Below are 124,265 nucleotides of genomic sequence, written 5' to 3' on the forward strand. Positions count from 1 at the left end.
AATTGAACTGCAGCCGTTTTCTGATTTATTTCCTGCTCCACCACCCTTACAACTGGGATGCTGCAGCGGCTCAGATCCATCCAGGACGGGGCAACTGCGGCCTCACCCCTGGATGTTGCCTGGCTTTCTGGAGAGCCTGTTCAGGGACCCGAGCTGCCTGGAAATGAATTGTGGGGTTTGCCAGACGAGGCTTCAGCCCTGCAGGGGCTCGCTGGGACCGTGGGGCCAGGGGTGGCTGGGGACAGAGCGGGCAGCGCTCCGCCGAACCACCGCACCTTCAGCTTCACCCGGCACACGAGCACAAGCACAGTTTGATGGGCTGGAGGCACACCGGGAATCACTGCAGCTGCCCCTCTTTTCCTGCGTGGGGAATATTCCATGTTTTTTAGGGAAAGGCGCCAACCCTTGCTCCAGGGACAGCGGCCAGTGGGAGAGCGGGGCAGAGGGGTACCGGGGGCCTGCGCCGGCTGCTGCGGGCGAGGGGAAGAGAGCCCATTCTGCCTGTGAACGACACTTCACAGGAACAGAAACTGCTCACGAATTCGGGTAAAAACGCGGCAAGAATAAGCCCTGGGAGCCAAGCCACGCGTTTGTTTCCTCCAGAAATTCGTCCACGGAAACCGGCGACACGCCATAGCTCCAGCAGTCAAAAGGAAGCCGAAGAACACGACGCAAACCCAGGATTTTGGCCGCTCTGCAGCACCGCCCGCCCGCCGCTGCCCCCGTTGTTTTGCGGAGGAGACGCTCGGGCCCGTCCCGGAGGCGGGCCGGGCTCCAGGCACAGCCCCGCGGGCCGGTCCGCAGCCCCGGGCCCCGCGCCGCCGCTGCCCCTTCCCCGGCCCCGGCGGCGGCCGGACGGCGCGGGCTGCGGCGGGCGGGCCCGGCCCCGGGGCGGTGCGAGCGGCGCTCGGCCCCGGCAGGGAGGGGCCGGACCGCCCCTACGCGAGGAGCCGCCGCCGTCGCGGTCGCGGCGGGAGAGGTGACAAGCCGCCGCTGCGCGGAGCCGCCTCCGCCCGGCTGGGAGAAGCGGGTGCACCCGCGCTCCGCGCTCCGCTCCGAGGTAAGGCAGCCGCCCGCGCCGCCGCCAGCCCACCCCCGCTGCGGGGCGGCTGCGGGGCCGCGGCGCGGGGACAGCCCGTGTCCTCTGGCCGCGGGGCCGGGCCGCGCGGGGACGCGGCGGGTGCGCGGCGGCGGCGGGACTTCGGCGTGCCCGCGCCCCGGGCGGGAGTGGTGGCAGCGGTGCCGCCGGCCCCGGGGGAGCCTGGCGGCCGCGGCGGCCCGCGGCGCCTCCCTGCGCGGGGAGCTGCCGCCGCTGCCCGTCCCGCCGCACCTGGAGTCGCCGTTCCCCCGCTGCCGCCGCCGCCAAGGGCGCGGGAAGGCGCCCCGAGCCCCGCGCCCGTTCGGGTGCCCGCTGCCCCCGCCGCCCGCCTCCCCTTCGCTTCCCTGGGGCAGCCGCCGCGGCGTGGGACGGGGCGAGAGGCGGCGGGCGCTGCTGCCGGGCCGTCGCGTCTGGTTCAGCGGTGATTTATGGTTTTGTTAACTCAGCATTTGGCACGGCGTGCGAGCGGGGAGAGCGGCGAGCGGGAGTCATAACTTTGTGTTACTTCTGGAAGGAGGGAAAGGGAAAGGGCCCCGTGGGGCCGTGGCCGCCCCAGCGGCTTCCTCCAAATCCTCCCTCCCCGCTCCATGCCCGCCCGCTCCATCCCTGCGCCGGGGGCTCGCTGCAGGCGGCGGGGAATAGCGCTGGGCAGGTTCGTGGGGCGAACACGACACGGGACTGCCACCCGTGAAGGTGAATGTGACAGAGGGGGGAAAAAACTCAGAAATTAAATGTTTTTCTTACTCCTGGTTTTGTGTGGATACCCTATATATTTATTCCTTGCACGCACGTATTTGTCTGCATATGCACAGAATATGCACATGTATTTTTTGAACTGTGAGAACGTTGCCTATAGGCTTCTGTTTCCAGATGTTTTGTTTTCTGTTTCTTTTGGGCATATTTACATTTCTGCTGGGAGGGAAACAGACAACAGTAATGTGGCTGAATATGTATTTGAGCAGTAGCAAGGAATAACTTGTGTGCCTTTAATTCAGCTGCAGAGGATATCCATGTGGGATTAATATACTTAAGTGATCGTGTCACACTGACGTATCTTGTTCAGACTTGTAGATTTTTAAAGCAGTGTGGACTTGTAGGTAGTAGCGGAAGTGTAATTAATTTTAAACATGTGACTTGGCCTAGTGCTTATGATTTTAACGTGGTATTCGTACCTCGGTAAATATGCATAGATTTAGCCATCTGTCCTCTATTTTCCCTTCGTGTGTGCACGTACCACGCTGCACAAATGAAAAAGGTACCTGCGGTAAGCTTTAGGGCCAAATACATATTTCATCTCTTCTGGGAAATGCTCTAAAGTTACTCTCAAGGACTAGTGGAAAACGTCTTTCATACAGTTTCTGAGTATATTTAAAGTTAAAAAAATAGTTGCTCCGGCATCAATTATGTCAATTTGTAGCTTGTGTTTGGCACGGATACTATTTGCATTTGTCGAGTACAGTTGATACTGCTGCTGGAAGGGATGTAGTTTTTCCCGCTGTGGACAAGGCCCTTTTGTGCAGTGTAAACCTCATGCTTTTAGAGGATGCATGAACCTCTGGGTAGAGCCAGCCCTGTGGTTTCTCTCTCCAGTGGTAAGGTGATGGTGGGGTGCCAGCTCCGGTGGGGCTCGTTGGAGATCATAGCATCAGAACTTCTGCCACGGGCTGGAGCTCCCAGTCAGGGCATGCCAGTCCGGCACTTGCCATGGTTGCAGGCATACGCCATGGCTTATCTGCATGGCAGTGAAATTTGGAATAGCAGTGGGCCACCCTGTGATTTGTACAGTGTGGGGGTCTGTCTGTCTGTCCATGCAAGGTAACCTGTGGGATGGTGCGTGTTTTCCTGCAGCTGAAGAGATGGGCTGTTCTGTTGTGAAATCCCTGCTGTCACCACAGGAGTGGTACCTATCTGCATTGTGCACGTAGGTGGGTGGATGATATAACACGGGTCACTTCAACATACCTTCTCCTCTGGAACTTATCTCCTCTATATTTATGGCCCTCTCTCTGAAGAAATGGCTTGGGTTTAGTCAACAACAACTCTGCCAAGATCTCTAATCTTTGGAATTGGCATGTTTGGGATTGTGATGCTGAAATCTTCATCTGAGCATCATTTTCTTAAATTTGGCTTTTATAGAATAACAGTTGTCATAAGAAGATTAAAAATAAAGTCTACTTGCTGCTAACACTTGGTGGGTGAAATTTTCATCTCTTATACTCCAGATGCTCTGCAGTTTCTCTGCTGGTACAGTCTCTAGAATTGTACTGTGCAGTACTGAATGCTTTTTCTCCTAACCTAGGGGTTCTTAAACTGTGGTAATACCTACCTTAGAAAAGTGGTACATGAATGCTGCCACCAATGGTGTGTGACTGTTTGGGGAACCTTCTCAGTCTTGCTTTTCCTTGGGTTATAAGCTTGGCTACAAGGCACTGGAAAAAGTTCTGTTAACTTTTTGTCCTGATTTATGGCAGGAAGAAAGAAAAAATGTATTAAATTGGTATTCCCATTGCTGCCTGATGGTGTTAGATTTTTTGCATCCTCTGGGTAGCTCTTGGAATCTCAGCAACACTACATGATTATTTTACTCCTTATGCTGCCAAGTAGAATTATATAGCCTAATTTATTTAGATTTGGCATGTTCTCACTGAAAGTCATTCCATGCTAGGTGAATGAACGGTTTTCTTGTTTATATTGCCTTCAGTCCCCACTCCCCTTTTAGTAGGGCCTCACAGGTCTTACTATAGCTCTACTTGAGGATTTCTGAATTTTGTTGAATCTGGCAATAAAAATAGAAATAAAGAACTATGAATCACATTAAACTTGTTATCAAAGAAGGTATTTTCATGCTGTCAGTTACCAGGGTAGAAATATCACTCCTCATGGCTCCAGTCAGTCCTACAATCACATTTACTGCTCTTCTATAAATTTTTTTCTGACAGTTTATTGTTAGCTCTCTGTGGCTGAAGTACTCAGGACAGATGTGAACACACTGCCTTCATCTTTGAAGAATTACAAAGTCTCCTAATTGGCTTCCAGATCACACTGTATCTTTCTTCATAGCCCTCTATCATAATTCAGACTTTTCCATTCTACTTATTATTCCTTTCCAGATGTCTTTTAACAGTCGAATCTTTGCTGGATCACTTTTCCCCTGATGAATTTTATTTATTTTCTCAGAGGCACCTAAGAAATAAAATGACTGATGGATTATTCTTTTCCCCTCCCATTACCTTTCTTCAATATTCTCCCACGTTCATTTGCAAGTAGAGCTACTTAGAAAGTGTTCATTAAAATGTCATTGAAATGAAAGTCAAGGCAGAATGTTAATCAAAAATGCTTTTCAGTTTCACGTCACTCATTTCTCGTGAATAAACCTTCAAAAACAAAAACAATCTCTTTCTTTTCTACTGCTGATACTTTCTTTCCCTGTGCATTTTGCTGTCTTGATCATTGTGGTTGGATTATTTGTGGTAACTGCGTTTGACACAATCGATTGGCTTAGGGCTTTAGAGAAACACAGTATCAAAACACTCAGCTGGCTTTGGAATAAAAATATATGGCTCAATCAACTACAGGTATGAGGAAAGAGTAGATCTCCTCAAAAATCTTGAAGTGCTGAAGAAGTCAACAGTTTATCTTGCCGTGCAGCTGCGTGGCGCCACGTTGGGCTCGTGCTGGGTGACTGTGAGGGCTGTTCCTCTGCAGAGCCCAAGGCAGCCCTGCTGGGGCCTCAGGGAGCTGTAGGACACTGGGTAGATGTTTGAGCTCTGGGAGGATGCAGCCTGGAACATGGGGGGATGATGGTATCACGCCGTGTTCCTAGGGAAGGACACAACACGCTCCGGAGTAATCGGATTTCCTAGATTGGAAGGCTTCATGGGCTGCCCATGGGGACACAGATGACTCTTTGCCCAGATAGAGCTGAGACAGCAATGCTGTTATTGAGTAGTGTTTCAGTATGAAAGTATAATGTCAGTGTAAAGTCCAGAAATACTTCTGACCTATGACCAGCTGGGATCATGTATCTTAAAGCAACAAACCTAGGATCTGTCTGTGGCTGCAAACTCTTGACAGGGCTTTCCTCTGTTCTCCACTGAATTCCAGGTTTAGGTTTAACTTCAGCTATTCCTCCTTGCTTGGATGGTGCTGCAGTTGTTTGTGCTGAATGTTAAATAGGTCTGTTGTGTTTTCACACTGGCAGAATTTGAGACTGTTGCTGGCTAATTCACCTGGTGGTTTGACACTGATGTTAAAAACTAGTGTATAGGGAATTGAGCTTAGTTGGTCTCTACAGGGGAAGGAAGAGGTGATGTGGAAGCACCTTTCTACTGCTGCCTGTTCTCCATTGCCCCTAGTTTATCTAGGAAGGACCTAAACTGTATTTTTGTGGGCCCTTTTGAGGTATCCCCCCTGGAGAGAGACAAATATTTCATGCCTGATGGTATCAAAAAGGAGGTCTGTGAGGCTGAGTTTATATCGCCCCATACCTCATCTGAAAAGAGATAATTTGAAGTATGGGAAGGTCCATGTCCTTTCTCTAGTTTGATGTCCTTGGTCTGTTCCATTGGGCTTACTGAAGTGAGGCAATAGTTGGTTTTGTTGCTTATCTTTTTCAGGAATGGGAGATTTGGCACTAACCAGTGGTTGCTCAGGATGGTATATCCACTGTGAGTTTCCTCGGCAGTGGTAGGACTGTTATGTTTTCAAGGAGGAAGAAGACTTCCAAGTATTTTGTTAATGATTTCAGACTGGAAGGAGCATGGTTGAATTCTCAGGTCTCAGAGAAAAAAAAACACGCTGTTTTAAGATTGGGTGATGTCTAAATGTGGTTGCCTTGAGCTGTGTAAGCTGGCTGTTGGTGGATATGGGCGAGGCACAGTTTTGTTTCCTGAGAGGGCTTTCCAACTGTGCGCAAGGTTTCACAAAGGGGAGTATGTCCTTGCTGTGCAGTATGACTGTATGGATGTCACAAGCCTTGAGCATGGAAACCCTTAGCATAGGCTTTGATTATTGAGCATTTATTGGCCATTTCCTCATTTGAGAGTTTTTGTCCCATGCCTGTGGTGAGATACTGACAGATAACATCAAGGTGATTGTTGGGTATGTCACTGGAGCAGTGTTTGTCAGGAGTTGACTGTGGTTTTGATCATTGCTGATGTGTGGGCCTGAGCCCTCGGGCCCTTGCCCTGCTGCTCTTGATGAGATCTGCAAGATTTTGGAGTTTCTCAGTCTTTACTCTGCTCAGGCTTTCTCCGGTTCCTGGGAAGCTGGCCATGCTTTCACTTCCCTGAATGAGGCAATGCTCTTTGCATAACTGCAGTGGTGTTGTGCTATCCATAATGTTCAACTTCTCTGTCAAGTGTCAACAATATGATCAGCTTTGCAGGTTGTTCCAGGTGGGGTCTGTGAAGGTGCCAAGAGGACTGCGAGGAATTGGCTTTTCTGAAAAAACACCAGGTGATAAGGTTTGGGATTTCATCATGTTCAACCTTGTATCAAAGTATCTGCTGAAATTCTCAAGCTTTGTAATTCTGGGACATTCTACTACCTTCCATTGCAAGATATTAATGCTAGCCTTCCTAAAGCTGTTTCTTTATTGTAATCTTTGAGTGAATAAATTTTAGCTTTGGCTTTTTCAGGTTAATGAAATCTAATAAAGATGCTTTAATATAAGCACCTTAGATTTCACATCTGCAGAACAGGTGAACAAAGTGCTTCTTGGTGTCTGCTTGTCTTGGACACTGTATTGTGAGGAGCAGGGAAAAAAGACATGGGATTTATATCTCATCTAGAGAGAGCTTTGGGTGATGCAATGTATATCATGTATTTCACTCTCAGGATTGTGTGTTGCCTGTTGGCAGTTGGAGCTAGGTCTTACATTACTCAATTCATTCACTTAATTTCATAATGCTTTGTGCTCTTTGCTTCCTGTTCGTAGTGGAGAGTATTTCTTCTGCTTCTTGCAGCTACCAGAAAGTATCTGATTTCCCTGGTTCTATCCCTCTAATTCCTTGGAAAACCCAATCCAGTTTATACCATGGCAGATGAAATGTGTCATATCATTTGGACTGCTGGGTCCCACAAGAGAGGCATGTGATTTGTCTTGGAGGCACAAGCTGTTGAATCCTAGCAATGGTTAGACCTGGATATGCCTCCTATGGGAGCTGTGTTGAGTGTGGACCGGAAGGATGAGGGCAGGGTAATGTTAAGATTAAGGCACATTCCATCAGATGATGGTGTTGGTGGTTTCAGGCAGTAATTTTTTATTTTAAAATAACCTGTCCTTGCTGTTGTGAGTTAGAGGAAGGGAGGGAGAAGAAAAATCTGTCTGCTTCCTGAGCTGTAAAGGGGCCACTTGACTAATGGTGTGGCAATAACTGGAGGCCAGAGCTGGGTGGATCTCAAAACTCCTCCCTCACAAAGCAGCAGAAGAGTTTGGTCATCTGAATTGTGGTGATGGCCCTGGGGCTGACAGGAGGATTACTACAGCACTGTACTTGCTTTCTGGAAAGCTTACACCATACTTCTTTACAAATTTCAAAGATGACTGAAGTGTTTTTCCTTATGTGGTACGAGCAGTTCCTAATCTGCTAGAGCTGGTCCCCACTTCTGCTGAGTCCCTGTCTGCTGCTGGAAATGTACTGGGGTGGGGGAAAATGTCATTAGTGCAGAACTGTGCAGAAGGCTTTTAGGATTGAGATAATGAATTTTCTAAACAGGAAGAATAATTGAAACTGCTGTAGTTCCACTTTGCTTACTCCAGCAAGATTTTGTCAGCGGGTTCTTAGTTATTTGTTGATTTCTACATAATAGACTGAAAAAGGAGCAGAATGAATGGATATCCATAAAGGTTAGATTTTTTGATTTGACTCTCCCTGCCCCCCCCCCTTTTTTTTTAGCTGCCAGTATTCTTGAAGTTACATTGTCTCAAAAAGAAGTCTTTAGAGATGGCCATAATCAGAAACATCTGGATAAAATTTGTGGGTTTTTAAAGGACCCATAAAGAACTCCTATAGAAAATAAGCACTAGTAATTTCATTTTTTATTGTTAGGTGGCTTGATTTTAGATACCTTTGTAAAATAGAAGTGCATTCAATATGCAGAATATCTGAGAGTACTGAAATAGAAAGGTCTGAAATTTTATGGACATTTCTGTACAGAATGCAAGGCTTTTAACATATCCCTTCTGTCAGCAGTACAAAGAGGAATCAAAAGAAACAAATGCAAAACATCTGAGTAGTAGTCCCTTGTATGTGCAGCCAGTAGTAAAGGGAAAAGCAGAAGTGTTTCTAGTTCATCCAGTGTTAATTGAGCACATGGTCACAGCCTTTGTCAAGGCAGTACTTCTAGCTCAGATGAAGTTCCATTGCCATGTCTAGGTCCAGTGAAAAGTTACTTTTATGAGTACTTGTCTAGGTTGAGGGAGCTGGGCTCATTTGTTACAGCTATTGGAGGATGATTATAAAAATAGTAGGACCAAACTGTGCTTTGTAGTGCCAGGTGACACCAAGGGAGAATGGCAATCAGTTGTTTCTTTGGAGATTCAGGTTGGATGTTGGAAAAATCTTGTTACTAGTTCAGCAGTGCAGCACACCAGCAGAGTGTCCAGAGGAGCAAGTTCCTGCCCTCTGAGCTTCTCAGGACTCATCAAGGCAAAGCCATGCTGACCCGGTCTGCTCTTGATGATAGTTTTCCTTTGAGGCAGAAGCTGGACTAGGTAAGAAAGCCCCTTAGGTTCCTTACAATCAAAGTTTCTAGGAGAATTCCCCCCACACCTTCCTTCTCCAATAAAGAATTTTTTGGACAACTTTGGACTGAGCAGACCAGCTACTGTGGGATGCTTGGTGGTAAACTTACTTTCATGTAGTTCATCCAGTAATGTTTCAGTCTACTGTACTTAGATCAGTATTGTTCATCTAAGCATTTATGACCTGAGGATCAGCAGAATATTTTTGTCAACAGGCTTCTTTTGTTCTTACCTGTCCCTGAAGGAAGGGACAGAACTCTTTGGTGGTTAATGCAATCCTGCCCTAACAGGCAAACCTCTCCTTGTGGGTCTGCTGAAGATAGCTTTGGGGCATGAGGTGGCCTTACAGTTGCCAAAAGGGCAGGTGGTCTGCAGTGAAATTTAGTTTCAAATCTTAAGTTTATAAGACTATACACCCCACAGCAAGAGACCAGTGCAGTCTTAATCTTGTACTTTTCCCCTGTTTTCCCCTTTCCTTAGTAGTACTACCTTTAGGTAAGCTAAAGGTAGCGGATGGGATATGTTCTAATTGTATTGTGGCTCTACTAATATGTGTTAGTGGTTTTATTAATCCTTATTAGAGCTGATATGAGGGGGAACAGCCAAATGAATGGTTTTGTCAATTTATAACACTTTTTTTTTGAGAGAGAGAGGGGGGAAGGGGAGAGTTGAAGAAAAACAGAGAATGGATGAAGTAGCTATGTTAGAAAGCTGGATGCTATCCCTTTATAGGCATTTCCCTACAAATAAACTCTCCTTTCCATCTCTGGGTCTCTCGTGAATGAAGTCCTGTATGCATTTTGAAATTTGAAGAATTTTTTTCTGTAATTTGTTTCATTTTTCTGGTGGTGGGATTAAATATTGACATGTGCTACTTGAAACATGCTATTTTCAGAGGTCATGCTGTTGGATGCCATTTTATCCCACACAGTACTTCTGCTAGAGGACCTTGTTTCTTGCCCTGCATTACTCATACTTGTTTGCTTATTTTTTTCTATGTGAAAACAATTCTTGTTTCTCTTTGTGTTTACAGCTACTTATTTCTTGGTTTTTGTTACATGACATTTGGGAAAACTGAAGGTTCATGTTCATGTATATAGTATTTTGTGGCAGAGTAATTAGGCAAAGATCCACATGTAATGTTTAAAAGCATTATGCAACAAAGTGTTCCTGACACTTCACAGTCATCAGAAAACAAGCTGAAACAAAGCAACCTCTTTTGAGGTGCAAATGGAAATTTGGTGCAAAACTCATGACTGAATGCATCTAAGTCTAATGTTTAAAGAAAAGCTTGTCTAAGTGAGCACAAACTCATAGACTTCACAAAACAGAGCTGCCTGTTAACCAAAAGACTAGTTGCTTGCCAACAGTTCACTTGGCATAGCTTTCTCCTACCTGTCATCCATACTTCACAGAAAGAAATAAAACCCTGCACTTACATATTCCAGGCCCTCTCTTCTTGCCAAGGTAATGCGAGTCCTCTGCTCTTACATGTGTGGGTTATTAATTGCTGTAAAGGGGCGAGAGATTGAAAGCTGCTCTTACTGATTTTGCAAAACAAAAATTATCCAATTGGCTTTCATTTTCTCTGAAGTTTCCTGGAGCCTATTTTCTCTGCTTACAGTGGAGATTGCTTGCTGATTTTGCTGCATGCCCCTGAGCATCTACCCTACAGACTCAGGCTGTTAAGAGGCAGCTTGTAGAGAAATGGGAGACAGCATCACCTCCTAAATTAGGTTGTTTTACACCTGTATTACAGTAGTGTGCAAAAACAATAGTGTAATTTTAATGAATTAGAAAGAGCAAGTTGAATTATTTTTGTGCTAATTGAAGATGGGAAAATTCAAAATGTAGCTTAGTTTCAGCAGCGTTTTTTCCCTTTGGGTTCAAAATGGATTAATAAAATAGAGCTTTTGATTTAAAGGATAATTAGAGAGTTCTCATTGCATCACTCATTTAAAGATGCATTATTTGGAGCCATTGCTTGAGTTATATGCATGATTTCAAATATATTTGAGGCTGATAACTGAATCTTCATAGATTTAAAAAATACTGTGTTTGCATGTAGAAAACTTATTTGGAGTGCATCTCTCATATAGTTACATGAAGTGCTAATTTTTAGTCATTTACGAGCTTCTTGGAGGAAAACTCTTGCTCCTGTGTCTTCCCAGTATGTTGGAAATCCCCAAGATAAGGAGCAGAAGTTTAGGATATGCATCCTCCACTACATTCCTTGAAACACAAGAGGGTTTTCCTGTGCCCACGTGACTTTGTGGCTGAGGTTAGTAGGTTTTATGAAAAGGTGATTTATCAAATGGTTTCCTCCTGTTGTGGCTTTGAATAGGAACTACTCCAGATCTGAGGCCAGAACAATGGGTATGGAGGAAATTAGTCATGGAGGGGTCTGAGGAGGAAGGAGCATGTTTTTATCAGCAATGGAAGAACTTCCCAGTACATGGGGATCTCACTGAAGATGATTTATGCATCAGTGGGTAGGGCTGGATTACACCTTTGCATTGTTTCCAGCTGAGTATTAAAAACCTAAAGGTACAGCACTTGCTTTCTTTTTCATTTGACACATTTGGGAAGTATTCTTTCTAACCACGTGGGTTTGTAATACATTTTTATGAAGGCTTAAGCATTTGGTGCTTATTTCAGCTGAAGTCAAGGAGGCTTCCATCAGGTAAGTCCCTGGCCCTGGCATGTATTGTACAAATGAGGGGGACATGAAGTCAGTTAGCAGAGAGAGATTTATCTTGAATTTATGATACATGTTTCTGGCTTAAATAGTGCTTGTACTTTTACACTGTGATTCCTTGTGATTCATAAAACATATTCTGGACAGGGTTCAGCAGCTGATGATAAAGGGTTTCTGTTTTGTATATAACCTTTTTACATTCTGCTGGAAGATTTGGGAAGATCAGTTCTGATAGGAATATTTCTGAGGAAATGGTTGCATTTTTGGATGGGTACAGATATCTAAATATATGGCATCTAAAATGGCACTAGACAATTTTATATCTGGGACATCTGTGTGAGGATGGCAATTATAAGACATACCAGTAACCCAGTCCTCCCAGTGATGACCACTGAAGGCCAACAGAAATTCCCTAGGCCGTCTACGAGAAGCTAGATGTCTGGGTTTGGATTATTAAAATTTCAGTTTTAATACTTCTATGATTTGGTGTTTCAGATGAGCAAACTGAAAACTGCTTTTTATTCAGCTGTCATGAAGAAAAACAGAATCACTTTCCTGAAAAAACTTTTGCATAAGTCAGTGTTCTAAGAGTAAGGCAGTGTAGGTGGTTTGCCAATTTATTTTTCTGAGCTTATTATTTTGCCAGTTTATAGTATCTGCCTTATAGAGTCAGCAAGATAATGTTTATTTTTCCATCCTTCCCTCTCCCCAAAAATGTCCCCTCGGAAACAAAGCAGGAAATCAAGAGGAGAATCCCAGTTCGACTCCTCTTAGGTTGATTTTGTGTCCATCAGTTGTTCAGAGGAGGAAAGCGTGAGTGAGTGCAAAGATTGCTGTTCAGTCAGGGGAAAAAAAACCCTGGAACATGTTCAGCATAGCTTAGAGAACAAGCTTATGTAGCTTATATAGCAACATAGCTGGAACATGCTTATGGCAAGCTGAGGATTTACACCAAAGCTGTAACTGTACATTGTCAAAATACAGGTGTCCTTTAGCTCTATGCTAATGTCTTTAGTTATTTGAACTGATTTTGAAAATCTAGAGTGCTGTCCAGTGTATGTATCTGAAATATCTAAATATTTATGTTCCTAATAAGGCTTCTTCTGTAGTAAGATTTCATCTCCTACATGTTTAATGAAGGACATGCCAGAAGAAGCCTAAGGGTGACCATCTCAGGTAACCAATACAGAAACACAGATGCTTTTAGGGTATGATGGAATCTCTTAGAATAGCTACTTTGGGATAGGATGAATCACAGCCCACAAATGCCTATTTCTCTTCAGTGACTATAAAGAGAGAGGGGGAGTAGAGTGACTCAGTGAAATGTGGTTGTTTATATTTGGTCAAATGTATTTCTAGCTAAGTGCATAAGGCTACAATCCTGAGGCAGCTCAGCTCTCCATGGCACCTGGTGTATGTGCCTCAAACACTCAGCTACAAAAACCTGAGTGGACTGGATGTGAACTGCAGTTCCTCTCTGGCTGGTGCCTTCATCACCCTTCCCAGCTGGAACCACCCTCTAAAGGAATTGTGCACATGTACTTAGTTTTCATCCTGATGGGGAATTGGTGTCATCCTAAAATAAAGTCAGGATGCAGACTGGATGTGTGCCTGAACCCATGTGTTTGGATCTCACAATTTAGACATGGCTTAAACTCCTTGTGCAAGCAGTGGAAGGAGAAGGAAGCATTTGGAAAGCCTCCAGGAGCCACCTTAATTTTGGTAAGATTGATTCCTAACATGTGACTTGAATATGTGCTTGCTTCTGTGGAGTGTTTCCATTTTATATTTCTCTCAGCATATATATGATGAAAATAGTTTTCCTTTCTGTGCACAATCTCCAATTTTCCTAGGTTAGGGAGATGTTGGGATGTCTGGGAGGTAGGAAATTAAAACAGTTGAAAAGCCAAACTTAAAGTTCTTGTGATTAAGCCTATTTTTAAAACAAAAATTAGACCCATTCTTTCAGAACCTGTTCGCAGTTAGTAACTTGGAATTTTGATATTACTCTCTAAATTTTTATCTTATAATGATTTCCACCATCCCTTCAGCCCCAATATAGTTATTGAGGTATTTTGCAAAAGCTGGCAACAGTGGTATTATGCATGAGTGCCTGGTTTTAAAATCTTGGCAGCTGCTTTGACTTTTCTTTATGCTGTCATTCAGACCATAGCTACCAAAGCTGAATTTTGCTTGTAGTAACAGTTGTGGGAAGTTACTAAGGGAAGAGTCTATTACTGACACAGGAAATGGCTTTACAGTTCTTTTTGTCATTGCCAAACTTACCAAAACATCACTGTTGCCATAGGTCATCTAGACACAGCTCAAAATCATCAACCTGCTGCAACTGAGTATCACATAAATTGCTTGGTGGCTTCGGTGCTAGTGTTACATATGTTCCATCCTTCTTGCAAAACTCCCTTTAAATTGACAAGTTTTGTTGCTTCTGGAATTAGACCTAATTGCTGTGATTCAAGAGTAAGGAAGGAAAAATAACTGTGTGGGTTCTGCATTTTTCAGTTCTCCTCCTCTTTATTACTTCCAAAATAGTTCACTTTTCTCCAAAAGTTGTATCAAGACCATTCAGAAAATTGTGTGTAATAGTCACTGATAGAAGCATTTTTCCCTTGATTCATTAATTACAGGAGCATATCAGGCAGAGCAGATGGCATTTTTTGAGTTGGGAATTTACCTTTGTTATTCTTTGTTGAGTTTGACATGTGAATTTCTCAGCTTCTCTAAGATGATATTGTTTTGCAATTAAATACGTAATATGGTTGTATAAATCAGACTGAAAATTGAATTTCTGGCCTTTTTCTTTGTAACTGATGTGAAAAATGAATGGGTACATGGGCACATCTCCATTTGAGAACTACTCACTCCTCAACGTACAGAGCAATTATTTTTAATTTATATTTTTTTTGCATGAATGAAGTCATGCCTTACTCTGGTACTACTCAATTGCCAGTTCTGAGAAAGAACAGAAATTTTCTCTTGAGTTTTTTGATGGGTCTTAGCTAAAGGGTTCACAAATGGGATATGATGTATTTTCAGCATGCCCCATTGGGTTGAGGGTCTTCTGATCCTCTGTCATGGGGGAACCTATAACATAACCAACATGAGGATCTGGGTGGGTGTGTGACTGGTAGCTTTGTGTTTGTGATTCAGGAGTCCTAGGAATGCTGTCTGGAAGCCCCCCAGCCCCGTTTGACTGCAGTTAGAACTCTGCAGGGGCTGAAGGCAGTGTGTGCACTGTGAAGCAGTGGCACAAGAAATTGGGTTGTGCAGGCAGTGCTGAGCCCGTGCCTTTTCAGGAGTTGTGTTAGTAGTGACTTGCCTTGGATTCGTGGCAGGGAAGGGTTGAGGGAGCTTGCAAGTTGGAGTGAACCAATGGGCCACAGAAGCTCTCGGTGGGGCTGTGGTATGGATGTGCCGGGGTCTGTGGAGAGGGCAGCCAGCTCCTGCTGACTGGGGCTGCTTGTGCTGCTCACTCGGCCTCGTCTGGCAGGGGCACCACCTTCCTCTGTGCTGTAACCTGCTCGCCTAGACCAGCCAGACCCTGCAGCTATTCCTCCCTTTCCCTCTCATCACTGTCTCCCTCTTCTGCCCAGCCTCGTGGTGTGTTTTGGCCCACCTGCCCTTTCTGACAGTCCCCTCTGCGGTGTGCTCGGAAGGGCTCTTCTCGCGCACCAGCCGAAGGGTCACGAGAGCAACAGGCGAGGTTGTCTTCCTGCTGTCAGCTCCAATGTCTGCTCTCTGGCAGATGGGAGCAGCAGTTACAGGGGAAATCCTGCTAATCTCCTGTAACTTGAGCCCATTACATGCTCAGTCGCACTGTGGGGCTGGTGCCTTTCCAGCCACATATGGACGGATGGCTGAAGGAATCAGACGCTCGCTGCAGAACACTTTCCGCGATTTGCGCTGTAGGGATCAGAAACAAAAATTAAAAAGATGCTGTGGGTAAGCTGCATATTAGCAGGTTTTAAAGCTTTGTTAAATAGGAAAATATTTTCATATGCATAGCAAAACATATAAAAACCCCTCCATAAAAAAGAAAAAAAACCACCCTGAAAAACAACATCAAAAAAGCACTTTGCCAGATTTCAAGGCTGCCCCAACATGGGCAGAGGAGCCAGAGTTCCCCAGTGAGTTATAAGGATGGCAGAGCAACATGTTTTTGTCGAGGTTATCTCAGAAATAGGCAAACTGTGTTTTGGCAGAAAAGTCAATAAATCCTGCAGCAGATGTCCAGCATGGAAAATTTTTAACAAGGGCAGCTCAAGTTTGGCAGAGTCAAAAGAATGTGGAAAATCCTGATGAGATGCACCAAGGGCCATCTTAATAATGGGTGGAGTTACCACCCTTGTCCCCAGGGTCTCTTGAACCCACCAAAATCAACTATTTGATTTTTTCAGGAGGATTGTTTTGGGTTTTTTTTAATATAGGGCAGAATAGAGAGGAATGGAGGGGGTGATTGAACAGAAATTAAGGGCTGGCTGGCAGGAACCTTCTTGGCAGGAACACGTTTCAGCCATGCCTGGAAGGGGAGGGTTTTCACAAATTGTGTGGGAGATGGTAGAACCCAAAGGAGAGTTGCTGCTTGCTGGATAGAGGAATAATGGATTTTTGGGAAGCTGTGTTTATAATATGCAAAATAGTCCACACGAAACAATGGGGCCTTGGGACAGAGCTGCCAGTGAATGAGAGCTTTGTTTTCCTCTTGTCTATTCATATTTCTAAACTTTTAGTGGCATTTTAAACACATTTTACACATTTTTTTGTGTAATGTCTTGAATTGCCTAAACTGCTGCCTAAAGTACGGTTACCCTGCAATCTTTATCCCTTTTTGGATAAAGATTGACTTTCAGCTTAAGCTCCTTTTTGTATTTTTCTTAATTGCAACTCTCGTTTAATAATCCTTGGCTGCTTTGTTCTCATGTTTTAAAACTTTAGAAAAATTTATAGGAAAACTGGTTGACAGCAGACCTTGTGTACCAAGCGTGTCGAGCTGCCCACAGCTTGACTTGAAAATGGCAACTGGTATCAGTCCTTATGCCAGAACCTTGACACAAATGAACATCAGTTGCAAGCTAATTGCAAGGACTCCAGTTTAGATGCTGCTGGTGGGATTTGCCTGCCATGGATATGAATTTAAACACCATCATACAGATTGTGTTTTCATTGAGAAGCATCCCATACCTACAGCCCCTAACAACCGGTCTGAAATAATCGAAAAGATGTTATGGTTGTATTGCTGTTAAATGCAGACACAGATTATGCAGTATGAAAATGAGAATATTGCTGCCTCAATCAGAGCGTGTTTTGGCTGCATGTTAAAATAAAAGACAGATGGTTTGATTTATTATGGTGCATGTCTCACCTTTGCAAACAAGACAGCACCACTGCAGTTTTGCAGTTTCAGAAATGTTGTTTGTGCATGCGTTTACGATTAGCAAAAGCTTTGAAAATCCTTGTGCAAGAAATGCTGAAGCTGCTGTTGCAGTGGAGGGAAAGGGAGTTGTTTGCTTTTACTGTGTGTGTTATTTCACAGAGCTATCGCTTTGCCTCACCAGTAAAACTCCTTCCCTGTGCAAGGGAAATTCCTGGTTCATTGGTATGGATGCATTGTTTTTACACATTAGAAGTGCTGTGTTGCTGTGTCAATCATCCCGTTAGGATCAGTTTAAGAGCAGTAGGGCTGACGAAGCTGGGTGTGATTGGCTGCCATATGCTGGGAGGGCTCTGTGAGAAGGAAGGGCTGCAGTCTTTCAGCAACAGAGTTTAGGCTGTGTCTGCTTCATCATCTGAGGAAAAATCCCCCGATAAGTCACAAGGCTTTCTGAGAAAAAAACCCAAAACATTACAGGCTGCTCATCGTTTCGTGTGAGAATTAGTTACCATGATGCGATGGGGAAGATGTGGCTGTTTGTTTGTATCAGATGTTCCTGCTCACGTTGGGAATGTGTCGAATAGACTGGGCTAAACAAGGTAGGAGGATCGTTGTCTTTTATCCAATGTTTCAAGAGTTTGCTGCAGTATACTGCATACTGTATGTGTTGCTTGGGGGACTGAGGGAAACACTGTTTCTCCTATGAATGGATTCTGTTTGAGTGAAATAGGTGGATTTTATGGTAACTTGTTTTCAAAGGGTATTAATTTCCAGTGTAAATAGCTCTCTTCAGAAATAGAACATGAGTATATGCATTTTAAAACAAGTAAAAAAAGAAATAGGTCAGTGTGTTTCAGAAGTGCTGCTACCCTAATTGGATTTTTAGCTGGGTTGTTGTCTGGAAGTGCAGCCTAGCTTTAAGAAGGAGAAGGAGTCAACCTGGAAATCTGTGAAGTTTATAGCAGCTATGTTTGAAGATTTAGGTGAATTAGACTGGCTGATCTAAATAATTCTCTATCGGAAGCTTTAACTGAATCCAAGACTGCCTGGTTTAGATTTGTAGGAGTATACAACAAGATTACAGCATTTTACCCTGTTATAAAACTATAGGGGTTTTCTGACTGTGCTGTGATTCCTTGTGCTCTTCAATGAAAGCCAGGGGAATTTTTCATAACGTAGTTTAGCTTATTGTAGTTTATTGTAGAAAACTGCCCTTTCCAGGTCTTTGTCTAGGCAGCAAAACAGAACCTGTACATGAAAACAAGGAAAACAAGGTTAATAATATGTGCTGCAATTATCTGATCTTTATACATTTTTAATGAGAGAACACACAGCTAGCAGAATAATTTAATGAGCAGGCTGGCTTTTAGAGCAATGATTTCACTGTGCTAAGGCACATCAACTTTCTTCCAGAGGAGGAGCCTCAGTAAGGAATGGAGAAGATTTATGTTAAATGCTCTAGAGAGAGCAGAAATCTGTAAAATTCTGGAAGAACAGAGTAATTTTCAGTTGTTCCTATTATTTATTAGATAGAAGGCAAACTTTACCATCATGTTGCAGGAGAGCTCTGAGAACATTTCCTCATCCTGTTATATGCTGAAGCCTTTTCAACTTTCTCACACTGCCATATGCATTGATGGTACTCAGTATCTTTTCAGGATGTCACCCAGTTAGTGACCCAAATTAACATGCTGACTTCAGTTGTGTTATAGCAGCATCCTTTATATGTACTGTACATATTATAGTTGGGTTTTAATTTTTTTTTCCCGCTAAGATTACCTATTGGTGAGACAAGAAAATGTTGTATTCTTATTTTGTAATAGCCATGTACATTGCATACTTGTATTCAGCTAAGATGTTGATAGAAAAAATACTATACATGTATACATGTACTCAGGAGGACTAAAGATCAATTTCTTAAAGAGAAGGCAGGTAGAATAACCTTTTGCTGCCTAAAAAAAACTTTTGGTGATGTAATTTTGGGGGGAAGGTTTCAAGATTTCCTTTATCCTAGGAATGAGTTACATAAGTTTTAACAGTGTTGTGGCAGGTAGGCCCTTCTAGCCCAACTGTCCATAGACCCACTGTCCATTGCCCCTCCCGTTCTCCAAGGAGAAGTACAGGACATGCACTCAGGACTCCTGATGTCCCCTCCCGACTCCTCACAGCTGACCCTGCTCAGGGAAGGTTGATATGACTTCCCTGCTCCCCGGCCAAGGACTTGCTGGAGATGTGTGGTGGGTTGTTGACACATACTCAGTTCATGAACCAGTGACTTTTGAAGGCTACAGTCTTCTAAGTCACAACAACCTTGTGTCTTTTGAGAATTTCAAGATCTGCTAACAAATAAAACAAATGTCAGGATGTAGAGCATTATTATTACAAATCCATAGGGTATGGATATATATGTTTAACTCTCTATCACTATTGATGCTTAAATGTGTTGTTTGTGTGCAGACTGTGTTAAGCATGCGAGGCAAAGACTGATAATTAGAAGCAAGTAAAATAATCTTTTTCAAGAGATTTCTCTGTAAAATATGAGACAAATATTTAGTTATTGCAAATAAAACTGCTTTCATGCAGAGCTCTCAGAGAAAACTTTTCAGTTTCCTGTTTTGAGACAATCTCTTACTTTCAGAAAAATTCAGTGTCTGGTTTCTGTGCCTTGTAGATCTCAATATCTGGAGTTATCTTGTTATGGCTGACTACCAAAGTGAAAATTTGCATTCATCACTTAGTCAAGTAGTTTGTATCAAACTACTGACAGACATTCAAATGACAAAAGGATTTATAAAAATTATTTCCTGGTCAAAGTGCATAAATATTCTACTACTTTATATGATTAGGTAAATGAACCTTCAGCTTACAGAGTAGAGGTGGTAGTAAATATTCTGTATTTACTTTTATTTGGTATTAAAAGTATTTCAGACCAGATTCTGGTGTCTATTTAATTTAGTGATATATTTTCTGCTTAATTGCTCTGTGTATTTCATCAGAGCTATTAGTGTGGTAACCTTCCAATGTGCAGTCTGTCTGTTTTCAAGGAATAATGACTTTGTTTAGAATTACTCTATTTTCCAAAGATAGAATTTTATATTGAGTTAGAGGTCCTGAAGTATAGTGCTTGGCAATAGAGCAATTATAAAGGCAAATCAACTTCTTAGTGTGTAAATGTACATTTTACAGAAATGTGAGATAATTATGTGCTACCATTTTAAATTTTTTCTTTCTGAGCAAGAAAAATGGCTCTTAATGTTGCGTGGGATTTCCGGCACTCAGGTATCACCTCAGCTGTGAATGAATTATCTTCTCTGTTGCTCAGAAATGTATCAGAAATAGTCTGTACTGTGTTTATTTGTAAAAGCTCTGTAAAATGTTCCATTTTTATAATACTGAGAGATGAGAAATAGAGTGTTTAATTGAAATAGATTATTTTACATACAGTTTTAACACATTGCTAATATTTAAATTTCACGTGATAGCTATTAGTGATACTGTGCTAGAAATTTCTGACTTTGAGGATTGTTTTTTCTCTTCCAGGGAAGAAACACTTTTTTAAAAGTCAAATTATTTTTTCCCTTTTTTGTGAATATGGCTGTTGCAAAATTGTAGCAAAAGATAGCTAAATCACTTTTTAAAAAATTTCTTAGTATGTATTTTCTTTTTAAAACCTGTGATTGTGAAGCTAATTTGATGTGTTTAATACAATGTATTATGGTTAACTAATGTGCACCACTGCTATGTAACTGGTCTGTAAACAGGCTGAAATTATAGCCTGAGGAAAATAAAACTCATTTCAAGAGAGTGTCAGTGCTGAAAACTAGTTCAAATAATAGCAGTATTAACTGTTTGACTAATTAAACTAATCTCCTTATACATTATTAGCAAATGCAGCGACAGTTGTTGGTTATTGATATATAGCGTCGTCTTTTTAAAAAGTCTTTTAAAACCAAACTTTTTTGGCTCTATTTGGAGTAGAGAGTGCATGAGGAGAAAGAAGTTATGCATCCCCTTTCTGGGATCTGCCAACTTCTTAATTGCCACAATTTTTTATCATTCCTCTGTAACCGGGCCGTTAAAACACCGAGCTCTCTCTCCGACAATGCTGGCAATGTCAAGTTCTTCGTTCCCTATTTCAGGAGTGCTAAAAAAGGAAAAGTCTGGGGCTCTGAAGATTGAAGAGCATACCTAACAGGGGATTATATGCACAATCCTTATAACTAACACAAAGAAATACTAATTATGTAGGGGACTCTTTGTGCTACTGATGATTACTAAAGCTGTTGAGAATTGCCAGTTTGCTGCTGCAGAAGACTTGTAGGATTCCTGGAGTCGTAAGTCTGGCAAAAGACCTGGTGGGCTTGTGATGCCTGAAACTTTGCCAGCTAGAAGAGCTCAGCTGTAAACAAATTGATAAACACAGAGGTTCATGCTCTTTTTATTATTTTTTTCTTTTTTTTCCTTTTGTTTTTCCTTTTCTTTTCTCCCTTCTTTTTCATACCTAGATATATGCCCATGAATACTTACACACATACATAATATACATAAACTCATAAAAATAATTTTTCATCTTCATGATTTTTGTTATACAAAAACAATAGCTAATAAAGGCAGTGGGAGGGATTAAGTGATACAGTTATTGCATAAAGAAGCGGATCAAGAAATAGGAACAGATGGTTCATATCAGAGTCTATTAATTTTTTCTATTTTAGATCAATGATTTTTTTCATCAATTTCTGAGTGGATGATAAACATTTTGGGAGGTTTTTTAGGGAAGATCTGGGTATCATACATTGCTGAACTCATAAATAGAGACAAGGTCAGTCTGGAGGTTCATGAGCTGTAAAATCTTCTCTCCTGCAGGGAATACAGCACCTCTGATAGTAGACAGAATTAGAGAGTACAAGTAAGGAAAAATGCAGGAAGGTTTACCTGTGGTAGTTCTATGGAAGGAGAAAGCTAAGATTTGGTTAGAAATGCCTTTTCTTTTTTTTTTTTTTTTGTGGGAATTCTGAAGGCAGCTTTTCAGTATGTTTTTATGTGTATGATTGCTCTTAAGAAGCCTGGCAAATAAATTTTTTGGTTTTTAACCCTCTAGTGTTCACTCCTATCCAAATTGAATACTTTTTAACTTGAGTTTCTGAGGAATTTTATGTTGTTTTGGTTTTTCCCCCCTACTGCCCTGTTATATATACTTCAGGTATGTTAAATGACACAGTCCCCCAGTCCCTAGTTTTCTGAATCTGTCATGATTTATGTACTTTACAGGTGTCATAGGCAGTGTTTTGAACTTAGTCTAAAACTAACCTACAATTTCCAAGTGACAAGTTTTCCATTCTTTTCTGTTGTTCAGAAGGATGATGTTTCAATGCTGGGTTTCAGCAGATCAGGTTTGTGCCTTCCCAGTCTCCTTTGGCAGCTCTCTGTGGGACACTGCTGCTAATGTCTAGGTGGGTAAAGTGGCTGCCTTGTGGGACTGGCAAAGCCCTATTTTAGTCCATTTAAATATTTTTTTTGGTATTTCCTTCCACTTTTCACTATCTGCAGTGCTGTTACCAGCAGCTGTATGCATATTTCAAACCTAGAGCTGCCTTGGTTTGTCAGCAGACCCCTCTGGCTGTGCCCCTGGCAGGACAGGCAGGCTCACTGCTGGCAGGATTATACCTCCACACCCAGTTAATGATTCAGGACTTCAGCACTGCCTCACTCTTATTTACTTAAAAGGCTGTGATAACACGTGTGGGATTTCTGTGATGGCTGTGTTCACCTGTGGCTGTGAGGAGACCAATGCCAGCTTTCTCACCTGCATCTCCTCACCCCGTAGCCAAAAGGTGCTGTGGCCTGGGGCACCTCCTGCAGCTGGCATGAGGCTTGTGCAGAGGAGGACGCCGGTGCGTGGGCTGCTGGTGCTGGGGATTGCGGTGCTGCAGTCCTTATTGGCATGCTGAACATGCTCTGGCAGCACGGCGCGCCGCTGTCCTGGAGTCTAGTGCTTGTCTTTAAAAACTTTTTTGCTTTGTGTGTGTTTTTTTTTTTTTTTACAATTCCCTTGTGCATTTTAGTTCCCCGCTGCTAATGCTGCGAAATGCTTTGGGGATGGATTACTTTATTGCCATAATTTTAAGGAAGTTGGGGTGGTGGCTAAAAACTCGAAGATTTTCTCTGTCACATTGTAGATGGCATGAAAGGCTTTGAAAGTAGCCCCACTGATGTGTTTATAAAGCCAGTGCACTTTCCACTTTCCCCCCCCCCCTTCCTTTTTTTTAAAGACCTCATTTAATGCTCAGGACTGTGCAGTGAGGCCACTTTCAAAGGCTTTAGTATCCACAGTAGCAGCTCTTTGAAGTGGAAACACCAGCGGGGAACAAACCTTCAGCTTAATCCTTGGTGTAAAAGGTCCTAAGTGGTAAGAAGCCACAACATCCTTCTTAGTGGGAGGAGCTGGAGAGCGATACCTGCAACTGAATCTGTGTCCTGGACCTCATCTGTGGGGCTAGAACTGGTTGGACATTTCTGCAGGGCAGGAGGGATGCAGTCCCTCTGACCTCTCTGGCTTTTCACTCTCGCTCTGTCCCAGCTTCTTTCCCCAGTTTCTTGAGGAGGAGGACACAACTGAAAGGCGAGAAGAGTAAGGCCTGAGAGCAAACATGTTTGTGCTTGGGTTTATTTGCTCCCTCAGGTTGGTAAATCTTTCCTCTGGAGTGCAGAGCCAGAGGCAAAATCCACCTGCTGGGCATTTGTCTGTCCAGTTAGGTCGGTGGCTTCATGGTGCTTGTCTCCCCTTTGGCACAAGGAGGGTGAAGGACACGGTGCTTTTTGGTCACCAATGACTCATTTAAGTGCTCTAAGCTAGGTGGGATGAGTCTGTCATCTCTGAAATACATTTGTTTGTTAGGGGATGAAAATGTTAAGTTTCTTGCAGTGGGGCTTGAGGATCAGTGTGTCCCTACGGATTTGTGGCCAGTCTTGGTTGCAGAGCTGGGCCGCTTGTAAGGAGCTGCCTTCCAAAAATGAGGAAGGCAGAAGATGGCAGTGCCTTGACTGGCACGTGGCCTGAGCTACCAGGGGTGAGAAGCTTTTTGAGAAGGGTTTTCCTTCTCGAACATAGTAGCCATTGTTGATTCTGATGACTATTTAAATAATATGATTTTTAATTGAAAAGTTATTTTTTAACTTGTTGGTATTTTTGACTTTCAAGACATCATCTGCCATTTAACTTCACCCTTGTGCTGTTTGCTGTGTGCAAAAACAGCTGTCTTTTCTGTGGCTTCCCCACTGGTAAATGACTGAACACTCCTTGCCTCCTAGTCAGAATCTGGTGATCCTCATCATCAGCCTGTATGAATTTCATATTCTTTCTGTTGTCAAAAACCTCACTGCTGCCTCTTTATACATGTAAGCCTTTCTGCAGTGCTGATGGTGCTGTTACTGTTCTCTCACTCTTTTATCATTTCAGAGTTACATGCTCCATGTCTATACACACTAGTGTAATGCCTTTTTGTTTTCCTTTGATAGTGCCAAATGTTCTGCTTGTTTTATACTCCATCAGCTGCTGAATATTTTGCAGAAGTCTACACTGAATGCCTCTAATGTCCACATGATCTTTCCTCTGTAGCAGTGTCCGTTGGAACCTAGTGTTGTGTGTTTGCTATTCATTATTTGTCTTTTTTTCCCCTCATCTGCATTATTGTGCCTATCTTTATGTTAAAACTGATGTCATTTTATCACCTAACAGACTCATTATCATGAGATCCTTTTCTAACTCCTCACAGTTGGCTTCAGTTATGACTTCGCAAAAATTTTATGCTAACTGCAAACTGTCTTATTGGTTGTGGCTGTTGTTGCAAAGCAGAGAAGGAAGCTCTCTTGGCAAACCTAATTATGAAAATTACAGTATATTATTAGAAGTAAAACATGATATTTAATCTTGGGAGTTTGTTGTGAACTTCTGCTCTGACTTTAGTCTTCATACTGTCTGCAGTGCTTAGCACTTTTTGCTGCTCTTTTAAATTAAATTTCTTTAACATCCATAAGGCCTAAGTCATCACAATAACTGGGTTCCACAAAAATGATCAGGTTACAAAGATGAGATGATTAATTTGCTTTCATTTTACTTAATTTTGAGCATTTGGGATTTGTATTTCCTAGCTCTTCCCTACCATTGTCACAATTGTGCTTCTTAATGAGAGCTGGCAGTTGCTTGTAAACATACTTGTAGGTGATAAGGTTGTATGAAATGCACTTGATGTTTTCAGATTTCCAGTGAAATGGGCAAGAGATAGCTGTGCTGCACTGGCTTCTCTTCTTAAACTTGAAGATTCTTGTAATAGGAATTAAAACAGACTTAGTAGTAATATTCTGCTTTGATGAGGATAACCAGCTGTATCTCATCCATCTGGGTCTCCAGTCACCAAAACATCAGCATACTTTTCACTTAGGGGAAAGGTATATGTGATGATTATAATCTTTGGAGTGCTTCACTGCAAGGTAAAAATTATTTTCTTGAAACAGGACATTAAAATTTGTGGTCAGGTTTTGAATCTTCTGATTTCAATTTTTTTTTTTTTTTTTAAATTTGTGTGGCTATTTTGACTCCTGTTTTGCAGTTAGGAAATTTCTGGTACGTCATGCAGGATTATTTTTTAATTGTTTTCCTGATGGATTTTGTTCATTGGTGAACAAATATGGGACCTTAAATTGTGGATTCCCATTCAAATTTACAGAATCATAGTAATTAAATTGATCACTCCCCCAATATGTAAATTGAGTGAACTTTTGCTGTAAGAAAGCATAGAGCTAGAATACCACTGCATCTTTGTTGTCCCTCTCTTTTCTCTCTTTTCAGAGTATATTTTTTTGGGGGATTAGGGGATTTTTGGTGGTTTTTTTGGCAGGGGCTGGTGGATTTGGTTTGGTTTGTTGTTTGTTCTTTTTTTTGTGGAGCCTTTTTGTTTGTGGATATTTTTGCTTTTGGATTTTTTGTTGGGGTTTTTTTTGTTTGTTTGGTTGTTTTGGGTTTTTTTTTTTTTTTTGTTTGTTGAGACTTTTTGTATTTTTAGTGGGGTTTTTTGTTTGTTTTTTTATAGCAGACAGTCCTATTCAGTTGCTATAAAGTGGTACCATGATTTCTGGTCTTTCAGGTCATGGGCAGAAGGATAAATGTGGAGAAGAGCCATTCAAGTAGGTTTTCAGGATTTCTAGAACCTATGCATTGTTATAAAGTGGTTATCTCTGTGAAAGCCAAATATTGATAGTGTAAACTTTGCATCCCATAAAGTTGTAGAGGATTACTAGAGGGCATAACTCTGACTAAGAGTGAGGTTGTTCTTTTTTTTGCTTTTTTTTTTTTTTGTTTGTTTGGGTCTTTTTTCTGGTCTGGTTTGATTTTATGTCTCACCTGTTTTATCCTGGAAATGCTGTATGAAATGGAAGAAATTCTTACCAGGTATCTGGGATCAGAGCATGTACAGGCTGAAGGTTAGAAGTTATGAAGTCTCTTATTTGCAAGCTAAGGAAATATTGCACTAAAATAAGACACATTCAAAACACATTTAAGTAATTTTTAAAAACTTGTTTCTGGATTAGAAATGTGTGTAAGCATAGCAGAAACAGTTCACTTCTTATGTTTCTATAAGTTTTTTTTTAATCTCTCAGTGGTGTTGATGATGTTATTTATTTGACCAATTCAATTAATTTTGACATTGTCTTTCAAAAATGCCAGGCTGTGCTTACCTGTTCTGCCATTGCCAGCAGGACAGAGAAATCTCTGTAGTTACCAGTGAGCAGAGATAGTAGAAAAAGGTCTGGAAGCAGGCTCTGTCAAACCATGTATAGGAAATGTGTTCATTTTTCACTGCAAAACATTGCAATTCATTGTGTCAAAGCATGAAAGCACTTGATTTTTCAACCTTTTTTTCCCTACTGCTCTCTTCACAATAAATAGCTGAGTTAAAATAGAAGTTGTAATTTGAATATTGAGAAAATGTTTGATTTAAGGTGGGGACATGCCTGGCTCTGAGACATAGGCTAACACTGCCTAACCTGTATGGCTGCCTAAATCCATTCCCTTTCCAACTTTTAAGCAAAGAGAAATTAAAACCAAGACTCTATATATTGAAGTTGCTTTTGAAAGATGCTGGCTGGAGTTTTTTGTTGTGGTTTGGGATTCTTTTCCCTGACATAAACCTGAATGTAGTTTATCTCCTCCACCGTTACAAACAAATTAATGATATACATGGTAGAAAAATGAGTATGAACTCATCCAATGTCCTTACTGTAGGCCAATAAACTTTCTGAGTTGATTTCTGTGTATTCTGTGTAGCCTTTCTACGTTTAAGTACTTTATCTCCTGTTAGTTGTAAATTAAAAAAAAAAAAAAAAAAAAAAAAAAAAAAAGAAAAGAAGTTACTCTCTAAAATGAAACTGAGTTGAAAAGTAACTTTCTTCAAGTGGCAATGGGTGGTGAGCTTTTTGGACTGAGGCAGACATGTTACACAAATCAAAACAACAGATCGATGTGACCCATTTGTATTGGGTCAGTGCTTCTTAATTGGTGCTCAAGCAAAAGGGAAGGTCAGCAGCGGTACTGCACACCAAACCCAAAATCCGTCATCCTGGAGCTCAGGGGAAAAAATGTTTACTTGGTAGGCAATGTCTGCAGATGGTTACTGTGCACTCCTTCCAGTTGTAACTCCGTTATTTGCCTCAGGACTAAATATAAGTATTCAAGACTTTCAGGAAAACAGACATTCACCAGAAGCTGCAAGTCATATGAGAAAAGCTCGTCTCTTCTGCCACTAGTTGCAAAAACAGTTTTAGGGGAAAAGCATTCTCCTTCTGAACTTGTCATAGCTATTTGACAGCTGAATAGTGGTTTACTAAATGCAAATTTATTTTATTCCAAAAAGAAAAGCTTGCAGAATTTAGCAGATTTATGTATTATCAAATACAACACAGGTAGCCTTTGAAGTTTTATATGTTGGTTTTGTTTAGGGTTTTCTGTTATTTGTTTTTTCTTGTGGACAAATGCATGAATTTTGAAAATGAAGTTTCTTACAGTCATCTTCACATGGAACATGATTAAATATTTTCTTTATTCTCCTTGGAGTACCAAAGATTTTCTTTATTCACCCTGGAGGACCAAAGGCAGGAAGCCATCTCTGCTTACAACACAAAAAGGCAGTCTACCTTCAGAAGAGACCAATAGAGACCAACCTGTTAAATACTACCTTTTATTTCTTCAAGGCCATGCTAAACCTCCCATTTCTGTTTTTTTCTTAACTGGGAAAGATCTTTGAAAAAATGGCTTTTAATGGGAGATTTCAGCTGCTGTTGGAATGTTAGTATAAAAGCACCATTAAAAATATTTTTTTAAAAATCATCTTTGAAGATTATTAATTTAACTATCTACTATTCTATAGGTGACTTTAAGGTTAGGTTGCTCTTCCATCTTTAACTGCTGTAAGATATGAAGTATTCTGGCATAGGCACCAAATCAGGCTTTGCAGTATGTCTCTGTGAGATATTTAAGCAGTAAAGCACTTGAATATGTTCTGCTTCATGAGTATTCCTTTAGTTTTGGAAGTAAATAAAACTGGTGTTGTCTATTATGTGCACGCTACTAATGGAGCAAAAGGGGAATTGAATCCTTGTGATAAAATGGACTCTGGTGAAGGCTTGCTTGGCAACCCTCTGAGTACTAAAGATGCTACTGAGGTTTTTCTTTTCCCTGCCAGAAGCACTTTGCCATTGTGATAAGTTTGTCCTTCCAAAATATGTTTGAGATGCTTGTGAAATGCTTTGGGTCTGGTAGGATGCAGGGGTGCCTTGCTTAGGCTCCTTTAGACAGGCTGTCAGGTTTTCTTCCTTCCCCTTTGGGTTGCTGAGAAAGATCCCTGCTTCTGGGAGTGTTCCTAGGTGATGCAGCTTGGGGTGCAGAGGAAGGGGTCTTGGTGTTTCTTCCTCTTGTGGTAGCTTTTAAATCTTTTTCTCCAAACTCCACTTCTCCTGGAGCTTGTAGTTTAACACATTCAGGAGCACAGGTGAAACAACACAGATTCTCTTGAAGTCTTTTGTAATCAGTCGTCTTACTCTCCAGCTCCAAATGTGGTTTTCAAATTTTTGTGAATCTCCAAAGTCATGAAGTGTTTCCTTTCATATCCATGCTCCTCTCCTGAGAGTCTCTGCTTTTGTCAACAATTGTGAGAGCAGTCAGGCTTCTTCTTGGTATCCTGCTTTTCATGCACATTACAAAGGACATTTCTGACAGCAGCATTTGTAAAAGGGATTGAGGAAATCCGTGGAAGTAAAATTCAGTGAGACCTATTAAATGCAAAGATATCAGTTACAGGTTGTTGGGAGAAAATTCATGGAAATATCATGCCCTGCCTGCCCTGGTTCTGCACTCTTCTGAAGACATCTAGTATAAGTCATAGTCACAGGCTGCATTTTGGGCAAGATGGACTCTGGCTCATCTGCTAGGGTCATCCTTTTGTGTATTGTTATTCTGTGCTCAGGTAAAAGGTGGAGGAAATGGCACAGGAATGCAGGTATTTTATCTCAGAATGGTGATGCTGCTTGAATATAGTGTAGGAAAACTGTTCAGCAGGATGGGTTAAGCACTTAAGAGGCAGTTTGGAGTTAATAGCATTAGGTAGTGTACTTGCTGCCCTCACCTTAGGAGCTTGGTTTGGATGTGCCATGCAACTTCCCAGAGCTGGGTAATTTGTGAAGTATATTATTAATAATGCTGTTGGCCATCTTAAAACGTGTGCAGCTTGTGAATTCAACATGTCATTAATTGACATACAGTCTTTGGTTTATTCAGACTTATCCTTGTCTTTCAATGCAAAGGGGTGCTGTTTGTCACATAAATACCTCAGCAAGAATTCTGCCTTCTTGGCTTAGAGCAAAACTGGACTAGAGAAAATAGAAAATTTACAACAGCCTGAGCTCCTTTAGACTGTGCTCCTGTGTAACAGCATGTTGTCAGTCCTTTGGCAGGTGAGAACAGTCATTTGATCACACGTTCCCTCCATGCCAGTCTGTAAAAATTTCACAGTACATAAGCACACTTTTCTATAAATATTTTACAGTCCTAAAAAACGTAAATACAATGCATGTCTGCTGCTGGGTGTGAGTGGAAGCTCCTAATGCACTAGGGTACCCTTTCCTGGGGAATTGGGTTTGATTAATAGCTATTACATGTTTCACTCTGCCAAAAGCAAAACATTTGTGTCCACAAGAGGCCAAGTGGTAACGTCATTGCTGCCGGGGATGATTAACTCTGCTTGCCGAGGCACAGAAACAGAAATTGCTTTTGCCCTCTTGTCAAGGTGGGAACAGAATTTTGTGTATGAAATTCATGCACATAGAGGAAAAATCAGGTTAATTTGGACTTAGAAAGTGTTTAAGTTAAAAACTGTGAGAAAGTCCAAGCCAAGAGAGGAGGAGTAGAATAAAAACAAAATTAGTTTGCTAGAAGAAGAAAACTCTTCTGCAATCGCATTTTAACTGAAGCATAATAAGCATTAGTTTTTCCAGCATATTTCGAAGCAGTTTGATTTTTGAAAATACTCTTGTGGTCTGTAGTCATCCGCTGACCTAAAGTTCAGCAGAAATATTTCACGGTCCATTAGCAAAGTAGTACAGTGGGTTGCTGAAAAGGTCCCAGGCTGTGTGGGTTGTTTCGCAGTCAGTGGTACACCTTCCTCCTCACCTACTTCCCCAGGGACAAAGGACATTAGTGTTAATATATTGTAAAGCCAGCTTCAAAGGGAAGCGGCAGGTTTTAACAAGAAGCTCATTGCCATGCTGTAAATAGGGAGGGACATACTAAACAGCCTGAACCTGGCACATTAGTGATCGTGACAAGGAAAATATGGCTCATTTAGCAAAACTGATTTGAAGGTCATGCTCAGTTTAAATAAAGCAGACTGGTGTTTTCTAGTCTGTCCCTGGCCTGAACTTCAGTCAGCTTAACTAAAATAGTTAGGATTGTCTCTATGCTCTGTAGAGTGTTCATCTGAATTACAGTTCACAAGTGTTCATTGCTGGTTGTGTAACAGGCAAAAGGATGTTGCAATAGTTGATCTCCAAGTCAAGCAAATAAAATAAATAATGTCTTTTTTGTAAGTCCTGGCACTTCTGACTTGAGCTGCTTCATGTTGAATTAATACAAGACCCAGGATTAGAATTTTTATATTTTTGGCTACCAGCCACCTGATCAAACAAGTGGGCTGGTTCCCTGATATGGCAGTTCTGGCTTCTTCCTCATTTGAGCAATACTGGTTTCCTCAGTGTGACATGGGAGCTGCTTAACATCTTAAAATGAAATAAAAAAATGCTTGAAAGTGATTAAAGAAATGTTTGTAAGTTTTGTTTGAAATTTATAGAAGAATTGATACATGCTCTACTGTAGTTGAATGGCTCTTCTTAAAAATGTTATGGTGATAGAAAGATTTCCCATTTGTATTTGCCATCAAAGAATGGATGATGTTTCATGGAAACCTGTCCTGTTTTCTCTTGTTTCTTGAATTTAGGAATTATAATTTTTTGTGAATCCACAATAGTTCGGAGGAGAGCCAAAAGCCCGATTTTGGTTTTAATGCTGTCTTTTTACGTAACAATGCAGACACTCCTAAACTCTACTGTGCATTGTCCAGTCTTAGTAGATATCTAGAATAAGTGTACATATAAAAAAGTATGAATGTTAGACATTGGTTTAATGAGAAGAACACAAAGCTGGCATAGTACTCACTGATGAATGATACCTCTGTACTGATGCATCACTTCTGGTCCTGTTTCCCTAGTTTGGAAAGCTGGTGGGATCAGAAAAGCCTATCCACCACAGGAGAATCTCTTGTATGTTCTTTCTTTAAGATGTAGTTTATTCAAATGTGATTAACAAGCATGCTGACTGTCACATTATTTGCCTGTAAAATCACTTTATTTTTTATTTAATTCATGTTGGCATATTTTGATGTAGGATCCTGTTTGTATTGGCTAGTGAGGAATAGGCTTAAATTAGCGCGTGGTGCCTGAGAGCCACCTTGCTTTCCAGGGACAGGGAGGATATCCTGTAGGATACAGCACTGCAGCTAAAGGTGCTTGCAGAGAGGAGCCAGACCTGCTGCAGGTGGGGTGCCTGTCCTGCCTGCTCTGCTCCCTGCTCCATGGGAGTGGGATGGGAGCAGCTGGCCATGTCTCTGTTGAGCTGGCACGTGCGAGGCAGGGGCATTGTGCTGCTGTGCCACTCTGCACCTGATGAGGCAGATCAGAATGGATCCAGCCTGGGATTCAGCTGCAGTCTTGCTTTCCTCAGCAGGGAGTTTGGGGGAGCTCAAGAGAGAACTCACAGGGGAGTTGAGGAAATGGCAAGTAGCTGGCATTTAAAGTGACAGTGGAGTGAGCTTGTGGGGTTGTGGCTGTCCTTTAGTGGGCAGCTTATCTTCTGTTTGGAGGCTTTGAATGCTATTTAAAGCGCAATCAATGGGGGGGAAAGGACATTTAAGAGTGTATATGAGGTTTAGTTGAAAAATGGAAGCAAAGTTCCACTGTCTTGTGGACTAAAGCACTTGCCAATGTCTTCTAAACATATGTCTGTGTCCTCAATGATTTGAAAGTGGAGTCCACTATGCAGCTGCAAACAAGAGGTATGACTTAGTGAGATTTGAATGCCTTTTCCTGGAATAAGGGTAAGGGTTCAGTAGCTGTCAGTCTTCAAATATCTGTATTTCCATTGTTAATGTTCAGGATACGTAACTTGATCTGGTTACAGAAGCATTCCTATGAGTTAAACTTATGCAGGGAATCTTTCCACTGGTTTTGTCTGTAAACATAGTGAAATGCAAAACTAGTTTCCTTTGCAAATATGTCAACTGCTGAAGAAGCAGCAGCTTTTTGAAGGAACACAATTCTTGTCAGTAGTCTGAGGATGCATCTGTGTAGTGGGGCACATTGGTTAATCTGTGTTTTCAGATGTCCTGAGGCATCTGGAGATGGTGTGTTTTGTTCCACATCATCTGACCCAGGTAAAATCATTGATTCAAAACTAGTAAGTCCAGGTTGAAAGAAATCGCTAAGCTATTTTTTTTTTCTTACTGATCAGTTTATTTCCTGAACAAAAAGGAACATCATGAGAATCTGAGTCAAAGTAGTATGTGGTCAAGACACTGCTGGACTTGTGCTGTGGGATGTGAAGTTAGTGATGCTTATGGTTAACCCTGTCTAAGGGTAGAGCCTGTTTTTCTTTTTCTTCCAGCTTCCAGCCAGACCTTAAAATTTTGACATTTAACTCTTTGGGCCTGGTGTCTCCTGCAGGGTCAGTGTTGTTGTTTCTTTGTTAAAAAGTTTCTGGAATTTAAGACATGATTTTCTGTGAGAAAGCAACATGAGATTTTGTTTATGTGTAAATGGATAAAAGTTGTAGAAGCAACCTGCTTTGGGCCAACGGCTTAAAATTGTTTCCCTGGGGTTAGAAAGTTGACCTTGGTTTTCCTGAAAAAGATCTCACATTTGGGTGAGAAAACAGTTTGTCCCTGAAGAGTGGCAGTATATGTGTGCTGGGTTTGAAAACTGAGTTTTCAATACATTGTGTTGGCATTGGAGTACCCAGCAGGTCATTTGTGGTGGCTGTAGATAGGTCCTGAAGGTTTTTCCCACCTGAGGTCATGTGTTTAACTGAATTTGGGCAGTAGTCTGTAAGTCAACATACTTCTCCCTGCTAGTGACCTAGAGAAGGCTCACCTTGATTTCACAACTTAGTGAGTCTCTGGGGTTTGAGGAGTGTTTTTGTTTTTTTTTTTTTTTTTTTGGGTCCTTGTCTTTAAAGCAGAGCATTGTTTACAAATTATCAAACTTGTATAATAATAGGAATTACAAACTTGTACTTGGCTAAGTATATTTAGTACACCTCTTCTGTCTGGGAAAGAAGAGCATATATACTTCAAACTGCACGGTCCCCTTTAAGTACAACTGAGGGTTTTCTAACTTTTTAATTCTTACGTTTCTGGTATATTTATAGAAGAAATATATGGATCATGTTGATAAATTTTGACAGTAGGAGCAACAAATTGAGCCCCGGTGTTGACATCTCTTACTGAAGATTTTACTGTGATGAATAATACAGAGTGTTTAAACCTCAAAAAGTGTAAAACTGTTTTAACACCTTCTGGGTGGACTTAGTGGTTCCTCTAGATATCTGTGGTGAGATCATGTAGAAGACTGTCCTCCTTTACTGGATGTCATCACCTGCAAGAGATGACTTTTGGAGATGGGGTTGCTCATTACTACGTGTTACCTACTGAAGCATGAGTATGTCATGTCCAGGAAGTTTCAGCTTCACCATTAGACAGATACTGCATAATCCATTGCCACATGATCTGGCTGATAAGTAAAACTGTACCAAAGCAACTCATATTTTGTAGATAGTAAGAGCTCCTATTTTCCAGCTGAAAGATCCAGCTGGTTCATAATAGGGCAGGGCTTTGTTTTTGCTTGCAATTCTCAAATATGAGGCTGCCCTGTATTTCTCTGAGAACTTTTTCTCTGGGCTTCTAGTGTCTGTGTGCTTTGTCTTGTCTACTAATTAAAAGGATTTTTTTTTTCTTAACCATGACAAAGGCCTTCTAGTCCTATGCCTTGCTAGCTTACTGTGAAAGGGAATTGATGCTTATCTTAAAAGGAATCCAAAGCTAAATAACTTTTACAAATACATGTCCATGAATTTCATTTCACTTAACCTACAAAAAACTGCATTTGTACGTCTGAATTTTTGATCAATTCCGTTGATTCAACTGTGTGAGAGACTGAAAATAAACAATAATAGTTGTAAAAAGACAAAAATAATTTGCTCTTATGTTAAGTACTTCCTTCATCTTCAGTAAGAATATTTTGCAGCTCAGTTGTTTGTTTGTAAGTTTTGATAGTTTGATTAGCTACAGTGGTGGGTGTTGTCTTGAGTTGGGATCATTAATGGTAATAACAACAGAACAACTAAACAAAACCATAAGGCAAACAAAATCTTCTGCCAGGATAAGGGACACTTGGTGCTGAGGGCTTTATGCCAGTGAGGTACCATTGGTCTTGTCAGGACAGCTAACTTCAGCTGATATGCTGGGACACAGTTAGAAATAGTGGGAAGAGGAGCAGAGTTTGCATTTGCAAAACCCACTGGTTTTCTCCAGATGGGTGGGTTTTGCAACATGCAAGGTCAGGGTTAACCATGATATTAATAATGGTGTGTGACCTTGCAGGCATTTTGAGGATTGTTGTTGTTATTGTTGTTATATTTTCTTATATAAATTCCATTCATTTCCCTTATTTACTTCCCTGTTTACTCAAACTGCTGGAGTTTTTTTCTCTGTAACCCAGTCTCTTCTGCTTTCCTTCTAAAATTTCCTCTTGTCCCTCTCTCTTCCAATGTTCACAGCCTTTCTCCACCTTTCTCCATTTGCTATGAAGTCTGTCCCTTCTTTTCAGTTTCACAACCAGACATTTCCTTTTCCTACCTTCCTCTCCCATTTTCTTCCTTCTCTTGAGCACTTTCATGTGTTGAATTCTACTTTTCTTGACTTCTCCAAGAAGAATAATTTTATTCTCTGCTTTGTCTTTTCTCTCCCTCCTCCTTGTTTTGTGTCCCTCATGTTGAGGTTTTCAAGATGGCATCTCTTCCTTCATCCTCCTGGTGCAGGTGATGGGCAGAGGAGGTATGACAGCTGCCTAGATGTGGTTGTGAACGCATAGGTCATGTAAGTGGTAGAGATAAAGCACTCCAAATTGTTCTATCTTCACCATGTTTGAACTTGCCTCCTGCTGAAGGCATGGCCTCCTTCAGAAAGGAGACAGGACTCAGTTCTGTCTCCTGAGTTTTTACCAGGAGGAACTCCTGACGCACTTGATGACTCTTGAGAAATCACGTGGCATTGTTATGTTGGACAAGACATGGATTTTAGAGACAAACTTTTCATGCTTTCCTTTCTTTAGAAAATCTTCATGTAGCATGAGGGTAAGAAATAGGATGATACTGTGTTTCACTCTTCTACCCTGCACCCCCAAATGCTTTTTGGTTTGAATTCTTGCTGTAGTCTCACAAATCTTGTATGTGATTCTGCTGTGCACTTCTTTTTTAAAAACCATGGTTACTGCCATTTCTATACTGTGTGCTGTTTGCTTTGCTGCCACGTGCTGTGTCTGGTTTTTTTCAGTCTTAACACCTACTACTTGAGAAACAACTTTGTCAATTTTATGGTGTGCAGCCCTGCAGAGTATTACTACTTGTGACTTTCAGCAGTGTGCAGTATAACATTTACCCTTTTCCCAAAATTTCCGTCTGTCTCCTACATCTATTACTGAAAACCGTTACTGACATTTCTGAATTGGAATGTGTGGCTCTAGGGAGAGTATTTCCTCTTTTACATTTAGCCAACTAAATCATCAGCCCAACAAGCTATCAGCTCAACAAGCCCTTGTGGAGAGGCTCTTCTTGTATTTCCTCCTCTCTTTCCTTTTCATCAGTTATGAGTATTTTCTCACCTCTTTGTATGCTTTTAGCTTAATCTCATTCTTTGTTGATGCTGTCAGACAACATTGATGGAATATTTAATTTGTGGAGTTTGTAATTTATGTGCTCTACTATAATTGCATATAATTATTTCAAAATGTACTGATTCTCTTGCACCTTGTTGTTCTTCATGACCAAGTAAAGCTAAGTGTCTTCCAGACCTATCTTACTGGACTTTGGACTTGAAATTGAATTTTGAGCAATTAGCATTGCATTGCCTTTATTCATGCTAGCAGTAGGAACTTTTGGTGGAAGTATTGGTCGCATAGTAAAACACCTTTTGGTAGCATTGCTAAGTAGTAGAAAAGCTTTTTGATGCGAAGACCTAGAAGTCAGAACTGGGATCTGATCCTGAACTGGGTGTGAGTAATTCTTCCTTAACAAACAATGCTGACTTCAGTTAAGGCCCGTGAATTCAAGCACAGAATGGTAATTGTTCTGACATGGAAAATCTGACAGTGATTTTAGAACTATTTTTATTGACGTATTTTAAAATCTCAGTTATTCCAGTCCTTCCCCTTTTCTTTTTTCATGCAGAAAAATAATCCATCAACTGTTTCTGGCTGGTATTTGCAAAGTAAAAGTTGTGTTCCTTTGAAGCTAAATCGAAGAAAACATCATATTCATGATTTCACTATCTATGTATAAAATTTAGTTAGTGGTTAAATATTTTTGTAATATCTAACCCTTTGATTTTCAAATCTGTTTTTCTGTAAAATATCCTAGGTATTTTATAGTCCCCAAACAGTTTAAGTGCCATCTTGGAATCTGATGTTTTGATTCTGAAGGATGTATTTGCAGAGGTACACAAAGGCTAATTAAATCAAAAGAATATTTAGATAAAGACTGCTTCATATTAGAAAGGACTCATTGGTGCACGGTGACTTGGTGGTTAAGCCCTTTCATGAAGCCCTTAGGGAACATCATCTGGGTTAATGGGAAAACTCACTATATTGTCTGCATTTGGAGGGGTTTTATTTCCTATAATTTTGGAATTATATTTTCTGGTTTCTTTTTGTTGAGAAATAGAGGGAGACGCAAAAAATCTGAGCAGAATACTACCATCCTGGTTTCTAAGGAAGAGCAAGTAATGAGTAACAATTTATAATGTAGTAACACAGTCTAAACGGCCAAGTGATAAATTAATGGAAACGGATTCTTGTATACAGTTTTGGAGACTAAGCACATTTGATTGAATTGTTTCACAACTAGTGTGCCTAATTATTGTGTCTGCCACATTCATCTATTTAAATCATTCCCAACTTTTGGATTGCTGCCTGGAATATTACTGCAGTACGTGTTTCAACTGGTTATTCCCCTATCACATGTAACTTCACAAAGGAGGATGATTTTTTTTTTTTAAAGAGTGAACTTTGACTGTATGTTTATAATATCTGATAAAAAGGGACTGTAGGTTTCATAATGTTGATTTGAATGAGTTGCACGTGAACTGATGCTGTATTTGTTTTGTCAGGTCAGTGACTTAAAAAGTGCCTTTGCCAAGTCACTTTTACAAGCGAGGACTGCTACGCCCGTGTTCTCTAAATCCCATCTTTGCCAGCCAGACATTGCCTTCACCTTACACCTGGCAGAAGATACCTCAGCTGTCTCCATTTGCCAATTAGTTGATGGGAAACTGAAAGCAGAAAAAGGATTATTATTATTATTATTCCTGGGACATGAACAAATGACTGCGTTGCTTTTCTCGTGTAATCAAAACCGGCAAGCAACCATCAGAGGACTGCTATTCTATCAAGGAGTGCCATTGCATTGATGGACCTTGGCTTTAAACCAGTGCATCCGTGATTACAATCAACAAACCCACGTGTTTTACAGACAGAAATGCGACTGAGCATGTGTTTTCCCAGCCAAAAGTCTACGAGCGGGACTTAATGATTGATGAGTGACTGCTTGCTGATAAACTTTCTCTGCTTGTTCTGCTTTGTGTGCGTTGGACGTCGTTAATCGTCCCCCACTGTTTGTTTTTTTTAACTTCATTTTCCATTAGAATTGAAGTTATTTTTTACTGACTTCCTCCCCCCCTCCTCCTTTGTCATTAGTTTTGGAAATTTCTTCAGTATAATTCACCTGACAGCAACTTGCAAGTACAAAATCAGCTTCTCATCATGGCTTTGAATGTTGCTCCCGTAAGAGACACAAAATGGCTGACATTAGAAGTGTGCAGGCAGTTTCAGAGGGGAACTTGTTCACGCTCTGATGAAGAATGCAAATTTGCACACCCCCCTAAAAGTTGCCAGGTTGAAAATGGAAGAGTTATTGCCTGCTTTGATTCCTTAAAGGTAAGAAAAAGAAACTGCATGTGTAGTGAAAATGCTACTACATCGTAGTGAAAGCAAAATAGGAAATGATGAGTGATTCGTTCCTGGTGAGATGTATATTGAAACAAATGTTGTTTATCATAATGTTTGTTTACTGAAGCTTTTAAGATTTCTTTCTAAGTTTTTTTTTTTTCAAATGTCACTATGTTATTTACAAAAATTGCATGTGACTGTGGGATACAGAATTGGTTGCAGCTGGTAGAACAATTGTATTCTCCCAAGTACATTTTATGAATTATAATTATTTCCTGGTAAATGAAAATACACAGTGGCACAATACTCTGCCATTCCCAGAGTCCTAAAGAAACAAATCATATGGAAAGAGTGCAGATTTTTTCATTTAGATCAACATAAGTGAGAAAAGCCTATCCATTAGTTCAGATTTGACACAAGGGTTTTTTACTCTTGGTATTGGGGACTCAGGTAAATTAATAGCATTGGTAATTACATGTATGGATAGTGCAGATATGAGCATAAGTTTAGGAGGAGCAAAGGGATTCTCTTGTTTGGAAGATATTTAGCAATTATATTGTTAGGGCATCAGCTTCTTCAGACTTCCTAATGACATCAGGCATGCTTTAGAAAACTATTTTTAAAAGTTCTGTGAAAACAGTTCATGTACTGCATAAAAGAAGATTAATGACCCCCTGGGATTTGAGGAGTACACAGTGTTTTCCATGATGATATATTTGTGTTCTCATGTTAACAGAAGGAGAAAGCTTATTTCATATAAATAATTAAAGGGTAGAATTGAGAATTTCAAATTTTATTTTGAAAGTTTTACTTATAGCTTTATCTTCTGGGCATGGGAGAATGTATTGGTTTGCTATTTTAGCTCTGAGGATCAAAAATTCAGTTACCAACAACTCTTTTACTGTGAAAACATCAGTCTGACATATAAGAAAACTCAGGGTGGTTTATTTCCATTATAACTTTTTTTTTTATGCAATGCAAGATATTGTGTTAGGCATCTGCCTTCTGTTTTTTCTCATTTTTTCTTTTCTTTTGAAGATTTAGAAGACAGTATCTCAGGGGAGACATTTATGAGGGGGTTATGTTCTGTAGATCTGTTCTGTAAGGCAGAAGAGCACCTTTGGAGTCATGGCAGTATGTCATAGAGGGCTATTAATGACCTTAATCCATGGATTACTGCACGATAAACTCTAACAGCTCCTTTGTAGATGTTCTTGTATGTTGGTTGTCTGCCAATGGGATTTTTTTTTTAAACAAGCAGACTAGTGTCTGCAGCAAGTGGGCAATACTCTGATTTTACAAAAAAATAAGCAGTTCAGTGGAAGGGGGTTTTATGTACTATTTTTATGTGCTGCAAAGTCTTGGGTCTGTGGCTGGGAGGCTGGAGATAAGCAGCAGAACTCGGTCACCCCTGGGCTGGCAGGACAGTGGCTCTGCAGTGAGGGAGGTGCTGCTGCTGCATCATGCTGGCCAAAGCAGTGATGCACCTGTCCTTGATGCCTGAGGACAGCATCGCTCTCCCTGGTGCTACCAGCCACTCACAGTGGAGTTGCCAGCTACTCCAGCTGGAGACTTTTGTTCAGGGATGGTTATTGTCTGCAAATAAAAACTGGAGTCACAGACTAAGCTAATAATACCATGAAGAGAAATCCTGAGGGATCACAGTGGGTAATTTACTGACAACCAGCATCATTGCTCAGTGGAGAGAAATCCAAAACCCTGTAAGAAAATGTAGTTAAAGCAAGTAGCTGTGTTTTCACCTAGTGTGGGAGGACATCTGTCCTGAAGGGCCAGCCCGCTCCAGCCCAGCTCTGGTGGCTGAAGTGGTGCTGCTCTGTCCCACTGCCCATCATCACCCTCTCTCATGCACCTGTGCCTTCCATCTTGCATCTTCTAGTTGAGTCTAACGGGTTAAATTGCTAATTGGGAAAGATGGGATTGTAGCAAGAATTCAGATTGTGGCCTGAAGCAGCACAGGTTTCTTCCTACCAACTCTGCTACAGGTTGAGGGAAATCCAATAGTGCGATGACAGTGCCTTCAACTGCGGCTCCTTGGCTCTGAGCACGAGTTGGAATTGTGCATTCCCAAGTGTTACCTGATCCTGCTGTGCACGGGAAACTGTTTGGGACCACTGTGGGTGCAGGGCTCTGGGCTGTGCTGTCTGGTGTCCTCACAGTCATAATCTCAGTTATTCAGAAGACTGCCTGTAAATTGACATTTCCACAGCAAGAATGTGTGTGTCTGGTTAGGTCAGTTTGCTTATATTGCCAGTTGAGGGACTTGAGGTTAGTCACGTAAACCTATTTGGTATGTAGCTTTTGGAAGCACTGGTGTTAATCATACAGTTTCAGAATAAGGCTTTGGCACTTAACAAGTGGGATGACTTTTCATGTAAATGAACAAGCAAAATAGTCTAGAATTATAGATAAAATCAGAATTTAATTTAAGAAAAACAAGAGCTATTTTCCTTGCTGAACATTGAACCACAGTTTAAATGCAGGCAATTATTTAGCATTTATTTACATAGCATCTAGAGCTCTGGAGACTTAGCCTTTTAACTGTCTTGGTTTGGTATACCTGCTGTAAAAATAAATTATACTGAGTCTCTGGATAAACATCTTTCTACTCAGAAAAGACAATTTTATTTTTTTTTTAGTCTGTGCTGGAGTTAGGTTACATTTAGGTGGTGCCTGGTAGTTACAGCTGCTCCCTTAGAAGTCAGTCAAACACAAGATACAGGACTCTGAGACAGACTTTCCTTTACACACTGACTGATCAAAAGAGTCCCTGTTCTGGATAGGGACATATGCTCCCCTGCATGCCATCTTCTCTCCAGATTTCCAGGGCAGACAAGGGAGCATGCTATCAGTGTCTGCCAGCTGGATCAGACTACCAGAGCACCAGCAGGAGGCTGCAGGAGAGAGTCCAGTGGAAGGTGACAAAGATGATGAAGAGACTGAAGCATCCCTCTCATAAGAAAGTCTCAGAGAGCGGGCACTGTTCAGCCTGGAGAAGGCTCAGGGGATCCCCTCAATGTGTATAAACACCTGCAGGGGGGGTGCAAAGAGGACAGAGCCAGGCTCAGCTCAGGAATGCCCAGTGACAGGGCTGGAGGCAGCGGGCACAACCTGAAACACAAGAGCTGCCTCTCAACGTCAGGGAACACTTTTTCACTGTAAGCACTGGCCCAGGTTGCCCAGAGAGGTTGTGGTGTCTCCATCCTTGAAGATCCTCAAAAACTGTCTAAGATATAGTCCTTGGGCAGTTGTCTCTTGGTGACCCTGCTAGAGCAGGGGGTTAGACCAGGTGACAGCCAAGAGGACCTCTTCAACTTCAACTATCCTGTGACTGTGGGACCAGAAGCACCTTCACACAGACTTTGCTGTAGTTTTAGGATTTTTCTCAGCTAGCAAAAGCTGCCTTTGGGACCAAAGGATGTAATCCCAGCCAGGGACACTTGCCTCTAAGTCCTACCATGCCTTCCTTTGTGCTCCCACTGCTGTCTTTGTGGTTGTGCAGTGTACCAGGCTGGAAACAGAAGTTGTTGCTGTAGTTGCTGCAGAAGAGAAAAGGGCTATGTGGCACCAGCAGAGCCCTGGGTCCCTTCTGCCAGTGACAGTGCTGTGGCCTTAGGCTGCCCTTCTGGAGTAACATAATTGCATCATAATCCAAATTTTCCTGTATTAAAGAAGTATCTTTGTAGTTCCGGTGGTACCAAGTAAAAGGTCAACAAAATTTAATGGACCTTGTTTACTTTTAATTGAGAAGGCATTTTTGGCTCCCAATACCTATCCTTGCAATACTTGACTTTAGACCCAGCAAAAGTTGCAACAGCAACCCATTGGACTGATTACAGCTTTGAGGAGCCAAAATGCTCACTGTGGAAGACTGTCTGGGCTCTGAATATCCTTCATCTGTGAGATGCTCCAGGCTAGACAGAAATAGCTAAAGACTAATGAGCCTGGGTCAGATTCAGGCCAGAAACCTGCTGGTTTCAAGCCAGCTTCTGCTGTATGGGCTTCTGAGAGGCAGCTCAGCGTTTGTTTCTCCCTCTTTGGCGAAGGACAGAGTCTGCTGTGTTCTGAACAGGGCATTTGTGGGTTTTTAGGAGAATGCAGGTGGATCATCCCTCTGGGGTGGGTGTAGCAGTTGGACAGATGTGTGCCCATTAGGTGGCCACAACGTTGCTCTCAGCAATGAGGCTCCAGCCAGGAGAGGCCCCACATGACTGGGTCACCAGACAAACACACCTGAAACTGTACTGGGCAAGTGACCTTGGTGAGCTTAATGTGAGGATGAAAGTGTCTCTGGGCTAATCCGGGTCACTGTGCTTGAGGTGAACGAAGGGGACCTTTCCTGGCGGGGCCTGAGCCCTGGTGGTGGGTGGGAGGATAAAGGGGCTGAGGAGGCACTGCCAGAGCCTTGTCTGCTGCCATAACCATCCTGAAACCTTTTTGGGGCCCATACAGGCTCCCCTTTGGATGCCCTTGGAAGGGTCTGTGAAGTGACCTGTCTAACACAAAAGTTTGAATTTCAGAAACTGCTTCATTTATGATTTTATACTTCTCCCTGGGTTGAAGTAGCTTAATTTAAAATTTAATATATCACATTTAGATCCCTCCAAGTTGGACACTATAAGCAAGTCTGTTTTCAAGGCTTTCTTGTCCTGGTAGTAATAAAGAACAAAATCCTTTCAAAGGAATGCTAGTATATAATATAATGCATGAGGACAAGAACATACAACACTTTGCTGTATTTGAATTGGAATAATTTAAAAAAAGACACATTAAAACAAATGGAGATGTTTAGGAGGGGGAAAAGGGGGAAGTTTGACAGATAAAAAAATAAAATCATGTGCATTTTGCTTAGAGTTAACTCTTCTGTTTGCAGGCATGTCTGAATTTTCAGTGCTGGTGTCATTTCTTGACCCAGATTTGTACCCTTTCTGCCGGGCAGCTACTAGAAGGATATGTTGTCTAAGTTAACACAGGTAACAGAGATGGTATCTTGAAGATACTGTTGTTGCAAGTTTTATGGTGGTAACAAAGAAGCAAAGCTTCTTTAGGAGCTCCTGATAACTTTTTAGGTTTTTCATTAGTCCCTAAGCCCTTCAAACTCTTCTATTTATTGAGCCAGCAGACTGTTGTGAACTGGTCATCTGCATTTTCATGAAAGCCTATAAAGAATACATCTATCTGGTCTAATTTGGCACCACAGAATAAAAAGTAACTGAAAGCTATGCACTGACTTGCTTACCAGATTAAAAGGTTGCTGGAGAAAACAAAAAAAAAAAAAAAGGAGAAATTTTAGGAACATCCACTATGTTGAAAGATCTGGAACTGAAAACAATCTTCTTAAGATGGCCCCAGCTTTATTCAGAAAAGGGGGAAAATAGGCTTTGTAAAGTGGGCAGTGTGTTTGTATGAGAATGAGCTCAGAGTTGGGAGGCAGTAGGTGGTCATTTGTCTTCCTGTAATTCTTTTGTGGGTCTCTGAATGTTTTACAAATGTCAGGGACTCAGGATCATTTCACAATTTGAAATAAGTGGTACCTGCTCACATTTGGCAGGTGAAGCGTTCTGAACAGACTATAGATGAGCATGGAAAGGGGATTAGCTAGTTTTGTCTATACTAGAAAGCATTTAAATGAGTGTTTATAGTGTCCTAGCTGGCTGAATTTTTGTCCATCACTTGGTTATGTGGTGTGACAGAGTTCAAAGACAAGGTGAGTTCAAGGACTGTGCCCACAGCTGGTGGGAAAAAAATGACTGAAATGGGCAAAATAATTTCTCTTGGGCAACAGAGTGGCTTATACCTCCTGGGCCCATGAATTCTGCCTGCTTTGCTTCACAGTGACCCAGTTTCAGCAGGATGTTAGGGAATAGGCTGCCCTTTTCAGTAGTTGTGGGCTCTGGGGATGTGGAACTTGCAGGGTGTAACTTTTCAGATGGAGGATACAGAATCCAGGTCTCATTTTTCCTGCAGAACAGCTTCCTTTTTCACCCACCTCTGTTTTTTCTTGTAAAATGTCCAATAATCTCTAGGTAGTCTGAGAACACTACCTGGCAGAAGCTTTCATGTGTCTGAGTTACTGCAAAGTGTGGGCTTGAAGAGAAAGTGCCAATCAAGGCCAGTTTTAGGTAACTCTTAACTCTGTGGAATTAATTGTGACTGAATTAATGCTGTGGGCTCCCTCTGTGTTCAGAATATCAGTGGCCATCCTCGGGCCAACCAAAGCCCCATTTAGCCCCGTGACCCAGTCATGGCCAGTAGTGGGTGTCTTGGAGGGGGTGTGTAAACATGCAGTGGCTTCCTGGAGTGCTCTGCTGGCTCCTAGGCATTGTGATTCCCAGGGACATTGAGAGCCAGACATGTATGCTTGTACCTAATAGCTCTCAGTCACTATCTTTCCACTGGATTTGTCCTGTTCTTTAACTATGTTCACATTCAGCATGCACAGCAGCCTCCTTCACAACTTTGTTATGTACAGCGTGGAAGACAGCTTCTGTTCTTTTCAAACCTCCCCATCCCATGGATGCCCCCAGTTCTTGTACTGCAAAACAGAAGAGATTCTCCTCTGACTTGTCCTAAGGGTGAAACTGGATGGGTTTTTTTCCACTGACTTCACTCTGGAAGGGGCATGTTTCTCCCTGGTGACTTCAAAGGAAGCCTTATGAGAAAAGGTTTTAAATCTGCTTTGTGAAAATGCTGTTCTCAGGACAGGTACAATTCCCAAAGGCCCTGCTTTTTCAGGCTATGGCAATTTTTGCACTCAGAATAAAGTGCTGCATGGAATTATGCCATTCTATTTTCTGAGACTGTATTTCATCTTATACCAAATCCATGCAACTGTGAACAGCTGCTAAAAAGAGGTGGTTACATCCAGGCCTATCACAGCTAGCTCCCCATTTTTATTTCTGTTCAGGTGGTCTTGCAGCCATGCAACTGGAGTTGATCCAAAGGAAAGGGAAAAACTACATTAAATATAAGTTGAAACTACATATTTGGGCAGCACCATCTTGCATAAACTGAGGTAAAAGGTATTTTAAAATGGATAAGCTTTTTTTGAAGACCTCTCCTTTATCTCTGAGCTTAAGGACTTTTAGTATTCCTTGTTTGTTTAGTCACCTGTTCTTGTTTGTTTTCTGATAAAAACTCTCCATGTTCCCCTGTAGTCCTCAGCAGGCACAAGTTCCTTTAATACTTCCTTTTTCCTGTTTGTCTCCCTCGTATCTATTCATGCAGCTGTTTCCATGCCAGCTCTTCTGACTTCAAAGGGTTAAAAGGAAGGTAAAATTAAAAACCAAGTAGCTGAACTGCTGGGCTGACGTACTTAAAAATTCATGAGCTTGACTTAAATTGGTAAAGAGAGAAACTGCAATAAGCCTTTAGCTGTTGTATTACATGGTGTTTAGCTTTTTAATTTTTTTTTAATCTTATTTTTTTAAAGGCTGTTGATCTCTGCAGAGGGCACCATGTTCTTTGCTAGGGTTTGTCTCTCTGCTGAGAGGAACATTTTTGATTTATCTCAGAAGAAAGTCTGGAGGCACAGCTCATCCCAACCACCTGTGGTGCTTAACCTGCAGGAGCCCTGTTGAACTGCTGGAGCTAAGCCAAGGGCTGGCCTCTGTGGTAGAGGGCCACTAGCCATCAAGACAGCTCGGAGGAGCAAGTCTTAAGGCAGAGACAGGGTTAGCAGGTTCAGACCCAGGCTGTGAAGAGCAGAGAAGTTAAAACAGTTGAAGTTCATTACACAGCCTGCTACAAAAGCTGTGTCTCCTTCAAGGCCCTGTTTTGTTTCCTCTTTTGTCTTTCTCAGCAGCAGCACCAAGAACACAAAGCCATCCTGGCTGTCACTGCTATCACCTGTCAGCACCTGAGCTGCCAGATTTGAAAACTGCACACCTTGTTGTAACTTAAGTTCCATTTTCAAAGGAGAATGCACTTGGATACTGAGTTACCCAGGCCTTCCTTCTCTCTGAAGTCACAGACAAAGTGGCTTCCCAGTGGTGCGGTTCAGCGGCAAAGCTCTCTGTGGTCAGAGAGGCGCTTTTCACCGGCAGATGTGTCACTACAGCCTGTCATCCTCTGGCCTGTCAGGGCCACCTGATGAGAGGCACAGGGGTGTTACCAGTGCTGTTTCCAGATGTGGGCTAGGGAGTGTTACCAGTGCTGTTTCCACTGCTGGTTTCAGTGTTTTAGAGCTGGCTGAGCAGGTCACCTGGCCTGGGGATGAGGATGAGCACAAGAAGCAGAAATGGTTGAAAAAAAACCCAGTTAAAGAACAGTCACTAAGGGAGGTAGTACAAATCTGTCATCCTGTTCACTGAAGTGTGTTATCCTGAAGGACCAAAGGAGTATGTAGCAGTTCCTGGGCAGTGGTCTTGCTGGGTTGAGCTAACTCTTGCAGCTTCCTGCTTCCAGAAGAGACTTACAAAGAACGTTTGCAGGTGCTGTGCCATACCCCTTCACATCAGATGCAGCTGCCACTCGGTTATCGGTCTAAATCTTATTAGGCGAAGAAGAGCAGCAAGGCAGATTAGTTATGGCCACAGGAAACCTTGGATGAAAGGGCATGGTGTTTGCCAGATGTTCTTCAGATTTTCAGGCACTCCGGGGTGTTTCATATACCCATCAATTCACTCTGTAGATTTTGTTGCTGCACAGATCCATGCTCCCCTAAGCCTTATAATAACCAGTTTGTGGGTGTAGTGAAGGCAAAATTCAATCAGAGTCTCTGACTCATCCCATCACTAGGATTTTGAACACAAGAGCAATTGCTCACTGCCCACTCCTCCCCCACGCTCCCTATTAACTCAGGTCACTCACTGTTCCCACAGGCTTGCTCTCTCCAGGTCTCCCCACCTACTCCTTTATTTTTCTGGCAGGTGGCTCCTCTTTCATTCCAGGTGCTTTTTTTTTTTTTTTTCCCTTGGCCTTGTATACGTAGCTTTCGCTCAGCTCGGGCGTCAGCTGTTCTTCCCAAGCTGTTATACTTCGACTGCATCATAAAATACAAAAGACAGGGTTGTGCTTGTCTGATGGAGAAACCTAGCAGAAACAAGACCTGTATTCCTATTGGTTCAATTCATCCCCAGCATTGGAAAGATATTTAAAAATCTAAAAAATCAATACAAGAGGAATTGGGGAGTTTATCTGCAAGTCTGTTTGACAACTGTGCCCTCTCCCAACTTACCTCCTCATATGAGGACTGCCACCTTTTTTAGAGGGGATTAACTTCATTGGAAACCTATTGCAATAAAAGGAAAACTGTTGTGGTTTTAGAGATTTTGGAACATCACTGAAAGCCCCTTGTGAGATATGAGTCCCACAGCTGAATTGCAAAAGGCAATTAGAAGTATCCCTTTTCTGTGACCTTGATGTTTGTCTTGTGGCTGTGGGCGTGGTGTGCCACCCATTATTAGATTCCTGCAAGGTCTTGACCACAATAAAGAAGAAATTAATAATGGTGAAAATAAACTGTCTTCTCCTCTGCTTTGTTAATGAATTGTGTTACAGGGGGATGTGAGCAGTGCCTCCAGAGTCAGTAGGCCCTAATGCTTGAAAAGATCAAATCATCAAGCAGTAAAGACAAAGAGGTGGGGAATCAGTGGAATACTGCATATGAGAAGCATATGAGGGCAGTAGCAGCTGTGGTGCAAACCCTGGTGTGTGCTTGCTGGCTCAGGGGCCCCAGGGTGGTGTCCTGTTCCCTGTGTGCTGCTGTCACCCTGCAGGCTCACACACTGCTCCACAGCCCGGCACTGGTGCCATGCTCCTGACTGACTGACCTGGTGCAGTCACTGCACTGTAGATCTTCCCTTTGTCTTGAGGTGTTCAAGTTCTCAGCCCTTGGTTCCTTGCAGGACTTCTTGGCTTGAGTGAGAGGAGATCTGCAGTGTGCAGTGTCATGGCAGCTGCAGGGATGGCCTGGCCTGGCAGCCCACCAGGTGTGCTGCTGCCACCTCACCTGCATGTCCAGTAGGCCAGGCAACTTTTAAACTTTGTAAAAACCCAGTTTATTTACTCTAGTTTGAAATTCAGTTTGGGCCCCGAACATTCCACAGTGAAGCTGTGCCTCTGACTGAATGGTTTGTTTGCCATCTTAGATGTTGTCAGGAGAGGAGCTTACCCAGTGCAGGTGTACAGATACACTGTGGCCATAAGAAATGGCCAGCTGTGATTCAAAGCCAGCTGAACTGCTGGGACCTTCTCTTTTGGTTCACAGTGAGCCAAAAAAACAAAATTCAGCATGTCAGACATTGAACCAAGCCCCACTGGCTGTTATCAAACAGGCCCCTATCCTTCAGCCTCAGCTGGGTAAAATGCACAACAAAAGCAGCTTTTTAAGCTAGATATAACATGTGAAGATCAGGAGATGTATCATGATTTTTTGAGGGTTATTTCAAGGATCATTTGCTAGATTAGGCCATCACTTTAAAATTAATATATATTTATTTGCTGGGGATAGGATATGAGTCTTTGGGCTTGATTGAGCTGCCAAATCAGAGGCATCTGATTCTGTTTGAGATGCCCTGGATACTCTTGATGGCTTTTCAGTTGTTCGTCAGAGAAGTGTCTCACCTTTGTTGGCACCATGCAACATTCCAGGATATCTCAGGGTGCTCCAAGTGGTCCTGCTGACTTCTCTGTGGTAACAGAGTGAAGCCCTTCTTGAGAGGCAGTGTTAGCTCTTTTACAAGCTGGAAACTCTGGTATGAACTGCTTTGGGTAAAAAGGTGGACATTGCATTTGCCATAGTGATGACCTGGCTAAGAAAAAAGCTGGGATATAGGCCAGACTCAGGAAAACCTGTCTTCTGTAGCAGAAGAATGCCCTTGTGGAGACCAGGAAGGGGATGAACTAATGAGTAATTTAGAATTCACCCTTAGTAACATGAACAGCAAATGTAATTTCATTGGTTTGAAATGGTTGTGACCCATGTAACTGGGCTCATTTTTGCTACCTATGAGAATGGTAAATCTATGAAAAAGAAAACCTCTCTAGCAATGTTATGGCAGTGAACTCAGCCTGTTAAAAATAAAAAGATGGACAACATTTTGCAAATTTAAATTAAATACCAACCATTACTACTGCTTTATGAAGATTTTAAAGCTAGAAATCAACCAAAATATGCATTTGAAAAAAACATGAAATTTACAACGAGGAAGTCTTGTTCCTCTGACGTATAATTCTCCCTTACTTCATTTGCAGATGTGAACATATGAACATCTGTCAAGTGCAATCAAATATGCATGTAGTTTGTTGATTTCAGATACAAAAGAGAGAAGAATATTTCCTTTTCCAACAGTATCTTAATGGTAATTTTCCTAAACTAGTGGATAATAATGGATGCCATGAAAATGCAGGCTATTCCCTGCATGCATTTGGCCTCACGTTGTTCTTCAAAGCACTGGTCATACCATATGTGTAAGCATCACTAAAAATGCAGGCATGGGATTTGCATGTGCAGAGTTGGAGGTGTGTGGATATTGCAGTGGAGATACTGTAAGCATCTTATCATGTGAGTAAATTAGTGTTGGTATGAAGGAATATGAGGGTGATTGTGTGCTTCATGCTGAACATGTTGATGCTATTGAAATTCCAGCCTGCCACAGTTCTTGGTTTAAATCAATATAAATATTAATTTGCTGCAAAACTCTCATTCCTTCAGTGAGAGCTGTGTTAACTGATTAGTATGCATGAACCAGTTTGTGTTTGAAGTGCAGCAAATGTCTATGAGTCTCCTTCTTTAATTGAACCTTCTGGCTATAATTGTTTTTAGCCTGGATTCTTGAGGAAATGAGGCTTACACAGTCAGTCTGCTTCTCTTTCCCTCCTCCCCTGCTAACTTGTAAACCCACTGGCCAGTTTCAGTCAAATTTGACAGAAATCATAGTCTCAAGGATAGTAAGGTTCATAAAAGTTTTTAAAAAACAGGTAGCCTAATACGAGAGTGGAGAAAGAGAGAGATCCATAAGCCCTCCCACCTGGAAGAGGTTCTTAGAGCACGCAGACAAGGGGAAATCCTTGAAACTCAGTTAACCACAAAGAAGCTGGGGTTTGGAATCTGCAATCAAACCTGTAAAGCCCTGCCTTCATTCAAGCTGATGTTTGCAGCACAACCCACTTAATGATAGTAATGGTGTTGGGCAGACATGTGGCAAAGGACTGCCTACAGCCATTCCCCCTTACCTTTAGCCTCTGCTTGCTTCTTGAGCCTAGTTTTCATGATATTTTCCATATTCAGTCTTTTCAAATAGCAGATTTATCTTACTGAGTCGTTGGTATTCTTACCATGACTTTTTTTTCTTCAGGGAAAAAGGAAATTTCCACTAGGAATGCAGATTTAGGTCTTGTAGGTGTGCAAGGCAGTGAAAGGCTGCTGGATGATAGGTGGGGAAGGTGACATCCCTCACTGATACTGGCTGTTGTATAGACAGCACCACAAAAATTCTGCAGGCAGTGAGAGAGAGCAGAAGATGTAACACTGGCGTCTGTGGGGAGTGCTCATCTGGAAGGAGGAGGTTTGCAGGTACCATCCCTGCTGCTAAGCTTCTGGAGGCATTTTTTCTTTAGACAGTCACTTGAAGGAAAAGAAATGGAATACTGTCCTGGAAATAAAGGTGACTGTGTTTTATGTAAGAACCATATGCTGTTTTGTCCTAAGCTCATTTGGTTTTGGGGCAGCAGCCCTCTAGGGTTGCTCCTGTATCCTGCAGGAGTAAGCTGGTCTTCTGCATCACTCAGGGCTGGTGTAAAAGATGGTTGCTCTTACTGTCTTTACCCAGCCTTGATATTGTTGCAGTATAGTTGAAATCCTCTACTGTTGGACCTGTAGACAGTGTTTTAAATGAGTACTGCTATTAAAAATCCCATTTATCCAGCTTTCCTTAAAGTACCAACAGTACTATAAGCAGGTTTTCCCTTATCAGATACTTCAGTATGCCAGCTGTTAAAATATATGTAATGTGTTTAACGAGCAAGGGAGTTTATTATTAGGTAATTAAATAAGGCTGTTCTTTCTAATTAGTTATTTGCCTTTCAGTCCTGGATGTTGCAAACAGATCCACTGTGATTTGTGTCAGCTGTATTTTGGTGTGCAATTTGCTATAAAGCAGCTGTGCATCTCAGCAATGCATGTGAGAATCAGGGGTGTGAAAGTAGCCAGCAAGTTTTTAATGTAAAATGAGAAATGTTATCACTGGCTAATTAAATCGCAACTGAAGGTTAATTAATTCATAATATATCTGTATACGTGGCCAAATTCTATTTAGTGGATCAACTTACTAATACAGATGTGGAAATATCAAATGAAAAAGTAGTGCAATAAGTTAATAAATGTGTAGCGTCTTTAGAAGCCATAAAGAAATGGTAGCAAATTGATTTTTGGTTCAGTTCAACAGAAGTTAATTAACTGCTTATACCGAACAGGTTGTGTTGTTTCCAGCGTCCTTGGGATCCCAAGCGGATTTATGGCTTGAAATGAGATGTGGTTAGAGCGGTTCAAAGGAAGAGAGGTTGACACTGGTGAGGTAGCAGGGCCTAGCAGTAGACTCTGGAGCTCTGTGCATACCAGCAGAAGGCCACAGAGAGGACAGCACAGTTTGGACAACTGTGTTGGTTTTTCAGTGAAATTCCACAGAATACAGCAGGCACAGAGAAAGGGGAGAGCTGCGGACAGATGTGCTGCTGTTGCGTGTGACACAAGGCAGCCTTCTCTCTAAACTCATTGTTTCCTGGCATGATGATAAACCCACCAGGTGCAGAGAGCATGGGAATACTGGGGTTGTTATGAGGATGTTTAGATGGTATTGCATGTTCTCAGGTTTGGCTGTTTCGTTCAGTCTGGCTTGGAGAGCAGCATTATCATATGGAAAAAAATTACTGTGCAACTATAGACAAAGAAAATGAAAAAAATAGCCCTCAAGTGGTCCGAACGGAAGGCTGAAACTTTCTGATATGTTATCTGCAGGATCATTATTTAAATTCAGTTTGAGTTTTTTTTTTTTTAATTTTGCATTTCTTATGTGCACGCTGTGCCTAATTAAAAACCTAGTTTAAATAGATAACCATAATTTATCAGTATAAATACAGCAACTTTAGCATGCTTTCCCTTCCTCAAAGAAGATGGAGAGGATGTGCTTCAATTTGATGTGATTACAATTTCCTAAAGGTGATACTTTTTTCTGTTCTCTGTTTAAGGCTCCATTTGTCTGATCATGCACCGCAAACCTCTTGAAAATCTGTGTAACCTTTACAGTATTTGTAAATCTTAGTTATAATTGGCAATGACTGGCTTTCTCTCATATTAATCTTAAAATTTATGAGTAGTAAATGAGAAGATATCCATCTTATATTTCAACACACCTCTCTTGCAAAACACCTGAATCTGCCTGTTTTGAGCTGAAATAGCCAGTCTTCAGTCTACAAGTCATAATAAGCACTTGCGTCACGGTTAACCTTGGGTATTAGAAGATGTTTTTTAAGTGATGGTTTTTGACATTATGTTCTCTGTTATTTGAAGCAAATTGTTTAACAACACTGCCCTGTTGTTTTCTGCTTTGTGAAAAGGATGCAGCTTGGGGGGGTTGGTTTATTTTTTTTATTTTTTGCTTACCCTCTCTTTTTCTTTCAGAAGTAGGAATAATTACTAAGCTGTTCAAGGTTAGTAAGGAGAGTCAAACCTTTCTATTAAATGTGCTAACGTAACTGCGGAAAAAACAGACCAACTTTTGTATTTACATGTCTTTCTTTGGGTAATATTTATAGATCATCTTGGAAACAGAGAGCGTGCCTGTCAGTACTCACTTGTTAAAAAGATGAGAGTATTTTAAAATATGTGGAAAAAGCTGCATCTCTGACACAACTTATTATGCACCTAGGAGTCCATGAATGCATAGCTCGCGTACATACATACAGATACACAGATGAAATGTTTAGTGCATGCCTCTCCTCAGCCTGTGTTTAACTCAGTCAAAAAACCCCTCCACGCTCTGTTTCTGTGTTTGTAAGACAGTCTTTCCTTTCCCTGAGTCACCTTGGCAGCCCTGGCCCATGCCTGCTTCAGGTCTAACCCAGCTGATTTGGACATTGGTGACCAGAGCCATGTGTGGCACTGCGAGTAGAGTTGCCACAGGACAGGAGGAAGCCTTGCTGCCCTTCCCCAGCAGTCATGGTTTGATACATCCCTGGGGCTGTGATTGCCTTTTCCATGGTGTGTCACTCCTGTCTCCACCATCAGGCAGCAGCTGATCAAAGCATCCATGATGTTCTCTTCTGCCATGGCCAGCTCCCTCTCCAGGTTATAGCTCCACACCTTCCAGTCTGTGTCTGCACTTATGGGTGGGGCTCTTTTCACATCCTAGAAATGCTCTGCGCTTTCATGCTGATTCTTGCTCTCTGAATTTCAAGTTCATCATCTTCTGTCATACCCTGATGCTTCTGTCTTCCCATTCCCAAATAAGCAAGAGTCATCACCACATTTCATTAGCTTAGCTGGAGCTTCTGAGAAACACAGATCTAAAAAACATGGATCTGGTGTCCTGGAGATAGTAAGCTTGACAGTATAATCAAAGTAGTTGGTTCCTGCATCTCTGATTTCATAGCTCCTCCAGCCTGTGTCCCCATGGATGACTTCTGCAACTGATCCCATATTCAACTAAGCCAACTGTAAACCTCCAGTTGATTTCATGGGGCACTTCACTGTCCCCACACTTTATGTACTTTTTTTAGTGCAGCCTGGTTTGCCTATTTCTTGTTTAGTGCCTCAATGGTTCTTGTCTGACCCAGGGAATTAAGTGGAGCAGGCTTTCCCTCTGACCGAGGTGTATACTTTTTGAAGCTGTATTTATAAATCCATTAATTTTAATTGTTTGGAAGCTTTCGTCTGGGATTTCATGATGTGAATCCCTACCAGTAGGTTTCCATGAGGGCCTTTGAACAAGAGAAAAACCATTGACATTGATAGTCAAGAGTTCTTCAAAATTAGCTGCCCAGTGATGTGCATCACTGTGTACTTACACTGTTTTTTTTTAATAGCAAGTAAGTTGCTGGTTTTTTTGTTGCTCCTGAGGGCTTCTTTAAAAAAGAAAAAAGAAGGAAATCTGTAAGATTTATCTTCCCCTTGGTTCTCTTTTTATTTTGAAAGGAATGTTTCATGCTTTTGCAAAGGGTGTGTGTGTTGGACTCCTTGTTTTCTTTTGCTTTTTTCCCCTCTTCTGTCAAAATTCCATCTCTGTTTTCCATCAAGAATATGTGAAAAATATTTTCAATATATATCATTAAATAGTTTCCTTGTTCTTATACTACTCCCTAGGCATCTGCTGCTGACTGCTTTTGGAAACAGGATACTGGGCTTGATGGACCTTGGTCTAACACAGTACAGCTGTTTTATTTTCTTAAACGCTGAAGCATTTGTAAAAAAAAAAGAGATTTCTATTTATTTACTTGTATGCAGCTGCAGTGGCTCTTGAGAAGCAGAGTCTGCGGTTTGCTCTCGAGAGTATGAAGACAAATTCAGAGGTGTACAACAGCTCATCTAAGTAATTACAGAAGTGTTCCTAATTGTAACCTTCTGTCGAGTGCAGAGGCAACGAGCATGTGTTGTAACAAAGTGAGTGACTCACAAGAATTCTGGATGTCTGAGAAGAGCTGGAGACCACAACAGCAGAGAAAGAGGGCAGCTACCCCAATTTGCACTCTGAGGAAAATACAGGGTGATAGAGGGGAGCAAAATCTGCCTCAGTCTTGGTAGCTGTTGTTGCCACTGCTCAGGAAAGGAAATAGGAGAAAACTGGGAGAGAGAAGGTGTCCAAATTCCCTAATACCATATCAAAATTGTCGGTGGTAAATATTTTATTAAATAGTCAGCTTAGCAAAACTATAAGGGCCCATAGCTAGAACCTTTCACACTTCTTTTTGAAAGTTCTGTTTTAACATTAATTTTGATACTTACATGTAATAAGAAGTTAGTGGTTATGCTGTTGCTGTTGTTGTTTGGTTGGGTTTTTTTAAGAAGCAGACAGAAACGTGAACTCAGTTGCCTTATGATATTCATTTTTTTGCTATTCCAAATTTATGTACCACTGAACTCATCAAAGCATTTGTGGTATGATGCAGTGAACCCACACGTGGTTGTTGTTAATGACACTGGACTAAGGAAAATGATCGTACAATGAGAGCTTGAGAGACAAATCTGAAAAGATTCCTGGGCATTAATTTTACCTGCTTATTTGGCCATATGTAAATATGAAAGTTTTATTAGGATTAGGATTAGTGTTTCCAGAATTTTCAAGCAATTTCTACATTTAGACACCAAAGTAAGACTTCTACTTTACTGTCACTGTACTTTTACCCATTTTATCATCATTAATGGATTTTGTAATGAAGTACATCATCATCATCTGATTTAATTATTTTCAAGACAGTTAGTGTTTTTTCCTTAACTGAAATTTTATTGTATGATGCATTCACCTTCTACCTTTATGTTCTTTTTTGTATTTTTAAAAGGAGCTAGAGATTTTGCAAGCCTTGGCCCTTTCTTTATGTTATTGTCAGGGCATTTACAGATACTGGGCTTTGTTGACTTGTTGCTCTGGAGTTAGTTAAAGTTGGCTGAATAGCTGTCCTAAATACTTCCTGGCTGTAGTACTTGGAATAGCAATTTTCACTTCTCTGGTGATGGTGCAGTAGCCAACAGGCAATATATTTTTATCTGACTCCACTGTCCTTGAAGCACTTTCATTTTAAGGAATGCCTACATGTCTTTATTTTAGGTTTAAACAAAGAAAAAAATTATCTTCTAGATTAGGAATTTATTTTTTTCCTCATTATATGGCAGCTAAAGAGATGTAGGGATATCAGTGTTAGTCCCTGATCTGTTAATGGACATGATCAAAAGACAAGACTGGATGCAGTTTGTTTTGTATATAAATTATCTTTCCGAATGTAAGACGATGTTTATCTGAAGTCCATTAAATAGGTGCTTATGTAGCTAATTATTTGAACACACAAGTCCAGGCTGGCTCACCTCATGTTTTGTGGGAGCTGCCAGTGCTAAGGTACGGGAGGTTGGGTTGGGTTGGGTTGGGTTGCTGGCTTTTCTGCTGGTTCCTCAGAGATGGGCATTGGTTTGTAGCCAGCACCAGCAACCCCACACCTCTCAGCATGGCTACTCAGGGCCATCCTGGGTAATCCTGCTGTCTTGTGGGAAGAGGCAGTGAGAGCTGGGGATGTTGAGTCTTTGTGTGGTGCCAGAGAGCTGAGGGACTTCACCAGCTTGCTGCTTGTATCCACGAGCCATGGTGCCTGCTTGGGCTGTGCACGGGCATGGAGAAATGTTGCAAAATGAGTTTCTCGCTTCCAGACTGACAAATCTCAATTACCTGTACTCTTCTACAGCCTTAGGGGGTTTGTGGGGTTTTTAAGGGTGTTGGAGAGCAGTGGCAACCACCATGTTTCCATCATTGCAGGATTGTAATCATCCTCTTAGCTGCAGTCAGAGATCAGAAAAACGCGTCATCATCTAGGGTCTAGTGTGTATGGGTGACTTTGTTTTTAACAACACACATAAAAGGTAGATTTAAAGTGTTGGAATCATGGTTTTGAGATGTTTATGGGTTATCATCTCTTGTGTCTGCAAAAAGTAGATGATAAATTGGCAGACAGCTATTTGATGATATATAAATTGTTGTCTGGTACTCAAGTAGCTTAACATTTTCCAACTGTGATCAGATGTGTCTGAAATTGTTCAGCTTTATGCCAGGAGAGCTGCAGTTCCTCATTAATTCTAGTACTCCATGAGTAGTTAACCAAGTCTGTGTAAGGCTTTGCATTTCCAAAGAGCCATGTTTAATTGCCTAGCAATTGGCCTTTATGTTGGTGTTTTTTTATTAAATGTTGAGAAAATTTCTTTGTATCAGACTCACTGGTGGTTTTGCATTGTTTCCCTGCAGTCTCCAAACTGGTAATTCCACTTGTTAAACTGGGTTGGCTTTTACAATCTCCTTTGTTGTGGGATTCTCCCTTGCTTCCCCCAGTACATTCCAGAAATTGTTTGCTTGCAGGCAACTCTATTTATAAGCTTGTTTCATTTCTGTTTGATGTTTGAAAAGGTTTTTCATAGTTCTTACCTTTTCTTTGGTTTCTATGATATGCTAATCATATGTTCTTTAACTAGTTAAAACTGAACACTTCATTTGTTAAATATAGCCAGCCAAGGGAGTCCTTCAGGCATGCATCTCCATTCTTTACTGTCTCTCTTTCATTGTTCTCAGGATTATAGCATGGGAAAACGAATAAGGTATGGTCTGCAGTATGATGGGTGGCTGTAGATATGATGAACCTTCTACTGAGGCCTTCATGCCTTTAAAATTCACTACGGTTCTTCTTCTTAAAGCACAGCTGACTTTTAAAACTGATTTGATATTTTCTATCCAGTAAAACTTTAAAACTGAAACTACCATTGGTGGGAAGAATTCAGACACATACACTCTGACGAAACACTGGGTTTTCGGTGTGGGATGGTAAAGTAAAATAAATTAAAATCCTGTTTATAAGTACTGAAGGAGACAATTTCCTTAAAAAAGTGTTAGCAGCACTTCTGTAATCTTAGTGTTGATTTTAAATTAATTGAAATACTTTTCCCCCATTGGCATTTTATTCCTTTGTTGTGAAATTGTCAAGGAAGACTGACATTATTTACTATATTCCACATTATGTTTTGTAGGAAGGCAAGATATGTGTAATCAGTCTGCTTTAAAGGTATCTAAAAATCTAAAACCAGAGGAAACTCTATATTTGTAAAGCTAATAATGACGTGCTTGGGGTGCCTTCATGTTTAACTCATTTCCAAAGCAATCTCTGTGTCAGAAGCCATATTTTTAGAGAAGTAGAGGTACTCTTTATAAAGCTGTTTGTATGTGATTGGTCTGCCTATATATATCATCCATGGATTCTGTAGCATTTGGCTTGCCTACCAATGAAGGGAAATGAGTGCAGTCCCCCCAAACTCCTCCATCTTTTACCTGTGTGCTCACAATCGATGCAGCAGTGCCTTGGGTCAGTGTGGTAGCTAGGGGGTATAGAAGGCAACAGGTCAGAGCTTTGACCTCATAGGAAGATGCTCCATCTGTCTAGAGGTTGTCTAGAGGATCCCTAATGACTTCCCATATTTTGTTTTTTGATGCCCTCTTACCCTACAGAACAGCCTATGTGCCCCCAAGACTGGCTTGAAGATGTAAAAACACATCTGACAACTTTCTTTGGCTTTTATTGTTTCATTTATTTGCTAAGTAGTATAGCGTAAGGATTTAATAGCCTGAAGACTAATATTTTATAAGCTGCCCTGTGAATGAGTGGTGGGAGATAAATGATAGCTTGTATCAGGAACTATATCTTTTGGCATGTTTTTAGATTGCACTTGACAAAGAAGAACTAACTCTAGTCTTTGTCTATGCCAAAATAGCTTTTATTGCTACATACTCCAACTTTCATGCAGTCACTGTTGATTGAGAGAGTCCCTCTCTCTGCTCTGCTGGAAATAGGCTACTACAGCCTGGTTTAAATGGTTATAATGTTTAAAATTTGTTTAATATGTTACTATTAAATTGAAGAATCCTCTAAACTCCCTCCCACCCTCCCTCCATCCAGACACTGAATCCCCAGTGATTAAACAAGGGAGTTGACTAAACCCTGTCTAGTCGCTGGTTAGTGATCTCATATTTTGACTATTTCTCCTGATGAATGGTACCCATCCATCACAATTTTTCTTTGCTGAAAAGCAGCAGGATGGGAAAAAACACTGAATTGGCCATTTAAATACTTCTTTTCCAGACTGTCTGCAATTACAAAGGCTTTTTGAAAAATCTGAATCAAGATGGTTTCAATTATGAGTAACACTTCTAACCATACTGCATTCTAACCTGTATGTCCTTTAGGTTGAATCTGACACGCCACAATTATTGTAATCACTTTATGATGTGCACATCAGATGAATAGAATATCGAAACAAATACTGAAGGGTTTCTGGCTGTGAAAGAGCCACTCTTGTGGAAAGCATAAGATCATTATACATTTTTTTTCTTCCATAAAACTTTGTTTTGGTTTGTAGAGTTTTAGTTTACTGTGTTCTTCAGCCTTGTGACATTTATAAAGAATATTTACTCTAAATATTCTCTAAAGTAGCTGTGATGAATGAGTTTCCTGGGAGCAATGAAACATGGTTCAGCCACACTACCAGGCCAGGTGATGAGCCGAGTATGTTCTCAAAGTCTGCGTGCAATTTTGAGGTCTTGGTGGTTGTGGTCTTTTCCTTCCTGCTCCAGAGAGGAAAGTTCTCAGCACTTTTGGTCTCTCTATTCCTGCTTGGGAGCAGAGAGGGAGAGGGTGATATAATCTTCACTTAGAGCTTCTCACTTGGTTGTTGTTGTCACTTTGGCATAAAAAGCAGTGACGGAAGCCTTGGCTGTGCTGTTGGCTCCTGACCGCATCCTGCCTCTTCCCTCCCAGCACCCAAACAAAAGGAAACATTTGACTAAAAGAGGTTTGATGGGAATCTCTGTCTTGTGACTCCCGCTCAGATAAGATGCGGGCAGTGAAAACACTTTACCCACAAAGGAAAGTCATAAATTATGTCGTACTTCGGTTCCTGTTTGCAGAAGAGTATTTCAGGCCATGGGTTTCTCCTGAGAAACAGAGGAGCGTGGTGCCAGACCTGTGAAGGCTTCCAGGAGATAGAACACTGAAAGTTGTCAGTTGGCCACTGTTGCAGTGTAGCCTGCTTGTCTCCCATAGAAACTTTAGGAGAAAGGAAGAACAAGTAAACAAAAGTGGTTCCTTTTGCCAAGTGAGTTTGCACATGTCATACTAGATGTTGTGAGAGTCTGTTAATACTTTATGAACATCTTTTCCCTGCTAAGAGCTAAAGGTGGGAAGGTATCATCTTCAAAGTGCTGAAAAAAACAAAGTAGACCTTGTTCAAGTCAAATGGGTCAATTCAAGTCATGAATCTTTTTCTTTCTGTATAAATCACTGTGACTTTGCTGTGACCCTGGAAAGTCTTGGTACACTGGTACATGATTCCTTTCAATGCAATTTAAAGTAGAACAAAGTGTTTGCCTTGAAATTATGTTCATGTGCTTATAGCATTATATTCTCCAAAATGCTGTTTGGTAGCTCTTTATTCTGTCAGTGGAGTGCATCAGCTTTGAACATAGAACAACTGCTTGTATTCAAGTATTTCTGGATGAATGGTCCAACAGGTTTAATTTTTAACATGAATGTTTTGCTTACTGCCGTTGTGCTTAAATACTTTTATTGCTCCATAAATGCTTGGGGTTGCTGTGATCATTAGCTTTTGGTCAGGCATGTTGATGAGGCACACATGAGTGTTTTATTACCAACAAACAGTGTGCCATCATCATCACCTGGATTTAATCTTCCCCACCACTTTCCAAATAATATCCTCCTTTACTGTGGTTTCTAAGTCTCTCAAAATGCAATTATCTGGGCTGAAACATTTCAATTACTGACTCAGAGTGTTTATTTAAAGTTTTGGTGAAACACTTGAACCATCTTTGAAAAACAGTTGAGACGTAAACACCTTGGATTTCCTTCCACTTTTTTTAAACTGGCTCAATAATAAACTTGATTTCTTATTGTTTATAGCTGAACCTTGAGATCCATCACCACAACTGTTGCTCTGATATCAATAATTCGCCTTCTGCTATTTTTGTGAAATTTCACCCAAACTTGGTCATTTTGCAAGTGTGAAACCTCACCATCCATGCACGCCTAGCAGGAGCTGTGTGCAGGCAGTCAGGTCCCACATACACTCAGCTGTTTTCAGACCAGTGACACAGCTCTGTGTGGTGTCAGGTGCTGGTGCCAGGAGCAGGGAAGAGGCTGAAGATGAGGAAATGGAGAGAGAGAGGGGCAAGGCCAGGGTTTGGCCAGGTGAACTGGGTAGGAGCCAAGAGTTGAGGAAAATGTGTTGGAGATGTGCTGTCCAGGCAACATTAGTGCGTGCTCTCTTCCAGCCCTGTATTTCCCTGTGCCTCAGTGTGAGATGGCATGTGGAGGGGTCAGGTCTCTGCCCAAATTATGCTGGTGCAGCAAGAGAGGCAGGCAGTGGCAGGGTTGGCAGGAGATGGGCTCTTGGTCAGGTGTTTACCTCTTCCTCTGGAAACCAGTGAGTGGGTCCCTGAAACTGGCATCATAGCTGCTAGCCATCAGGTGGGTGGACTCCCAATTCCCAAGGGCAGTAGGTGTCTAGTGAGGCATTTGCATGTGCTCCATGGATGCAAGGAGGACAGACACCTGCAGCCAAAATCTGCAGGCATTTCTCAACTGTTTAACCATATTTGGTCTCAGTTTATTCTGCACACAGTGGGAGTAATGCTGTCTAGTATCACAAGAAGACTGAGAAATCCATTAATAATTGTAACAGAGCCATTGCTAATGTGATCCTGTAGAGCCAGCCCTATGCATGGGCCCAAAAGGGAGTGAGTAGCTTGCACTCAGGCCAGGAGGTAAGTCAACACGTGTTGGAGTATTGACCACTGACTGTCAGGGTTAAAAGAAATACCATTTGACTGCCTATTTGCTGTGTGGAAAAGGCTGTGCAAAATAGTAGATGTAGTTATGTGTTTGAGGTTGGTATCACTGCTTTTAATGATGAAGACAGGTACCATGGAGATTATCACAGTATTCCAATGTCATTGCTATATAATAAATGCTAGGGAGTCTAGCATGTGTGTTCCTCCCAAAGTCATGGATATATGCATTGGAAAACCTAGAGGCATTATTTTAATTTGAAATTAACCTAGAATTTTATTTAGTCAGTGCTGAATCTGTCTTAAGGAAGAGAATAATTATCTGCTCCTTCAACACAGTGTTGAGAAGGTATAAGCACTCTCGAGACCACAATCCCATATTCTAGTACTGGAATGAATATAGTATTCAGGGAAAGTAATAAGACATCCTAATGTGTCTTATCTTTTCTCATAACCACGATTTAGCTGCCTAATTCCATAAGCTACCATTTCAGATAAATGTAACTGCATTATATTTCTTGCTATTTTTGCTAGATCTTCTGGAAGCTTCCTAATACCTGGTGGAAGGGGCTAAAAGCAAAAAAGAAAAGGGGGTGGAGGGGAGGTTTAGCTTACTGGAATGCCAGGGCTTCATTCTTTCCTCTTGCTTGAGTTTATGGACCTTTTACCATTGTTCTTTCTCCTCCACCTTTTTTTTTTTAAGCTGATTTAGTTTGTTGATTCTCTGGGTATTTCTCACTGCTAACTCTTATGTCCTGCTGCTTCAGAGCAGGGGTCTCACTGGCACTCTTGCTAGTAGTGCTGTTTTCCCCATTCCCTGAGGAGGGAGATTCAAGGTGTGTCAGACTGCAAGAAAAGACGGAAACTAAAATGTTTCACTGATGTTAAGAAACCAATTCCCAGAAGAGCAGGAGCATGAACTGGGTATAGAAAAGGTGAGGAAAGGTACCCCATTTCCCCTTGGCTTTTCAGGTCTGGTATACTTGCTTCTCTCTGTAGACAGCCCCACAGAGATATGGTGTCTTTTATTGTCAATAATTTGTTTGCTGCTTCTCAGAAGTTAGAAAAATTAGGAATTTTATGTCTGATTCTTCCTTGAAAATGCATATATATATATATATATATATATATATATATATATATATATATATATATATATATTCATTTTTAGGTGTTTGTTTCTTTAATTTTTGTTCGCAGGAACTTTCCAATCAGTTGAGAGCTGGTGTCAGACTCCAGCCCTTGCTGGCTGGTTCTAGGAGCCAGGCTGATGATTTATTAATAATGCAGCTGCGGTGCCAGTGCTGCCACTGGGAGTGGGTAAACACTCCTCCTCTGCAGAGGGACAAGACTCTGTACTTTTCACCTCTGCAGTTATGTAAGGTGTCCTTGGCCATCTGTGTATTTAACTTGGCCCTTGCTTTTTCCATTTGTTTACAAAATGATTGGCTGTGAAACAGGGAAGAGTCCCAGGAAGCCCCAGCTGGACTGGGAGCCTGAGCAAATAGAGGGGTGCAGGGTGGCCTGGCTGGAGTGAAAGCATATTCCCAAGGAGCAGCACAAGGACTCACCAATGACATACCAGCTCACCTGGTGGCAGTTCCATGCTGCTGGGAATCCTGCTTGAGAGCTGGGGGCGGTGGCATGCTGGTGTCCAAGGCAGTCACTTGCTTCTGGTGTTCATTAAGTCTGCCCTTCTCTGTAGCACACCAGTGGATCCCTTAGTATGGGGACTTGGTACACCATACTGATGACCTTTTCCATTTGGTGACACTATTCCAAGGAATGGGCCTTTTGCAAGTCACATTTCACTCGCTGCAACTTGCAAATGAAGCACCTTCTCAAGACTTCCTTGGCCAGGTGAATTGCTGTAGGAAGCCAATGGAGTCACTTTTATAGCACTCTACTCCCATTTTCTTTCTGATCCAGTCAACCAGGCTCCTCAATGCCAAGGCATATCTTCTGCTCATTCTTGATGCCACATGGGTTTTATGGCTTTTCCTGAGGTACATTAAGATTCCTGGTGTATTGCTGAGGGAACCATTGCCAGCATACCAGCCCATTGCCTGGCTGGGGTGTTCATCCTATGGGCTTATAGGCATCCCATCAGCAAATACCTCTCCCCATTACTCACTATTTCTTTTCTAACCTGGATATGGTGGAGGGTATATGCTATGGACATTGGAGTGTCTGTGTGCTGACCCACAACGCCTTTCCTTTACAGGCCACTGAGAGAGAAATATGGCGTCTCAGGGATTGACTGTCAGTTCTGCAGTTACCCTTGCCTACCTTATCACTGCAAAGTGGTGTTTCCAAAGCAAGGGAGTTTAATCTCAGTCCTGTTCATATGAGCAAGCTTGCATTAAAGTCAGCACATGTCTACTTGAAGGTTTTTATGGAAACTGGAGAGGAGGTGGGGAAAGGGATATGTCAGGAAGTGGTGCTGTGCCGTACCCATCTTCTTGTTCAGTGTTTTGCTTCTCTGCTACACCACTGTTACTTTTTCTCTTGCCATCTGCCCTGCAGCCAAGCAACTTACCTCTCTTTGTGTTATTAATTCTGAAATTGCTACTTTTGAGATACTGAGATACTCTTGAGATACTGAGAAAATTTGAAGAAAAATTGCCTCTTATCAAGCTCTTATCTTCTTTAACTGTTCAGTCAAGTTAAATTTAATGGTGTAGTATGTTGTTTACCAGGAAAATTCTGTGTCACCTTGACTTACTGTGTGGTCCAGCCCGCAATTTACACATCTCTCCTCTGTCTTCCACAAAAACACTCAATCCTTGAGATGAGCAGATGTGTGAGAGCTGCCCAGCTATCAGTTTACTATGTGTAATGCTCTATTCTGAGACTCTATAAAGGTTTTAGACATTTTTTTCTATAATGCATTTTCTTATATAATGCAGGAATCAGTGCATATGTTGACTTCTCTGGCTGGGCAGAGTTGGAGGGCTTAAATCACTGCTCTGCTTTTGAAACCCAAATTGAGTCCCATGGCAGGCTGCATCTAGTCCTCCCACAGGGGAGCTGTGTTGGAGACCTGCACAAGGGAGCTTCACACCGTGTGAAGACTCACCACTCATGTAATAGAAATCTGACATCTGAGGAATTTTATCTAAATAAGGTTATGCTTCCCTCCACTGTCGTTATGTTCATTCTGTTGGGTTTTTCCCTTTTACCCGTTTGCTGCCTCTCGTTCCCTGGAAGTTGTCTATGTGAATTAGGGCGAAGATTTATTTCAAGGATTGTCCACAGTTGCTTGTGATGTACTGCTGATAGATGCTGGTAGCCAAACGATGCTAAGATAAAAATTACTGGTTGATTTTGAGTGCCAGTGAAGAGGGAGGAATGGGAAAAGAAAAACAAAATGAGCTAGATAATTTGTAAAGAAATAATCTCTATTGCCCTATTATTCTCAAATTATTTTCAAGGCAGTAAACACAGAAATAAAATAAATTGATATTAAACTGTTGTCTCTTTGTCTGAGTGTTCTTCTTATTTGTTAGAATAATCTTGAGGATGTTGTCAAACAACTTAGAATTTTGTAAGTGGTTTTTTTTTTGAGTCTGCTATATCTGCTTGACTTCTTTGTCTTCTGAGCAATTTAATATTGAGTACGCCTCCCTTGATATTGCAAGGGAAATTATTAAACCCTTCTCTATAGCTATGCTCAACATTTGTTTGAAAGAGCATCTTGAGAGACTCAGAGCTCTTTGTGCATTGCAAATGTGCTCTTCAGTAGAACATTTTGTCTTTTTCTATTTAAATAAATACCTCCTATTAAGTCTTTAGTGGTAAGACTCTTACATCATTTAGACATTCCATCTTTTTGTAAGGCTTCCATTTTTGTTCAATATTTTTCTATTTTTTCTGTCAGTTACAGGCAGTTCTTGTTCTCTACTTTTATGAGTAAAATGATCATTTTTATTTTACCAGCTTACAAAAAATTGAAGTCATTAAAAGAGTAGCTAATGGGTTTTCTTAGCTAGTTGGAAACTGAATCAAACTGAAGTCACCTGAGAATTTTTTTTCCTTCTTTCTTTTCTACCTTAAGGTAGGAAAGTGAATTTGCCTTCTACTTTTTCTTGGAACGGAAGTGTGTAGGTGCGTATAAATATGTATGCACACTCACTAACTTTGGTGGGTGGACTTGCAAGGTGGCTTTATAAATACAGAACTAAGTTCTCAGCAATGTTTCAAAGTTGGTTTTGAGTTGTTTTTGTGGGTAGCTTTTGTCTAGTTTTTTTTTTCCTAGGAAAACAGATCCAAGAGCTGAACCATTTCAAGTGTAATGTAAGAGATGCTTGTGTTGTTTTGAAATATACTTTTTGCTTTAGGTTTTTGTGTTTATAAGATGTATGGCAAACTGTAAAGTCTGAGGTATTTGAACTCACCATCAAAAGCTTAATATTTCTATTAGTAGTACAGTTTGGTCCTTTTGAATTATTTTTCAATTTCACAAATAGTTCAAGTGTGCCCCATTTTCAAGATATATTATTCTGATCTCCATTTATTTCTATGAAATTATGTAAAATTCTGCTTAGGCTAAAAAAAAGTGTTTTCATAAGCATACATGTTTGCAAGGCAATGTACTCTAGATGTGAAATTATGCAAAATGAAATTTATTTTTTTTTATGCCTTAAGGAAGAAATAAAATGCTGCATTACATTTTTTAAAATCTCTGACTAGTCATTCTTAAGGCTTAACTAAATCCCCTAAGTCCTTGGACATATGCATAGCTCTATGAGCATGTGTAGTCCTACAGATTGTGTGAGGTGGTGCATATTCACAGCAAGTGCAAAGGGAATACTTTAGTGGAGCTGTGGTGTCTGGTTTTTTACTTCCTGAGTGAAGTTAGGAAGCAGATTGACCTGCATAGGAAAACTGAATTCATGGATCGTGATGTTAGATGGAAATTCTTTTTAATTCAGTCCAAACTGGAGTCTGAGGGTTTTCGATGACTGTTGAAAGTGCCATTGGTGGTTGAACTCTCATGTACTAAAATATGTAGGGAAATGGATGCATTCAAATCCTGTAGAACAAGAGGAATCATCCCTCTCTGTGTAGGAACACAGTGTTCTCTTTATTGTTTTGGGTTTTTTTTTTTTCCTTTTTGATATTTCTGCATTTGAAAAATAACTTCTGAACTGGAAGTTTTGGTCTGGTAGAGTTAATGTGGCTGTCTATGCATAGGAGCAGAAGCTTAAGTATCTCAAAATACCTGCCCTCCTATTGACTGGGTCTATTTTCAGCCTCAGGGAGCACAGGATTATCACTATTGAAAAGTTCCTGGTTTATGTAATACTGAAATTTTTTAATTGATTGGGTGAGGCTAAACATGTTCCCAAACAGAATTTGCTGAGAGGCTGCTGAGGAGGAATCCCAAAGGAGAAAAAACAGTTTTTGCTGTTGACAGAAACTCTTCCAAAGAAGTGTTTATGCCTTAGGTACCACCCCAGCTGCTGACACTGCTTTAGTCTTTGTGGCTATTCTTGCCATGTGCTGCCACCACCCTGGACAGTGGCCTATGCTAGCTCCCACTCTGCTGGGGTTTTGACAGTATGAAATACTTCCAGTAGGCAATGTTTAGCTAAGCAGCATGCCCACAGCTGCAAAGGCATTACTGTTTTAAAACGTGTTCTGATCTTTACAGGCATGTACAAGGCGTGCAGAAAATTGCAGAAGTTTTTTTTTTGAGTGGGAGGAATAGTTGTGGCATTAGGTGATTATTACTTTTTAAAAATTTGTGTATGTCTTTTCTAACTCCAGCAAATGTTTAGGTCGCATAGTGTCTATCTGGAAACCAGAAAATCTTCTTCTCCCTTGTAGAACGAGTTGCTCAGATGCCTTCTAAAACCATTTATGTCTTGGAAGTCATATACTTTTCTTCTTTTCTCATTAGACTGCAATTCAATCTTGAGAGTTCATACAATTTCATCTGCATTTTAGGTTGAGCTTGTTTTCTTAAGGAAACAGGTTTTGCATAAATGCACTGTCCGTATTTTTGCCAGCGTCATCCTCTCACCTTAATAACTTCTGAACAACGTAGCCAATTTCAAGCAAAGCTGCTAGAAGCAGACATCTCAAAGACATATCTCAAAGTTCTTACTGGTCATGCAAAAATCAGTGTCTGGGTAGAAGCAGATGCAAAGTTTTACCCAATTAAGGAAAAGGCAGGAGCGGGCGCTAGGCCTCTCCCGAGAGCGGTGTGCCGGCAGCGTGCGCACCTTGGCCGCTCCTCGGGACACGCACGGCTCCAGCCTGTTGTAATTATCCTGTGAGTGGTTTCCTGGGCATAATTAGGGGAGGTGGGAGGAGAAGGGGGAGAAGGAAGGAGGGAGCTGGGGTACAGTAGGAAGAGAGTTGAGTAGGGGGAGCTGGAAGCACCCTGAGGAGCGACGTTTGGAGCAAGGGACAGACGCCTGCGAGGCAGCAGGCCTCCTACTTTCTGCTTCTCATTGGGAAACCTGGTTTTTAACAGTGTGCTGTGAGTAGGGGGAGTCATGCTCTGTTATTTCTCACTAATAGCATCAATAAATTAATTGCCTGAAATTCTGTACCTGAGCAAAATAGTTCTAGAAGCTTTAATTGATTCTTGCCTTAAGAGATAGAAGAAACATTGTTTTGCCTTTTTTTTTTCTGTTTAAGCATCTTACTTTTATGAAAGATAATTTTAATAAGTAAAACTAACTCATTATTACACATAAGCAATTCTCAAACCTGAATTACTTATTATTGTTACTATCAGAGCAACTGTAAAATACTGAGAGAAGTTGTGAATTTATGAAATATTAAAAGACAGGAAATGGATCCCTATGTGGATCCTTTGCATGTGTTAACATGCAAAGTTATGGGGTGTTACTTCTACATTCACCTAATTTTGCTTATTTTAAATGTAAAATTCTAAGCACATATCTAGCTTTTTCATATACGCTAGTCTGTGGGCTGTCTTGTGGCATTGATCTTAGACAAACTACCTGTTGTTCTTAATGGGAAAATCTATTGATTTAAAAAAAAAAAAAAAAAAAAAAAAAAGCCAATGGTGTGACATGGCTTCTTAAGGGATGTGTTTATGAAATTAAGCTGGTCAGGCAGCAGCTCCCCAGACCATTGCCCCTGTAGAAGTGGAATCTCTCTTTCCTGTGCTCTGGTGTTGGACACTGAAATCCTTTGAGTTCCCAGCTCCTCAATGCACCCTTTCCCTCTCTCGCTGCTTTGCTAGAATGAAACCTGTGGGACAGCCTGATGCAAGCCACAGCATGTTCTAGTCCAGATAATTAGCAGTAGAAAAGTAGTTTTCTGTTCAAACTTTCCATTACCCGCCTGAAACGCGGTGCTGGGCAGTAGGCTGGACTGCTGTAGAGGACAAAGGCAAAGAAATAAAAGGTCAGAGTTAGGTACCATCCTTCCAGGATGAGGGGAGTAACGGACTGCTGGGAATGTGACCTGATGTCTGTTCATTGTTTCTAGCCATTGCAGATAAGGAGACAGCTCATTGACAGTGATTTTTTTGCATGAATTCCCATGGGAAGTGCACAACCACTTATGATGTGCTTGTTGATAACCTTCACTTCATGGGTGACAGGAGTTTCTAGGGACCCAGTTTCAAACCAACCTGTCTGTGCCCTCGGTTTCAGGACTCTGACTCATATCTGGGAACAGGTTAAAAGTTGTAAGAAGCAATTATTTTTCCCTGCCTGAGTTTGTGCCGTCCTGTGCCAGAGGGACTGAATGTCTGTGGAACAGCTCCTAAACTGCTGTGGTTTTAAGATGAAGCAAGCCTTGCTCCAGAAGCTTTATATTGATGCACCTGAAAGTTAAAGTACCTCTTTTTGTCTCTGCATTTGTGATGATGTGGCCTTCTAGCATATTAGTTTTTTACAAAGTGGACTCATAGGTGGTGACCCAGCCAATACATTGAATACCCCTGCATGTTGTATATAGTTGCCTGTTCTGGTTTTTGGTTGATATGTGCTGTCATGTGAGTTGAACTTCGTATTTGACTTTTTAATAAACAAAAAATTTCAGGGTCAATATAATTTCATTTGACTGAAATGCTATTACAGGTTTGAATTTTTGTTTGTGCAGTGATTAGTAGCTGGGAAATGGAGCATATGGGAAAAAAGGAATGAGAAATTCCTCTAGATGTTTTCCTACTGTCATTGTAGGTTCAAAGAGTAAAAAAGCCAGTCTCAGAATTTATTTAATTTTGGTAGTGAGGGTGGATTAATTTACTCACTATTTTCGGTGCTCATTCCACTGCAGTTTATTTTGGGTCATTTAATTTCAACAAGGCTTGATCTGTTCAGAGGGCTTTCTATAGCAGCGTGGTGGGACCACACAGCTCTTTTATAGTACGTACGTTCATTGCTAACCAGGAGCTCAAAGAACTGGTAAACGATGCACAGACATGAATAACTTCAGAGAGGACAGTACATTTCTGTATGGTTGGATTATTTTGAAAGTTTTCAGAAATAACCAATCTTTTGTGCACTGTGGGTTGCTTTGCAGAGCTAGAAGTGATGGTATACAGTAGCTGTGTGCTTTCAGAGGTAAGACTGGAGGTCTGGCTGAAGGCACTCTTCAGGTTTAAGGTGCTTCAGAAGCTACTGTACATGAGAGTGCTCTTAGTCCTTGTTTAAGGAAAAGTTTTTATTCCACAGGTTGATATTTCCATCAGATTCAGTAGTTTGATATGATTTTGGTTTTTTAAATTTTAGATTTGCTCTAGGCGCCATTGATATACAAAATAGGCTAAGGTAAAATAGATATCAGTTAAAAATGTCTAAATCAGTTGGCCTCATCAGCCAACAAAAAACCATATGCTCATTGTCTGTGCTGGATCTGCTCCAGTTTAGCATTATGATGGTAAAAGCCACATTCCCCCCAAATGAAGGAGCCAGCTTTCTTTCTTGTCCATCAAATCACAGCTATTACTGGTTCTGCTCATGCCAGCTGACAGAGTAATGTTCCTTTTGTGTAATTCATTAAATCAGGCAGCATTAGTGATTCTCTCAACAGAAGGAAGGCCTAATGTCCTGAAAGTGATTGCAACTGTACCAGGAGATTAAAACAGCCCTGAGACCATTGTTCCTGAGTGTTGAGACCCTTGCTTGTTCTTAAATTTTTAACTTTCTTGCATTTTCTGGCGTCTGCTATTTAGCATACTCCCAGCAGCAGCCAGGGGCAGCTCAGGAAAGGGCTGTTCTCAATAGTTTCATAGTGTGGAAAGGGCTGTTTGCATTCCCATCAGCCTCGACACAGGAGAAGCTTCCTGACCATGTTTAACTCACCCCTTAACAGTTAGTTATGATGTCCTTGTAGCAAATTAGAGGCAGAATCCACTCTGTTTTGGTGTGTAAGTCAAAAGTATAACAGTAACACTGGTTTGGGGACATTTGAAGCCCATTGAAAGTTTTGTAGCAGTGTGTGTGTGTGCATACACAGAGTCAGTGTATGTCTGTACTGTGTGATATTCCTGCATAGGGGTCTGGATGCTTTCTTGACTATAGAAGGATATTCCTGCTTGTCTGCAAATAGTAAAGCCCTAATACCTGTGAGTGGGAAGTTTAAAAAACGCTTCTTAAAAACATCTCAATTTGGAAACAACTTATACAGGTTGAGTGTATCCAATGCACTTTGACTAATGCTTTAGGCCCTCTAGTCACAGCTCTTAAAACTCTGTGGTTGTTTGTGAGCCGTGTCATCAAGGAGCCTCTGATCTCAGCAGGTCCTGCCCTGCAGCTGCACAACCTCCTGGTGCACCCTACAATTTCCCTTTCTGGGGGAAAATATATCAGTGCATCCTACGCTGCTCTACCTGTGTTTGTGGTCAGCTTGTACGTCCATCTCCTCTAACCCAAGCCACCTCAAGATGACAGCCCACCTATATTTTTAGTCTCTTATTTTCTTGTAACTGTCTAAAAACTCCTCCTTTCATGTTGATTGGAGCTGTCCTTTTGCTATGTACCTTCAGATTTAGGACCATGCACTGCTTCTAAATTTAGGCTGTAAAAGTACTACCTTTACTTCTTTTATACTTGAATGGAAATAGTTCAAAGTTGTGCTGATGTAATAAAAACAGGAGGCTAGAAGGCAGTGAACTGGAATAAGGGTGAATATATGAGAGAACACAAGCAGTGAGTGGCAATTTTAGATTCTCCCTGTCATGATCACACAATTATTTTTAATAAGGCTGCTTTTCTCTTAAAGAAGGTTTCAATTTGTTATTCATCACGTGATGTCATTTAACAAAAAACTTTTATGTTACAGTAACACCAGATACTCTAGCCAGGATGTCATGAGAGGCAGTTCAGGCAGTCTGGGCCGTTTTGAGATCATTAATTGTATGGCAGTGATCTGTACTTAACAATGAAAATGCTGATTCACAGCCTTTCTCCTTTTTTTTTTTTCCATGGCTAATAGCCTTAATGATCAATCAGAGGTGGTGGGCTGAGGCAGAGCTCAAGGCCATCAGCTCCTTTCAGCCCTCTGCATAGTGTCCAGGAAACGCCCTGTGTTTCATTAGTTCTTGCTTAGTTTATGATGTAATATTTTGCTCAAAGGCATTGAACTATCATCAAAAGCGGCCGACTAATTACTGTGACTTCTTTTTCCAGGGTCGTTGTACAAGGGAGAACTGCAAGTACCTTCATCCACCAACACATTTAAAAACTCAACTGGAAATCAATGGCAGGAACAACTTAATCCAGCAAAAAACTGCAGCAGCAATGCTCGCCCAGCAAATGCAGTTCATGTTTCCAGGGACACCACTACAGCCAGTGGTAAGTATATTTCTCTGGTGGTCTTGATGGTAAGTAAAGTTGAAGACCCTGTTGACCTGCAAAAGTTCTCTAAATTGTATCAATAAAAATAGTCCCTGTCTGTTTATTTAAGGAATGGTCAAGATGCTGGAGGTATGCTCATTTATATTTGCATTTCAAGATGCAATGGAGTGTTGCTGTAGACTTGTTTTATTTTTCTTTCATTCCATAATGATTTGCATTTTTTTCCTCTTTTTTTGCCCCTTAATGCATTTCATGTCATGTTTGCAAGATTTTTACCTATTAATCCTTCTGGAGGTGAAAATTTGTATAATAACAATAATTTGCTAGTAAGTAATTTGAGTAGGAACACAGAGTTTCTCAGGAGTCTATGGGTCTGAATGGCTTTAAATATTATTTAATCCCAGTACCAGGAACAAAGGTTACTGATTAGCATTTTCTTACTCTGTTGAAGTCTGAAGTGTCTGAGGATAAGCCAGAGAATTGGTGATGCATGCACTTCACAAACTCAGTGTTTTGTCTCAAGGTGATTCATTCTCAAGGTCTCAAGGTGCCTGAGACACTTCATATCCAGGAGGTGATATAGAACTAGAGTCTGGCATGCATGAGCAGCATCTTTGGGTATGCACTAAAGAGATCAGTTGCTCTGGGCAGTCCTTGCAGTTGGGCTTCTCAGTGTAGCAGACTTCTAAAGCATGGTTTGGCAAGTAATCTGAATTAAACTTTTCACACCTGGCTGCTAATGATTTTTCAATCTAAATTCCTAGTGTAAGGCATCCCGCTAGAGTGGGATTTTTTCTCTAACTTGAGGCATCTGGAATGTTGGCATCAACTTCTGCAGTGAGTTTCCAACGTCCATTTATAGTTTATCAAAAGACATTGGCACTCCTAATTACTATTTGCTTGGCTTGTTCCAGACATCAGCATTTGGATTAGATGATTAAGTTTTCAAAGTGCCTTTGTCTTTCCATGGGCTACCACAGAAGTCAAGTGTAGGTATCGCAGAAGAAGACATCTGCATCTGGTCACAGGAAGCTCAGCCCAGATGCCTTTTTCAGTAATGCCTTTTTATACTCAAAACATCCACTGTCAGGTGGGATTGGGCATTGAGTGTCAGGACTCCCTGAACTTCTGGTACATGTCCATCAAATTGTATCTGGTGATGTTGGCCTCCTAATGTGTCTTGATATTTCCTGGGGATTTACTGCTTGAGTTTTCACCAGAAAAAGTTTTGATGAAGTAATGGATTCTATCACTTAATATTGTGAGAAAAATTGAAGTGGCAAAATTATACTTTTTTCTTCTCATCCATTTCATCATTTGAACTTTACAATTTCATTTACATAATGTCTTCTGTACTGATTGCTGTGATAAAAATGCCAGATCTGTCTCACACAAATTGCCAGATTAAGATGACTCAGCCTTGACCAAATGGATAAAAAGTGAAAGAAAATTTCATAGAAGTCATTTGACAAGTGGATTTTTTCATAAAATTATATCTGACACAAAGCTCTTATTTTTTATTTCACATAACATGTATTGCTTTCAACATAGTCAAACCATTGTTTCATATAAATGTTCATTATTATGCTCTTCAGAATTTAGCTCATATTTGACATATGAACTGAGTTGCTTGATATCAAGCAGATTTGATCACTGATTAGAACACAGCATAATATATTTTTTAACTCTTAAGGGCATTTAGATGCCATTTCTGTATAGTTGGTTATCCTGGTTAAACTGTATACTCAGCGGATCTTATTGCTGCTAAGTCGCATCCATTTATAATTTAGCAATTGGTTCCAAAGACAAAAAAAATCTCAAGAAAACTAAAGACAAACAAAAAAGAAAACAACTGCCTTCTAGCTGCTGCATTTTCTCTTGCGTATTTTCTACGTACTTTATGTCATGCAAGCCACTTTAACGAGAAAGACACTTCTCCTTTGTTAAAGTGTTTTGAAGCCTTAGTGTTGTGCTGTTGTGTTTCTAGCTGCTGGCTTATTTGTGAACCTAATTTCTGACAAAGCTGATCAGAAATGTGTCCTGTTTTTCCACAAAGTTTTTCCTCACTTATAATTATAGCTTCACTCTCTGGGGTACTCAGCTCTGCAGAACTAAAGCACTCTGCAGGTCTGAGCATGAGCTGAGCGTGGTGATGTCCTGCCTTCATCCCCTGGGGAGCTGGTGGTAACAAACCCGCTATTCTGCCTCATCACGGCTGTTGTAGCATCACACAAATGCTCTTTCTTCTGGTCATGACTTCACTGGCTCACTGTAGGAAGAAACAAAACAAGATTTTTTTAGACCCGTATCATTCCCTCCAATCAAAGTTTTTCGTATGATGAACTAATATAAACTTGAATAATCCCTTTCTAAATATTGTGTCCAGCTGAGATTATAATATTTATTCTGCTTGCCACTGGTGACAGCTGAGCACAAAAACGTTTGTGAAGTTGTGTTTTTTCAGTGTATAAGACACAGTAACATATAATTGCAGGAGGTCGAAAAATACAGTATGCAAACATACTGGAAGTTACATGCCAAAGAGCTCATTATATGTACTCTTATTAGAAATATGGCTTTAATATAGTTAATAATGCTTCAGCTATGAAATCTGAATACTTTGAAAAACAGCCTGTTTTTCCAAGGAAAACAGGTATTGAGAAAAAGCAATAAAGTCTATGTTATTTCTACATTTAGGTGTGTAAATAAGCCTGCAATGTAAGCTGGACCTCCACACTGATTCAGGTTCAAAGTAGGACTTCCTTTGCATCTGCAGACTCTTTTCTAATAATAGAGTTACAAAGGTGGTTCTTCATGTACTGCTGGAATGTGTTACATGATTAAAAGAAGAGAGGATGCTGTGTATTTTGCCAGCTGTTTAAAGTTTTTTCAGCAAGAAAACGAACCAGTGCCAGAAAGAACAGCAAGCAAAGAACAACTAGTAAACGGTTGATTAAGGAGTTTTTATTTCACCTTGGTGTGTGTTTTCCTTTTCCAGCCCACATTTCCAGTGGGTCCCACAATAGGAACGAACACGGCTATTAGCTTTGCTCCTTACCTAACGCCAGTAACACCAGGAGTTGGCTTAGTCCCGACTGAGATCCTGCCCACGCCGCCTGTCATTGTTCCTGGAAGTCCACCGGTTTCAGTCCCCAGTTCAACTGCTACCCAGAAACTCCTCAGGACTGATAAACTGGAGGTACTGTAGACACCACTGTGACTAGAAGCACAATCTGTGTTAGGCTGTGCGAGAGATCTTGGAGGGTATGACTGTTGTTTTAGAAGTGACGCTTAAATTTAGTTGCTACAGATGAAAAACTTGTAACCAGGCAGGATTTCTGCACTTGCAGCCAGTGGTAATTAAACACTGGTATTTTTAAAATAGTTTTTGCTTGTATTTAATACACAGACATCAACATGAGTTTTCATTTTTGTAAAGTTCATCATCTCAAAAAACCTGAGGTATGCGCCTAAAGACATCCCTTGATGAACTATCTAACAAGCACATTTTTTATTTCAGTAATAATTGTGTTGGTTTTTCTGCACTGATAATAAGGGAGTTTTATAGCTTTATGGATTGGTATTAGGGGAATGGTGTAGCCCTTCAGCCCTGAGCTGCCAATGGAGATGTGGAATATTACCAACCCTGCGGCAGTCTGAAGGGACAATCCCTCAGCTATGTGCAGAGCCTCCCAGCAGTTGCTGGATCACTGCGTGGCTGGACTCAGTGGAATCTGTGATCCGAGTACACAAGGAGGCCAAATGACTCTTGCAGAAATGAATGTCCTTTCCCAAAAGCCTAAGCACCAGTGTCTTGAGCACATTTCTTCTTAGGAAAATAAGTGTGTTCATTCTGCCCATTTTTGAAAATTATTTTTAAGTAGGCTCTCAGTTTTGTTTGTAGGCTCCATAAAAAAATGCAGTGCATCTGATGTGTATTTTCCCTGGGTTTCAGCAAGAGGAACTCCTTCCCTACCAGCCCACCTGCAAGAATACAAAGTGTAGTCAGAAAGAGACAAAATATTTTGTGATTCCCAGCTAGTTTTGCAGGAGCAGTTACGTAAGTATCCTTCCCAGCTGCTTTTTAAACAGGAAAAAATAAAATGCATTTAGGAATGCTTCTGTTATTTAACCACAGTACCAGAGAGCTACCTAAGGAGCCAACAACATAAGGATAAAATAGGCGCATTCCCCTCACCCACCAAAAGATGCAGGGTTTATTAAACTGAAGTTGCTGTAAAACTTGAACTAGCAGGGGAAGGGGGCAGGCTGTCTTTTGGGGGCGTGGGAGCCTCCCTGCCCTTGCAGGCTGCAGCGCGCTGTGCCCTGCAACGTGTGTTGTTTTGCGCGTAGGTGTGCAGGGAGTTCCAGCGGGGGAACTGTGCGCGTGGAGAGACTGATTGCCGCTTTGCGCATCCGGCAGACAGCACAATGATTGACACAAATGACAACACCGTAACTGTGTGTATGGATTACATAAAAGGTCGTTGCATGAGGGAGAAATGCAAGTATTTTCACCCTCCTGCACATTTGCAGGCCAAAATCAAAGCGGCGCAACACCAAGCCAACCAGGCTGCAGTGGCAGCCCAGGCAGCTGCGGCAGCTGCGACTGTGATGGTAAGTGCTGGCATGTATGGCTGCCTTTTTTTGATGCCTATTTTGCTGCAATTTAATGCTGTTTGCTTATACTTTCTTTTCTCTTTTGCCTCTTTTTCTTTTATTTTTTTTTGGTGAAAGATAAGAATTTATAAAATTATTACTATTGCTTGATGGGAGGAAGCTCTTTCTTTTCTTTATGCCCTTGTTTTAATGCTGTATTTCTATTCAAGACAGTGAAGCAAATGACACTCTATACCACTTCTGTTCTCTGCCTTAATTATATGTAAATTTGCCCCTCATATTTCCAAACAGAAACAAAACTGATAAGCTTCAGTGTTCCCAAGAACACAGGGACACATATGCTGTTTTAGCTCTTTGATGGCAGATATACGTGTGGAAATTTGGAAGAAAAGCAAAGAGGGAGTGTTTGCTCCAGAGATCAGTAGCAGAACAGAAACCTGTATTGAGATCAGCACAGTCTGCCTTAGAAACGAGACAACCAGCCAGCCACCTTGGTCTCACTGTGCTGGCAGTGTAGAAAAACCAGGACACTCATCTGATGTACCATTAGTGTCTGCCTGAGGATGAGAAAGAACTGCCCTCTGTGGATCTACAGCTATCCCCAATGACTAAAAAGTGTTTCCTGTATATTTTTGAACTTTGGTTAGGCACATTTCATGCCTAGAGACTTCTTGCCTCTCCTGCTATTATGGGCCGGTTCCTTGAATCATGAGGTTTTAAAGTAGTAAACTGTAATGGGAATCATTAGGAAAGAAACATTGTGGCTACAGACAGAAGAAAAGAGAGTGAGTGATCATAAATCTGATTTATTTTCAGATATTTGAACCTCTTACTTAAAACTCTTCAGACAAGACAGCCCACCCCTTCACCAGGATTGGATTCCTCTTACAGTTGCTACCAGGAAAGTTGATGAGTTTGCAGTGGTATTAATAAAGTTAAATAAATTGAACATCCAGGATCTGACTTGAGAGACAAAACTGCTGGCAGCAAATCAAAGAGTCATTGTCCTCAATGCTGTCAGTGGACGAATAATTAAGCAGATGTGGTTTGTGGACTTGTGGGCAGTGCATACAATAGTTATAGACAATACAGTTATTCTCTGGTTTAAAGGCCTACAAGAAACACAATACAGTACAGTACATAACTACCCCAAGCTATTGTATTTAACACATTAGAAAAGACCAGACTTTTCTGAGGGACAAAGGGTAAGTTATGCAAGAAAGTAAACCATCATACAGAAGAATATTTCTTAAGTTTCAATATTCTTTCTCTAATAGCATCACAGCCTTTGTTTCAAATTGGATGATTTTTAGTTAAAGTTTCCCGTGCTTGCAGAAATTGAATACCATCTGGAAATTAAAGCAGAGAAGATTGGGTTTTTATTCTGATTAGCTTCTGTTGTGCAATATTTATTGTTCATTTAGAGAATGTAATATTTCTAGGCACTATACTAAATAAGAAAGGAGAGAGATGAGTGGATTAATTTTTTTTTGCACTTTGGTAATGGTTGCAGATATATATCCTGGGGTTTTAAATAAGGCTTAATTAGAGTTGCATTAGCCTCAAAGCAAGATGAAACACAGAATTGAAATGTTATCAGTCTAATATCACAGGAGAAAGCAACAGGGACCTGTAATTCAGGATAACATTTTGCAGAGAAATATGTACAAAATATTCCAGCCTGTTTCCCTTGCTTAAGCAGGGGAGCTAGAGGAGATTGCCCAAGATGTGCCTGTTTGGTTTACTAATGTCTCTAAGGATAGAAACTCCATAACTTGAAAGCCCGTTCCATACTTCCAGTAAAAAGAAATGGTGTTGTATTTTTGAGGTTTTTTTGGTTTGTTTTTTTTTTTGTTTTTTTGGTTTTTTTTTTTTTGTTTGTTTTTGGTTTTTTTTGTTTTTTTTTTTTTTTGTTTGTTTTGGTTTTTTTTTTTTGGTTTTGGTTTTGGTTTGTTTTTTTTTAATCTTACATTTAAATGGAATTTCTTTTATTTAAATTAGTTTCCATTGCTTCTTCTCCTGTCCCTGGGCACCACTGGCTCCATCTTTACCCTGGAATCAGGTATTTGTGTACGCTGATGAGATTCCCCTGTATCTTCTCCAGGCTGAATCCAGTCCCTTCATCATGTTTCAAGTCCTTTATGGTAGTGTTTCCTAGTACACCTGTATTTTTCTTGTACTGGGGTGCCCAGACCTGGACAGAGGGCTCCATATGTGGCCTCACCAGGGCTGAGTGGAGGGGAAGAATCACCTCCCTCCACCTGTTGGTGATACTCTTCCCAATGTAGCCCAGCATTCCATTAGCTGCCTTTGCTTATGGGGACACATTGCTGGCTTGGTGTCCACCAGGATCTTGAGGGTCTTTTCTGCCAAGCCTTTGTGGCCCCCAGCATCTACTGGTGCCTCATGATGTCCCTCCCCAGGACATCATGGAGGGGAGGATGATATTTGTTGGACTTTGTGAAGTTCCTCTGTGCCCATTTCTCCAGACTTCCTAGGCCCTCTGAGCAGCAGCAAGTCTATCTTGTGTATCAAGCACTCCTCCAAGTTTCACACCGCTGGTGACTGGCCTCCAGCTGGGCTCTGTGTTGCTGGTCACATCCTTTTGAGCCTGGCATGTGAGACAATTGTCAGTCCCCCTCCCTGTTTCCCATTTAGCCCATGATAAATAAATCTGTCTGTGAGGATGAAATGGTGTTGAAATCCTTCCTGAAATCAAGAGAAACAACATCCCTTGCTCTCCCTTCACCACCCTGCCAGTCTCATCATAGAAGGATGTCAGGCTGGTTTAGCACAATTTCCCTGTCATAAATCTATGGTGACTACTTCCTGTCATTGTCTTGGCTTTCAAGTGTTTGCAGAGGGTTTTCAGGAGGATTTGCTCAATTGCTTTCCCTGGGACTGAGGTGAGGCTGGCCAACCGGCCAGTCCTCAGACCTCCCTTCCTGCCCTTTTTGAAGATAGGAGTGTCATTTACTTTCTTGCAGTCTTTGGGAATTTCCCTGAGTCACAGGAACCTTTCAAAGATACGTGAGAGTAACCTTGCAGTGACATTGGCCGCCTCCCTCAGCACCCAGGTTGCATTCTGTTAGTTCCTATGGCTGTGTGTACATACAGCTTGTTTAAATGTTCTCTAACCTGATCCTCCTCCCCCAAGGGAAAATCTTTTTCACTTCAGACTTTCCCGCTGGTCTCCCACTGGCCTGAAAGCCAGTCATGCCAGTAAAGACTGAGATGGAAAGGATTTTCCTAACCTCAGCCTTCTCCATGTCCTGTCACCAGGTTGCCTGCCCCACTGAGCAGTGGAAACACATTTTCTCTAGTCTTCTTTTTGTTGCTCAGAAGCCCTTCTGGTTGTCTTTCACATCCCTTGCCAGATTCAGCTCCAGGTGATCTTTGACTCTCCTATCATATCCCTGCATGTTCAGGCTGTGTCCCTGTTCCTCCTGAGCCATCTGTCCCTGCTCCCACCTCTTGTGGGCTTTCCTTCTTTCATTTAAGTTTAGTCAGGAGCTCCTTGCACATTCATGGAGGCCACTGCTGCGTGGATCTTGTTTGTATTCCAGGAGACATTATAGCATACCAATGTGCTGTATGGCAGGCAAATGCTATGCCTTGGAAGTTTGATCATTTTCAATATTATCCTTATTTCCTTTTTGTATCCTCTTCCTCTCCATCCGGTATTGATTAGTTGGTTGTTAGTTATGTAGATCAAATGTTGAGAAAAAGATAATCTGATGGAACAAAAAGAGGCAAAGGAGGTGTTACTAGCAGGATGAAATAAAAGAAAATATTAATGTAGGAGAGCAAAATGAGCAGTTTGAAAGCTTGAAAAGAATGGGAGACTACATGGAAGCAAAGTTGATGAGTATGTTTAGAACAGATATGGCCCTTGGGTTGGGAAGACTAAGACTGAACTCGCTGGGGAATATGAGGGGAAAGCCAGAAGAAAGCTTCAAAGTAGGGAGGTGATGTTAAGAAGAGCATGGAGAAAAATTGGAGAAAGGCAATAATAAACAGAGAGATAATAAGTTAACAAGTGAGATTAGATAAGATCTGTATTTGGATAAGAAAGGTAATTAACTGAAACACTTTACTCTTGGTAAAGTTGATTTGAACTTGTGCACTTCATCATCGCATAGTGCTGAATTCAGTTGCACTGCATCACCTCCGTGTGGATTTCCCTCTGTGGTGGAGGCAGAGCAGCTCTGACAGGGCTGTGCCCAGGCAGTGCAGTGATGTCCTCTGCAGTGGTACCTGCTCAGTGTCCTGCTTAGACAAAGTCTGTGCAGATCCCCACTTCAGACTAAGTGTTTCTTGGTGTTTCTTGTTGTGTCTGGGTCCTGGGCCCAGAGAGATGAGCAGATCCTGTAGATCAGGGTATGTAATCCAGAAAACTGCTAAAGAAGAGATGAGGAGGGCACGGACAAGATTCATGCTACATAGACAGGTACAAGGAATAAGTAAAATTTTGAGGACTGCCCTGCAGAATACCCTGTTGGCAGCTGATAAACTTATGACCACAAGGTGTTTGCAGGCATTTTGTGCCTTGTCCTCTTCCTCCCCCTCAACTTTTGTTCCCTATTTCCACATACTGATTTCAAGGTAGACAAAATCTGCATATTCTGAAAAGAGCTAAATATCAGCCTGTGCTTAAGAATCAAAAGTAAAAATTTCAACTTCTAAGTAAATTTCTTTTTCCTTTCTAAAGGTTTGTAAGAAGTATTTACGCTATAAAACTTGAAAGTAATTTTTGTATGAGGAATTTTTTTACAGAATGCTGTCATATCAGCCATAATTTTGAATTTACTATGAAAGAATACATAAATGTATATGCCTATGTACTATGCCTAAATACTTTCTTTTGAAAAATTAATAATGCTGGACTAGTATCATAACTCGTATGTTAATGTTAGCTTATGAACTGGGAGCCTAATTTTAATCCCTGCTCCTGAAGCTAGTACTGAAGGTTGTAGCAAAATTTAGAAAGTATGTTTTTAATTCTGAAAGACTTTTTTCCCTCTCAATGTAATGTGGTAAGTTACAAGATTAAAAAAATCTACAAAAATGACCCAGCTGTAGGAGCAAAGAAAAGGAATTAATGATAAGTTAGTGTAACTGGACATCCTCTGCACTGTGTTTTGTATTGGTGAATAAGAACCACTCTCATTTTGACCATTGAATGTTTCTCTTCTCTAAATTAAAAGACAATCAATCACCTTGATATTAATAGTATTTGTAATGCACTATAACTTTCACTAGTGTTTTGTATTTGAAAATGTAACCTCCAAAATCAATTTTCCCACTTCAAAATGTGACCGAACTGACTTATCAGGAATTCCAATAGGTGTATCCTTAAAACTTTCTGCATCTCTGTGAAGTGTTTATATGATGCTTAATAGTGTCTGCAAGCTGCTGTTTTACTCAACTTTCCTGAATTTCAAACATCTATATTTTACTCTCTTATATGCTTTTAACTAAGGTATAGTAGATGCATTTTTGCTTCGGTACTAATTCAAAATGTAATATTCATTTCTTTAGAAGACATTTTTGTTGTTGTGCATGCCTAGTGTTTTGTATGTTGTATATTGCATTCAGAATATTTTTTTCCTTCTCACCTATCCACAAATGCAATGCCGTTCCCATGACGCACCTCTGCTTGCTGTTTACCTGTATGTTAATTCGCTTGACTCCCATTGGCCCACTGCCATCATGTGCTCGCTGCCTGTTATTAAAAGACTCAGTCGACTGCCAAAGCAATGAAGCGACCTCTCGAAGCAACTGTAGACCTGGTACTTTGACCTTTCACCTTTTGCTTTGCATGTAGCTTTTTTTAATTTTATTACGGTTTATTATAATTTATTTTTGGTTTTTTTTTCCCTCAGAGAAGCAACTAATGAAATTTGTATCGCTTTACTTTTCAAACATCAACCGGAAATGATTTCACATACTCATTAATTTACCGGAAGCTCTATTTATCCATCTCATTCTCATATGTAATAGACCGCAGACGATTTAGTTTGTTTCCTAACACAGTTTCATCTTTTTTAAATCTCTCATGAAAAGTCGAATTGAGATAAAACTGCTTTTGTAATTGAAAATGCATTACGTAATCCATTAATCTGTATAATAATAGGAAACGATATTTAAATTTAAAAATAAAAGAAAATACTTGGCAATGAAACACAAGTGGTTTTTTCTCCCTGTACTATTTGAAAACCTACTTAAAGGCAATGCCATTTTCGTTGCTTTAAAGCAAACGTTTCTTTTCAGTAGTTGTGCTGCTGCAGTTCTAGGTGAATAGTACCATGCTTTTGCTACCAATAACAAAATTTCACTCATTTTACATTGCTGTGCTTTGAGTTAATATGCATGGCGAGGCATCCTTAGCCGCTTTAAAAATTACTAAGTTTTTATATTTATCTATATGTTACAGACAAGTTTTTAAAAATGGAGCCATTTTAACTAACTTTCTTATTTGCAGGCCTTTCCTCCTGGTGTTCTTCACCCTTTACCAAAGAGACAAGCACTTGAAAAAAGCAATGGTGCCAGTGCCGTTTTCAATCCCAGTGTCTTGCACTATCAACAGGCTCTTGCCAATGCTCAGTTGCAGCAACATGCAGCGTTTATCCCGACAGGTATGTTGTATCCACATTGAAGCAGTTTAGTATCCCTGAGGTAGCCTCTGTGTCAGGCACTTGCACTTAACAGAAGGTTTTGTTATGCTCCCTTCCCCACTTGAGGTGAAGCCTGCACAGATGATTGCACATTATTTTAATTCCTCTTGCAAAGGACAAGAATTCAAGCAGAAATTTCAACATGCTGTTAAGATGCTTTTTTGCTCATTCATAGCCTTGCTCATCGTTCTCCGGAGTTTGCCCCTTTTTGCCTACTGTAAATAGGCTGGATTTTGACTCGTATCTGTTCCCACTAACAAAACTGCTGGGAAAAGCATCGTGCTTCAGAGATGCCACAGCATCCTCCTGCTCCCTCAGCTGCTGTCTCGCAGCCGTGGGGATTTCCCCAGCCCCACACAAGCACCCTGAGAAGGGGAACACCAGCCATAAACTTCCAGTCAATACCTGCGTGGAAGCACTGGCAAACAACATCACTCCCCACAACTGCACTTCAGGGTTTTCAGGCATCAGATGCATTTTCGTGGTTTTGGAGCACCACCAGAACTTTTTCTAGCGCTTGTGGCTCATAGCTGGGGTTATAATTCTTGACAGACATGATCTGAAGATGAGTGAATGTAATTTGCATTTCAGTGCTTGGAGCTCTGTGAAAATCAGAGTGTTCAGAGATGGCTTGACCTGCACCCTGGCTGGTAGCAGGGCAAGAGAAGGGGTGTGCTGGGTGCTCATGTAAGCAGTTACAACACAACCCTATAAATTGTGTCAGTCAGCCCCACTCCAACTTCCCAAAGGAGAATTTCCCTCCTAAGGAATTCTGTGATTTCATTCATAATTAACAAATTACATATTTTAGTGTCAGGGTGTTCTCGAGTGTGAACTTCAGAATAGTTTAAAACTACGTGTTTGCAAATGTGCTTGACTTTTCAGCAATGTTATTTTAGTTTATAGAAATAACGTCGGTTAAACAAGGAATGAAAGGCAACACATGATGATTTCCCAATCTATCAGCATTCCCATATGTTTTTAAAGATAAAAAACAAACACAGATGGCTTTGACTTCATGGAATTTTTCTATAAGGCCTCAGTAACAACCTTGGAGCCTGCCCCCATATTTGTAATAGTAAGTAAAAGCATAGCCTTATTTTTAGCACATTGGTGCACCAGAATATGTGTGGCAGAAAACACACTGACATTTATGGGAGTGTTTGAAAAAAAATAAATAAATGGTGAGACCGCCTATTTGGTCATGAATGGAAGACTGCCCTGTGCTTGAAGAACATACAGAAATGTCCACAAATTTATTTTACATTGAAACTATGAGAATTTGTAGCATGGTAGGTATTTTTCCTTCCTAATCACTCCCCTTCCGGGCTTATTGCTCTTATTTGCAATTGACAAGGACTTCAAATTAGCTATAGAAAATGCAGTAGTTTAAACCATTTTCAGTGAGAAACCATATGGATATTTTCCAGACTTTTGGAATGTTCATGCTTCCTTAAGTAGCTCAATTTTTGTACTTTTTATTGTCCATCCCTCTTTCCAGCTAACTGTTGTAATTCTAGTTCTAGCTGACCAGTTTGTGGTGGTAGGAGGGGTAGATCTTGAAACCAACCGTAAGAGCCAGGTTGTTGTCAAGTCCCAGCAAAGTGCATGAAAAGAAAGAAGAAACAGTGTATAAAATACCAGATGGAGACCAAGCCACAGAGTAGAAAAACCTTTCTTAAAGTGATGACAATCCTGCTCTTTTCAAACACCATCAGCTCCAAGGAAGGATATTAAAGAGTGGAGTGGGGTATGGGAGGAGTTCAGGAAAGAGAACACCCTCTATAAGAATGGATGTCATGAGCTTTCCATTAAAGATGATACATCTGACATTCCCACATTTCCTGGGAAGGTTGGATTTGGTGGGTGTAAGGACTGTCATGCAACCCACATCTGAGGAGCAATGCATGACATTATCTGTTGGATTTTAAATGATTATGTGATATTTTCTAAACTGGTATAATTTTCAAATGTGTTCCTTGTGTGTGTGTGCGTGTGTGCGTTAAATTTTAAAGACAAGTTTTGCTGCTGGAATATATATAAAACTTAATTGTTTTATATAACTTCTCTGCTTTATTAACCACTGGCTCCCCTAATAAAAAGTGTGGGGCTTGACTTAGCATGGCTTACCTCCGAAGTTCTGCACTTTGTTTGTTTTACATCAGTTTGATTGCTTTGTCACCTTCTCCTTATTGTTCGGTGAACGATCTTAAAAACAGCAGATCTTTTCTCTCTTCCCATTGCTGTTTGTTAGTGTTTCTATAGCCTCTAGAGGAGGAACTTTGTGTATTCTCTGGGGACTGTTCTTGGGTAAGGTCATTCATAGTCACACGAGTCCATACGGGGCTGCAGTAGTAATTCAGCAGGAATACAGGAAGCATATTCGACTCTGTGTCAAATATGCACTACCTTGCACTGGTCTCCTTACCTGCTTGCCGTCACCAGCTTGCTGTATGCACTGTGCTGGAAATAGGCTGATCTCTTTCTTGAATTTGGCCTTTCCAGAAAGGTTAAAGGTGGACTAGGCACCAAAAGTAAACTGCATGGCAGGTGAGCAGTCATCCCACAGCATCTCTGAGGTGCACCGGGAGCCTTCTGCTGGAATGTTCCAGGCTTTGAGGTGTTTAGCTTGGGACTTGTCAAAGTACTGTTTTCTTTGTGTTAAGAATGGGTAGGGTAACATCAAACACAAATTTGGCAAAACCCCTGCAGTAGAATATTCCACTTTCTTTTCCTGCCACATGTCAAAAAATTGGTGAACGTTGATTGCACAACATTGAGCTGTCTGAATTGTGCAATGAGCTCTAAAAGTCCCAAATACTGTGGTCTTGAACCACTGATGTTTTTATAAACAAAAACCTGTTGCTGCAAAAGCACTAAGTGAAAGGATAACATCAATAACTAAAAAAGTTTATGAAGTATCTTGAATATGTACAGAAACTTGCCAAAACCCACACGGTGTATGCAGGAGTTCAGTAAGAACACAATCACCTCTTTGTGTTTAAGCAAAACTGTGAATGACCTTACAGTTTCATTTAACTAACTTACTTCTCTGTGGTTATGCTTGAATCTCACTTTGAATGTTAACTCTAAACAGCTAACCTGTTTCTTCCCTTTATCCACTTTTTTCACCTATCATTGCATGACACGCAGGGTCAGTTTTGTGCATGACACCCGCTACCAGTATTGGTAGGTTCCAAATTTCTTTATTGATCTCTTTTTTTTATACCGTATATGATGTCTATTAACTTGTTTCAAAAATTCTAGGTGAGATTTAGCCACTGACTAGAATTAAAGGTTTGCTTGTCCTTCTGGTTGACTTTGCAGAGTGTTTAAATTTGTAGATGAAAGCCGCAGTTTAGACATGATATCACCTGCTATAACAACTACACTGCAAAAGCATAATACCATGAATTCCAGTCTGCTTTTCAGTTTTCAAAGTTTTATTTCTCTTTATATTTTATATTGTCTAGTACTATAAAATCATAAAATACTGGAAAAAGCCAGCAAATTTCATCAGTGTTTTAAAGTTTCATAGTGGTGTGCCTATTTCTCCTTTGCTGTGTGTTAGAAAGTTTTATCAGCGTTTCCCAGAAATGCCTACTTTGATGCACAGAGGTTCTGTTGAAACTTGTGATCTGAATCGAACTCCTTCTTTAAATATATTTGCAACCTGAAATTAACATTTTGGGCATGCTAAGTGGAAGTCCAATGCCACAGCCTCTGAGACAGAAAAGTAATCTTTCTTCTATTGCCCTATCCAGCGATTTTATTTCTGGGTTTTGGGCCTACTCACATAAACAGTTAAAATATCATGTCTTTAAAGCATCAAATTAATAATTCTCCTGTGAAGATGCTGATTAAAATTCATTCTCAAAATGGGCAAAAGCAGTGTCTTTCACAAAATCGATCTTGCTTTTTTAGATCAAACAAAGTAGTATATGTATCAGGCTAATCATTATCATCCCTCTCCTGATTTTTGCCTCAAGCAGATGGTAATTTAACTCTGATAAAGTCGAACAGTTATGCAGTGCTAGTAGGAAAAAAACGCATAAACTGGATTATAAAGAAAGACGGCGAGTATCTAGCTTACTTCAAAATGAAGATACGTGAAAATAATTCATTTTTAATTGTGTTTAAAAATTAAGATGAACATTTAACAGTTTTCTTCCCAGTATAAACCACTGGGGTTTTTTTAGTAGGATTTTATTTTGAAGTGCATTATAGCTGTACTGAGGGAAAGCAAATTACACATGTAACAATCCACAGGTAATGGGCTATTTTGGTAAAGGCCTCATTTGCACAAGTAATCTTCTTCTTAGAGACAGCACTTGCATTTTCAGTGGTCCTCACTCGTTTTTTTCTGGGAATCGCCGATTGTGTTGACAACCTTCCTTTAATTGTACTTGTAATAAGCTATTTTCCCTTTTTTTTTATTTCTCCGCCACGCTTTCTCGCTTTGCACTGTGATTGCATGCCATCTGCCGGTTTAACCCATGACGATGGCTTGCCGCTCTTGATATTCACCATGCCAAAAATACCACTTCTCTTACCATAATGCTGCACCCTCCTGTTCATTGCTTCCATGGTTCCCCTCCTGAAAGTACCCATGATGCACAACGCTACGGCCGCCACTGTCTCTGCAGCAACAACTCCTGCAACAAGTGTTCCCTTCGCCGCAACAGCCACAGCAAATCAGGTTTGCTCCTTTTAAAGCTTTCTTTCACAAGATCCTGAACTCTAAATGAGTGCTGAGATTTTTATTTTATTTTTTTTAAACAAAAAAAATTCTCACAGAGAATTTTTTTTTTTTATTTCTGTGTTTACCCCATCAAATTTTACTTTTATTTTTAAGTCGTTTATAGCAAGTGTTTGTGGGACAGGTTGCACTTATTTAGAGTTAACATTTGTTGCAAATAATGATGTAGCTGTGTTTTGTGTTGCGATGTTTGTACCTAATTATTGTGTAATTAACCCAGCTGGAGTTAGAATCACCGTATCACTGGACTACTTACAAAAGTCTATTATTAACTCCTAAGTTCAAAAGGAAGATCATCACAGGTTTCAATCATTCAGGTGTGTTAATGTAGCTATCTCCATGAGGTGTGGAAGTGACTAATTTGTAAGCATGGAAGCTGTCAAAAAATCACAAGCAGGACAAGGCAGCTGGAAAAAAATGTGAATGTTTTGTGTAAATACTAGTGATCAAAACAGCAATGAACATATTTATGACTATGCCTGCTTTATATTTGAAAGTGTGTCTTTAACCTGGGAATTACATTTCCCTAAGGAAGAACGCTGATAAAAAGAATCCCAAGGATTGTTGTCTGAGGTAGGCTAGGAAAGATGATACTTTCTCCTCTTCTACTGCAGTTTACGTTAATGGCAGTTTTCATTTTGACTGGGTCCTGTAGGACCTAACTCCCAGGGAAGACATATCTATTGCAGCCCTGGGTGTGTAGCTTTGACTCCTCTGTTGGGGTGGTTCCCACCCTGATGTGCCAAGAGAGGAGTTTGCACAGCTCTTGGATCACTCTGGCTTTTCCCATGCTCTGGGACCATGCTCAGGCACTTCCACCTGAGATGTGTTCCCTTCAGGTTCTGAGAGGTCAGATGGAAAAGCAAACAAGCAGATTTGCTCAGAAGAAACCAAAGGGCTATGTCCCCATCATCTTTCCTTGTGTTGCTCCTGGACAGATTGACAAGCTGTCGCAGACCCAGTAGAAATGCTGTCCTGTTGGTTCCTTCCCCTCCACTTACCAAGGGCTTAGAAAGAAATATGTGAAATTTTTTTTTCACATATTTTGCTTAATAATGATATACTAACAGGTTTATTTTTTTTTTTACTGGCATTCCCAAAACTATTGAGGTATCTCATGGAAAAATACAACTTGCTGCAAGAGTTTATTTTTAATAATTTAGGAAAAATATACTACCTCTGAAATACATCCTACTTTCTTAAAGAAATACAAACCAGTCCATTTTCTTTGGGTTTTTTTAAGGTTCGTTTGCCAACATTGAGATGTTTTTGCTTCTAGCATTTTCATCAAAAGAAAATTGTTGTTTTGTGCTTACTTTTCTGAGAGCTAGCTTGTGAAAAATGCTGGGGTTAGGGATGAAAGTGCAGCAGGCAAAATGTGCATTACACAGTTCTTCCCAGAACAGTATCTACAGCAGAAAATTGTTTGGTGGCATCCAGTGTAGTTTTATGATCTCAAAGTGGTGACAGAGGGACTTGAAGATGCTAAGGGGCTAAGAGAAAATGGGATGGTTTGGGGAGAGGTTGAGCCAGGGACCCTCTCCAGCCCAGGAGTGCAGCTGGGGCAGCTCCACCACCTGCACCCATGAGTGCCAGAGGGGCTGACTGGGCTGAAGGTAGAATAAATACATGGATGCCTACAAAAGGACCAGTAGGCAGGTGGGTTTTTTTAAGTTAATGGGAACACTTTCATGCAAGTAACTAGTGCCCCTGAGAAGACAAAGGTGTGCCTTAATGCTCTTCCTCATCCATCAGGATGGCAGGCAGAGCCCCTTCTTTCCCAGTGCAGATTTTGTTTGCATTGGAGGATTATAGCATTTTGAATTTAACAGGAATTGTAGAAAGTGTCTGTATTAATCTAGTTGCATATGTGTGTGTGTGTGTATACATACAATTCCACGCTGAAATTAATGCATGGTTTAACAGGAGGATGTGTTTTCACTTGTTTAAATTCAGCCATTTGTAAGTCTGGCATCTAGATCATCTGCTTTTCTGGAAGTCTGTGTTAGGACAGGGAAAGTTGTCCTGGAGAGTCTTGTCTCTGTCCCTTGCCTGTAGAATGAGTGTAGGTGTGCTACCAAAGCTCTGCACCACTCCACATGGAGGAGATTAGTCCCACCTCAGGAGCTTATTGGTTTCTGTAGCTTGTGCCATCACAGTCTTCTTTTTTCTCTCTCCTCTCTTTGTTTTAGTCATTTTAAGTCTTTAAAAGCTACTGTTAAAAAACCATGTATTTCAAAGTAGAGAAAGCAGTAGGATTTCATTCTTCTTTATAAGAGAATGAAAACTCCAAGTTTTCTGTTTATTTATAACATCCTAAGATTGGAGACAAAGCTACAGTGCTGGGAAAGCCCCACAGTAACTCTGTGGCTCAAATTCTCAGTATTTCTTTAGCCCAAGAAACATAGCAGGAGCAGGATATTAACTTGGTAATTAGCATGACTTTGTTCATGGTCATAGCATTCTTTGTGTCCTGTTGTATGGGTTTAAACTCTCCTGAGTATTTCAGAAAAGGACTTTTTTATTCCCAAACAGATAAAATTTCCTTTTCTAGTCTGTACCACGCTGCTTTACATATCTGTGAGGTACAGTTTCCTCTCTCCAGTGTCTCTACCATAGTTTTTTTTACAACCTTCAGCTTGTTCCATTTCATCTCCCACAGCTTCTTCTCAATTCTGGGCATGAAAAGGAAGTTTCAGCAGGGCTTAATAATTTATCTTAATATAATTTGGTTTAGTACTCTGACCTGGGGAAAGATTGCGGGTCTTCCTGGGACTGAGTGTGATCATCCCAGTGTCTTTGAAGCACAAGTGGAAGGGAAAAGTCAACATCCCAAAAGTTATGGAGTCTCAGCTGATGGCTAATAAAACACAGTAACTCTGTTGGGTCCAGTAAATTATTTAGTATGTGCTGTCAGTGTCTGTTTAGAAAAAATAAGTCACTGTGTCTCATGTCTTCTGTACATCCTTTCTTTCAGAAAATAACATGAGTAAGAGCTCAAAGTACACCTGCACGGGCACACACTGTCAGTGATGCTTGGCCAGCAGCTCTGGGCATTGTGTGTTCAATGTGTGGCACGATGCACGTGAAAAGATTGTGTAGACTTAAAGGCTGAATGTACTGTGTACATCTGTGCAGGGTGACACCAGTTAAGAACATATGAAAAATTTGGCATCCCTTGCTTTTTCTAACTTAGAAAAGTTAGGTTTTAAAAATAATTTTCTTGCAGTGTAGTTCAGAGGGGAAGATGCAGTGCAATGCAATGCAAACAGGATGCTGCAAAATGCCCCACTTACTGCAGCTGCCAAGCTGTGGTGAGAGGGAATGGAGGGGAGGGGACTTCAGCTTTCCAGTGAAAGCTAGCTGGAAAGGTACATGTCCAAGAGCATGACTGGTCAGAGGTAAAAGGCCATACCCCTTTTCCTTCTTCTGCTCTTCACAATTGCTCCAGCCATTCCTGCTAGGATGTGGCTTGAAGCCTCAGCTGCTTAACCCCAATTCAGCAGCAGATGCTTGATGAACTTTCAGTTCAGTTGTTTGGAGATGCTGACAGCGTTTTCTTGGAGCAAAGTTTGAAACTGTGTGAAATGATGGTGAGAAGCAGCGTTAGAATGTGAATACAGAGGTTTGGTCCTAGCTCCCTCTAGTGCATGCATGTGGACAGAGATACGGAGGATGTCCTGCTTAAAATATTAATACAGTCTTTGTGTGTAAATATGTACTTCAGAGATCTTTAACAAAGCTTTTGTTACTCCTTCAGCTAGTGGGCTAGCAATACTCAAGCAAGCAAGGAAACTGTTACCTGCTGAGCTTCACTCACAGGTAGAGTCACAGAATCATTTAGCTTGGAAAAAAACTCTAAGATCATTGAGTTCAGCTGTTAACCCAGGACTGCCAAGTTCACCACTAAACCGTGCCCCTAAGTGCAGCAGTCTTTTAAAAACCTCCAGGGATGGTGACTGCTTTGGGCACAGTTTCAGTGCTTGACAATGCTTTCCATGAAGAAATGTTGCCTAATATCCAATCTAAACCTCCCCTGGTACAGCTTGAGGTGATTTTCTCTCATCCTATCATTTGTTACTTGGGAGAAAAACCAATCCCCACCTTGATACCACCTCCTTTCAGGGGGTTGTAGAGGTGAAGAGCAATATTTACTGACTGTTTTTTAGGCTAAGAATGTACAGTGCTGCAATTTCAGGATGATATAAAAGTCATAGATCTTAAAGAAAATTATTTTGGAAGGTTTTTTTCTCTTCTTGTTTTGCTGTTTACTTTATGAGAAAATACAGGATTAGAAATTTGGGGAAAGATTAGATAGAGCCTATTTGGAGATAAGGATGTTTCTATTAATGGAAACGCAGTCAAATGTGACTTCCTCCACCCTGCACACCAAACGTAATTTAACAGAGGATGGTTTATCCTGGCATTATTTGAGAGAGATGTTATTCTGACTTTTGGGGCTGAAGTTCAGTTTTAAGTAAGGCAAACAACTCCTTGTGGGGGCTTTAAATTTCTAAATTAGAAAGCCTCACTACGGTTCCATTTATATCTATTTATCTTGTTGAGTCCTACAAGGATTAGAAGGTTAGAATTCAGCCCAAAATTAAGACACTTAAGTGTTGGTGTCTAAGTATGGGTGTCTACATGCAAGATACAAGTTTAAGGACCCATTGTAGACAGTGAAGTTTATCAGCCCAGTCAGATGAAATCTGGAGAGTAGCCTGGCTTGTCCTTCAAAAGTCTCACAGGGCTTGGTTCAGTTGCCTAAACATGTGTCTGGTGATGTTTGAGGTTGTCCCAAGATAACCTTGGAAGTCTGTGTTACCCAAGACATTTTCACAAGCTTGGCAGATGCAACACAGGACCTGCAGACAAATTTGCACACCTACTTCTGAACTAGCAGTGGGATGACAGGCAGGAGACATTAGTCCTTAGCCCAAGTGGTATCAACCCCTGGTGAGCACATGGCCCAAGCCTGCGCCTGGTGAGCACATGAAGGGATCTCCAGGCTGTGCTGGCTTACTGACTGGGTTGTGTCACCTCAGTGAGGGTGGCAGGGGTTTAAGACACCAGCATTCCTGTGTCCTAATCTGTGTCCTCAGGTTCAGTGAGTTTTTTCATAGCTCCTGGTTATTAGAGGACATATACCAAATTCCAAGCAATGTGAGTCTTGCTCACATCACATCAGTTCAGAACAATTCATGGCTTTATTTTTTGTACCAATGAAAATGGGCAGAGACTGATAGTATAAAAATAGCATAATAGAGAATGCTGCTCAAAGACGTTATTTTGTGACATTATTCTACTGGTTATATGACCTTTTATCAAGAAGGAAATAGTAAAAAGCATATCCAAAAGAAAAATTAAATACTTAGAGCCTGTGTCTAAAAAGAAATAAAAGATCAACAGGCTGTCTCATGCTAAGGCTTGTGATTATCTGGCACAGCTGCTTTAAATTATGCATCAGCATTTGCACTGAATTAGGTGGCAATTATGCAGATATTAATTATGAAATCATTCAGTAGCCTTCAGTTCTGTCAAAATCTGTTAGAATACAATGAAGCAAAAATAAAAATAGTTATGTTTTGAGTGTCGCAAACAAAAAGACAATTAAAATATTTGCCCCAGAATTCAAAAACTAGTTAACATAGTGTAAAATACAAAGATGCCAAGCTTTTGGGATTTGGAATACCATGTGTGGTGGCTTTGTCAGGAGGGAGCAGAGCTGGGACATGCAGCAACAGAGCACCTGTCCTTGCCAAGGTGCCTGCAAAGGCAGCAGCACTCCCAAGGGAGGCAGGTTCTCCTCAGACCAGAATGTCTGAGGGGGCACTGACTGCAGGTGATCTCCCCTTCTGCACAAAGCAGACATGCCAGATGCTCCCTTGTGCAAATATTCCTTGGTGTCCCCAGCAGGACTTCCTCTCCATTGCTCTGTAACCCAGGAGGCTGTCTGGCAGGGCAGGGAGCTGCCCATGGCACTGCTGACAAGGCTTTTACTGCCTCGCGTTCCCTTTCTTCCTCATGGAAACCTGAAAAGTAGCAATATGCTGAGAAAATGAATTGAAAAATCTGGTAAATAGTAGGAAATTGACTATTTTTGTGGTTGTTTAAAAGCAAGCTTTTGAGAAAGAAGGTGAGAATTGAAACAAATGTTATTTACATCCTTAATGCCAGCATACAAGAACATTATAAATAAGACCCTATGCGAAATTCATAGAAAACCTTTAATTGCAGTTTCTGAGGGAATGAGGGAACAGGTAAGAAAGCACTTCTTCTGGGAATAGTGAGTATCTAAATCATTTTAGTTTTGTTTTAGGTTTTTTTCTGACTGAAAGTTTTGGTCTAAAAGTTCCCTAAAGTTCCAAGTTAAATGCTCCTATCTAAAATTCCATTCCAACAACAGAAAGAGTGATTTGAATCTGACTTGGAAAAGTCCAGAAAAGGAGACAGAGGAACAGGTTCTATCCTCAGACACATCATCAGAAGAAATACTTCCAGGGAGCCAGCTCAGAGGAGAACAGTGCTGGGCATCTAGCGAGCCCATCTAAGGATTGACCATATTGCTTTGTACCTGCACCAGGCTGGAAAAACAAACCTAAGTGACCCTTGAATCATTTCTCTAGAGAAGATATTTAAATAGCAATAGTTTATCATAGCAGGAAGGGCAAACTTAAACTGCTTGCTGCTTCTTCCATGCTAGACACATAAGAATCACAAACCTCGTCTCACTCAAGTTATTTTGTCTGACACAGGTAAGTAGCTGGGTCTCACAGACTCAAGAAGTGAGAGTTTCCAATATTAAAGCCCACAGCAAATCTTGAACAGTGTCAAGAAAGCATCTTTTGAACTGCCTTGAAGCAACTGATGGTACAAAATAAGTGGCAAAACTATTTTCTAAGGCAGGAGAGAAGCAAAACTAAAATATTACCCTGGAAAACACAATGGAACTCTATTTTATTTTCATGCAAACTTTACTGAGTATTTGTTTTAATAATTTTTTTTGGCCTCTTAACATAGCATGTTGTTTCTTTGTAGATTATAAAAAGTTCCAGCAGGCTTGTATATGGAACTTTAGATTGCATGTCCATATACAAGAAGCCAGTGGGGAAGAAATGGAAAAATCTCAGCTCTGTTTTGGGGTTTTTTTAGAAATTCTCCCATCATACCCCTCTCCCCTGTATAGGACTAAAACCTGACTTCCTCTGGTATCCTGCTAGATGGCAGTGTCACACAACATCAGCAGTAAGCGAAGGCTTCATTCTTTATGTAACAAAAACCAAAACAGATTTCCCTTCCCTGTTACAGAAATTTAAAGAAAAAATGTTGATGTTTGATATGATAATCTCTTTTTATGTTCTTGCATTCAATTATTCAACAACTGATACTTTGACAAGTGGAGTAAAAGTCTTTTGGGGCATATATTTATTATTTAAACATAGAAAATTATTTCTGAGGTCCACCAATTTTGTAGGCATTTGGGGGAAAATGAGTTTGTTTCGTGGTTTATACACACAGCTCCATGTGAGTCTGGGTTTTTCCATCATGAAATTTTAACAACACAGAGCAGTGTGGAGCTCCAGATGTACTTGTCTGGGATCCTGTCCTTTAAAATAATTGCATCTGGACATCTCTAGGTTCTCCAAGTACTTTCCCTTGAATTAAGCGAACATCATATTTTTATCTTGGTGTATGATTTATTGCCTACTCGAAATGCCAGTCTTTGGCTTTGAGTGTGCAGGAGGCTACACTGGAAACATCTATATATTTAGTTTTGTTATTTGTATCTGTTGTGACTTTCAGCTGGATACAAAACTTTGCTGAGTTGCCTGACTTCATTTTTGGTGCAGTGTTACCTGCCATGGCACACACTGGTATGCATGGCTGTTTATGTGAGAGTAATCAGATAAGAGGAAAATTAAGGAAGTGGTAAGTAGTCAAAAGTCAGGAAGGTTAAGGCTTCCTCATAGAAGTTATGAGTATAGTGAGTTTTATAAAACCGATTCAAGGTCTTATGAGTAACCTTGATCAACATAAATTTGGTCCTTTTCTGTGTTCAATTTTAGTTCTGGATGTTGTCTCTTGCTCTCAGAAGGGGGTCTGAACGGGAGTGCCAGGTTTTGGGAGAGGAGGAGTTTCAGAGTGGTGATAATTGCAGACATGCCAGCTGTGCTCTGTTTGCAGTGGTGCCTTTGCCTGAAAAGGACGCTGTATGTGTATTGGCAGCCTCATGTTGCATAGTGTGGGCATGCTTGGTGTCTAAAAGGAAAGTGCAAAGCAGGTTTTGTTAAAAAAAAGGCTAAGTGAGGATGTTGGGGTGGAGAAGTAACACCCCTGCAAGAGAAATATGGGCACTTCCGCAGATAATGCACAACTTGTGCTTGACTTTCACTCCTTTGTGCTCTCAGTTTCTCTGGGCAAGCCTATTCTGGTAGTTTCTAAAATTCAAGAAGAGGAGGAAAATGACCTAAAAGTAGGAAATGAAAAATACAGATTATTGCAGTAGCTTGGACCTGCTAGGAGGTAAAATTGAGTGGCTATCCAAAACAGTCACTGCATGGGTGCTCCTAAAATACTACAGCAGTGGTTTTCTCACTTCTATATAGTCTGTCTGCTGCCTCTGCAATGAGTTAAAAATAGATTTTGGTAGAATATATTAGCATATGTTATGATCAATTTTTAGCACTGCATTATTTATTACTTTAAAGAAGAATAAATAAAGCCAGATTGCTTTCATTTCTAAACCAAGTAATGCTCTGTTTCTCCAGAGTGAGTAAATACTTATTAAGTTGGACTTAAATATTGTACATTATTACTTGAGTAAATACCTATTGAAGCTCATAAGCAAGCTAAGGAGTTGGCAGCACAAGTGGCTTTGGTCTCTTCTCTCAGGACCTTGTGACAATTAAAAGAGAAAAATGGTGCTGGCTGAGACCTTGAACCCTTTGGGATCCCATAATTGCCTTGAAATTTTTTTTTTAGCTCATCATGAAGAGCTGGATTCAGACAAGGTCTCTGTCAGCTTTATGACACTCTAATGGCCAACAGCTTGTGCCTGATGGAATGAAAATGTGCAAGCAGATGTGTCCACTTCAGCATGGACATCTGACCCTCAGCCATTTCCAGAGGCATGTCATTAACATATGGGACAGGCAAAACTGTGCACACTCAAATTTAGGGAAGAAAAGAGAGGATGGCACAGGGCACCAGAATTACCATGTGAGGGAATGGCCTATGAGAAAGCCAAGGAAAAAGGACCTCCATCCCTCAGGAAACACCTGATGCCCCCATATTAAACCCTGTATGGGCAGGCAGCCACCTGTGGCCCAGACATCTCACTTGCTGTGTACAAATCAGAGGTCATCTTATTGATGAACAAAGTAGACAAATATATTGGGGCTGAACTGGATTAATGGAAAAGCAATAAGAGAAAATCCTCCTTCAGCCCTGGATTGAAGAGAGGACCATGGTTAGTGAATAAAACAAAGCACATATCCATTAAATGATGATATGCTGGAAATGAGAACAAGGTTTCAGGGGAGAAAGAGTAGCAAATTAAAAGTCCAGGCTGCATTTAATGCAAGCAAGGGTTGGAGCTGGCTCATCTGTCAGTGGTTGAGACAGGGACAAAACCTATTCCATGGGACAGTGTTGGTGGGACCCCTGGTGTGGGCAAATAGAATGTTTGGGATGGTGCTCCATGGAGGTGCCGCTGCAGAATTTGTGGGGGAAAGGAGGGGGAAAAGTCCATCTATAAGGCTATGTAAAAATTAAATAAGACCAGGCATAACTGATACAATAGGGATTACTTTCAGTAAGTGTCTGAGCATTTACTTATCTTTTTCCACTACTAATTTAAAAAAAAGAAAAGAAAAAAATAAAAGTTGTGTATTTTGAAGAAAAGGAACATTATAAGAGAAAATGAAAAATAAAGACATGGAGGCATTTCCCAAAGGCATGGGGAAATAGAAATAGTCTTGGGTTCCCTGTCATAAGGAAGAAATACTTGGTGTTGCTTTTATTTTTAGAAAGAGGGAGAAGTTATGAGACAGCCTGATATGAGCCGGCTGTCTGAAAATATCTGTCATTTTTAATGTATACTCCAGCTATATCTGACCAGTCTGCTACTCGTGTGAAAAACATGCAAACAGAAAATGCCACTGTGGAAAGGTTCATCTATCCTGACCCAGGTGTTCAGAAGTTAAATACCTTGGTGCAAGCTGTTCACCACAGACTCTCATTTGGTGGAGGGCAAAAAAGCATCATGAGTTGATAATCTGTCTGATGCTAAAATAACTTGCCTGAGGTAGCCTAGGAAGATGTAAAATGGGTGACTGGCTGAGACATTCGTGTCTGAAATGCTCTGAGATAAATCCTGTTTACAAGAAACTCCTGTTACTACATTGCTTTCAAAATGGAAGGCTGGGCAGACCAGAATGTTTGCTATGTCTGAGTTAATTTTTGGAGGTGTAAGTGCTTTGTAGTGTAAAGATCAAATACAGTCTTAACATCTTCTTAAAATATATTAGCTTATAAAGCACAGTGTATTTTGGAGTAATAATTCAAAACTTCTGAAAAAGAAACATGTCAGTGTTAGATGCAAAGTCATGTTTTCCAGCTGATCCACTGTGACAGGTCTTTAGTTGAACAAGAGTTCATGTACACTGAATTCATGCAGAATGGTAAATTTTCTGTATTCATCATTGTATAATAAATCTGGAACTGGAAAATGCATTTAAGTCAGAGACTATAAAGAGGCTTTGTGAATTGTAGCTTCAAAACAGAAAATCTCAAGCCAAACAGCGTTCTTGTAATTCCTAGAACCTAGTCACGATTCTCTGTAATTTGGTCAATTCTATGAACTGTATCAAGTAAAGCAGTAACCTGGGTGTCAGAAAAGAGTTCACAAAAATGGAATTTCTACTTTAATTTAAAAAGACTTTCAATATTACTTTTTGAGTCTTGAGACAATGACTGATCACAGCCACCTTTGCCAGGTCTGGGGAACTCCCAAATCAATTTATCTGCACTGGTAGTTGGTGAGAAGCTGAAACCATTGGCAGTAATATCTCTCTTGGTTGTCATTCCCCTGGATGACACTGCAGAACTGTACCACCCTTATGAGCAGCCCTGAATTTTGGGATGTTCTGTGTTGCCCAAGGGGCTTAATGACCACTATGATCACTCAGAAGTCCTGAAGCTAAAGGTCTAAGAGAGGCATGCACTGGTAGGAGAGAAAGTCTTGACATTTAGGAGCTGAAAATGTCACATCTAAAGAGCTGGAAAATTTTGAGTAGTGAGTGTAGAAAGTAGTTTGCAGAAATTTAGTTTCACTTGTGTTACTAGTTTCAGTGAGGTCTGTTAACTGTCATTGGCACAGTGTGAATGATTTTAATCTAAAGGATAGTCAGCTTTCTGCCACTTCAAACATGTGCCAAGAAAGAAGATGATGGAGAGGGTACCTTTGTCTGTGATTACCTCAAAAAAATGCTCTTTTCTGTTCTTAAATCTTCTGTGAAGTACTATGCAAGGCTCTAAGTGCCCAGCCATTTTGCTTATGCTGGAATTAGTCTTCTTATTAGATCTTTTACTGCAGCAGCAGAAGGTGTGTTTTCTGGCGTGTCTGTATCCACACCTGTGGTTCTTAACCATTCAGAGCAGGAGAAAATGCATTCCCATGCTTGACCTGTCTTTTTATAGTCTTGTTTTTCAGGGTTTTTTCTTATATATACTATAGTAAAAGTGTCATGACATTGCATCCTGTTGCTGTGAAGTATAATGTTATAATAGTACCAGAGCAAATATGACAAGTCATATATATGTGCATTTGAGATGTAATTCTTCAAAGAGTAGTGAACATGAAGGTGGCTGGACCTATTTACAATAACAAGGGAATGCAGACTCTGTAGAAAGTGTTTGCAGGGATGTTCCTTCTCCAGTACAGCTTCTCCTTTTTCAGCATGCAAGTGATGGAGCAATTAGCAGCGATGCAGACTTAGATAACCTCTGCCTTCCATCACAGTTTATTACTTCATTTGTAGATTAAACAGGACAGGTTCACAGTGTGTTTTCCATGTAAAGTAGTTTAGCATTTCATGTTTCTCTGTCAGACACAGCGAAAAAAAAACAGTGGCAGAAGCTGATGCCTGTGTATGTAGCTGTGGCAGAGTTGTGATATCTTTTGAGAAATAGGGTGTGAACATGCAATTAAAGACTACGGGAGACGTTTTACACTTTGTGGCTAAGGTTAAAAAAGAAATGTAGCTCCTCAGTTCTGTGGTGCTGCACTGGAGAAGCTTGTTCTGAAGGAGACACTTGAGGGTTTTTTCCTAGGAGGACTCCTACGTGTACTAGAAATAGCTGGGTGCAGCATGCCCTAGTTACGGCCCTTGTACAAGGGGCGGCACATCGAGGATGATGCGGTGGGAGCAAGCCAGCTCCACAGCCACTGGCAGCAGGGGAGGCATGGCAGTGACAGCTCCAGCTGCTCCTCTGGCACCTGCAACCCATAAACAGGACATGCTTGCCCAGAAAAGAAAGTGCTCACATTGTCTTCGCTGTTTTCCTGAGTTGTGACAGGAGGAGAGAAAAGGCAGGAATAGGGACACAGCAGTGAAGTCCTTACCTTGGGCTTTGCCACTCACCAGGGCAGGGAAGAGAAGGGGTCTCTGCTCTTCCACAGCGCCCAGGACCCCTCTGTCCTGCCTGGACAGTCCACAGCAGGATGAGAGGCACTTGGGTTAATCACAGTTCCAGGAATAGTCCTGCCATTTTCCTGAGAAGCAGCCTGAGATTAGGCCCTCTGCCTTCTCTGTCACACATTTTGGGGGAACTGTGAACACCGGTCTTGTGGGACTGTTTGACCAAAGTAATCTTGGCAGAAGGAGGTTACCTGTCTCCCTGTAGTCAAGAAAAAAACTATAGGAAATTCAAGTTTATCCCCTCAAGAGTTGGCAGATGATGTAGTCAGCTGCAGTGCTGAAATTCTGAGATTTTACTGAGTAAGAAACTTACTGAGTAAGTTTCAGGTTATGTCCTATTAAATGAGACCTTAGGATCTTTTAAATACACTTGTGTGATTATGGCTAACTCAGTGTAGCTAAAGCTGCTTTATTAATTTCATTAATGTTGGGTTGTAACATGCTAAAAATACTAGTGCTGAAAATCTTGGTCATTTCTTATTTTCAGCATGGCTGTGTTCTTTATATGTATTGTCAAATCACTGTGCTGGAGCTGGACCAGGATTATCACAGACAGGGCTTTATTATTTGAGCAAAGGTATTTCTTTGTTATTTCAAAAGGAAACAGAAGATAGGCGATAAGCTAACAAACTCACAATGGGTGGAAGTTCATTAAAAATATATGTCCTTGTTGTGTGCATGATGTATTTAGATGTTAAGTCCTTTGGAGCAGCAGGTGTTTGTACAGTGTCATTACAATGGGGCCTCACGTGTCACCAGATTTCCAGAGCTGATGGCAATCAAATATGGCTTTTTGGCTTGCTGGCAAGGTCACTGGGGTCAGGGAGATGGTGCTTGTGTACAGGGAGAGAGGCAGTGAAGCTGTGAGGAGCAGTGGGGTGCTGGGCAGGGGACTGGGACGAGCACCTGCCATGCAGAGCCAAGTGTGTTTCTTTTTGGTGGTGTGTATGTCAGAGGTAGTATGTTGCTTAAGTTACTTTCCAAACACTTTTTTCCCCCTTTTTAATGTAAATATTGCATAAAGCAGTGGTCTAGCTTCATAATACACAAGTAGGTCCAAGTATGCCACATGCCAAATGAAGCAGGAAGAGCAGGCAATACACTCTTAATTCCTTGACTTGTGCTTAAGTCTGGAGCACAGGATAGCAATGGTGTGATAAAATATCAAACTTCTGCCTTTTGATATCACTTTCACTGACAGCCATTTCAGGCAGGTGATGGGAATCTGAACCATTTTCCAATACTGTGAGCAGGTGGAGTTGGTTGCTGAGCACACTGTGCATTTAACCTTTGCAATATTGGAAGCACAAGTAAAATACACCTGTAAAATGATTTTTTCACCCTCCATTTGAGACACCATGAAGGTAAAGCAGCAAGGTTAGTGACTAGTTAGGTGCACAGAGGTACCACTATAGTATTCCCCCTGGAATCCTTGCCATAAGGAAGCGTGATAAAACCTCTCAAGTTCACTGATCTGCAGTTAAATTTTTTAGAGAACAAGCATGCTAGCAATGTAGAAGTGCATTGAAAAGACAGTTTTGCTTCATGAAAACACCCAGGCCAGTACATCTTTTTGCTTGTTAGTGGCAAGGAGCCCTGCCTCCACTGTTTCCCCTGGTCATTCCTGACTTTCTGCGAGCACAGTGGAGCTGAGAATGGCCCCAGGTGCAGATGCACTTTGAGCTTCTCTGGGAGGTGCAGGGCTTCCACCTCCACTGATAGGCAGGGCACTGAGGGTGCACACCCACCTACAGCCAGGCCCTGGGTGCAGCACTGCCCTCCAGGATTCTGACACATAAAGCTCCCCCTCTGCGCGTTCTCACACGTGTGCAGGGGATGACACCGGGTGTGTGAGACACAAACGCCTCACAGGCAGCCTGAGGACACAGGACACTGTCCCACAGGGCACGTTTTCCCACACAGGATGCTGTCCCACACGGGACGCTGTCCCACAGGGGACATTTTCCCACACAGGGCACTGTCCCACACGGGACGCTGTCCCACAGGGGACGTTTTCCCACACAGGGCACTGTCCCACACGGGACGCTGTCCCCCATGGGACGTTGTCCCACACAGGGCACTGTCCCACACGGGACACTGTCCCACATGGGACGCTGTCCCACAGGGGACGTTTTCCCACACAGGGCGCTGTCCCACACAGGACACTGTCCCACATGGGACGCTGTCCCACAGGGCACTGTCCCACATGGGACGCTGTCCCACAGGGGATGTTTTCCCACATGGCACGCTATCCCACACGGGACGCTGTCCTGTGTGAGCTGTGCCTGAGCCCAGTTAGGCCAGCACAGGCCGGCTGGGTGCACTGCTGTCCCCACGTCACCTAAAAGCGCGATCACGCTTTCCCTTTCTCTCCACAGATAATCCTGAAATAGCCGCCAGGAGCGGGACGGAGTGTCACGAAGCCTCCCTGCGGACGGCCAAGCACGGCTACTGTACATACTACCCCGTCTCCTCCTCTCTAGAGTTGCCACAAACTGCATGCTAAGTCAAGAATTTGTTCTTATGGACAAATCAAAAACTCAAAAAAGCTAGTGCTGCTATGTCATATATGAATATTAAATATGGTATGCTTACTATACTCCAACCTAAAATAGTTAACTACCTGATACCAGCTGTGATGTTTCAAGACATAAAGGATAACATTTAGTTTTAAAGGTTTTCTAAGCATAGTTTAATTATTGCAAATATTGTCGTTTCTCCATAACTACACCTAACGAAAATGGTCCAGATCAGTTCGTCTCGTGAGATTCCACGTTTATGAATCTTTCGAGCTCAGCAATAATTGAATTGCATTGACTAAAAACTTTCCCCAGTTGCAGGTTTAATTTTCACCCAAACTATGATTCGGGGTTTTCTTCTCAGTTAAAAAAAAAATCTTGGTTTTGCTCCCTTGGTGAGTTGATTCCAAGACAGAAGAGATGAAACGCAGCCCGGTGTCCTGCACATCATCCTGCCAATCTGATATTTTTAGCCAGAAGTCCAAAGTAAAGCACAAAGTCTTTAGATGCACATGGTTGGTGTTTGACTTGTATGGAGAAGTTGCATTTGAATCATAGCAGAATAGCAGAAGAAAATTTTAAAAATTTTGCACAGTATGAACTTCATACCCCTTTCAATCCCCAAAAGAACAAAGTCTTGAGAATATTATTTTACGAGTATATTTATAATGTTTTTAAAATAGACTTTGCAGAAGTGCCTAAATTTTGTCACATCAGACTTGATGAAAGTGAGCCTGATGCCAACAGTCAAATCTCATCGGACGTGAATAATCTTTGAAACTCATAGTCAGGTTACCAAAAAGATCCAAGCTGTTAAGAAGTAATTTCTACAAGTGTAAAATCAAACAAAACAAAAAAAAAACCAAGACCAAACTAACAAAAGAAAAGGCAAAAAAAAAGGCTGTAGATTAAGAGATTGTATGATACTCTAATTTAATTAAAATTCAGTTGAGTCACTGAGACTTCATAGGTGACTTTAATCTAGGCTATTAACTGAACACTAAGAATGTAGAATGAGATTCAGTTTAATAAATCATTACTGTATTTGCATTTTTTTAATTGGATTATAAGATTGTAACCAGATTAGAGTGGAGAAAAAATAGTTCTTTTAATTGTTTTCCTTTAAAAACATATTTTATGTCACAAAAGTATGAAGATATCTTTAATACAATTATATACATGTTATATATACATACATACATACATATATATGGATGAAGCAGATTTTAATGTTGTTTACTTTTTTAAATACTTTGTTGATTTACAAGGTAATTATATATGTATAATTAAAATTTCATTTGTTTGATTTGAGATTTGTTTCAAGCACTATTGTACCAAATATTTCATATTTCACATTTTATATGTTGCACATGTATCACATAAATGACATAGTTTTTAAATTATTGTTTAAAAAAACAAGACAGCTGTTATAAGTGGATATTATGTATAATTGTTTGCAGCATAAGTTTTCTATGTGGACATTACTAGTGATTGCAGTATTTTAACTTAACCTCTTCAGATTGATTGTAAACTATTTTAAACTTTGGCAGCACTGCCTGTTCTGAACGACTGAAGGCACTAACCATATTATTATTTGTCTAGGAAATTATTTTCCAGGCTAAATCTTGTTTGTCCGATGTCTAATTACTATCTATTTATATATAAAGCTGGAGATTTGATCATCCGAAAGAAAAACAAATAATCACAATTTGATTGTAAAATTAACATAGTGCTTGTAACGTTGCGTTAGTTTAATTTGTGGAAAAATAATGTATCTTAACTTGTTATTTAGCAGTTAAGGTATCACCATTATATACTATTAAAACACTAATATTTGTAGACTTTCTCAGTCATTATAACTAGGTAGTTGACACTGCAACTTGCCTATATCTGTCAAAGTTGTTTTTATTTTTTTATAATAGTTAATTTAGGCATTTGGGTAGTTTATTGTATAATACTAAATGGTAAATTATCCATGTTTAAATATTTTATGTAGATAACTCTTCAAGACATCATTTTGTGTGAACTTTTTATGTTTCAAAATTACTGTTATTCTATGTTTTTTACAATTAATACAATATTACTATTTTTTGCCCATGGATGACGAAGCTTCAGATACATCAGGTCTTTCATCCAGATAAACTGACAGACAAAAAGAGAAAATGTATTTTTAATAAGAGATCCACTTTCCGACTTTATGACTTTGTAATATTCCTGAAAACTGTACAAGTACAAACCTATGCTAACAGTAAGGAGGCAATTACAGAGATGTGCAAATACATGTACAACAGATTCTGCATTTTATTTATTTATAAAGTAATTTTATAGACTATTTCAAAATTTGGGAAGATCTAAAACTATTTTTCTGTATAAATATTATTTGCCAAAACTTTGTTTATATTTTAAAAAAAAGTCTAATGAAAATTATTAAATTTTAAATGCTTTGTTTAATTAAAAAAATACAACAAGAAATATAACCCCCTAAAATAACCATGAGATGGGCCAACACGGAGACAGTAAATACTGTAGCTGGGACATGGTTTCAAGTGACTTGAGATGTCTCAGTGCTTATTTTCTTCAAAGGATACAGCACCTCACCAAAATACCTTTTTGTTTGCCTCTCTCATCCAGCATAATTGACGACACGTACAATGAATATTTCAGTAACAGTTAAAAGAAACCCCTCCATTCACTCTTTTCCAGCATATATAATTACTAGTGGTCTGTTAAATAGCCATTCTATTTCTGTTGTGACGTTAAATTCATTCACCCAATGTACAACCACTGAAATAAAAAGAAGCATTTTAAAATGAGAGCGGAGTCGGGGCGATCCTTTCTTGTGGCGCGCTCTGGGAAGAGGGGCCTGGGGTAACAAAAAATAGGAATCTTTAAAAGGTATGTATTACTTTAATTTTATTTTTTCCTTAATTGCTTGTTCAGATAACAAACCCTTAAGTTCAATCCCCAGGTGCAGGACATGCAGATGCTGTGTGAGGAAGCCCATGCCCTTCTCCTGCACCACATGCCTCCAACAGCCATCCCAAGCCCTTCCCGCCCATCCGTGCATGCCGGGGTGCAGACCAGGCACTGGCTATGCCAGGCTGGTTATTGCCTGACCATTGTGGCATATTTTTGGTGGCACCTCTTTTGCATCTTCTTTTCTTTCCTACATCTTGAAGAGTGTTACAGCCACAGATAATCCCTGTTATCTGCTAATTCCTCTGGAGAGAGCAGTGTCACAGAGGAGTTGTGTACCCACAGGCAGGGACTGCATGGCAGACTAGTGACAGAGGAGGGATTAAATTAAACACTCTGGCTGGCAGCTCTGTCGTTGCTTCACACTGCCTTCTCTGATTTATTTTTTTTAATGCTTTTAAAGAAAGGAAATACAATCCTGCAGAATCAAGAAGAGTTTGTGTCATAAAGTTGTCTACGCTTCATCAGCACAGGGCTGCTTTGAAAGGAGCCCAAAGTCACAAGTGATGAGGAAAACCACCAGGTCAACCAGTCCATTTGGATGTATCACAGGCATACTGAGCCAGAAGCCTGCTGAGAATGAGTATGTGGGATGGAGAGGAGAAATAGGATGACTTGCAGGGACAGGGAAGGACTGGAGCATTAGAGAGCTGCAAGGGCATTGTAGAGCAGAAGCAGCAAATGATTGAAATTCAACTCCTAATGACTCAGGAGCGGGAAGCCTGTCTGTTGACACTTTCTTATGTTAAACCCCACCCTGGACAGTTGTCAGCTGCCAAGAAGGGTCACTTTTCTTGTCTAAAAGCTGCTTTGACACTTTCTTGGCATTGGAGAAGTGCTCATGGACACTGTGAGCCTTCGGGGGCCACAGCAAACCCACAGTGTCTGTATGTGTCCATGTGCAGAGCGGCCCCCCTTCAGATAACATCAGAGTTTCCAAAATGGAGCAAGTTACTTCTAGAGAACAGCCTTTAGAAACCTTTGGTTTTCCCCCTTGCCATGCCCCTCCCCTGGCCCCACGTGGGGTAGCCATGGCCATAAGACTTATTCTCTATGTTTTACTTGGTTGTCAGTTCAAAAATCTGAAGTAATCTGAGCCCTGAGATGTTCTCGCAATCCACTGGAATTAAAAGCATGAAACAAAAGGGGATGTGACATTTGAGGGATCAGAGACTGCTGGGATAGTTTTGCATGTTTGTATCCAGCAAAGGAAGCCAAAACTGGTTGAACCTTGTTCACTGGGTTTTCTTTCCAAAAGACTTGCTTCACTCCAGAAGAGAGCTCAGGCAGGAGCGACCCAACATTTCTGTACTGTAGGTGACAACAGATAAAAGGACTGGTGAGCAAGGCTGCTCAACAGTGCAGGCATTGAATCTCCTACTACTGACGTTTTTTGCTTGAATTCATGGGACCAAAAAAAATAACTTGCCTGGAATTGCTGATGGTATGGTCATCTGAGCATACCATGCTCTTTATGCCTGCAATCAGTTCTCTAGCCAAGCCTTTTGTCCTGTAGCCTGCCTTTCTAATGTCATATAATTGACAGTTCTGGAGGCTTTTTTGCGTGGGTCAAGATGATGTTTATTGCTGGAGTGGGTGTGTGTGAGAGCAAAATCACCTCAGCTGTTGCATTATTGCTGGTATGTAATATATTCAAGCACAAAGGTATGCAATAGATAGTTTGATTATCTGTGAATGGATAAATTATGGAAATTCATTCTAAAATGTTAGGCTTCTAATTCTGTAATTATAAAAACCATAGAAATTGTCAAAAATAAATTACATGTTTAATTACATGAAAATACCTTCTGCTGTAACAGGGGGAAAAGTGCAATACTAAGAAATGTGAAAGGAAGGTATTGGTGTGAGCTGCTTACTCAATGCTGGTTTGCAGTCGCATTATTTCCATTAAAGCTTCTTGCAATGTGAGGAAGACACTCGGCTTTATGATTTAGGAAAATCACTACGGGAAAGATGCCCTGCTCCTCTCATCTTCAAAGGGCTGGATTTGGATACTACTTTTAAGGAAAACAAATTCTGGTGACTGTCTTCCTTAGCCTTAATTGTCACAAAAGAGTCAAGGTGTGGCCTGTGTGGTTCCTCAGAGGGCCACCAGACCAAAGAGATGCCAGGATGTGGAGGTGGCAAGGGTGACCACAGTGGTGTGAGGTTCACCTTGTAGGAACAACCCCCAGGGATGGCCACGCAGGTGCTGCCCGTGCTGAAGCTGAGCTGTGTTTGCATTTGCCGTGACTGTCTCTCCTTTTCACACAGGGCTAGAAGGAGGAAGTGCTTTTACTTCCTTGGGTTATGGTTGTAGCCACTGCACTGAATGCCAGTGGAACACCCAGAGATGCTGAAGTTGGTAGCTTACAGCACAGCTCAGGACTGTGAGTGGGCAAGTTTTTCACACTTAGAAAACTGCTAGAGTGGGATCCAGATTTCTGTCTGTAGCTGTGGAGTCTCAGATGGGACACTGCAGAGTACCCACTTGGCCTAAAGCTGCTGCTATGGAGCAGCACAGGTCTGGATAAGTATGTTAAGTCTGCCAGCCCCATGCAGGTGTCTCAGATACTCTACAACACCTTAGATGAGTTTAGTCAATGAATCCCGCCTGTTTTCACAAAGGAAAATGGTTTTATTGGCTTTTAAAACTCCCATCATGCACAGAAGTCACAAAATCATGAGATTGACTGAAATTGTCTGATAGTTAAAAATCCTGATCTTTTCTGTAGGTATTCGGAGGCTGTTCAGCTTGCATATTTAAGCTTTTTCTCTCCTACTATGGTACCTAAAAATTTTTTTCATGTCACCTAACATGTTCCTAGAGCAGTTCCTAGAGCAGTAAAGCTAGAGCAGTTCACAAAATTCTTGAGAAACTCATGAAAATTTACAACAGAAATTCAAGCAGTTCTTATGTTTTACCACATTGTAGGGAGGAGTGATAAAATACTGTAACCCTTTAGGATGTGATATGATTTCTTCAGGCTTAACTTCCACATGGACACTATTCAGTTATTGTGCCAATGAAGATGTGATGTTATCAGTACAACATAGGCTGAGTGCAGTTGCAATGGGATGGGCTGTCCCTGCAGGCAAATAAAGTGCTCTGTTTAACATGTGAAATGACTGTACCCTACTCTAACCAAATTAGTTATGTTGCTTTAATTTCTCTAAGTCTTGATAACAAGCTGGTTTTTGGACAGGCATTGGCAATGCCTGCACGTTTATTTCTAGGTTTAAGATAAATGATTATGAAAGGCAAGAGTCCTGTTTTGTGTCCTTCCTCAAGCCAGATGGGCTCAAAAGAAAAGCTACATAAACAACTACAAGTGAAAGAGAACTCTCATGGAAAAAAGTGGTCAGCCTTAAGCAGATTTCAGTGGACTTTCTAACTACAGAATTGGACAGAAAGTTTTCCTTTTCTATTGACCTTAAAAGTGGCTACTTTATACCCATTCCAGAGGAAATAAATGAGGTTGAACTATTCTAATAGAAAATCAATGCAGTCTTCAACGAGTGTGAACTTTGCAGGAGCAATCACCGGAGGAAGTCCCTGGGCTGATGGTACTGCCCATTCTGCTGCTGTTATCTCAGAATTCATTGTAAGTGCTTCTGGGCAGCAGTAGAAGCATGCTGGCAATTCCTGCTGTGGCAAGGGACTTCTCATTTTATTTCCTTTTAATTAGACCATGGGAGAGGCTGGACTTGAAGAAGTCCAGTTTTGTCTGGAGTTGCAGGCATGTATGGGAGCTTTTGTTTGGTGTTCTTCTCACCAACTTGTTAGATTGATTGCTCTGGGGTTCCCAACATTAGGAGGATGTGGACCTGTTGGAGACAGTCCAGGGAAGAGTCACAAAGATGTTCAGAGGGCTGGGGCACCTCTCCTGAAGGTAGGCTGAAAGAGTTGGGGTGATTAATTGGAGAAGAGAAGGCTCCAGGGAGACCTTAGAGCACCTTCCAGTACCTAAGGGAGACCCATAAGAAAGATGGGGACAGACTTTTAGTAGGGCCTGTTGTGATAGGGCAAGGGATAATGGTTTTAAACTAAAAGAGGGTAGATTTAGATTAGATGTAAGACAGAATTCTGGTTTTTACAATGAGGGTGACAAAAAACTCAAACAGATTGCCCAGAGAAGTTGTGGATGCCCTATTCCTGGAAACATTCAAGGCCAGGTTGGATGGCACTCTGAGGAACCTGGCAGAGTTGATAACAAGCTGCCCATGGTAGGGGGTTGGACTAAATGACACTGAAAGGTCCCTCCCAGCCCAAATCATTCTGTAACTCTATACAGAGAGCCTATAAAGCAAATGAAACTAAATTAAATCCAATTGTCAGCCAGCTCGGTGCTTTCTTACATGCAGCCACTCTATTTGCCAGATGTAGCGCAGTATGGATTGCCTGAACAGTGGCAACAGTTTCTTCCTGAGCATCCTTTTCTGTGTGCAGGTAGAACAGAAACATGCTTTTACCACACTAAGTGCAGGCCTTTTGCATTCAGCCCCAGGGTTCTTGTATACGCAAAAGAAGAGTGACTGAGGCTTTGCCAGAGGGTAACAACATTGATCTTGTAGGCAGAACAACTTCTGAAGCCTTCCCAGCCCTGCTGCCTACAGAGGTGCCCAGTGTGACCCCTCCTCCATCAAGCTGGGACACACAGCAGGGTGCTGTGCATTCCCAATCCTGCCTGCAGCTCCTTCGTGCTCTGGCTTTCACCAGAGCTTGTCTTCTAAGCACATATGCACCATGGGAACCCCATGCCTCCTGCTGGCTTCTGTGCCTTTATTTTTGTCTGAGGGTGGTTGTTTTTTCAAACCATCTTGTTCCCCTTTTTTTCCTTTGACTCTGGAGATGATGTGGGCTTTTACAGCACCGTGTGGCTGGGGAGCACACTGTGGTCCTTGCACCACTGCAGGACTGCAATGGGTACAAGGAACTGATTCATCTTGCCCCCACAGATTGAGAACGCTGCCTGAAAGATGACATGATTTAAGTGATGTGTTCTACAGTAATCAAACACCTCTCCCCACCACTACACATACACATTAATGTGAACCCTTTACTGTTTAGAGAGACTTTAGGGGGGAAATGTCCTTTTGCTTCTTAAGGGGGAGCATTAGCCAATCCTTTCTTAATTCATGCACAGAGGCTTTATCTTCACCCACCTGATTCTGCTGGCCTTCCTTGGGAGATCCATGGATCCAAATTAAGGGCCATGCTGTTCTTGACCATACAGAAAAGTTCCTTGCAAGGTTATGAAAGCCTTTGTGAGTCAGTTCCCATGGAATTGACCAAATGAACTTCATAACTAAAGAAGGAAACCACAACAGTCTGAGCATTTAAAGCATCATTTAATTACAGATTTGTTTTGCATGGAAGGTAAAGTGGTGTAAGCCTTCCTAGAGAGGACCATGAAGGCCATGTCTCATCTGCTCTGTCCAACATTTTGTGGTCAGGAAGAGGACAAATGAAGCAGGCTGACTGCAAATGAGTCTCCACCTCAGCAGCAGAAGCAACTCTCTGCTTACTATTATTTGGCCAGAGAAGTCTTCCAGTCTTTCCCAGTGAATGCTGTCCACAGGAAAGGTTTTGATGAGAACTCCTTAGGTATGATGGAAATCCCATGAAAAGCAGAAAGTGCAAAGCAGTGAGGGGACATCACGTGGTGAGAAGCCAGTTGGTGGAAGCCAAGTGCAGCATAATTATTCTCTTATTTGCTTTTTACCTCCATCTACATCAGATGTTCACTCTAAAAGGCATTCCACCTTCCATCGTGGTGAAAAGGACTTCCTTTTAGACCTGGCATTTGGGAGTTTTACATCCTTTCTTATTTGTTTCCTCTCCCTTTGTTTTAATTTTAGCCATAATGCAGATGATCCAATGTGATATGAGATCAGCCTTTGGGCTTTGGTGAATGCAGCAGAAAATTACTCCTGAAGAGGAATATATCAGAGGAACTGCTTTCAAATCCAAGTTTCCTGTGCAATATAATTACTCCTATTTAAATAAAGGACTTCAGCACTTCTACTCAGCAGCACCTCTCTATACAAAGTGAGGGTTGTTCCCTCTTGACACGGTTTTTTTGCACTTCTTAGAAAATGACTCTATTAAAACCAAACATTAGTCCATCAAAGTGCCTAAAATCAATGGCCATTTTATATTCAATGGAATCCTTACTTTCTAAAAAATATCACAATGAAACTGCTCTATTTTCCTTCCCCTTATTGTTACTATTATTACCTCATGAATGCTCCAGACAGAAACAGCTGCATCTCCTTTAATTTTCAGCTTCTAAGACTTAGCTGGATGTGGCTTCATGCTCTAGGAGTCAATAGACTCAAGTCAATTTGCAATAAAACTAATAAAGAAAATGGCTCTGATAAGATGTGGCATTTGTAGAACTTGGACTTAGTTTGCTCAGTAATGTAAACATTTCCCAATGTGAGTTTTACCTAGAAATGCATGCTGCAGCATCATGGTGTCAGAAGCTCCCATTCACAGGGGCTGATACCAATTGAAACAGCCAGAGTTTGTGGTGGGGTCCCTCAGAAGCAAGACCTGAAGCAGCAGTTGGGCTTTACTGGGACTAAACACTTATTACTGGAGCTGGAGGCACAGGTGAAAGGAATGGGCTCAGGCTGGGTTACTTGAGCAGGGTGTTAGGAGAAGCTACTGTGTGGATTTATGGACACTGCCCATGCTCTGCAGGAGCTGTGGGTAGCTGCTCACCAGTGAAAAGTACCCTGTTTCACAGAAATTGAAGTACCTCATCTTTTCAAACAATTTTTTTCTTTCAGGATCCCAAAATGTGTGTCTGTCTGTGGCAATCACTGCAGAGATATTTAGATTGGCTGTCAACAAGCCACAGAAGGTCTCTTCAGATGCCTGGTGCTTTGTCCAGCAGATTACTAGATTTACCACAGGAGCACCCTACAGCCTTATGGTAGGGCTGAAGGCAATGGGAAGGCCCAAAGGAGAGGATTCAGAGGCACAGACTGGGGGATGTGTCTTAATTCCTTCAATACATCCTGTGCCCGAATCCAATCAGCGTCACTAGCTATCTTGCTCCTGCACATGAAAAATGGCATCACTGTAAATAAATAAAACCCAAAGTCCCCTAGCCTATGGCATCACAAGTAGCAGGACCTCTCTGAGAAATTAGCAAGTATGAAGAAGGAAAGTCTGTGGCATCTACAGTAAGTCCTGTTGGCTTCTCCTTCTTAGGATTTCTTCTCCCAAACCTCTGCTGTAGGCCAGCACTGGCATCCCCTGTAGCCATCCCCTTGTGCCAAGTTTCCTTCTGTCAAAACACGGAGGAATTGGAGGACATGCAAAGACAGAAATGTAAAAATGTCTTTTTCTAACACACTTGGAAGAAACCATCCCTGTGGAGGACCTGAGGGAGCAGGTGAGTTTTACAGGGCCTGTTCAGCCAGCTGGGTTACAAGGGAGTCTCCTCAGCTGCAGCCCCTCAGGGAGCCTGAGGCTATTTTTAAATCAGTAAAATTAAGAAGTCTGGGGGTTTGGGAGGCTGATTAGCCCCACAGGGCACCTGCAGATCTCAGAGGCAGCTGAGGTGAGACAAAGCCTGCCTGCAACACACCTGCCTAATTCTGCCCTTGAACATCCCTCGGCCACTGATGGTCCCTGCTCAGCCAAGGGGCTGCCAAAGCTCCCTCTCCTTCAGAAGGGAGACCTGGCTGGATCTGTGTGCTTTAGGCTCTTAACCCCACCCCAATCATTTAATGCTGGTGACACAGGCTCACATGCAGCTCTTCTCTCAGCTTCAAGCCAGCCTCCCAGCAACTGCTCCTCAGCCTTCCCTGGTGTCTCTCCACACACCTTTACCCGCACAGGCACAGGACACAGGGCTTAGCTCACTGCGTCTTTCCCATGTCAGAAAAAGTCCAAGACTCTTTTAGAGCATTTTATATCTGTTTAGAGACAAAATTTGCATTTGTTTTGATGAAATGAAAATAGCTGGTGGTTTATGGTGCTAGCAGCCTGCAGCTATGCCTGCTAGTGCAGCAAGCCTGCTGCAGGGAAGAATGGCTCTGTGCTCTGCTACTCCTGCCAGGAGCATCCCTGGCACCTCCCAGACTGCTGCATTTTTCCTCTGGATAAAGCTTGGATTGGCAAAAAGTGCCAACATTTATAATCACTGCCTTTTCTATCTCAGGGGAAAAAGAAAACAATTTTAAACAGAACAATTTTCTTCAGGCATTTACATCCATCACAATTTAGCCTGCCCAGCTCCACCCCTGAGTGTCCATCCACCCAACCCTGCAGAGGGGCACGTTGCACAGGTAGACGTGGAGACCATTTAATTTGTTTTGTCCTGACACAAAGGAAGCATCTGTGTGGGCACAGGGGCACAGCTGCAGCACTGCAGGAGCATTTCTCCACCTGCTTCTGTGTCACTCCATAGGCAAGTGAGGGGCTTGGAGGAACAAAGCTTTCTCGTCATGTCAGATGTTCCTCAGAAGGGTTTGCCCCTCACTTAGCTCTGGAAAGCTCTGCCACTGCCTCTTTTGTCCACAAAGTGCATTTTTAATGCCACAGTACGGACACAGCTTCTCTCTTCATCAGTTTCCATCTGCAAGATGAAAATGGCAACAGCCTGGTGAGGGTTTTGCTGGGGACAGGTGCAGAGCTGCTGAAGCCTCCCTTAGCGCTGCTCTGCTTCACATGATGTTGCTTAAATCAAGGAGTAAAATGTAAGCATGGAGCCAGGACTGTACCAAAGGCATTATTTATTTTGACCCTGGCAGGTTGAAGGCTCTGGTACTTACACAGTGGTCCCACAAATCCCAGAGGTCACCTCATTGGGTCACATAAACTAACACAGCTTTAACCTATTGGAGTTTATGCCAATTTATAGGAACTGAGACACTGGCTGAAGGTTTTCAAGTCCATGGAAAACACTGCAGCAAAGACTTTTTTTTTAATCTCCTTTCTGTCTTAACTACATACACACACACACAGATACTTAGACAACACATGCAAATTGAATTATCACTTTTAAAACGCTACACCAATTTTTCCAGCATACCCTTAATAATTTTAAAACTTTGCTTATAAGAGTGTTTTATGAAAAGCTAGTCCTTAACTAGACAGGTGGTACCTCATTTGTATGGTTTAAGAGAACATTACAGGGCTGCAGTACCACTAATTTTGCTCATGTCTCCCTCTGCATAGAGAAAGCCATCATATTACCTGATAAAAATACATCACCTAATTGATGATTTTTTTTTCCAGAGGCATGACTAGACACTAACCACTTGAGAAGATTGTCATGGAGTAGTTCTAGCATTTTCCTCAGTCATCTAATATGCCCAGTGTCTTCATCCCAAACCCACAAGGAAATATTGTTGGAATCTGTCCCCGAAAAGCTATCCTGATAAAGTTAATCTCTGTGTGGTGGGGCCAGATCTATATGAAAGTCTCAAAATAATTCTGGAAAAATTTAACACTATGGATTTGTTTGGTGCGTTGTGGGTTGCTCCCAAATTATTTTGCAAGCATCTACCTGTAATTGTATCAGCTCTCACTGAAGGCCCAAGAGAAAATGCCAAGAGGGGCAGGAGCTAATTCTTTGTATTATTTTCCTCAAGCAAATGAGCTGTGGTTCCTAGAGTAGGATATGCAGATCTCCTGCTTGCACAGACCTCCCACTGTAACACACCTCTGAAAGGCTGCTTGAAAACTGTAGTCACAGTGTTACATTCACATACAGCACTGAAGACCTAAAGAAGAGTATGAGAGCTTTGTACACCTCACGAACTCAGCTCCTTTTAGATTTTCCTTGCATGAATTTTTTCTTTAGCCTCAGAATGATTTTATCATAAATTTATGATATTGAGTTGTCTTAAAGCATCAGCTACTGGCATCAAAAACATGAGATTCCTGGTTTCTGTTAAAAAATCCAAACAATCTATCACAAAGCAGCAAAAAGCAACAATAACTGAAGAGCAAAAGGCAAACCCAATAGTCAATGTCAGGAGGCAATTATTTTCAGGCCCTTAATGTTTATCTCTGAAGGCCAGCAGTCAGTAGCTCCTATGTTGATAAAGATCATATATAAACCACATGATCCTGAAGCATCAAGTTAAAACTTCCACTAATTAAGAGGTTGGGCTCCACAAGCTCTTGCAAGTAGAAACTCCAGACCTCCATGTAGAAAGACACAAGTTACTGAACATTTGTCCCCCTCCTTGAGTACACAGACAGGGTCAGCACTTGCTGGTAAAGTGGCAGCTGGGTCTTGTCCCACTCCCCAGGCAGTGAGCAGCCCCCTTTAAACCTGCCTCTCCTCAGGGACCCTCCCCAGCCCCTTCCCACTGTGACTGCCTTGCTCGGCACAGCAACCAACTCCACCAGGACAGATGATGTAAATCCAAATATTCAGAACAAACCCAGCCCTTTGGATATGCACCAAAATCACCTACTTGGTTTTAGTTCATGTACTAAATTGAATTCATCCAAGTTATGATTAGATTATGTGAAATCAAGATTAAATGCTTCCCCTTTTTCTGTGAAAAGCATATTGGAAATCTTATTTTAATTTACAGTGTAACTCAGAGCAATTAAGAGACCTTACAATTTCAGTTCTGAATATTTTGCAAAAAATAACCACATAACAAGCAAATATTATTGTAACTGTAATATTTATTGATGTCTACAAGTATAATGTCCCTGATGCTTATACCATTACTATACTATAAAGAAGGACTTACTATTACTATTATTCTATTACTATAAAGAAGGACTTATTTTAAGTCTCACTCAGAAAAAAAGGCTGACTTATGACAGATATTGCAAAACTTTTGTATCTTAATAAAAACAGACTATCATTATGTTAACTTTCCCTTAAGTCTGGTGATTGAATTGATTTATTTTTAAACATCATAAGAAGAAAGAGTGACAGAGTCAAATAGAATAATAAATTACCTGGGTTTGGTTTATTTTGCTGTGTTTTTTATACCTTGAAATTGACTCCCCCTGTTTTTACATCTGAATAACAGCTATTTAACTTAACTTTATTAGTGATGAGTATTTCTTACAAAACTTAAATATGCAGTGGAAGTTTTAATTAAAATTAATTGCACCATCAAGGTTTCTCATTTGCTTTATGGGAAGCAAGGAAAACTTTGTTATGAAATGCCATAATACATCAGCAAAAGTCCACCAAAACTACTGAAAACAAAAATAAAATAAGTAAAAATCAGGTCACAAGCTAATTCATACTATTTTCACTTTGATTTCCAGCACTTTGGGGAATGGTTAATCAAATTTTCACTATTAGTAAAAAGAGGGGCCAGGAGCAATTACTCTTTTTTAATTTAACCACCATCTTCAATTAAACACAATGACCTTAAAACACCACAGGGATGGGCAACTGACTGCATAAAACAGTTAAAAACTCATCATTCCTACCCCTCAACAAGTGATCCCCTTCCTTTAACAGTTAACCTGCAGTGTTAGGAAAGATCAATAATGAGAAAGCTGTGGGGATCTGCGGACCTATCTAGTTTTGAAATAAACCCTTGGGACTGAAGCTACCTTAATGCTCCTTTCTGGTTGGAAAATTAAATTATGACTGAGAGAAGACTTTGGTATGTCTAGTCCTATTGTCTCCATCTCTTTCAAACTGCAAAAAACCAGAAGAACCCAAACCCTGGGGACTGGATCACACAATTGAAAGTGGCAGGTACAGCAATTTAATGAGTATCTATTGGTGGAGCCACAGTAATTGTGTTCACACTGGTTATCCTCTCTAGTTGTAAGGGAAAACACATTAATTGAATCTCGTTCTGCTGGAATGTAATCTCATTTGTTTTCCCTCACGACACAAAACAGTCTCTTGGGAATCAGTAGGTGGGGGTTAAACTGTTTTAAGTTGAAGATGTTAACGCTGTGAGAGTTAACAGAGTTACTCTGTTCTTCTTTCATGGCTGAGCCCCTGGCAGCTAGAAATTATAAAACTATTTGTATTCATAGTCTGGGTTCACTTTCTACACATTCAGTGAGCTGAAATGGCCTAGCACAGGTGTCAGAAGGAGAAAGGCAGTGTGGGGTTGGGCAGAGCTGGGGAGGTAACAGAGCCAGCTTCCAGGGTCTGCCTTCCCCCCTATGGATCACAGCAAGTACAAGAGACCACTTCAGATTTTGGCTCTCTGACTCTAAATGTGCTTAAGTGAAGGCTGTAAGCAATTAAAACTGAGCAGAAAAGAGTTGCCCAAAGAACATTTCCAATCATCTGGTTTAAAATCTCCTCACTCAGCATGCTTGGCTGCTGGGAATCCAAGTGCTAAAGTCCCAGTTTTGCCAAGAATTTCCTAGAGCTTACCTCAGCTTTGTGAATTCTCCTCCCAAAACCAGGTACCAGAACTAAAGCATAGCAATACTGATGACCATCACACTTGCTACCCTGGAAGATCAGCCTAATTTACCAGCTTAGGGTGCTGAGCCCAGGGTGGCACAGGGGAGTGAATCCCTGCACACAGGGAACTGTTAGCTCCAGCCAATGCAGACAGGTAATGATGACTGCAATTCATCACTGCAGATTTTGACTTTTCCTTACAGTGAGGTCTGTGGAGAGCTGCTATCTCATCTTGGCACCCCTGACTTCAGCGAGGCTAGACACAGAGACAAAAGTCATTCACTCAGAGCTCACACAAGGCTTCACCACTACAAAACCAAAGCACACTCACCGTACCTTCCAAAACAAGGGCTTAGATTTGCTTAAGAACAAAACAAAAAGCCCCAAGCAGAGAAGTTAATGAAACCTTGCTTCTGTAACATGCTCTTCCAGTGTGGTAAGTTAAATCCCAAATGCTAGTCCCTCCAGCAGGCTGGAGATGGTGCTGGCTGTCACTGATGGGCTCTTGGGTGACCTGAGCTGCCACCCAACTGCTGCCAGACATGACAGAGGAGGTCCAGCCTCCTTCACCTTTACAGGTACACCCAGATAGCTCCTGCTCTCACCTGGAAAGCAAACAAAGGTGTCAAACATTTATAATTTTGCACTTGGTGAAGGAATGGGACAACTTTACTGCTGGTGTGAAAGGGAAATTACCAGCCTGACCATCTGGTAAGGTGCTAAAATGCTAGCACCTTAGGACAGGGTTAGCCAAGTCAGCCACCTTCCACTGCAGCTAGCTGCATCCTCAATTTGCTAACAACTTTATGGGCAGTATTAACAAGACTATTTATCTAGCAAGAAATATTAAGGACTAAACAAAATCTTAATCCTTAACACTTCCTAAATACTGCAATGACAAACAGTGAGGAGAAATTGACAGCCTGAATGTAAAGACATGATGGTAAGCAAGGTCAGGAAATCATGATCTTCTACTAATAAGCACTTAAAAGAACACTTGACCATGGAAAACAAATGGACACCAGAACAGTTTGTAGCACAGACAGCTTTATCTCACACATTTTCTTGCACTTCAGGGTCAGAAGCCCATCATCAGCTCTCAGAGGGAGGGAACTACAGCTTCCCCCATTTTTCATGCTGCTACATCTTGTGACTGATACTGTTAATAGTGAAGAATTGGCAAACCCTAGCTCTAGAATGGAAATAGATATAAGAGGCCATTTTCCTCTTTTAAATACATACCCTAATGCACAGTCACAGGCTACAATAGCTAGCAAAAAAATTACAAACCAGTGTGTTGGTTGCTGTGCAAGATAAAAATTCAATATTTACTGAGAAACTCCAGGCTACCATAAAAGAGTGCGGTAAGCCGCAGGCCACTGAAGCTTGAAATAAGACAACTCGATACAAGACATAAAAAGACTTGAGAAGTGAGCAATAAAACTGAAGTTTCTACATCCTAGGAAGCCAGCAAAAGCCCAGCTGTACAGCACAGGGGGACTAGATGACTCTGGAGTCTCCTGTGAGAAGCTACAAAGGAAGTCATGCTGGGAAAGCATGCTGTGGGCTGAGATTTTTGCCTGGCAAGCCTTGCCCGATTCAATCTTTTATGGCAGGAAGTTTCTCTTTCCCTGCAATTTATTACCTCGTTTTTTTTCTCCCGTTCTTCAGTAAGGAAGAACAGAAGTATAAGCAACATGCAATAAAAACAGACTGGCAGTACCTAAATGACCCCATGTTCTCCACCTCACTATAAATAACTCCACATAACTGACACTGTATTTGTTTTAAGGGCTAAGCCTCCAGCACTTATTAGGTGAATTTTCAGTGCTGTTGTTCTTGTCAGATGAGTTACAATCAAAAATGAAGTTCAGAAAAACAGCACTGGGCAATGACAAGATGTTCAGCCTCAAAACAGATATGGTGAGATCCTCAGGAACACTCACACCATCCAGCACCTCCTCCTGTTGACCATCCTACATTTTCTTTTACATCCTCCATACTCTATATACACTATCCTTCTGTATTTCCAGTTTCTACATTTTTTAGGTCCCTGCATACACTATTAAGTAAAATAACATTTTGCAGCCCATCCAATCTAAGAGACTGAACACTTGGTGTAAATCTCCTTAGTGGGAGCATTCCTGGTACCTCTTTCTGAACTGTGGCCTTCCCACCCTGCCCATCATGAACCAGCAGTTGACAGCTTTTATTCTGCTGAACATCAGGAGGTTGCTCTGGTCTCAGGATGAGTTGGGGAGGCTCAAAACTCCTCCCTCCAACATTGATCACTTAAATCTGTTTTGTGTAATTACATATAATCTTCTTATTCTGATGCACAACACATTTTAAAGCCCGTTAGATAAGTCCATTTTCACTGTTCTTCATGGAAAACAAAACCCTCACTGCACTGAGACAGGGCTTCGTTTTCTATCTAGTTCTTATCAGTTTAGATCTGTGCTCTCCCATCAGTGTTGCTCATTAGGTTAAATGCCTACTCACTTGAGCCTGACCCCACCCTGCCTTACTGGTTACTCATAACCCTTCCCTGCATTTGCTTTTCCTAGGTTAATCAAACAAATATTCCCAGAGCCTCTTGTAGATAAGCTTTGTTCTCGTCTCCAGTAACCCTCCCGGAAGTACTTGTGCACAAACTGCTCTTTCCTGGACATGATTTATCAGAACTGGATACAGTAATGTCTCACCAGTCACCCAGAAGCCTGGCTGCGTGAACACCACTGTCACACTCAGCTTTTTTACAACCACGTTAAACTGGCAGCCTGCTTTCATTGTTGACTAATAAATCCAGGTATTTTCCCATTACTCTGCTGGAGGGTTCCTGGATTCACACTACAAATAGTTATTAATCTGTACATTAGTTACAGTTAATTAATCTCTTACTGTTAATTAATTAGTTACAGTTATTTAATCTGTACAATAGTTATTAATCTGTACAGTATCTTGTATTCTGTGATATTACACATTCTTGTAGGCTCTTTTCTAATACTTGAAGGCCTCAAGTCACCAATAGAAATTAGGTCATTCGTTGAAACTATTACTCAGTTCTGACCAGGCTCCGCATTATTTACAAATGAATTCTGACAGTCCTGTAAAAAAATTGTCTACCTCTTTGGTTTGATATATTTAAACCACTCAAATATGTGTGGTTTCCAGTTTACTTCAGCAGCTTTGGACATGGGAACTGCAAGAAGCTGGCAGATAATCTTCTTTCTCCTCAATGCACCAAAACTATCGCCATCCTACTAAGAAAAATTTGTTTTGAAGCTTTGCAATTAAAAAAAAAAATCGAAAACACACAGAAGAAAAGCCAAACAGAATACCCAAGGAAAACACCGCAAAGCTTAAAATACTGCACTTGGCAAGCATTTAACTGGAAGACTTGGACAGGGACAACTGTGCTCCAAAAAGCCCTTAATACATCTGCCACTGTTAGGTTTGGAAACATGAAAACAAGCCAAAAAGGAAGAGAAAAAGGAGAAAAAGAAAAAAAAAAGACAAAAAAGAAAAAGAGAAAAGAACCCGACTTGCTTGGAAAGCAGGCCGGCACCTCGGGCCTTGCTTCAGATGCAGTGGGAAGAACAGCACAACAAGAAAAACACAGCACCAGGTCTGGGCTCATTTCTGACAGCCAGAAAGCTTTCTCAGAAAGCATCTGAACAGCAGAATAAGGGCTCTGGCTGACCTTCAACCCTCTAATGGAAACAAAGTTTTTACTCCCTGTATCAAATAATTCTAGCCAGTTATAACTGACGAAAAAAACGAAGGTAAAAAAGAAAAAAAGAAGCGTTAAGGAGACTGTCTCATAGCAGACAGGCAAGCATACAAGTGTGAGCATCTTTCCGGAGTGGTATCAGTTCCTGGGAGGAACTGTGAATTCTATCCCATCAATCATCTTCATTTCCTATCTGTTTTGATGCAGCACTTTTCCCAAACTGCACCACCACTTTTTCTGGCCCTTTCTCTCTATCAGAAGGGGGCGAGAAGGCTGGCAGGCACCCAGTGCCAACAAACACCTCCGGCCGCCCCCCTGCAGGCACAGCCCAGACCGCAGCGCGCCCACAGGGATCCAACGCGCGCCGGATCACCGCCACGGGTTCGATGAATCCCACTGACTTTTACACGCAGCAGCGGGATCCACAGGGCCGGGAAGCCGCCAGGTCCGGAGCGGCCCGAACTTACCGCGCCGGGGCCGCCTCCCGCCGCCCGGGAAGCGGAACCGCGGCCGCCCGGCCCGCGCTCCCATTGGCCCGGCCCGCCCCCGCCCGCCGGCCCTCCCCGCTCGGAGCCGGCCCGGAGCGGGGCCGGGGGACGCCGTGTGCCCGGGGCGACGGCACCGGAGGGGACAGGGGAAGGGGAAGGGACACGGGCGACAGCGGCGCCACCGCCCGCCGGCATCACGTGCGGCCGCCGCGCCCGGGGGCAGGAAGGGGGGCGCGCCACGTGACGGGGCGGTGCCCG

General features: G+C 41.2%; 1 protein-coding gene across 7 annotated transcripts; it reads left to right on the forward strand.

Annotated features, from left to right (window-relative positions):
* Window positions 1-947: 947 nt before the first annotated feature.
* On the forward strand, window positions 948-107,240 carry MBNL2 (muscleblind like splicing regulator 2). 7 transcript variants are annotated; one of them, XM_063149558.1, is made up of 10 exons: window positions 948-1,060; window positions 37,969-38,794; window positions 72,984-73,148; window positions 76,150-76,350; window positions 77,505-77,768; window positions 83,510-83,563; window positions 84,256-84,409; window positions 87,602-87,637; window positions 89,053-89,147; window positions 104,287-104,444. In XM_063149558.1, exons 2-10 carry the CDS (start codon window positions 38,621-38,623, stop codon window positions 104,299-104,301), a joined length of 1,158 nt encoding a protein of 385 aa, XP_063005628.1. In that variant the 5' UTR covers window positions 948-1,060; window positions 37,969-38,620; the 3' UTR covers window positions 104,302-104,444. The 7 variants fall into 7 exon arrangements, with proteins under 7 accessions (XP_063005628.1, XP_063005631.1, XP_063005632.1 ...); XM_063149559.1 differs by lacking the exon at window positions 948-1,060 and adding an exon at window positions 17,319-17,532; XM_063149561.1 differs by lacking the exon at window positions 87,602-87,637 and having other exon boundaries at window positions 104,287-107,240.
* Window positions 107,241-124,265: the final 17,025 nt, after the last annotated feature.

Source organism: Melospiza melodia, chromosome 2 (assembly GCF_035770615.1).
Source record: "Melospiza melodia melodia isolate bMelMel2 chromosome 2, bMelMel2.pri, whole genome shotgun sequence".
In the NCBI taxonomy this organism is placed as follows: Eukaryota; Metazoa; Chordata; class Aves; order Passeriformes; family Passerellidae; genus Melospiza; species Melospiza melodia.

Coding starts and splice junctions, on each gene's coding strand:
- MBNL2 (XM_063149558.1), top strand. CDS start 38,621: ATGGCTTTGAATGTTGCTCCCGTAAGAGACACAAAATGGCTGACATTA. Junction 73,149..76,149: donor GGACACCACTACAGCCAGTG/GTAAGTATATTT, acceptor TTCCTTTTCCAG/CCCACATTTCCAGTGGGTCC. Junction 76,351..77,504: donor TCAGGACTGATAAACTGGAG/GTACTGTAGACA, acceptor TTTTGCGCGTAG/GTGTGCAGGGAGTTCCAGCG.